Source organism: Trichomycterus rosablanca, chromosome 25 (genome assembly GCF_030014385.1).
Source record: "Trichomycterus rosablanca isolate fTriRos1 chromosome 25, fTriRos1.hap1, whole genome shotgun sequence".
NCBI lineage: Eukaryota > Metazoa > Chordata > Actinopteri > Siluriformes > Trichomycteridae > Trichomycterus > Trichomycterus rosablanca.
This window is the reverse complement of record NC_086012.1, coordinates 15926023-16040835: the sequence shown is the minus strand read 5'-3', so window position 1 is coordinate 16040835 and position 114813 is coordinate 15926023. Positions and strand designations below refer to the sequence as shown.

The 114813-nt window shown below is 39.8% G+C and overlaps 6 protein-coding genes and 3 non-coding genes across 16 annotated transcripts; 2 read left to right on the top strand and 7 right to left on the bottom strand.

Annotated features, from left to right (window-relative positions):
• The first annotated feature begins 11132 nt into the window (after positions 1-11132).
• Positions 11133-33897, top strand: adcyap1r1a (adenylate cyclase activating polypeptide 1a (pituitary) receptor type I). Of its 4 annotated transcripts, none has more exons than XM_062987333.1 (15): positions 11133-11179; positions 14590-14716; positions 16331-16436; positions 22280-22387; positions 22743-22843; positions 22984-23081; positions 23703-23835; positions 26491-26644; positions 27604-27664; positions 27799-27868; positions 28247-28338; positions 28932-29012; positions 30709-30838; positions 30958-30999; positions 33551-33897. In XM_062987333.1, exons 2-15 carry the CDS (start codon positions 14663-14665, stop codon positions 33752-33754), a joined length of 1434 nt encoding a protein of 477 aa, XP_062843403.1. In that variant the 5' UTR covers positions 11133-11179; positions 14590-14662; the 3' UTR covers positions 33755-33897. The 4 variants fall into 4 exon arrangements, with proteins under 4 accessions (XP_062843403.1, XP_062843402.1, XP_062843405.1 ...); XM_062987332.1 differs by having other exon boundaries at positions 33538-33897; XM_062987335.1 differs by lacking the exon at positions 28932-29012.
• Positions 33898-43704: 9807 nt separating this feature from the next.
• Positions 43705-43787, bottom strand: trnal-uaa (transfer RNA leucine (anticodon UAA)). The gene has a single exon. It is a non-coding gene; the product is annotated as a tRNA-Leu (tRNA).
• Positions 43788-44126: 339 nt separating this feature from the next.
• Positions 44127-44209, bottom strand: trnal-uaa (transfer RNA leucine (anticodon UAA)). The gene has a single exon. It is a non-coding gene; the product is annotated as a tRNA-Leu (tRNA).
• A 168-nt stretch (positions 44210-44377) lies between these two features.
• Positions 44378-64643, bottom strand: ftr87 (finTRIM family, member 87). 2 transcript variants are annotated; one of them, XM_062987693.1, is made up of 8 exons: positions 63822-64643; positions 60959-61045; positions 59999-60232; positions 59656-59809; positions 58661-58723; positions 58482-58532; positions 58081-58386; positions 44378-44465 (listed from the first exon to the last, which is right to left on the bottom strand). In XM_062987693.1, the coding sequence occupies exons 1-8, from the start codon at positions 64401-64403 to the stop codon at positions 44461-44463; spliced, it is 1482 nt and encodes a 493-aa protein (XP_062843763.1). In that variant the 5' UTR covers positions 64404-64643; the 3' UTR covers positions 44378-44460. The 2 variants fall into 2 exon arrangements, with proteins under 2 accessions (XP_062843763.1, XP_062843762.1); XM_062987692.1 differs by lacking the exon at positions 44378-44465 and having other exon boundaries at positions 57567-58386.
• On the bottom strand, positions 46820-46902 carry trnal-uaa (transfer RNA leucine (anticodon UAA)). Its single transcript has one exon. It is a non-coding gene; the product is annotated as a tRNA-Leu (tRNA).
• Positions 48421-57557, top strand: eef1da (eukaryotic translation elongation factor 1 delta a (guanine nucleotide exchange protein)). 3 transcript variants are annotated; one of them, XM_062987696.1, is made up of 9 exons: positions 49315-49347; positions 50436-50890; positions 52785-52905; positions 53377-53442; positions 54309-54396; positions 55569-55669; positions 55826-56023; positions 56147-56341; positions 57431-57557. In XM_062987696.1, the coding sequence occupies exons 2-9, from the start codon at positions 50436-50438 to the stop codon at positions 57467-57469; spliced, it is 1263 nt and encodes a 420-aa protein (XP_062843766.1). In that variant the 5' UTR covers positions 49315-49347; the 3' UTR covers positions 57470-57557. The 3 variants fall into 3 exon arrangements, with proteins under 3 accessions (XP_062843768.1, XP_062843766.1, XP_062843767.1); XM_062987698.1 differs by lacking the exons at positions 49315-49347; positions 50436-50890 and adding an exon at positions 48421-48493; XM_062987697.1 differs by lacking the exon at positions 53377-53442 and having other exon boundaries at positions 49321-49347.
• Positions 64644-64778: 135 nt separating the features above from the next.
• ftr67 (finTRIM family, member 67) lies at positions 64779-70835 on the bottom strand. Of its 2 annotated transcripts, none has more exons than XM_062987695.1 (7): positions 70196-70835; positions 69283-69378; positions 68603-68836; positions 68140-68293; positions 67813-67872; positions 66953-67061; positions 64779-66072 (listed from the first exon to the last, which is right to left on the bottom strand). In XM_062987695.1, exons 1-6 carry the CDS (start codon positions 70784-70786, stop codon positions 66997-66999), a joined length of 1200 nt encoding a protein of 399 aa, XP_062843765.1. In that variant the 5' UTR covers positions 70787-70835; the 3' UTR covers positions 64779-66072; positions 66953-66996. The 2 variants fall into 2 exon arrangements, with proteins under 2 accessions (XP_062843765.1, XP_062843764.1); XM_062987694.1 differs by having other exon boundaries at positions 66953-67048.
• A 4741-nt stretch (positions 70836-75576) lies between these two features.
• On the bottom strand, positions 75577-76660 carry si:ch73-52e5.2 (protein THEM6). Its single transcript, XM_062988024.1, has 2 exons — positions 76160-76660; positions 75577-75684 (listed from the first exon to the last, which is right to left on the bottom strand). The coding sequence occupies exons 1-2, from the start codon at positions 76658-76660 to the stop codon at positions 75577-75579; spliced, it is 609 nt and encodes a 202-aa protein (XP_062844094.1).
• A 2398-nt stretch (positions 76661-79058) lies between these two features.
• LOC134302620 (protein THEM6-like) lies at positions 79059-82094 on the bottom strand. The gene is made up of 3 exons (XM_062987784.1): positions 82036-82094; positions 80214-80718; positions 79059-79987 (listed from the first exon to the last, which is right to left on the bottom strand). Coding segments are annotated over exons 1-3 (618 nt in total). The 5' UTR covers positions 82038-82094; the 3' UTR covers positions 79059-79876.
• Positions 82095-114813: the final 32719 nt, after the last annotated feature.

The window sequence follows — 114813 nt, the reverse complement described above, 5'->3', positions numbered from 1 at the left end:
TGTTGAAATGGAAAGTTCTACAAGCTCATGGTCAGGTGTCCAAATACTTTTGGCCATACAGTGTAGCTTGAGATGTATCTGGAACGTACACTCAGCAGTTATTTTCTTAGCTGCACCTACCATACAGATTTTACTTTGTGGGTATACATGTACTGACTGTATCCCATCTGTTGCTTAATATACTGTTACCCCTACCTTTTGTACCCCATTTATCAATCAAAACAGACCCCATACGACCCTTGTTGACCAGATGATTAATAATGAGTAACAGATCACTGCAATGACACAAACATGTTAATACAGAGCATTGTGTGTTGTTCTGGTGTAGCAGGTGCAGCAGTGTTGTTGGGATTATTATGGACACCCATCCTAATTATTGACTTGAGTGTTTTGTTCACGCGCATTACAACCAGGTGTATAAAATAAATAATGTGACGTCTATAAAATCATGGTTTGACAAGTTTGGCAAGAAGGAGCTCAGGTGGCCAGCAAAGTGACCACCTTTCTGTCCAGCATCAGTGCCTGATGTTCCAAAATCCCACAGACACACTCCAAAATCTTGTGCAGCATCCCTCCAATGAGTAGAATCTGTTTGGGAATGAGGTGTCCAACATCTAACCATCAGGTGTTCACAAAGTTTTCGTTGTACTGTATAGTTGTACTATAGTATAAGTAGGCGTGTCAGTGTATAAATGTGTCTTCCATTCATGAAGCTTTGGCTGAAGAGTTCCTGCTCATTGATAGATAGGACGTTGGCGCTGGGGGCGAACAGATGAACAGAAGTACAGCGCGTGGGCGCTCCCAGTCAGCAGGTGTGTGGTGGTGAGACAGCGATAGTTCTCTCCGAAGCTCTTCACACAGGTCTAGTGTGAAGTCCTATCCCACTCCATCCTGTTTAATCAGAGAGCGTTAGAAGAGCTCCTCCAAGCGCTATCGTCCTCTATTACAGACAGACCAGGAGAGAAAAGAGTTCCAGTGTGAGGACTGAGATGCTCAACACTGCTGAGGAAATCCTCCCAAATTACAAGACCCTTAAGAGACCCATTGAAGGTACAGTATGAATCTAGCCAGCCGTCTATGGGCTGTGAAATGAGCCGTTTCCTGTGTAATATGCAATTTGCTGTTTAATAAAAAAAAAAATAAAAATGAAGGTTTGTGTTTAGTGATTTAACCTTTTTTATTTGTGTATGAGGTGCAATATGCAATATGAGGCAGTTCAAGCAATCATACGGCCATTAGGTTAATGTAAGAGACTTTTCTGTGGTGTGATGTGCTGACAGTGTTTGTCGCTTTGGGGATTCCATAATCAATGTACAACTGTGCTTCTCTACACACGTGATCATCTTTGTGTATTCTGTGCCGCGCCTCAAAAGAACAAGCCAGTAAAGTATTCTGCTCTTGGTAATTTGTCTATGTACAGTTTATTTCTTACTTTATAAACTCAGCAAACTCTAAAGCCGCTCAGTTACATCAGCAATTGGTTAGACAAAATGTCCAAGATGTCAAAGTGTAAAGCAGCTAAAAACAAGACTCGGGCAACTGAGTTTAGAAAACTTCCAACCAATTCTGTGGACGCGGAGGGGACATTAGAGGGGATATTGTTTATTAGTTTGAATTTAGTAGGGCTCTACGCATTACCAGTGCAGGCTCACTTTTATTTGTGTTCCAAACACCATAAATAAACTCCAGTGGCTTGCACAGAGCCTTGACCTCAACCCCAACTGAACAACTTTGGGATGAACATCAATTACTAGTACTTTATGGCTTCACCAACGCTTCTTGGACAGGATGGACACATTTTCCTCAAAGACACAACCCAAGGTCAAGTGGAAAGCTGTCCTTAAAGAGCAGAGGCTGTTATAGCTGCAAAAGGGGGTAAAAGTGTAGTTTTACGCTGATGGTTTTGGAATAGGATGTCTGACAAGCTTATGGTTGGGTGTCTACATACTTTTGGCCACAGAGAGTATCTTTTCAGCTAAAGAGCCATCCAAACATCCTACAAGAGCCAGAGATGAAAAAGGAAACACTGGATTCTCACCAGATGCTTCTGAAATCCTAACGAACGCCTGAGTAAATGATTTTCTTTCTGAACGTCCCTCAGCTGTACCGTAGCTAACGTTCTCAGACATGCTCCTCTTTCTCATGCTCATATGTAGGGCAGCTGAGCCGTTTTAACTTCATAAAAAAAGCTACAGAAATAGACATTGATCAGCTATAAATGTGATCTGAATATTCTCATGGGCTCCTAAACGAGCCACGTTCTCCATCACTGACTGTTCTGAGACAGTCAAATCTCAGCAGGCCGTCGTGTCATGATTTATAATGCAGAATAAAGGAAAAGGACACGGCTCTGTAAAAGTAAATGTCACCTTAAATTATTTCAAGCTTGGATCGACTTTATTAGCAATATTTTACTGACCCATGCAGTGAAGAGAGAAAAGCAACAGAGCTGAACTGTCCCCCCTTACTAATTGGCCACCGTATCTGCAGGGTGGGGGTCGGACTGTGTGTGAGTGGGTGGGTCTTCATACGCTGTGTAAAGACCCTGATTGGTGGAAGAGACGCCTGTGCAGAATGCAGGGGCGAGAAGAGGAGGGCTGTACACGTGTCGGAAGAGGCGTGTACAGCGACGTACTCTCCTCGGATGCAATCTGGTATCTCTCAGCAACGGGAGACAAAATTGAGTCACTAAATGAGGAGGAAAATGAGGAGAAAAGGCATAAAAAATGTTTTATATATTTAAATATATTATATTATATACAGTATATACTATTTATAAAAGAAAGTCCAGGTGGCACAGCAGTCTATTTCGCTAGCCCATTGCAATCGGCCAGCCTTGCGTCATGCTGGATTGGCGCCCTCTTTGGGTGCTTCTGTCTCGTCTCTTTTGTTTTTATCCCGACCAGGATAAAACGGCTGATGAATTTGATTGAATGTTGGGAAAAATGAAACAATGTGTTGTTTTAAAGCGAATCAACAATCATTTATAAGATACTTAATTTGATTTAAGCTGCTCTTGTTTAAACAGGATTTATGTTTAAGCAGCAGCTTAGAATTATTTTTAACTTTAATTCTAGCCTGAAAATGAACATTTATTGTGTTAGAATTTACATTTAACTGTTCTTAACTCTGCATCTGTGACCAAAAATGATTGTCCGCCTTACTTCAGACTCGTATGTCCAAATATGGAAGAAATGGTTGCGATAATGACTTGGTCAAAGTTGCCATGGAAATAGTAGCTAAGAGAGGGTTTGGTGCTGAGGCGGAGAAGACATTCAGAGCGCCTGAGCTGTGCAGAATAATGGTGGTATCAAAATCTGTCCACCTACGGTCAAACTTTGCTGCATGCCACGTTCCAAACAGCACCAACTGAGCTTCAGCAGGTCAGATTAGGTGTAGGAGGAACACCTTCAAAGTTACTTACAGTGGTTGCTAATTACTGCCAAGCAATTAGGGGTTTAAAGGCCTTGATCAGGGGCAGCTTGGCGTGAGGTCGGCTTTGCGTGCGGAGGGCCACGCCCTGATCTCTGCCCTCCTCCACTTTCTGTACAAGCGCTCTGGGCAACCAGGGTCCTTACACAGCTTTTATAACTGTAGTCCGGTCTTTCCCACCCGGCAGACTGGAAGCCAATTTTGTCTGCAGAGGGCGCCCAGCTGACCGGTAGCAGACCTGAGATAAAATCATGCAACAATTTTAAGGGTTTAATTAGACCCAGGGTGGCACATTGGCTCAGTGGTTGGTACTGTCCCTTCACAGCAAGAAGGTCCTGGGTTCAATTCGCAAGTGGGTCCTTTCTATGTGGAGTTGGCATGTTCTCCCTGTGTCTGTGTGGGTTTCCTTGTACAGTACAAATACATGCAGTCAGGTACATTAAATGTGTGCGTTAAGATGTGTTTGTTTGTGTGTCTGCCTTGTGATGGACCGACACCCTGTCCAGGGCGTTTCTGTGTGCCTTGTGCCCATTGAGAGCTGGGACAGGCTCCAGCACCCCCAGCGACCCTGATTAGGATAAACGGCTTAGAAAGTAAGAGAGTGAATAATTCAACCCACCTACCCACCCCCTGAAAATTAAAACATATAAAAATAATAAAAATTCAACATTCAGTTCAGATAATTAATCCTCATGATCCTGTTTTACTCAGAAGTAAATTCAGCAGATGTTTTCTCCATCATGGTCAGCGTGTAAGCGTGTTTCTGAGTGTGTGCAGATCTCACAACATTCAGATCTGTGCGCAATCAGTAATTAACCTCCTCCAAAATCCAGACAAGCATGTGGAAAATTCCTCGGAGCAATCGTTCATGTCTTTGATGTGGCACGGGTTGTGTTTACTCTGATAACAGCGCACTGTGGGGAGAAACACACGCCAATTACTTCCTCCTGCTCCGATTTGTGTTTCTTGGCCGGGAATCGGCGGCGGATCGACACGAGACCCGGGCTCCACGTGTGTGATGGTTGGAATCAGACCTTCATTAACCTCCGGCTGTACGGGAGGAAACGCTGCCAGAGCAAACGGTCACGGCGGCCCAGGGCCAGGCACGGTCTGGCTCCGGTGTCCGGAGGAGCAGTCGGGGAGGAGGGTACAGCCGGATTGGAGGGCTCAGTTTGTTCAGACGGTTCTGACAGTGACAGGATTTTAATTCCACTGTTGGGGTGCTTGAGAATTGGCCTGACGTAAATCCACCGTGCTTAAAATATATGAGAGTTCTGCAAACAGTTTCCCCACTTTTTTTAAATCATTTATTAAGAATTTCTCAAATAAATGACGCAATGATTCATACCATCAGCAAAAAATGTTTTTGGTTGAGCATGTAGCCACTGATGCAGCGTCGCTTTCACATCATCATCACATGAAAATCTTCTTCCCCCTAAAGCTTCTTTGGGCCTCCAAAAAGGTGTAAATCAGATGGAGCTAAATCCTGACTATAAGCTCTTTTAGTGTCTCAGACACGACGGATTGCTACTCCTCCCACCCTCACCGCTTATAACCAAAATATTAAAGTGTTCCACTTCATTCCAGAGCTGTTCAGGGAGACCGAGTCGTTGCTGCAAAGTTGGAAGCATAGAATTTTCATAGAAGCTGAACCACTTCTCCATCACTGGTATGAAGGGGTGAAACCAGAGTGACACGTGCCGCTCCTGCAGTCGCCTCTCTCGGCTTCGACAGCCTGTAATTACAGAAGAAAAGTGCTTTTTTAAAAAGTCGCGTTCCTCCAAAACGACTCGCTTTGGTGCCAGACAGCTTCTGAATGAGCTCGTCAAAAACAAGTAGAACAAAATGAATCAGAGAAATTACAGTGACTACAGTGGATGATTGGGGGGGGGGGGGGCTTTGAAGTCTGGTTCACTTTCATTAGGATGATCATCCATTTCGAATGAAGCTGCAACTATTAAATAATAATAATAATAATAATAATAAATAATTTTAAGATTTTAGGACTAACATTTGTTCTGGTTGTAAATTGCTCTAACCCACTACCGCTGGAATCCAGGGTTCAAATCCCAAGTGATCTGTGATGGATTGACGTCCTGTCTGGGGTGTGTTAATGCATTGCGCCCAGTGATTCCAAGGAAACTAGACCCACCACGACCCTGACCAGGATAAATCAGTGGTTAAACATGAACATTAGGACTAGCAATTTTGATTCTGATTCTAATTCTAATTCTGATTCTGATTTTAATTCTGACTCTGACTCTGACTCTGACTCTGATTCTAATTCTAATTCTAATTCTAATTCTGACTGATTCTGATTCTAATTCTAATTCTGATTCTTAGTCTTATTCTTATTCTTATTCTTATTCTGATTCTAATTCTAATTCTGACTCTGACTCTGATTCTAATTCTAATTCTAATTCTAATTCTAATTCTAATTCTGACTGATTCTGATTCTAATTCTGATTCTAATTCTGATTTTGATTCTAATTCTGATTCTAATTCTGATTCCGATTCGAATTCTGATTCTGATTTTAATTCTTATTATAATTCTATTTCTGATTCGTACTCTGATTCTGATTCTGATTCTGATTCCGATTCGAATTCTAATTTCAATTCTAATTCTGACTCTGATTCTAATTCTGATTCTGATTCTAATTCTGATTCTGTGAGATTTTTTTACAGGCCTGATCATTTTGGGTTTGGACCTGAGTGTTTGTGTAGCTGTTCTCACGAGTCCTTCTCTTCCTGTTTGATACAGATTTCTGACTTTAATGTGAGTTATATTATTTATATATATTTTTTACTAGAAAAGGTTTTATGCAAAATGAATGAGGTTTATTTGTGTTCAGAACTCTGCCGTTATACAACATTTCCATCATTATAAACAGCTAAATGTGATCGTTCACTCTGATTTACTCTGCACCCGTGTGAAGTGGTGCTTCCGAATTAGTTTGCTCTCGTTAATCCTCACCGGTGGCTAAAGGGTTGTGCGATTTATAGCCTAACATTTTAAAGCGTGCAATTTAAATCTGTTCCTGCGGGGAGAAGTAACTGACTCATTTGACTCGTGAGTCATATATTGTGGTTTATGGCGTGTGTGGGTGGAGGGATCATGGCACTTGATGCTCCGTTGCTTAGGCCCTCATCTTTACTTATTTAATGAGATTGGCGGTTGATATGTGTTCAATGAGAGAGAATGTTGAGAGGTTACCGCACCCCTCACCCCGTACCCCCCCCCCCCCCCCCCCCACACACACACACACACACACTCCTGGTGGCCCACTCAAGGCCGAATTTTGCCCCCAATTGCTTCGAGCATCTGCAATTAAAGCAAATCACCATGGCGATAGGGCGGCGATAGCAAACTGATGGAGCTTGAAAACAATGCCAGGAACATTAGAAGATGGATCTCGTCGGGCGCTCAGCCCATCCGTCGGGTACGAAATCTTCCTGCAAAACAAAAGCACCATTTTGAAAGCGTTTGGAGCTCATCTAATGTACTTCGATATTTTGTCGTGCTTAGTAATCCGGAGGTGGACGTTAATGAGGAGTGACCCTCGCTTCCATCCCAGAGCCCTGGAGCGCTGAATAAGGCAACGGCTCCAGCATCCACTTGAAAAAATCTTTTGCCATGGAAACTGTTCAGCAGCTATTGATTTGAGTTATTCTTAGAGGTGCCGGCCACATTTGGTCAGTTTCTGTGCCTTTAAGATTGATAGGCAAACCTTTTCTCGAGTGAACCGTGGCATGTCCTCGCCACACACTCGCCAAGAAGATAACTCGACACTAGCGGACACCCTGCTAACGGAAATGAGCCTTGGAGTACATGCTCATTATTTTCTTTTCCTAAGTGCATTCCACATCTGTATATATACACCGACCAGGCATAACATTATGACCACTGACAGGTGAAGTGAATAATCTGATTATCTCTTCATCACGGCACCTGTTAGTGGGTGGGATATATTAGGCAGCAAGTGAACATTTTATCCTCAAAGTTGATGTTAGAAGCAGGAAAAATGGGCGTGAGGATTTGAGCGAGTTTGACAAGGATCTGCTGCTAACATCTTGGTGCCAGATACCACAGCACACCTTCAGGGGTCTAGTGGAGACCATGCCTCGACGGGTCAGAGCTGTTTTGGCAGCAAAAGGGGGACCAACACAATATTAGGAAGGTGGTCATAATGTTATGCCTAATCGGTGTATGTCTTTTTACTCAACAGTGTTCTGCCATTCTGCCATGAAGATCTGATTAATGTGGCGCTGCTCTGTACAGGACTTTTGAAGCTCTTTGGTTCCACCTCTCTGATCAAGGTTTTTCTTGCCTGGGTTCCAAATGTTTTTGGGTGTCCAACTCTAAGAAGGTTAAAGGAGCTTATACCAAGCTTTTATTTTGAAAGTACTGAGCACACTGCTGTCCTGTGAACATTTAAAACCCTAAATATTGTTTTCCATCATGACTCTGACCTGCTGCAGGTTTATGAACCACTTTTAATTCAGAACCATGGACAGAGAAACTGCACTTGTGGATCTTCTCACACTGTTTTAGGCTGGACTGCAAATGATTAATCAACAGTTTAATCATGCAGATCCTTCATTTATTCATTCGCTTCTTCCTGATCAGGGTCTCTGTGTGTACAGCATCACCTGGAAACTGTGGGTGCAGAGTAAAAATGCAGCGTGAACACCTCATCAGTTTTATTCTTCTGACAGTGATGCATCAGGTCACTGTAAGGAGTTTGGCATGATGTTGGTCCTTAGTTTCCTTCCACCTCTCAGAAACATGCAGAAGGTGTATCGTCTAGAGTAAATCACCCCTTTGGAGTGATTGAGTGATAAGAACAAATGTATTAGTGAAAACAAATAAATGTATGAATTATTCTGGTCTTTTTAGCTCCATAATAAAACCATTGTGGTTTTACTCTTGACGCATGCTCAATAATCCAGGTACACAAATCCACAAAGTTGAATCAGTTCATCTGGGCACAAGTTTGTTGCAGAGAAACGTTTCGTCACTCATCCAAGTGACTTCAGTCTGAGCCGATTTGCATAACGATGATCACTGTCCATTGCATAACAATGAAACCGGTGATCAGGTCCATATGCAAATCACAATGACCGTTAATTACAATGGCCATGTGTGCTTTTCACACGTGATTGGGGTATAGCTCCTATTACGGCATTGTAAGACGGTGAGAGATGTACTCTCAGGCCCCCTCCTCAGTTCAGGGATGGTGGTTGTGGTTGTCAGTTGTGGTTTTAATCTAGTCCAGAAGACTAGAAATGTAAGGTAATGAAAATGAGAGAGTAGAACCAGACAGAATAAAGAAAATCCCTCTGTACTGTATATAATACATAAAACTAATAGCTTCACTACAGCCGTTTGGTCTGTGGATCATCAACTATAGTGAAAAATGTCCTGCATTTGTAGCTCACTTACTTTCCACCTTCCTGCTGAGATGAACTGAGCTCCACTTCCAGCGACAACACTGAGCACAGGGATCCGGGGAAGCTGCTCCAGGGCTGCCAGGTGCCCTAAAATACAGCAAAATGCATGCTGGGAGTGTGCTTAGGTTGTTCCCCAAAATACACATCAATTTACTTTTGGTATTTTTGTTCCAGACCAGATTTATAACCTAACTAAGGCTCGTCGAACACGGCGTGCACTTATATCAACAGCCGGTAAATTGTTTCCATGGCAAAAGATTATTTTAAGCCACGCTGCACCAAAGCACTTGACAGGAAGTGAGGACCACTCCTCATTAATAACCACCCCTAGGTTGCAAAACACAATGTCCTGAGCCTTTAATAAACCGTTCCATGAAGAAACATTTAGATCCTGCTGTGAGTGACTGCACAGTATAACAGATCTAACATACAGAATACAGACCAGATTTCGAGGACAAGAAGGGACATTCTGTAAAATGCAAAACAAATCTGTGAATTGTTTTTCACTTGAACCTCTATTTACCTGACAAAAGTACAAACAAATTACTTTTAATATTTTCATTTCTCAGTTTAATTGTATTTTATAAAATTTGAATGTAATGCCTGTAACACATTCATTTTTGAACAGGAGCAAAATGAAAGTGAAAAGTTTATAATATATATAATATTTTTTTCTCAAGCACGTTGTGTGATATCCCTTACTCCAACTACTAGTATTATTTAGGTGGTGGATCATTCTCAGCACTGCAGTGACACTGACATGGTGGTGGTGTGTTAGTGTGTGTTGTGCCGGTATGAGTGGATCAGACACAGCAGCGCTGCTGGAGTTTTTAAATACCGTGTCCGCTCACTGTCCACTCTATTAGACACTCCTACCAAGTTGGTCCACCTTGTAGATGTAAAGTCAGAGACTATCGCTCATCTATTGCTGCTGTTTGAGTTGGTCATCTTTAAGGGTGCTGTTGGCTGGATATTTTTGGTTGGTGAACTATTCTCAGTCCAGCAGTGACAGTGAGGTGTTTAAAAACTCTGATCCACTCATACCAGCACAACACACACTGACACACCACCACCATGTCAGTGTGACTGCAGTGCTGAGAATCATCCACCACCTAAATAATACCTGCTCTGTGGTGGTCCTGTGGGGGTCCTGATCATTGAAGAACAGGGTGAAAGGGGGCTAAAAAGATATGTAGAGAAACAGATGGACTACAGTCAGTAATTGTAGAACTACAAAGTGCTTCTATATGGTAAGTGGAGCTGATAAAATGGACAGTGAGTGTAGAAACAAGGAGGTGGTTTTAATGTTATGGCTGATCAGTGTATATATTCGCATACTGTATATTATTTTATTATCATCAACTCTTCCTTCGCCCTTCTCGGTCAGCGAGGGCGTTGGGCAGCAGGCAGAGGTTGCCAGAGTGCACATGGAAATTAGGCATCTTCAAATTGGTCTGCTGGGGCAGTTTAACCCTTTAATGGTCTTACTTTGAGTATAAATACTTGGGTAAAACTAAGCTGTATTTAAATAATCTTGTTTGGGCTGTATCTACTTCTGGGTTGACATGTGTTAAACTTAAAAATATTGGTAGATGGTTTTAAGAAAATAACTTTTCTAACCTTTATGTGAACTTGAAGCTATAGCAGCTGAAAAAATCATCCATAAAAGACTGTTTGGTAGAGGCTCATTAAAAATACTGTGTAAATACTAGTAAAATATTAGTTTGATGTTAATATATGCCCAAGATACTAAGAAATGCAAAGAAACATTATGGTCTTGGTGAGACCATTAAAGAGTTATAGACACCCTTTTTGGTGTTTAGAGGTCTGTGACACCTTAGATGAGAATGTGACACTGTTTGTAACACTTTAGAGGAGAAAAGCCAAACCATACCACCTTCCCCCCTTCTAATGATCACACTATCATTAACTAAAGATTTCATGCGCTGCGTTTCTGCCACATGACCAGCTGATTGGATAATTAAAGAAGCAAGTGTGTATCTGTTCCTAATAAAGTGGCCAAGAGAAATCAATGCACATCATGACTATAGATAGATAGATAGATAGACAAAGCTTCTGTTTACTGATGCATGCAGTGAGATTTGCTCGGTGTTTTGCTTTGCTTTGCTTTGCTCGGCTCTGCAGTGTGTGTGTGTGTGTGTGTGTGTGTGTGTGCGTGTGCGTGTGCGCGCTTGCTTGTGTGTGAGCGGGATGCGCGCTCTCTCCCGGGTGCGAGCATCAGAACCCAAAGCCAGCAGAGGAACGTAGCTGTCCCATCAGTGTGCCAACAGACATGGTGAGTACTGCCATTTTTACATATAAATCATCACAGAGATGCAAAAATATATAGACGCGACATGTTGGTGACATATTGGAGCAAATGAGAATGTGCTGCATGTACTGCACTGCACTGCATTGCAATGCAAGAGAGAAATGTTGAGTTGAATGAGAAATCATAAATTGGGGCGCATGTGCAAGTCGTGCAGCTTTACTGATCAATATGAGTTATTAGATAAAGGTCTGGTGTTAAAGCTTAGTGTACTGATGCGGATACGGACGGATGCAGAAGCGCGCAAGGTGCGGTGATACTGTTACTGTTCTATATGTTATATATGTGTGTATATCGCAGCCCTACAGAACTGAGGATGCCCGAGCACACTATGGTAGTGTAAGGTCTTGTAAAACACATTTGCTCTCTACTGCATGAAATCCATGAGCACTGTTACATTGGTTTGGTGAAAACGCATCAGTTTTACGCACGAACGATATTAATGAATATAAAAAAGCTGCACCGACAGTCGTGAATAACAGAATTATACAGATGCCGAGTGAATACAGACTGTTCTGGCTCTCAGAGAATAATTTTTTAATCAACATGCGTCTGAACATCATGATTTGATCCAGTCCCTCTATCCCTCTATTTAGTTAGCAAATGAATTCATCTGCTGTAATCACCCATCAGCAAAAGAAATCAAATTCTTTAACCATCAGCAATTTATCATCATCAGTGCTTGAACTATTTGCTGTCTAGACACCGCAATGGCACATTGATGCAACAGTGAGTCACCACATACACAAGCCTCAAGACAGACCAGGCTACAGCATTTAAGATCACATTGCTTCAAAAAGTCCCCTAGAAATGATACTTGGTTGGATGGTTGGTTCATTTTTAAATCATTTTAACCAGATGAACAGATTAATTGGTTCAGATCAGTGCAGGGTCAGTGATGTGCACACCAGTGGCATTTCCAACCCATAAAGAAAAAGAAAAATACGTGTTCCATATCATTTAACGTCTTTGCATTATACACTCATTTATTTATTTACAGTGTTATATTTATATGTACTGGAGTGTAGAAATTATGGTGAGAACGAAGAAAGAAAAACAGTAGAAATGTACTGAAAATGTATTGTCTATTTTATGGATCACTAAAGCTGCCTGATATGGAATGAAATACAGACTGCAGTGTCCAGGTCTGGAGGGTCTCATAGCTGCATGTGAAAAATAGAAGAATAAGAATTATTAAATGACTGACTATAATATAAAAAGAGTAAATTAATAAATAACCCATAATTGTGATGTTTAGGCATCTGGAGTGTCTAGGGTACAGAACATGTGCTTAGAAAGGATGAGTAAATATAGGAGACCACAATTTATTTTTAATTACCAGCTTAATTAAAAAATTATTTTTATAAAAAGTGTATTGTGAGAAATTTAGGTATTTAAGAAGTTAGGAATGCTGTCCAAAAAGGTGACCTTCATACTCTAAGTCATTTTTTAAAGCATCTTCTAAAAGCAAATGAGTGTATGGTGCATATGATATGAGAATTTTTGGATTAGACATATTTCAACAACGTTTACTGATTTGAGCTTGGTAATAGAAGCTTGGTTGTGGCAGTGGTCTCTTATGCAAGCCCACCATCGCTGAGATCCGAGTTCGAATCTCATTAGGTACTGTCAACCGGCCGGGCGCCTACACAGACATGATTGGCTGTGCCTGAGAGATGGCCGAAGCACAGTGAGGTGGCTCCCTATTTGGGAAGTGGAAAGTGTTCCTGCCTTATTCCCAGTGTTTCTGAGGGAAGGATCGGGATTAAAGCAGTGGCGGACACAGGGTCAGACAGAGATGGCAACTCTACTGTATACACACCATAACGCGTAATAACGTGTAACATGAGTATAAGTTAATATTCTATAAACTTTTAACTCTTGCATCATGTGGCAACTGGTGAGTGAGAGTAAGATTCAGGCATCAGCATGGTCACCCAAAACATTAAAAGTCATTTTTTTGGTTGTTTCTTTTGTCAGTGAACCAATTCGAGAGAATTACCAAATCACAGCTTTACATTTTTATTGCATTTTCCTCCGGATGCTCCAGTTTCCTCCCACAAGTCCAAAGTCATGCAGTCAGGTCAATTGGAGCTACTAGACAATCATATAAGTGTGTGTGTGTGTGTATGTGTGTGTTTGCCCTGTGATGGACTGGCAACCTGTACAGGATGTTTCCTGCCTTTGACCCAATGAATGGGACCCAATGTGACCCTGACCAGAATGAATGAATGAAATGTCTTACAGGTTTTTGTGCTTCACTCGTGCTTTTGTAATTGATTTGTAAACTCTGTACGTCTGGCTGGAACATTTTGTTAAAACGCTCTTTAAAAGGTGAATTTAATCTGACTGAATGAATTCAGCTAAAAAAAGCTGTGAATATAAATATAAAAACAGCTCGTGATTAAACGTGCTCATGGTTCCTGACCTTGCTGCTGTTCATGGTAACAGACGACAACACAAAGCTCAACGTGGAGCCAAGGATGATCACATGATATAGATATTTTTTGGGATATTCAGATATTTTCTGAATGTTGTCTCTGAGCCCTTTGAGAAATACTCCTATTGGCAAGATGTTTTGGAATGTCCATGGCATAGTGTTCCTGTAGAAACTTTAATGTGATTGCTTGACATTGACAGATCAACGGATCTGCTCAAATTTAGCCTAGTTGTGCCCCCTTCAAAAAGGGGGGTGCTGGAGCCTATCCCAGTCTTTCAATGGGCACAAGGCACACAGTAACAACCTGGAAGGGGGGCCAGTCCATTGCAGGCCAGACACACATACACATACCAATTCACCTATAGGGCAATTAACCTAACTGCATGTTTTTGGACTTTGGGAGGAAACCCACGCAGACACGGGGAGAACATGCAAACTCCACACAGAAAGGACCCAGACCGCCCCACCTGGGGATCAAACCCAGGACCTTCTTGCTGTGAGGCGACAGTGTTACCCACCGATCCACCGTGCCGCCCTCTAACAGTATATATTTAAAATAAAGAAGTAATCTTAAATATTTTAATAACAGTGCAGTTTTACTGCATTCACTGATTTTGATCTAGAACTTCTGGCCTAACAAACATTACACAAGAGTGTTTTGACATTTGGGACAGTGCCCAAACTCCAGCTTCTCCCAAAAATGAAAACATTTTCCCTGTTGCATCCTGTGTGTTACATCCAAACTGCAAATCATTTATTCATTCGTTTTCACAAAGCACTTAATCCTGGTCAGGGTTGTAGTGGCACCAGGTGCATATGAACACAAAGTCTCGACTGGAAGGAGCGGTTTGTTTTTCTTTCTCTTGATAATAAGCAAGAGTAACAGGACCTACAGGTCTTAATCTGATCGAATAATCCATGAACAAATCTTTTCCAGCTGGTTTTAGACTGAAGAGTTGCCAAAGCTCTGTAAAGGCGGCACCAGTGACTATCTAACACCAGCAGACTGAATGAAGCGACCAGTGGTCATGTTTGTCCCACTCTCCCTCCTCATCATCGCTCTGGTGAGTACATGCAACGTACACGCTGGATTATTAGTGGATTTATACAGGTGGTGGACAAAATACACCTTATAAAGAACTCCTTTAATTCCTCTGAATGCTCTTATCTAATGCAGAATGGTTTGTGGTGTGTTTTTGGACAGTTTATTAAGAAGAAATAAAATAAACTACTGTATAACTATGTGTGTATGAGGGAATTCTCATGCTGGGAACATTGTCATGGACTGTAAAATGTCCTTTAAATCTGTTGGAAGCCACCGTTGGATTATTTCCTAACCCCTACATTGCTACCATCACTCAGGGGTCCAGGTGTTGTGCTCCCTACACCAAGTCACATGTCTTTGCACATTTATCTTTAATACAAAAGAATTCTGAAATGCTCCTGCAATTCAGTTAGAAATTGTTTGGTGTCTGAAACTCTTGGTTTCAAGTGATAATAAACAGTAATCAGTATAATCCACCTCACGTGAGCAGTGGTGCCTTTGTCCTGCTGTGTTTTTAGTATTTTGCCCACCACCTTTATTTATGTGTGTAAGTCAGTCATGTGCCAGCGTGGTGAAACAGGTTGGCGCGTTTGCATGTGGCCGTATGATTGGTGGAGCTCGGGGATGAGGCGGATCCTGACACACAGCAGATGGCAGAGCTGACTGGACCTTCTCAGCCCATCTGTGGAGATTCTGGAGTGCCTGTATATCATAAATGGTCTAAAACACTCCATTCTATTGTAGACATTCTAAAATGTTAGATAGATATATAGATAGATAGATAGATAGATAGACAGACAGACAGACAGACAGACAGACAGACAGACAGACAGACAGACAGACAGACAGACAGATACTTTTTTTGTACCTTTATTGTCATTGCAAAGTACAAGACAACAAAATGCAGTTAGCATCTACCAATAGTGCGAATAGTAGCACTGTGCAAAGAAACAAGGAATATCAGTCAACTTATACATATATGCTCATTATAGTAATTATAACAATATACCCATATACTATTAAGTGTATATACATATAATCATCTGTAAATAAGAATAGGAATAGCATGGTCTGTATCATATACTACTACTACTACTTCTAACAATAACAATAATAATGGTTTAATATGTAATGTATGGGGTAGACAGTTTATGAAAAGTACAGGTGCCAATAATAAATAAATAATCATAAGTCCAGTGTATAGTCCAAGATAACTGTGTTAACAGTGTAACATTTAACATTTCACTAAAATAAATGCGATCCATCCTTCTTATTATCAACAATTTTGGCTGTATGATTAAGACAGGCGTTATTCTTCCTGCTTTCTTAGCAAAAGTGGAAAGTTCTGAAAAGATCTCAGATGTATTGACTTTGCAAAACTACATGTAATGTAGGAATGTACTGTAGTACAGTCCATACGTAGTCTATACAATTTATTTACTCATCACCAAACAGATTATGTTATCAAAACCAAACTATGAAAATATTCTAAATTACTACTATTTTTTTCAGTAGATACTGTCAGTTAAGTCATCTGAGAGCTTCATGTAGCACTTAGTTTGTCAACAAATGCTCCTTTTTAAAGTTAACCCCCGTCCAAGTTTATAATTTCATGCTCTTGCTTATTGGTTAGGTGCAGCCTGTACAATCCGAGATCTCCAACTGTGTTATAAAGAGGGAGCAGGAGCGATGCATGGAAAAGATGGCTCTGCACTACCCATCAGAGGACTCGGAGATCAGTAAGTACATAAAACCAACAATCGCACTCGTTCATTCGAAGCTCCTTAGCTAAACGCATCGCTAATCAAACGTTTCATCGTTACTGACTATCGCTGCCCCCTCGCCCACCCCCGACTTCAACAAGTACACCAGCGAAGAAATGTGTCATAGGAACCATCACACCAGTCCGGACGCGTCTTCTTCTTCAAGTCTTGTATGTAATGTCAGTAAACAGGAAGTCAGTCCTGTGACACTTGGCAGCAATTACTGTGCCAGGCTCGGGTGAGCCAGCTGGAGAGCTCACACTTACAGAGAACGAGTCGAGAACCAGAATTGTGACTCACAGTGCTGGCACCCTGAAGGCCACTCTAGATCATTCTGACTGCTTAGAGCAGAAGATAATAGATTTTAAGAACTAAAACAACTTCTGAAAATTAGTCGGCATATGTTTTCTAAAGGTCACGCTGGGAGAGACATTTGTTTTATTAGAAGGACTTTAAGGATGCCTCTTCTGACAAGCATGGCATTTTACAGTGGTGCGAAGTGCTTGATATACGAGGGATCTTCAAAAAGTTTCTGCACTTTTATATTTTGTTTATAAGCGGTGAGGGTGGAGTAGGAGGAGTAATCTGTCGTGTCTGAGAGACTGAGAGACGCTTATAGTCCGGATTTAACACCCAGCCAACCGACTGAAATCGTCAGTTCGAAACTCGGTGTGGCCACCGGTCGGCATAATTGGCAGTGCCTGCAGCCGACATGGTTTTGCTAGGGCGGGATGACCGGACTATGTGGGTGGAGTCTTCAAACGCTGTATAAGGACCCTGATTAGCAGATAGAGAGACGCCTGTGCAGAGAGCATGGGTGAAAAAGGGTTCCGCAAAGGGCTGCGTGGGGGTTGGAGGAGGTGTGAGCAGCAATATACCCACCTTGACTGCAATCAGGGATCCACCAGCAGCAGAAGACAGATTGACTACACTAAAATTGGGAGAAAATGCATAAATAAATTAAGAAAAAAATAGATAGATAGACAGATGGATGGACGGACGGACAGATAGATAAATAAATATAAAGATAGATTATTGTACCTTTATTGGCATTGCAAAGTGCAGTTTGCATCGACCATAAGTGCAAATAGTAGCATTGTGTGTATATCTATGATTAATATAATAATTATAACCAGTAATTTTATTATTTGTTTATAAAATGACAGAATATGTGCACTAATACTGTAAAGCTTTCATGTAGATGGAAATAGAGTGTAGAATGTTCCTATATAGCGCAAATCTGACTTTTGTTGTGTATATGTTTAAAATGTGAGGTTTATCTTCTCAACTTGAATTACTTCAGATGAAGTTTAGCACAAGCTTTTACCTACTAAAACTGACCGAATTAAAGATTTAAAAATTAAAATCATAAAGGGACCCACATTGTAAAATACTTAAATACAACATACTTTAATACAAGGCATTTAAATGGTTAACGTATTGCAATTTTTAGTTATTTAAAGGGTTTAGTCTTTATCATGCTGTTCTGATGAACCTCGTCTACACAGTACAGTTTGTCCTCTTTTTATTGATTTCAATTCTTCATTTTCCTGCACTAGAACAAACCTGCACCCTGCAACGACAGAAAATCTTTCATTTAGAAGTAAAACAGCTGCACTGACTAAAGAAACAGTGAGATAAATAAATAAGAGAGAGAGATATTCGTGATTCCTGTAATGCTTTATTCTGTAGTCTGTTATAAACCACCAGCATTAATCAAAGCTTAGCTGGATTTGTTTACTGTACCGTATCACACACTAATACACGGGTCCCATCCTGCTGTCCTGTCCACTGAGTGTGAAGCTTATGGTGTGAAGAAAAACAAACCATGCGATGACGTCCAGATATTTAAATTCGACCTGTTCAAGCTGCGTTTATTATTTTACGTCATTCACGAGTTGGTTTGTCCTTTATATTCACGGTGGGTCTGAATAATTGCACATTCTTATGTACATTGATGGTTACGTCAGCTGTAATAAGCTCACCGCCGACAGCAGCCCGGTCGCTAAATCTGAGAAAGTCTCATTTCATCTTGACAGGTGATCAATCCCAGCATCGACAGATCAGTCGGATCTATAGAAACACCTCATGGTTTGTTATGCAGTTCAGTGCTGTTATGCAGAATTCAAGCTTATCTCTGTTTACAGTATTTGTAGTGTGTGTGATTACCAATGAGAATCATTTCAAATACGAAATGAACAAAAAAACATTTGTCTGGTCGGTTGTCCTTGGCTAGTATCAGGTAGAAAGCTTGTGATAAGATAAAAATTGTTACCTACATTTGATTGTAGATTACAGGTCATTGTTAGCTATTTAAACGCACTTAAAAACTTAAATGTAAACCCATAAATTCTAAGCAAGATAAGCTGTGTTTACAACAACAGTAACAAACCTCATTTCTGGACAAATTAGGACATTGGGACAAACAAGACTAAAATCTGTCATTCGTTCTTTCTGTTAAACCTTTATTTACCTTACAAAAGTGCAAATGATTTTGGCTGACCAATTTAATTGTTGTTTGTGATTGTAAGCAAAATTTAAATATAATGCATGCAACACTCAAAAAATAGTTGGGACACGGACAAAAAAGAGTGTGAATGAATCATGGTTATAAAATGAAAATCCACCAAATGCTCTTTGAAGGCAAAGTTGGATTGTTTTGTTTCACACTTAATGGGAGAATTACCCATTTAATTGAAGCCAGATCTCTGTGCCATGGACAAAACAGGCCATCCAGACTGTTATTAGTAAAAGGTGCAAAAGCCAACATGTGTATGGTATGGGGGTGCAACTGTGCCCACAGCTTGGGTGAATTGAAAAGAGCATTAACACAGGGTGCTTGGAAAACCCAGCACCTCAGATGGGTTCCTTTATAAAAAAGAAAGCCCTTCATGCCACTCCTATAACCAGGATGCAGTGGATAAAAATAAGATTTATAATGCTAACATATTCCTGTAAGAATCCCCCCAGTGTTATTATTTATTTGCTCTGTAACAAGCGCACCATGCATGCTACTGTCTATTCCATCTTCCTCTTTCTATTTTTTGTGCTTTTATTTGCCCTTTAAGGGGTAATTGGTTTTGTTTCTGGGCTGCCAAACAGAACAGAAACAGATTAGAGGAAGAACAGCGTGTGCCACGAGGCTGCAAAAAACAAATCTAGAGTTCTGATTTTACCTCTGCTGCACAATTTCGCAATAAGCTTCCTCTTACCAGCGTGTGAGGGAGGCTGTGTGTGTGTGTGTGTGTGTGTGTGTGTGTTTGTGTTTGTGTGTGTGTTTGTGTGTGTGTGTGTGTGTGTGTGTGTGTGTGTGTGTGTGTGTGTGTGTTTTCTTGTCCACAAGAGATGATTTTATGACTGGAGTTCATCAGGCACATGGCCAGAGCAACTATAGCAGTATAATCCCTCTGGACACTGGAGCACTTAATACTACCCGGGTTTAGGCAGTATTATAATGATACAGAAGAATAACATTAATCACATCTACAGTCGGTTAGATTAACTGCATTAGACACGAGGAGAACATGCAAACTCCACCTAAGAATCGAACTCAGGACCTTCTTGCTGTGAGGTGACAGCAAGCCCAGAGTAATAAAGGAGTAGGTGGGGGGCTTTTAAATATATCATGGTATAGCAATACCTCAGGGTCTTCGAGTTCTACATATATGATTAAAAATAAATGAATGGATGATTTGGCACAGTTTTTACACTGGATGCGCGTCCTGACTAACCCTCCTATTTATCCAGGCTTGGGATTGGCACTAAGGCTGCACTGATGTGTGTCCCCTCAATGGCTAGGTTCATGTAATGCCATGTGCCTTTTGTATTGGTAAGCCTAGCCCAGGATTTAAACCCCTGGACCTCACATTAGTACTAAAAAATAGAACAGGTTCATTAATTGTTTAGGCATGAAGGTATTATGATGTGTTTGCTGTTTTGCTGTTTATTTTTGTTGCTATACTGCCATGCTATACAATTAAAGTCAAATGTATCATACACTTTGGGGAATCAATCATGGAACATTTGATTGATTGCTTGAAAAATGATTTCTGACAACAATATTAAAACATGTACTTCAGGGGCACTCGAGCTAGCATACCAATACACGGTGTTCAAACACTTTGGCATGATCTCCATGAATTCCACAGTCTGTAAAAACATGCGATGAATTTAAATCAGCTGGAACACAAATAACATATTTTTCTTTTTCTTTTTCACAAGTGTTCTCAGAAAGACACCGCTGTAAAATTATCAGTTTCTCTAGTTTCACTATTACTATGTTTTTACTATGTGGTTAAGGTACTGGACTAGTCATCTAAAGGATGCTAGTTCAAACCCCACCACTGCTAGGTTGTCACTGTTGGGCTCTTGTGCAAGGCCTTTAACCCTTAATTGCTTAGACAATATACTGTCACAGTACTGTAAGTCGCTTTGGATAAAAGCGTTTCCTAAATGCTTTAAATGTATATTATTTAAATGTATCCTTCACATAGGCTTCCACCTGCCAAACCTAAACCTGCTTTTTACCTACATTCCTTCTGTCCTTACTGTTAAATAATGTGCTGTTCCTAATTGTCTCATAATGCTTTCCAATTGTTCTTAATGTACGGCTCTTAATGCTAAATATTTATATAATCATAAATAACAGACCCAAAAATGTCCTGCATGAATCAACTAGAGTCTGAAAAATGAAAATATTAAACAAAATGTCATTTCACAGAGGGATTAGTAGATTTAAGCCCTGAAAATGAAAAGAAATAACAGATGCCCCTGGGACTCACTGCACCATTTTTTTGTGTGTGATCATCACATTAGGTGTCGGAGTAAATCTCTTAATCTTAAAGATTATATGCTCCGATGGTCCTGTTTTAATAACTCTGTTTCATTTTGATCGAGAGCTACAGAATGCCGGGATTTCATTTTGATGCCTCCTGATAAAACATCCCGACGCACAACGTTATCACCGTGAAAATTGTTGCCCTGGCCAGAGAGAGGAACGGGGTGCAAAGTAAAAGCTGAAGCTAAATATAGCAGCACAAGCTTATATCAGCAAACACAGATAGAATCAGGAGCACACGGGCACTGCCGAGACTGCAGAGAGGACGAATAAAGGCTGCCAGGGAGAGCAACAATTTGTAATTACTCCCTCAAGGAAGCGCAGCCGTGTGCGCTGCTCGGGCACCTGCATCCTCCGTTTTTTATGTTCCCAATATAGTTGTTTCCAAGTCATAATTGCAATTCCTCTGCTGCTTACTATTGACCGCGGAGAGCAGCAGACTAGCATGCACCCCCTCTGACATGCATGAACCTGCCACCTGCTACTTCTCACAGGTACAGAGAGTGGCACTGTGCCCTCCGTGCATCATCCAGCACTCGTGCAGCCACCTCAACCAGTCAGATAGGGTCACATTTGCAGCGGCACTGAGGAACTCTGTCAACCTTCTTTCCTCAGAAATGACCAGCTGTGCTTTTTTTGTGCCCAGCCAGGTCAATAGCACATCTGAGATTTGAACTTTAGAGCTTGAGCTCTCAGCTGTGTTGGGCTGGTGCATTAGATCACTGCACCACCTGAGCGCACCACACTTTTGTAAATATAAAATGAACTTGTACACAAACGCCCCGATGTTGAGGCTTTATGTTACATCTTGTAAACCACTGTGGGACCAGATTGCCACCATTTTCATTATTTAAGTATATTTCACTTTGTGTATATACAAATATATAAAGATAAGGATATATAAGGATATAAAGGAAGACTAGCATGTGGCACTTTAATACACTAAGTTTAATGTTCATTTACTCTTTCCGGCGTATTTCAGTTTGTCCTTGGGAGTGGGATAACTTGACCTGTTGGGAGGCTGCCAGCGTGGGCGAGGTTGTGGTGGTCAGTTGTTCAGAGCTCTTCGACTTCATGAGTCCAGAAGACGGTGAGTCGATTTCATACACACACACTGTAACTGCTGCAGATATATACAAATCTCAAAGGTGCTTGAATAAATTCAGATCTGGTAACTGGAGAGCCAAGTATTGTACACTGAGTTTACTGTCATGTTCATGGAACTGGTTTTAACTGGGAGTAGCCATGAGATGGTTAATTGTGGCCATGCAGAAGGTGGATTGGCTGTGGTAAATTGTAAAAATATGGGCAACACAACTTATTTTATAGAATATACTTATATAAGTTGATTTTAATGACATATTTTAACAAATCCCCACAAGTGACATATTAAAATGTAATGGTTAAAAAGAATTATTCTCTTTTTATTTATTTATTTTTTTAAGGTCCTGGGAAGATCAGTAGGAACTGCACTGAGGACGGATGGTCTGAGCCGTACCCGCATTATGTGGACGCCTGCCTGAGTGATGAGAACTCAACCAAACCGGTATGCTTTGTATTCATATAGCAAATGTATGCTTTTGGGTAATTGAAGTAGCCATAAAAAGATTAATACATGCCACACTGTTTACTTAAATACTGCATTTGTATATATAATTTAATATCAACATGCACATGTCCCTGCAGGATATGTACTACGCATCAGTGAAGGCTCTGTACACGGTGGGTTACAGCACGTCCCTGGTGTCCCTCATCACAGCCATGGTCATCCTGTGCAGGTTCAGGTCAGTCTAACAGCACTGCTACCCTATAATAACATCTTACAGTCAGCAGACACCAGAAAAAACGCCTGGGGCTAAATCCCATTTCCGCTCCCATTTTCCCTCAGTGGAAATTGAATTTCATTCTGGCGTTAGGGAAGCTGGCCCATATTCTGAACCCCTACTCAAGTGATTGTGATTTGATTCTATTTGCTATAGCCGAAGTAGGAATGAAATGGGCTCCGGCCCTTGTAGAGAGTCCTTTATGTACCTGTTACCCCTCTCAGCTCCAGTGTGTTCAGTGGAGACTTCACACGACCTGATTTACTGAATATTTGTATTTAAATTTATGAGCATGTGCAGAATTTTTCAGACCTACAGCTTTACTAACCTTACTTACACTGAAAGAACAAAAGATGCTGTATTTGTATTTTTTGTTGTTGGTAAGGGTCTAAATACTGTTTTTGTATTAGGATTAATTAGCTCATTTAGATATTAAAAACCTCATTAAGATATTGTGTACAGTCATTTTCACTGAACTCAGCAACATTCCAACTAGGTGAAGTGCATTGGATATGCTATTAGATATTAGACTCAGTTATTCTGCTTCACATGAGTGACATGAGCGGTCTGTGGTTTTGACAGGAAGCTGCACTGCACCAGGAATTTTATCCACATGAATCTGTTCGTGTCGTTCATCCTGCGAGCAGTTTCGGTGTTTATTAAAGATGGAGTTCTCTACGCTGAGGAGGACAGTGACCACTGCTTCGTCCACACGGTAAGGACGTTTTTTTACAGTTCTACAGTTCATTGTGTTCTATGATGAACAAAGTTCTTACATTTTATATTAATCTGTAGAACCAGATATACAGATGTTCTACAAATTAAGTCAAAAGTTTATGTACAAGTGTAAGAAATATGTACAGTGTATCACAAAAGTGAGTACACCGCTCACATTTCTGCAGATATTTAAGTATATCTTTTCATGGGACAACACTGACAAAATGACACTTTGACACAATGAAAAGTAGTCTGTGTGCAGCTTATATAACAGTGTAAATTTATTCTTCCCTCAAAATAACTCAATATACAGCCATTAATGTCTAAACCACCGGCAACAAAAGTGAGTACACCCCTTAGTGAAAGTTCCTGAAGTGTCAATATTTTGTGTGGCCACCATTATTTCCCAGAACTGCCTTAACTCTCCTGGGCATGGAGTTTACCAGAGCTTCACAGGTTGCCACTGGAATGCTTTTCCACTCCTCCATGACGACATCACGGAGCTGGCGGATATTCGAGACTTTGCGCTCCTCCACCTTCCGCTTGAGGATGCCCCAAAGATGTTCTATTGGGTTTAGGTCTGGAGACATGCTTGGCCAGTCCATCGCCTTTACCCTCAGCCTCTTCAATAAAGCAGTGGTCGTCTTAGAGGTGTGTTTGGGGTCATTATCATGCTGGAACACTGCCCTGCGACCCAGTTTCCGGAGGGAGGGGATCATGCTCTGCTTCAGTATTTCACAGTACATATTGGAGTTCATGTGTCCCTCAATTAAATGTAACTCCCCAACACCTGCTGCACTCATGCAGCCCCAGACCATGGCATTCCCACCACCATGCTTGACTGTAGGCATGACACACTTATCTTTGTACTCCTCACCTGATTGCCGCCACACATGCTTGAGACCATCTGAACCAAACAAATTAATCTTGGTCTCATCAGACCATAGGACATGGTTCCAGTAATCCATGTCCTTTGTTGACATGTCTTCAGCAAACTGTTTGCGGGCTTTCTTGTGTAGAGACTTCAGAAGAGGCTTCCTTCTGGGGTGACAGCCATGCAGACCAATTTGATGTAGTGTGCGGCGTATGGTCTGAGCACTGACAGGCTGACCCCCCACCTTTTCAATCTCTGCAGCAATGCTGACAGCACTCCTGCACCTATCTTTCAAAGACAGCAGTTGGATGTGACGCTGAGCACGTGCACTCAGCTTCTTTGGACGACCAACGCGAGGTCTGTTCTGAGTGGACCCTGCTCTTTTAAAACACTGGATGATCTTGGCCACTGTGCTGCAGCTCAGTTTCAGGGTGTTGGCAATCTTCTTGGAGCCTTGGCCATCTTCATGTAGCGCAACAATTCGTCTTTTAAGATCCTCAGAGAGTTCTTTGCCATGAGGTGCCATGTTGGAACTTTCAGTGACCAGTATGAGAGCGTGTGAGAGCTGTACTACTAAATTGAACACACCTGCTCCCTATGCACACCTGAGACCTAGTAACACTAACGAGTCGCATGACATTTTGGAGGGAAAATGACAAGCAGTGCTCAATTTGGACATTTAGGGGTGTAGTCTCTTAGGGGTGTACTCACTTTTGTTGCCGGTGGTTTAGACATTAATGGCTATATATTGAGTTATTTTGAGGGAAGAATAAATTTACACTGTTATATAAGCTGCACACAGACTACTTTTCATTCATGTCAAAGTGTCATTTTGTCAGTGTTGTCCCATGAAAAGATATACTTAAATATCTGCAGAAATGTGAGGGGTGTACTCACTTTTGTGATACACTGTATGTCATCACTTTTGGATATAATAAGACAAACCGTAAATACAAAATCTGCCAGGTCAAAAACTTTATTAATTATTAAATGTTTCATAGCTCTTTTCACACTGGTTAGTTCAGATGGTGCAGCTCTAACACCAAATACGCCATTTTTTAAGCCCGGGAAACAGAGTATTGGTGTTAACCTTCCCACTCTGCTTGATCTGTACATCTCCAAAACTTAAAAGCTTGTAGAGAACGTTAAAACACTGACCGTCACACCATGAAGGTCATGTTTTAGTTTCTCCACTTTAGTTCCTTCCCAAATCCATTGCCCTGCACCAAACATTATTTGACACACTGTTTTGTGCTTAGCTTATTTTTATTTATCTTATTTTATGTAGTACTGCTCCTCCTCTTGCTTATCTGCTTCCTCATGGTTTGGCCAATTGATGGTATAATCAGTATGCAACAGGATGTAGAAGTCTTATTTGATTCAGGCTGGTCCAAAAATCTTGGCGCAAATGAATGACCAGGGTCAGTTTAAATAGAATAATTCCTGAGATCTGTTATAAATAAAAATGGCTTTATAATCCTTTTTGTCTATTTTGTCAGACAAAAGCTATAATTAACGATGCTGCAGCGGAGCTCAAACGTTTAATCAGTAACGGATTATCTGCTTCATACATGCTTATTATACATCTAACTGTGAGCTACTCGCTCTCTCCAGCAGCCAATCAGAGACCACCCTGATGCCATCACTCAGTATAAGAGAGCACCTAATGAGCACAGTAAATCACTTCAGTGTGGCGAGATGTTTGCTGTTAGAGCAAATAAAGATAAATGAGCATTTACTGCACTCTAGAACTAAATACAAAATGCTTTTTGCCTCTAGGTGGCGTGTAAAGCAGTGATGGTCTTCTTCCACTACTGTGTCATGTCTAATTACTTCTGGCTGTTCATCGAGGGCCTGTACCTCTTCACTTTGCTGGTGGAGACCTTTTTCCCCGAGAGGAAATACTTCTACTGGTACACCGTCATTGGCTGGGGTAGGTCCCATGTTCTAAAAGCAGTAGGATGAAACCTCGGCATGACATCTATATATTATTAAAATGGAGTTGGTCTACACATGTTTCTATAACAGTCTTCATTCTTCAGAAAGACTGATTGATTTTGCTTAGATATTGGAATATGACTGCAGGAATTTTATTCAGAGCATAGGGGTTACGTTGCCAAGGCTCGCTGTTGCCATTTCAAATGATCTCTTAATGGATCTGACTTTGGTTTATGCAAGTATTGGTTAGTAAGAGTAGGTTGTAAGGCACTTTAAAAATATAATTTTTTACCACTTGGGTACAACTCAAAACATCTCCAATCCTGTGAGCCAGGAAAGTCATGTTGCACATGTTGAAGACCTGTATGGAACACTTTATATGACTTTCAGCTGACCTGTCACAGTGCATCATTCAAGAAAACTCATTTTAAAATTCAAACATCACAATTTTCCAGTCATCTACAGTCCTATGAATACAGGACGTATCCCAATATAGCCAAGTTGTTTGTGTGCATGTGTTTTAAAGCATAACATGCAATGGCAATACCTGACATTAATAAGTGAGGTACAGTTGCATTCACTTAGAAGATTTCCTTTGGGTTTGGGTATCAACAAATTGTTTATAGAGCCCTAAATTGTGGCAAATCAAATTTGGTAACTTACTCTGTTCCATCTTATCTGTGTGAATACTGATCATAAATATGATCTGTGCATGCCTCTGTACAAGTCTGGACAAAAAACTATTGATCTTATTTTATAGATCTGTCCAAATGTGCAACCTTGTGAACAATAAGGTGCTGTTATTTTTAGGGGTAAGTGGGAGAAGGTTTCTGTAGTGGACACTGAATACTGTGATTTAGATTTGGGTTTATAATGCCCATCCCTATAATCTATGTGTTCTATTAATTTTAATCTGTATTTGAATGAAGAGTAAATGCTGTTATTGTGTTACAGGAACCCCAACCATTTGTGTGACCATATGGGCGGTTCTGCGACTGCATTTTGATGACTCGGGGTATGTTTGTGTTAATAATATGATACAAAAACAATCAAAAATCCCTTTTATTTTATTAATTTTGCACTATAAATTGATTATTATGGTGAGTTTGGTCTCTAGGAAACTGACATTAGTATTTTGTTGTGTTGCAGGTGCTGGGACATGAATGATCACACCGCCCTCTGGTGGGTAATCAAGGGACCTGTCGTTGCTTCAATTATGGTAAGCCTGAGCCTTATCGAGTCAAAACTGCACAAACGTGTACAGAACATATACCTACATACTTTATATACTGATTATATGATGAATTGGCGTCCTGTTGATGCATTCTGGTAAAAGGCGGACCCACAACGACCCTGATGAGGGTAAAACAGGGGTTAAAACATGAAAACGAGTAATGACGATTATGGTCTATTCATCTGTTAATCTATTAAAATGGCAGATTCTGAAATCTATTCAAAATGAAATCTGTACCACAACCATCACAAAGGGATGGGAAAAGTCGAAGGGTCTGAATACTTTCTGAATCAGTCCATAAACAGTGTGAATAGACATTCTGCAGTAACACTGAACAGACTCCTGTTTCTTTTTCCTGTTTAGATAAACTTCGTGCTCTTCATCGGAATTATCATCATCCTCGTACAGAAGCTGCAGTCGCCAGATATCGGAGGCAACGAGTCCAGCATTTACCTGTAAGTAAACCTGTCTCAGTTGCCAAGGCAACACAATTCCCATACATCTGCAGCTCTGATGCATCTGATTGGCTGATCGATGATTGGCACTAGTACTCAGTTGACTTTTGGAACCTGTTGTACACAAGGCATTGGTTGCCTAATGATAAAGTTCTGGACTATTGATGAGAGGGTTGAGGTCAAGCTGGCACTGTTAATTGGGCCCTTCAGTGTGGTGTGTTATTGAGTTGTGTCCTGTGTCAGTGTTGGTACTTTTTAGGCGTCGACCAAATGATGTAAAGGTGGACAATGTTTTGTTTTCGCTGTCATGTGTTGCACAGAATCTATTTACATTTATATAAACAGAAGGTTTATTATTACGCTCAATTCTGCAGTGTGTGTGTGTGTGTGTGTGTGTGTGTATTTACATGTGCAGTATGCGTGTACTGTTTGTGAAAGGCGTTTTGAATTTATTATTATGCCAAATTCTGCTCAGTCTGTGTGTGTGTGTGTGTGTGTGTGTGTGTGTGTGTGTGTGTGTGTGTGTGTGTGTGTGTGTGTATTCAGTCCTAAAGAGTGTTTGTCGTCTGTTGTGTTGTCTTTGTCATGTTTAGCAGCTGTGCTCAGAAATGCTTCAGTGAGCCACAGGCTGTCCAGCATTCGTGCAGGATGTCCGAGCTTTCTACCATCACCCTGTAAGTGTGTGTGAGAGTGTCTGTGTGTGAGAGTCTGTGTGTGTGTGTGTGTGTGTGTGTGTGTGTGTGTGTGTGTATTTGTGAGACAATAAACCCTGATAAATCATCAGCACGCTTTTCATTTACATGCATTCATTCATTTTGGATTTTCCAATATAATTTCTATTGGAATTTTCTGATTATTATTTAAACAGTGGTGTAAAATACTGATTGGTGGTGCATATTTTTAATCCTTTAATAATTCAGAACATTAACGGTTAATTAATGTTCTCCTCGCTTACACAATTAACCACTTCACCAGTCACATTTTCACTTTAAATAGTTGAAATCGTAGACTGGTCAGTAGCAGATGTTTGCACTTCAAATAGCCAAAGGTTGCCAGATATTTGATAGTGTTACATCCTCCAACCAGACACACCCTTGTCAACATAAGCACCATGAGCCAGGCAATCACACCTAGATGATCCACCATAAACATTCTTCCCAAAGTGTGTACTGTGTATAATACCTATTTGAAAGCTACATTGGCAAAAACAGCAGACTGAAAAACAGAGAATGGATTATTAATAAAGACACTGCTGTGTGGTGAGGGTTTTATTATTTAGCATCTGTACCCTCAGGTAGAATAAAGTTGTTATTAGTTTTGATGGTAACATTGCTGTCACACAGTCCATGTCTGTTATTGCTGTTTGAGGCCAGCATTGTGTGTGTGTATGTGTGTGTGTGATTGTGTGTGTGCATAATTAAAATCACATTGCTTTACACAATCATCCAGTTGGCAACACCTCCTGCTGTATACATGCATTTTAAATACATGCATACTGCACACATGTGAATACATGCATGTGTCAAAAGCATGTAAACTTCAAGTCACATGTAAAGGTCACGTGCAGAGACACGTATCACATCATTTCTGCAATTGTTCTTTATTTTTAACTGATTGACAGGAACAGCAGACATTTCATACAGTTTGTCACAGTTATTGTGAATTTTTTGAGTATAAGTGGTTAAAATGTACATATGTTATTTATTTGGTGGTGTAGACAGTTCTATAATGTAATGAAACTTCAAGGCACGGGCTCCTAATTCTGTTTTAGTCATAGTGATTGAGTATTGAGTACTAAGTACTGCAAATGCCCATATAAATAGGACTAGTTTGACAGACACCTTAAAAAATACACACCGTCTTTTTATGCTGAAGAGATTATTTGTCTGCGTGGTCAGATGAACCACCACAGACCAGGAAAATGAGTGGAACAGTTGTAGAAAGCACTGAAATCAAAACTACCACATCATTTATGTTCCCTGTGTATGTAACCTTTTGGGTTCAGTCGTATGTCGCACAAAAGTCCCACAGTTACATTAGCGAAGCTTTCATCCGTGTTCATATGTGATTTGATTTGCACAAGAAAACTAAAAGTAAGTCAGTAAGTCAAGGTGTGTTGAACATTCTAGTAGATCTAGCACAAAACGTAGGTTGGCATCATTCGCCAGTCAAATCAAACATTTGATTGAAATTTTGATTCAATTAAATGAGCAGATGATTCAAAAGATTTGAATCACTCAATCAATGAATCATTTACCCATCACCACCTCCAGACATTGTATTTCCATGCAGACTAAGTTCATTTAAAGTGTGTATATTTAAAGTGTGTACTATGTACTGATGTGTGTGTGTGTGTGTGTGTGTTTACAGGAGGTTGGCTCGCTCCACTCTGCTGCTCATCCCTCTGTTTGGGATTCACTACACTGTGTTCGCCTTCTCACCCGAGGACGTCAGCAAGAGAGAGAGACTGGTGTTCGAACTCGGCCTCGGCTCCTTCCAGGTAAAACCTCGTACAGACTAGAGCCTCATTCATTTATTGTCCACATTTTTACTGAATGCACTCTGAAGAAAAGCTATCATCACTGTCTAACTGTATGTTTCACTGGGATTTCTGTGCAGGGGTTTGTGGTCGCTGTGCTCTACTGCTTCCTAAATGGAGAGGTATGTGTCTTTCATTTGATTTTTATTCTGTTTCTGTCATCTGAACATGTACACATACACATAAGGGCCCGGGCACACCAGAGACTTTTGGGACCAGTCATCCAGCTAACTGTGGTTCAGTTAGCAATTTAGTTATACACAATTAGCTTGGTATACATTTAAATTCAGATATTCTAATTGAGCCTCCTGACTAACTGTGACCCATATCACCACATTATATTGAATTATTTGTTGGCTGTTTGCTAATGAAGATGCTTTTTTGTCAATTTATGTTTATGTTAATAAATGAAGCAAGATTTCTGTATTTTTTATCAGTGTAGCTGTTCGTTTGTAAATAAACACACAGGGAATGTGTTAGCTAACATAATACCTGATTGCTAACATACTGTTAAGTTTATTGGACGGCTAAAAACAAACCACACCAAATATACAGTGTATCACAAAAGTGAGTACACCCCTCACATTTCTGCAGATATTTAATTATATCTTTTCATGGGACAACACTGACAAAATGATACTTTGACACAATGAAAAGTAGTCTGTGTGCAGCTTATATAACAGTGTAAATTTATTCTTTCCTCAAAATAACTCAATATACAGCCATTAATGTCTAAACCACCGGCAACAAAAGTGAGTACACCCCTTAGTGAAAGTTCCTGAAGTGTCAATATTTTGTGTGGCCACCATTATTTCCCAGAACTGCCTTAACTCTCCTGGGCATGGAGTTTACCAGAGCTTCACAGGTTGCCACTGGAATGCTTTTCCACTCCTCCATGACGACATCACGGAGCTGGCGGATATTCGAGACTTTGCGCTCCTCCACCTTCCGCTTGAGGATGCCCCAAAGATGTTCTATTGGGTTTAGGTCTGGAGACATGCTTGGCCAGTCCATCACCTTTACCCTCAGCCTCTTCAATAAAGCAGTGGTCATCTTAGAGGTGTGTTTGGGGTCATTATCATGCTGGAACACTGCCCTGCGACCCAGTTTCCGGAGGGAGGGGATCATGCTCTGCTTCAGTATTTCACAGTACATATTGGAGTTCATGTGTCCCTCAATTAAATGTAACTCCCCAACACCTGCTGCACTCATGCAGCCCCAGACCATGGCATTCCCACCACCATGCTTGACTGTAGGCATGACACACTTATCTTTGTACTCCCCACCTGATTGCCGCCACACATGCTTGAGACCATCTGAACCAAACAAATTAATCTTGGTCTCATCAGACCATAGGACATGGTTCCAGTAATCCATGTCCTTTGTTGACATGTCTTCAGCAAACTGTTTGCAGGCTTTCTTGTGTAGAGACTTCAGAAGAGGCTTCCTTCTGGGGTGACAGCCATGGAGACCAATTTGATGTAGTGTGCGGCGTATGGTCTGAGCACTGACAGGCTGACCCCCCACCTTTTCAATCTCTGCAGCAATGCTGACAGCACTCCTGCGCCTATCTTTCAAAGACAGCAGTTGGATGTGACGCTGAGCATGTGCACTCAGCTTCTTTGGACGACCAACGCGAGGTCTGTTCTGAGTGGACCCTGCTCTTTTAAAATGCGGGATGATCTTGGCCACTGTGCTGCAGCTCAGTTTCAGGGTGTTGGCAATCTTCTTGTAGTTTTGGCAATCTTCATGTAGCGCAAAAATTCGTCTTTTAAGATCCTCAGAGAGTTCTTTGCCATGAGGTGCCATGTTGGAACTTTCAGTGACCAGTATGAGAGAGTGTGAGAGCTGTACTACTAAATAGAACAAACCTGCTCCCTATGCACACCTGAGACCTAGTAACACTAACAAATCACATGACATTTTGGAGGGAAAATGATAAGCAGTGCTCAATTTGGACATTTAGGGGTGTAGTCTCTTAGGGGTGTACTCACTTTTGTTGCCGGTGGTTTAGACATTAATGGCTGTATATTGAGTTATTTTGAGGGAAGAATAAATTTACACTGTTATATAAGCTGCACACAGACTACTTTTCATTGTGTCAAAGTGTCATTTTGTCAGTGTTGTCCCATGAAAAGATATACTTAAATATCTGCAGAAATGTGAGGGGTGTACTCACTTTTGTGATACACTGTAGCAGGTATAAGTTGGACAGGGCTTGTATAAATTGGCTATGTATAAATATTTACCCGATATTTACCAGCTAAGCTAGCACTGTACTTGTATCACATAGAATATTTAACTAAAAGAAAATAAGGTATTAAATAAGATGTTGTGACTCTAAGGAGCTATTGTTGGCAGAACTAAGTCTAAACAGTCATAAAAACGAATACTCGACAGCTAGCTAGTTCAACACTGTAACTGAATTTGATCTGGTTAAGGGGTGCTAGCTTGGGGGACGGGGGCTCTACGGTCCAGCTCAGATTCTTCATCTTTAGGCGAAACATCAATGATTAATAAGTCAAATGAAAAATTAAACTCTGCATTCTCAGTTTCCTGCTAATGCCTTGTAGAACAGTGTTTAGCGATGTGTATACGGTCAGGTGGAAGAGTGGCTTGCACCCTTGCAGCTGAGTCCATTAAAAAATGACCTTTTCAAGTTTCTGCCTGAAGGTGCAGTCAGAGATCAAGAGGAAATGGCGCAGCTGGACAGTGAACAGGTACTTTGCTGTGGACCTGAAGCAGCAGCGTCACCCTTCGCTAGCGAGCAGCGGTGTAAACGGGGGGACGCAGCTGTCCATCCTGAGCAAGAGCAGCTCGCAGATCCGCATGTCCAGCCCGCAGGCCGAGACTGCCACCCTCAACCTGCCCACCTGAGCGCCTGATCGGCCAAGCCCAAAACTGACCCGTCTGATAAAATGACTCTAGCCCCCGGGACACGATCCTTAAAGAGGCAAAAGTGGCTCCCTAATTAAACGGTCGTGAGATTCTAACATTTCAATGTTTTGTGGAAAATCACATTCAAGTGCTACATTCACATTTGCTTACTGCACATTATGCAGCTCAAGCTTTCAGAAAACAGTCGTGTCATTTTAGTGCATTTGATTTCAGATGTTGTTGGCCAGATTTGAAGCATCGAAATTCTGATTATTTTATGTGTTTAGCTTTGTCTCTATTCTCTTGATCATCTGATCTCATCGGACTCATTATTTATTTTATTGTGAAGTGAATGTGAAGCTGAAAGTGGTGTCCAGATACTTCAGTAACAGTGTTGGGTGGGAACATGGACATGTAATCTGGATTATATAATTACATTTAAAAGCATTTGTAATCTGACAGGAATATATTTAAAAGTAGCTTTAATATGTGACCATATAAGGCATCAATTAGGAGTCGCCACAGCGGATCATTCGTCTGCAAATTTGATGGCAGAAAGTCAACATTAACCTGATGTTTATTAAAGGGGTTTGAAGTGTGAAATGGACTCTAGTGCTTTGGCATTTTATTACTAAAGCATAATGTTACATTTCTTTAATTCGGGGGCATGAATTATTGTTTATTAATTAACATAACAGTCAGTACAATATCATGAATGTGAAGTTGATCGCCAGGGACATTGAAATGATTTATTCAGCTGCTATTCAGCGTTTTTTCAATACATAAAAATCAAGAAATTGTGCATCAGATCAGTTTCTGTGATCTAAATTCTCTTCTTTACACCACCTCACAAGTTTTAGGACACTGGAATAAAAAAGTTGTACAGTATTTGTGGAAATTTACTTTTAAGTGCGACATTCACGTTTGCTTAAAATTTCTTCTATCGCACATTTATGACGGCTGAAGTTTTCTAGTGCATTTGCGTTTTAGTGCATTTGAATTCATTTTGATTTAGACTTTTTGGCATTTCGGAAATTAAATTCATTTGAAGAATCAAACTTCGGCTCATTTTATATGACATGTTCAGCTTTATGAATTCACATTTTGAATGTGTTTTGAAGTCCCAATTAAGGTATCAATGAAATAAAGGCAGATCATTTTTATTCCGTTGTAAATTCTTTATTTTTTTATTGTTAAATTGGGCTATTTACAAAATTAACCAAACGTAATCATATTACGTTACTAATTTGGTAGATTGGAATAACTTTACATCAACATTTAACAATCGGTTGCCATGTTTCCTCATGTAATTAAATTTATCCAGACAACATTAAACATGTAAACCCAACACTGTTATAAAACACAATACATTTTCAGATCCTGCTGTTTCAACCTCTATATACTGTTTATTAAAAAAAGAACAGATTTGCAGAGAGAAGGTGTGTATATTAAACACTCTGTGTTTTTATCGATGTTTAATAGTAAAAAGTGCCAAAATCAGATTATTTTAATATCGTCTTACCTGCGAACTAGTGTTTTCTAAAGTGGTTCTATAAAACAATGGTACAGTATATATTTAGCATTGCTTGTATAAATGCCTAAAGCTTAATCAGAAAAATGTGTGTCTATATAAAGGTTATAAAACTTATCTTTTATACGATCAGCCGCAAGTACAGAGTATGTCAACTCAACAACACAAAGACTCGAGAATCGGTGATTAAGCTGTTGTAGTTTTGTAGTTGTTTATTTCTTTCTTTGTATTATGAGTGGAGGGGATAGAAATGCCACAACAATCCAGTATCCTATTACCCAGTTTAACCAGTACCAGAGAGGTTATTTCCATTAGATCGTTCCTATAATACAAGAAACGACATGAAACTGCTAATGTTTTAAAACTGGTGCATCATGGACTGTTTTCACGTTCAACTGCAAATACATTTTAGGGCTGAAAAAGAATATAAAAGAATTTTCACACCCTTTACAAAGTAATCTGATGTCAATCTAATCACACAACCAAAACTCTGCTGACAATCATACTTGTTTTTGCATCCTGTTTGAAACATGAACGTTATTTGTTGCGGCACATCACAAATGTTGTTGTTTTGAACATTTGAACATTTGCATTGCAGAAATGGTTGCAATGTGTTTTCTTTAGCGCATAACTGGAACAGTTTACCTAGTAGGTTAATAGGTTTGTTTATTTTTGCAGTTTCTTTTTTAAGTCTGATAATTATCAATCACACACGCTTTAATAATGTTGGTGTAACGTTTTACCATCTCCCTGTGTCAGATGAAACTGATCTATCTTGATGTATTTGAATGTAAGTTTTTTGTTCTTTAACACTAACATGAGGTTAGATGTCTAATGTCAGAGAATGCTGTATAGAACATTAGCACAATCACAACAGTCTTATATTGTAAATTGTACATCATGTGCAACATGTAAAACGATACTACCACTTTTCTTGAAGCCAGCAGCATAAACCGACTTTACTTGATGTCAATGAAAAACAGTACAGCCTAGAAATTGATCGTCTTATACACACTTGATGGTCATATTTATCCTAGGTGTTTTACGACACAAAATAGGACACAATCCATACAATTAAGAGTTAAAAGCCCAATAGCAGCAGCAGCCACTTGGTGGTGGGATTTGAACCCTTGACTGTTGATTCAACAGTCCAGAATCTAAACTGCTGAGCCATTACAGCTCCTCCTCAGCTACGTATAAGTCAACAGTAGAATTGAACCATCCCTTGGCGAAGAAAATACAGCCCAAAAATCTAAACACTGATGGTTTTACATTGAGGAGAAACGCTACGTGCATCACCTGTGTGTCGGATCCGTGCAAATTAGTGCAAAATCACTTCACATCTACTTGAAATAACAAGTAAGAACTAGTAGACACTATTCGAGAAGCTGGGAATTGTTAAGTTCACACAACGTTTTTTTCAGCTGGCAAGCTGGATGGCTGTGTCTCAAACCACAAATAGTAATACTACCACTGGTGCAGTAGAAATACATGATGTAGTGCATAGTGGAGTATTTGGGAGCTAGCAGCTCTCTCACAATCTACTCTATGTGTAGCCTGGTACTGCTTCAAAGTATCAGAAGTGTTTGGTCCTGTATAACATTCACTTTGTGGCCTGCTTTTCATCCTTTATTTGTTTTGATAGGCTCATTTACAGTTTTCTTGCTCTCTCATTGGCTGTTTTAATCACAGAGTTTACAAATTAGTCTTTGTTGAGAACACACATCATTTCAAGCCTGACCCAACTGTAATACCATTTACGAAATGTGAGTCAGTGACTGGAAAATCTGTCTAATGATTGTGTAGTGTACTCTAGGCATAATCCATACCTGAAGTGAAGACAATTATATTTAAAATATTAAATATTGTGAAATGTCAGTTAATAAATTTAATATATTCTTATACTTCTACCAGTACCACCATCACTACTAGTACTACTACTACTAATAATAATAATAATATTTTAATATTAAAAGATTAGTAGTAGTCATAGTAGTATTACATTAATAGCTTATTTTAAGAGGAGAAAATAATAAAATAATAATAATTATTATCAGTTCTTTAAGAAACACTTCAGAAATATTAAACCTGCTGCTTTCTTTGTTCTTGACACCAGCTCTCTTTCTGAGTGAGCATGCTCAGAGAGTAACGACCATGTACTGAAGCTGTTATAATCCAGTGCTAGCTGTTCAACTCTGTGTGTGTGTGTGTGTGTGTGTGTGTGTGTGTGTGTCTGCCACTGTGTGATGTGGTGTGTCATTACTGACCATACAGATTATACCTGTGACCTGGCCAATCCGCACGTCTCTCTTCATTTCCGGGTTCATTGGTTGAACAGGTTAACGGTTTAACTGTAAACTCTTGATTCCTGAATGTATTAAAGAGAACTGTACGGTACTATCAGCCCAGCTTTTGTGTATCACTGCTTGCCTTTGTTTCTTTTCTGTAATGTATAAAGTTCTTGTTAAACATGAGCACTTTTCTATGCCATTGTGGAGAAAATCTGGTATTTCTGCTGTTTGTGCCAAATTTTTTAAATGTGTTTTTTATTGTCCGCTTTGAAGTGATGAGGCCGGTCTGTTGGTTTGTCCTGTCCAGAATCCTGAGAGCAAATAAATGTATTCTAAGATGATTAAATAATGGTCTTATTAAAATGTCAGTGATTGGTCTATTGAATTGGACAAAATGGACGATATAAATAAAGTTGAAATGGGGAACTGGTGGTCTGTCATTTTTTATATTAATTTCAACTAAAGAAAAAAGTCAATTTTTTATTTCCCTTGGATGGACTAAAACATTCAAGATCCATTTTAGCCCAAAGAATGCCTCTCTTGAGGTTTTCGGCTTCATGTTTGGAGTTGTTTTCTTATTAAAACAACTAGATTTTATTTTTTGTGTAGCCAATTAATGATTCCTTCAATTACCGTGTGATGCCCCAGTAACACTTGCAAGGCAGTTCATGGACTTATATAACTTATTTCTTCAAAGTTGATGGGCTAAATTACTGCCATTCTATTTTTATCTGTCTGATTGTATAAATTCACATGTGCAAATGTGAGACACTTGTTGCCATTATTCTTTTCAATAGAAGAGTCTTGACTCATCAAAGATAAAGAGATGATTGTTGTGCAGGTAAGTAACTGTTGTTCCTGCTGCTTCTCTTTGTCTGACTGCTGGCTCCTCTCTTACCTTTCCTATCATTAGACTGAGAATTCTGAACGATATGTTTCCTACCAGCTCAGTGTTTCAGTCCTTTTAAGTCTTACTGCAGGTTCTCTGTCCTTTGATCCCCCATGAATCCATAATCCTATTTGCTACTCACACATTCAGGTGAGCTCAAACCTGGACGTTTACAGGGATGTGACTTTAGTGGTACAGATGTGAGGCAGCAGCTCGCCTCTCTCCACCACACTGATCTGGGTGACAGTGATTCGTCGCTTTTTGCTGGGACTCAGCTGACTCTGGGTCCGCCACTTCCGAAATCTTCGCCTCAACTCGCCCTGAACCTGAGGAGACAACACAGGTGTAGGGTGGTGTCCTTTATTTGAAACGTCTTCATTTTCTTTTTCTAGTATGTTTACAAGTGCAGCCTTACCTAGAAAGTCTCTTTCTACACTTCTTTAAAATGAAATGATTGATACTCAAGTACATAATCAACTCTAGAACTGACACTGTAGGAATTCTTACCTCTCCATTGAGGAAACAGTAGAGCAGAGCCACCACAAAGCCCTAGAAATAAAAGTGCATCATTAGTGCATGCCACACTGTTCATGTCAACACTGTTATACACAATTGTATATATTCATTGTAATCTAATGGATTAAACTCCACCAGTACATGAAAACACAGCATGCAGACCTGAAAGGATCCCAGGCCCAGTTCAATGCACAGGCGTGCCGTCTCTCCGGTGTTCTCTGGCAGGAAGGCAAACACTGTGTAGTGCATCCCAAACAACGGGATCAGGAACAGGGTGGATTTGGCCAGCCTCCTGCCAAAACAGCAATCTATTTAATTCAACCTATAGGCCAGTAAAATATACAGTATGGTGGTGTGAAATATCACCCTCTTTCAGATTGCCTTAACTGTAGCATATTTCACAAAACACCAGATTATACAAAGTGAACATGAGTAAAATGAAACACATTCTGTAGTATAAAAAACAGAATTAATCTTTTTTAAGAAACAATATTATCCAACACACGTCTTTAATCTTTAATAAAAAGTGACTGGGTGTAATTTCAGTTGTTTTATTATTCTATTTAATACATAATACGTAGTACCTACATAATGTTAGGTAGTATATTGGTATTATTAAAAACATTGTAAACTCTGGTGTGAAAACTGCATCTGTACTGACCTGCATCTTTTGTACAACAGCTTTCATCAGCACTATCATTAATATAAAGGGTTTCAAACTTACATAAAATGTCCTGTGTCACTTGCTCCTACACCCGGAGATTTCAGCTTCTGAACCAAGATCCGTATTACATTCAGGAAAATGATGATGTTGGCCTGTCACACAGAAGGTCAGAGGTGACAAAACGAAATGAACTATAACAAACTATACAAGCTTTAACGATAATTCATTCTGCCTTTAAATAAAATCCTTCCTTTAAAACATTTCTCCAGACTATAATCTTAATTAGTCTAGTCAAACAAGACTAGGTACTATACATCCTTACTCACAAACAGGGATGATGTTATTGGGCCTTTAATTATCCACCACACACCAATGTTATCAGTGTCGTCCCAGCATCTGTGAGTCGATATGAAATACAAGCAAATAAGACTTGCTTGATTAAAAGTGCTAATGAATTAAATATTTAAAGTGCAAGTGCATTCACTTTAAATATCATGGTCATTTATTGGTCATTTTTGTATGTACGTGTTTGATGGCATTCAAAGAGAAAGTGCAGAAAGCAAATCTGCAGAAGGGGGGATGACAGTTTTTTTACTTCTGTTATGATCATGAAAATAGAGCCCATTGTGTTAAAGAATTAAAATGGACATACCCTCTGTCCTCAAAGAAGTTTCTTGCCAAAACCCAGACAGTAAGGACCACAGATGGGACTCCTACAAATATGAAAAGTGAAGGATATTGCAGATGATCCTTCAAAAATATGGATTGTAAGAAAATCCTGATTCTGACAAGAGAAAAGATCATACGGCTTTGATCGCAACCTACTAGAGTGTTTTCAATTACATCCAGGCCTCGTGTTGGTGATACACTTACCCCATCCTATCAGGATGTACCACCAGAAGTACTTCCTCTGAGAGACGAAGGTAAGGGCGAGTAGAGTCTGCAGGTACATGCCCTCCACCAGCAGCCAAAAGTAATTAGCCAGGATGCTGAATTGAAAGAAAGCTACAGCGGACTTACACGCCACCTGCAGAAAACAGTACGTACAAACAACAAACAGGACGACAGCAGTCAAATAAATTTGCCTTAATATTGCTGGTCAGAACCTGAGTCAGCAAGCTGGTCAGAGGAAGTCTTTCTTACCGTCGACATAAAACAGTGATCCAGGGATTCATCCGAGAACAAAACAGCATCTTTGATGAAGACAGCGCTCGCCCGGAGGATGAAGGAGACAAACAGGTTGATGTGGATGTAATTCCTCGTACAGTGAAATTTCTTTAAACATGCTGGTTACACACTAAAATAAGCAATTCACTTATCTTTTCCTTGCCCTTCACAAAATGGCAGTGCCCATGGAGACCACCATGTAATAAATATAAGATTTTTTAATAAGAATAATTTGCCAAGCCTCTGAGATCCGAATCCCCATTGATGCTATCTGCCGTCTACATACAGACGTAACTGGCTATGTCTGAGGAGAGGGAGGGATGGCTAAAGTCCCACCATATTTTCTTTACAGTGATGTTGACATATGATATCGTCAGTGTGGAGCAAAGTACAGAAACCTCAATCTGTTAGAAAGTGACAGTACTTCAGATATAAACAGCCTAGTATTCAGGCAAGAACCCAGCCTAGCAGCTGGGCTAGTTGACAGGATAATTCTATGCTTCTAAGAGGCATCCTAAAAAATGAGGTCCTAAATGAGCGTGAAACAGTTACCACACAAAGTCACTGGCTATTTTTTCTAGGGTAACTAATGACAAAAGCTCTGGCATTAAACGTGATGGTTCGTCTCTGATAATTAACCCGAAACACCACAGTACCTGAAGGAAGTGAAGACTGTTACAGCCGTTATTAGAGATATCAGTGATGTGGCATATCCTGCTGTGTAGACCCGCTTAATTGTTGAGAAGTAGGTTGTCTAAAAAAAGCACAAAAATCACAGTCAGAATTTAGGCCATGATGCATTCTGTTCCCAGTTTAGTTGTGTGTGTTGCAGCATTTTTCAGCATTATGGAATAACACAGTAATGTTTGTGTAACGGGGCGGAGCGCTCCTTGCTTATGAGGCAGACTAAAGAGAATCCTTCAGCTGAAGCAGATAAACACTAAATAATGTGCTCTAACAATTAAAGAAACCAGTGAGTCATCTGCGCATCCGTGCTCCCTTGCCGGATCTTAGTGGTATGTAGTCTGCATACCAGATGGGCCTGTTAAATTTGTTTATTGAAAGGATGCACTGCAACATCATCCAAAGCTGATTTACCTCTGATTCAGGCTCTCCAAACTCTCCAAACTCACAGGCTTTCTCGTACGACGGGTACAGATCAGTCCAGCCGTCTTCTGTACAGTTTCTGTAGACGAACCCTGTAAGGTTCAGTAGATCTCTTCACATTTATACTGCAAACAGTCGCAATTCTCTTGACTTTTTACCATAAGCGAGCGTTACATTTTATTCAAAGCGTTTGTTCGGGCTCTACAAAGCCAGCTCGGGTTCTTTAGTTTGCAAATCCATAAAGAGAAGGTAAACAAGTACGTACTGGTTTGCCCTCTGCTGTAGATCTAAACCCACTTTTATTTAAGTAGTTTTAACATTCTTAGTTCTTAATCTATCTGGGATAGCTTGACTTCTGCTTCAGGAGAATTTTTATTCCTTCTTCAGCTGCCAGAAAAAATGAGGACAAGACGAGTCTGGCAAATATTTTTAGCTCTGCCTCAGAAAGTGTTTGTTTCTGGATTTGAGAAACAAACACATCAACCCAGTTTACAGCATTTTGTAGATCAGTAACATGTAAAATTACACAGTCTCATTAAACCTTGATCCAACGTGACTTATAGTTGTAGCTAATTACAGTGCAAGCAATTGAGGGTTGAGGGTCTTGGTCGAGGAACCAACAGTCGCAAATACGGTGAGGCTTGAATGGTTAATGGTGAGGCTTGAACCTAAAGCCTTCTGATTACTAGTCCGGTTCCTTAATAATAAGATAGTAATAAGTTCATAATTGTTCTCAGTGAAGCTGACCTTGTTTGTTGGAGAGATGCTGGAAAACTTCAGAACAGGACACATTGACCACCTGGCCGATTTCGGCTCTGAGCCAGCACCGGATCTCATCCCACTCGGTCCTGCATTCTGAAATAAACAGCAGGAAACAGTGGCAGTCGATGCAAAGTGCAACAATCAATCTCATCTGCCACTTCAGGCAAGAAAACAGCATAATCTGTTCACTTGCTTCATGCATTTATTTACACTTCATTTGTTAACTTCCAATCTACTTTATATCTATCTTCTTTCTTATATCACTTGCATATAAGGGTATTAGAAACAGAAACAAATAAAAACTACCAAGAATGCATTTTTATAATTGTGGGTCTGATCCATGCCTCCGGTCACTGTGATGACTTACGTTTTCATAGCATAGTCTTATGTTCTTAAAGGGTTAAATGGCCAGTATTCTGCACGTCCATCATGACAGGCGAGAGCATAAGTTGTTTTAGTCTTGAATGTTTATTTGTTTTACTTGTCTCGCTTTAGAAAGAGCCCCCCAGAGTCACAGTCTGCCACCTTACATAATTAACATCTGCCATTCAAGTCAATTAGAGCAGTCGTAAGCGCTCGTCCTGTCTCGTGCCCCAGATGCGCTCTCCCACTAACCCCCTCCTATTTATAGCTGCTTATTTTAGAGAGCTGGTCCACTGGGAGAATTGAAATCAGTGACAGTGGAGACTGGGCGCAAAACTCAAAAGCAACACATGAATCACTTCTATCTTCGAGGACATTAGTCCATTGGATCTCCTCTTGGCCATCCTGGTTTAGGCAGTTTAGAACACCAACATTCTTAAGAGACTTTGTTATCCTCAACTCAGGTACCCTAATTATGTGGACACCCACATTTAAGAAAGATCATTTTCTGTTCCAGCAGGACAGTCACCCTGTGTTTAAAGTGAGGTCTATTTATTCATGGTTTGACGAGTTTGACAGCCATAATGCCCATGGATAAATTAAATTTTAATGTATCTGCATGTCTATGGATATTCAAACTGATCTATTCCAGTAAGAGATTACCAGGAGTGGGGTTCGAACCCACGAGGACATTTGTCCATTGGAGCTTAAGTCCAACGCCTTAACCGCTCGGCCATCCTGGTTGACATGTATAGCTCCACCAGTATTAAAAGCCAATATTAACCACTGAATTAAAAGAGCATCTCTTATAATTCTGTCTCAACAATAGCTATAAGATAACCTTCTTAAAGCTGCGATTCATGATAGGGTTTGAGATACTGCTGGCCCATGAGGAGAGACCGGACGTGCTTGTTATTCCCAGCTTAACCTCAGCATTTATCAGGAGTAAGGATCCCACTCACAAAGTTTTTAATGTGTATGGATATTAGGTCCAACACCCTTATCTGGTTTCTAGGCAGATATGTAAAAACTTGTCAACCATTTACAGCATCTGCATGATTTACTATTTAAAGGTAAACATCTACCAGGAGTGGGGTTTGAACCCACGAGGACATTTGTCCATTGGATCTTAAGTCCAACGCCTTAACCGCTCGGCCATCCTGGTTGACATAACCCTGCTGGTCCTGGGGAGTAGGACATCTCACTGTATGTTGATGCACACTATTTAACATCTTGTATACCCTGTTTTTTACAGTAAGAGTACTGCAGGAGTAGATGTGTGTGCATTAGTGTACGAGGGGGATGTGTGTACCTTGTGCTTCGGTCAGGTTCTTGCTCTCTTTCCTCTTGATCTGATTGCAGAACTCCTGATCCTTCATGTGCTGTGAGATGATGGCACAGTCCGGGTGAATGGCATTAACCTGCAGCACCAATGCAAATTCCCAGTGGAAACATTAAATCAAAGCATACAGATTAATTTAAAGGCACAGTACAGCTGACTGAGCTCTAGTGTTCTGATTCATCTTATACAGTATCTGTAATGGGGAGATGAATGATGATCACTAATTAGGAAGGATGTCACAAACTTTATACACCACTGAATTAATAATCTACACTGGTCTTGGTTTATTTGTACACCCAACAGATCCACTATAAACATGTGAGTATTAACATTTTAGTCTTTAATGTATCGTGTGCAGCAATATTAATGTCCTTATTTGATACTGTAAATGATAAATGATTAAATCTCAATAGTTTGTATGTTTTACTGTTTATGGACAATTCTGGATAATTATGTCACCGGTTTTATTTAGTCTTGAAGCTAAATTATTAGTACATTATTATTAAAGTAAATAATTGGTTACAGGTGTCATTTCCATGTGTTTACCAATCACTCCTTTATTCTTTTTGGGTTTTTGTTATTTATTAAACTGTCTATAGATTTGTTACTGATTCGTAATATTTAGTCATAAAAATGAAAATATGCCCAGTTAAATGACTAAATACCTGAATTTGATTTTATGCTGATAAGCTTCTTATTAGAAACGATTTTATATATTAAAAAGATTCTACTGTATATAAAAATACACACATTAATCCAAACAAGTTGTTCTGTTATTTTCTGTACGGCCTGGTTCACAGGTTGTTATAAAAAGACAAACATGTATTTTAATAAAAGCAGACAAAAACTCACAGATCTCCACAAAGTGCAAATGATCCACAAATAAAGCACATCCAGATGCAAACACGCCATCATAACAATCCAGTGGTTTGAATTCCACTGATTATAATGTGTTTATCTCAAATCTACAAGAATCCAGTTGAAATCATTTTGGATTTGTTGGGAGAGAATGAAGACGGTCTGATTGCTGATGCTGAAGATTCGTTAGTGATAAAAGAGCAAGTGAGTTGGAGGAGAGACCTGAAGATGAGATTTACATTCGGGCTGTGTCTCAATTCACATCACTCCTAAAGAGTGTAGTTCATCACTGCAGAGTACTTTAGGAAGTGCACTGTTTTTCAATGCTACTCAGTCAAGAGACTTCCACACTGTACACACTCACCTTTTTTTGGCAGTTTAGACTGGCCAACCTACCGTCTGCATGTTTATGAAAAAACTCCTCACAGACAAAGACCAGGGGTGCGTATGAAATCCAGTTCCATCAGACCCATATTGCCATACAGCACCCACTTTACCAGCTGCTCCACTGACCACCCATCACTAATTTAATCTAATGTACCCAGTTATTGTCATACTGTAATACAAGCTCTGTTCCCAAATCTATACAACAGCCGGCATTATCTAGCAGGTGGAGGTTTGTTGAAACTGTTACGGCACTTGGCCATGCTGGACCAGACTTGGCACCACTTTCTGACTGTAATTACATCTCATTAGAACAGATGGGGGCCACTGATTGTAGTAATTGTGAGATGAATAATTGTAAGTGTGCTGCATTTCCAGTTTGATAAACCTATACAAGCATTCTGATGGTTAGGATTGGGAAAAGAAAATAGGACAATGAACATAAGGAAATTATTTTTAATCACTGTGTTGTCATAAGTGGCACAGTGGCACTGGAAATAGTTTGGGCACTGCACAGCCCCATAGTGTGAGTGAGAGACACTGTAATGGATTGTTTTTTACAGTGAGCAGAATCCAGAAACCTCAATAGCATGATGGTGGAGCAGGGTCCTGAGGGCCTAGGATTGAACCTTGTGTCTGGTCACATCTGGGTTTCATCTGGATTTTCTTGTTTATTCCAAAAGAACATAGAGAAGGTAGGGGTTACGTTAAACTGCTTCTTGGTGTTAGATAATGTAAATGAAGTGTTAATCAGGATCATTCTGATCGGACATAAAGGCTTCGTTACCATCTGTTAGTTTAACAGTGTATTAGTTTGATTAACCACTAGAGGTCACTATTAGCCATATGAATGCACCAACGCCCAGCCTATTTATTATTACAGTATTGCTTTGTTATACTGCAAAATACAGTAATTTACTCTTGAATAAATTGACATTGCAGTTTTGTATTCTAATCTGCTATTAATAACTTAATCTCACACTATATAAGTATTTTGTCAGTATCATTTTTATTTCCATCTACTGCTTCCACCAGGAAACACAAAACATGCACAAAGTGGATAAGCTTAGGAGTAAATCACTATTTAACGATGAACAGTGTGAAGTCATGAATACGGTCTATTTGTTATACATTAATTGTTATAGTTTACTTGAGAAGCAATGTGTTTTCCCCAGGCAGAAGTATAACAGATACCAGGAGTGGGGTTCGAACCCACGAGGACATGCGTCCATTGGATCTTAAGTCCAACGCCTTAACCACTCGGCCATCCTGGTTTACATTAGGTGTGTATTGGTGAATTTAGGCAATAGTAATTTAACTTGTTAACTGACACAAACCTACACCATTTCATCTCCATTTAGTTATTTAGTTTGAATACAATAGTCACCTGGTTTAAGGTACAAACTCTGATGGCTAAGTTGTTAAGGCTTTGAATGATTGCATTAATGGATTTGACACCCCCCCCCCCCCCCCCCCCCTTCCACATGAAAACTCAGTTTAGATTTACTCGAAAAATTAAAGTAAAATGTGTAAGGTGGAGTCAGGTAATTTGGAACATCAGACATAATGGGACAAATAAGGTTTTGCATCATAGGCTCTTTAAATATTAGCAGCCAGTCAACAGGGTTGATATAAATGTGGTTGGTGGTTTTCTTAGTAATCTACCAAAAAGTGTCTCAATTTAACTGACTTAACATTAAATCAAATATTAACCCTGTAAAGCCTAAACCACCAAATATTTGCCAGAAAAAATCTATTTTTTTCAGACTGGAATGTTTATGTGACCTGTTAAATAGAAAAAAATTGTTCTGTAGCACATTTGATACATCAGGCATTTTTGGGGTCAACTGGGGTCTCAAAACCCCCAAACCTCTGGATCTGTGTGGGATTGAGCAAGTTGTGCAGCAATGACTTGATAATTTAAGTTTCTATTTTAATTTTTAATTTTGTAATTTTCTACACTTAATAAAATTTGCTGCCCAATTTTGTATAACTACTAAAGTGGCCGTATGTGACAAATAAATTTGACTACTAAATGTATGTGACTACTAAAGTGTATAACCATGTATGTGACAAAAAAAACTTCAATTTGATTTGATTTGATTTGATGATGTATGATGTGAGGTCTCTAAAACTCATGTATCAAATATGATACGCTTGGCGTTACAGGGTTAGTTACGTTTTCACTGTACCTTTTACTAAACCTCCAGAAGAGGCAGTGTTTTGGAGAAGGTGCTCGAAACTTTTTATTATATATTTTTAAATGATTAGATTAATTAAAGTTTGTAAATATCCTCGTTAATTGAATCAGTTTATATAAACCAGTAGTTCAGGTGTGTAGTGGAGGAGGGAAGGTTCGAAACCAACTAGCTCAGGTAACTTTGTCTCCTCACAACAAACCCCATATCAATTAGATTGTTATGTGTTTCACCACTTCGAAACTTTAATAGTCAAAACCGTATAAATAATGCAGACATTAAGTTTGAATAGAGGATTAATAAATAATAAACTTAATACATCATATACAGAATATCACTGATACCGAGCGGCGGAAACTTTTGACAAGTTGCTGGAACATACCAGTTTCATGGCGTGGGGGAGGAATGTCTTCATAGACCCCGCATTCCGCTAACGTATCGTTCTATTTACGCATTTCTTACCTCTATAATTCAACTAACTGTAATCTATAAAATGTATACATGTATTTTATGGTTTGTATTATATAACTATGCGATCGCTATGAGAAAGCACATCTGGCGCGTCCCCTGTTTTAAGTGTGAAGTTCAGCCGCCCGGACTGAGAGAGTCCTTTTCTGAAGAACTTTTTAACAAAGCGGCTCATTCGCTCCTCAGGTCGAACAGAAAAGTAAGTAACATTAACCTTTTATAGGCGTTTATGGATTGTCTGTGTGGTTTAAGGTTAAATTAAACCCCTAACAGTGTATATATGTAATATTGATGTATTTAATGTTGGTTTTAACGCCACGTGGCCGAGTAAAACACAACCAGGGTGAAACTCTCATGTCTATATATAACTGTACACAACCGGCTCAGGACACAACATATTGTACTCGTGCTTAGTTAAATTAAACGACTTTAAAACCGCCTCGACAATATGTAACTTACAAAACATAACTAAGGTTATATAGCCTTTCTTTGGCTTAGTAATATTCAGAACTTGTTAACCCCTAATATTGCGAAATTCCTTATTCACTGTTAGTTCACAGTGTTCCGTACACTTTTGTACATTACTGTTTGGACCACATGTTATTTTGTCTTTTGCATTTTAGTGCCTGGTTTATTTAATGTATTTTTTTAAAAATAAAAACCAGTATCCACCACTGACTCACTGTGAAATACTGATACTGCTAACACAAAACCATGCAGTATAGAATAGGGTTTTGGAATGTGATGTCACACCCTGACTGGCCTCAATTGTTCAAATATTGCTTGAAAGGTCTTGGATCACTTTCCTAATCTGGTTTGGGAAACTATAGTGTATGGTATAAATAATAAATGCCATCTGATTCCAGTTATGCATTCCTTATAAGACAGTATAGCCGACCCAGTGCATACTTATCACCCACCCTTGCCCCCAAATTGCACATCTCCTAATGCTTCTGTATTATCTTTATGTTCACTTTATTTCTAATGGTCACACTGCCCATTATTAAAGAGATCCTGTAAAACTTGGTCCTTCTCCTCTGAGCTCATCATAAGGTGAGTGTGGAAATGGAGATTGGCAAGCATATGTGCTCTGATGGCATGCTTTTTGGACTCGTAAACACTGTGGCTGTGTTTGTCTAATAAGAATCCATGATGCTTTTGAGTGATAAAGCTAAATTGTGGATCTGTAGATTTTCCAGCATGTAAAAACAGCTTTTCTGGACTATTAGGCTGGGATTATATTTGTGTGTGAATGCATCTGCAACATGTGCACTTCATTATGCTAGCCCAGATTCAAATCTGGATCTTAGCAGTGTTGCTGGCCGGCTGAGCGTCTACACAGACAGGCCTGAACCCATGCGGTGGATTGGTTCCCAACGTTCCCAACAGCTGAGGCTTAATTCCATTTAAGAGCAGAACTAGAGAATGTACAGCGGGAAAAAAACACAGATTTAATACACCCTGTTACCCACTCTCAGTGTGCATGCGCCAGCTGTGGCATGTGTAGTTTCTAATTCATACATTAATACTAAAGTCATACCCCACTGGCATGATGAACCAGTGAATAATAATGTGTCAGCTAAAAATTAAGATGGACCGACTAGCTTCTTCTTTAACAGTATTTTCACAGTGGAGTTTGTGCAGAAATTTAAGGAAAGAGAACTAGAAGCTGTCACTTTTTAAGAGTGCATTATTACATTTAAAACAAAGATATTTCAAACCCCAAAGCTGTTGGAGTTCCTGAGTAAAAAGGTGAAGAAATCCACACCATTGATGTCATGGCATGGTTCTGTTTGCTTATGATTTGATTCTGAAATGAAGCCTTTGAAATGAAGTTTCTGTGCTTTGGCGTCATGTTGAACTTTAGAAGCAATCACAGAATAAAATGCGAGACTGTCGTTAATGGCATATGAGCTGATTGATGTTGGATGAGAATGCCTGCTTGCAATCGACATTATTAAATAACGAATTATAATGAATTGGTAATAAATATGATCCTCTACCCAAAAAACTAAAAACACTAAATGCTGGTTCCTTGCTGCTGAAGGGCTGCGCTTGGCTGTCCGACCCAATTTTCTCACCTAACTTGAAATCAAATCAGTTCTCCAGCTTTCTTTGTCTGTTCTCAAATACGTCCTGAGATGGAGAATCAGAGGGGTTCTCAGTCCCGTTCCAAGGACTCAGGCGGGCACAGGCAGGACTCTCCTCATAACCATCAGGGAGGCAGAAAGAGAAGAGCCCAGCGCTCATCTCACTCGGAGGGCGGCTTCTTACCAGAGGGGTTCGGACCCGTGTACGGTGCCAGCGGTGAAATCGTCTGGTTCAACAGCAACATGTACGATCAAGCCGAGGGCTACCTTCAGAGCGCGTCGGGTTTGGGGACGAGTCCAAAAGAACCCTCGGCTCATCGCTCCCTGGTGTTCAGAGCGAAACGCAAACCGGCACAACCCGACAACTCCCAAGAGGAGGGAAACGACAACCAGCCTCACTCCTTCAGCTCCCAGAAACACCAGCGTTCATCCTCTGAGCCTCAGAAGGGACGCAGAGAGAGGGGTTACTCAGAAACTGAACGCACCCCTTCAAGAAAACGGGACAAGTATGGCTTCTGTCTGGGCATGAAACCGTTGTCATGAAGTGTTTTAGCTTTTTATGGTCTGTTTTGTTATTTAGAAAAAGAGAAACAGATTTGCTATTTTTGATTTAGTGGTTAATGTTTGCTTGTGTAATTGCACTGGAGTTTTATTGTGATATGATGCACCAAACCTGGAGAAATGAGTCGTATATTAAAACCTTCAGTGGTCTCTGGACGCTGCATGGAAACAAATAGGTGAGAAGTGAATGAAATGTGCGGGGGCCACAGTTTTGTCCATGAGCATTGTCAGCTTAAGCATTGAGTATGTTTTACTAAGAGAAATACCCATAATGCCTAGTTCACGCTACACGATTTTTGCCCTGATTTTCGCTCGGCGACTGGTCGGCGATTGATTTTCCGGGTCGGGAGCAACTCGGCGTTTGCTCGGCGATCAAAACTCGGCTCAGTCGCTAAGTGTGAACTATCCAACAACTCGACCCGACCGGCTCGCCGAATGAGTGACATCCAATGAGAACACAGGATACAGCGTGAGGGGAAATGCAGGAGGGGACAGGGGCTTAATTAATATAGTTTATATCAGGATACACCGACACACACACGTTTTACAGTATTTCTAATTTGATCGTCCTCTACAAAACATAATACCCACGCTGCATTGCAAAACAGAACAAGCCATATACTGTTCGTGTTGCCAAATCCACTCAGATTCATTTATTTTTCCTCCTTGATATTACGCTGCACATCAGCGCACAAACCCTTTGATCTCTCGCTACTTGTTGACGTTCATTTTTTTGGACGTGGTATCATTAAACTTCTCGTCACTTCTCACGTGTGTTTTTGTAAAAAAAAAAAAAAAAACAAGAAAGAAAGAAAGAAAAAAGGGAGACCAGAGAAGCTCGCCTGCGATTCCAGTTGGTGATGGATCGTGTAGTGTGAAACCCCCTATCGCCGATCAGTCGTGTAGTGTGAAATATACACCGACTGAAAGACTCCCGAGTGCAGGAGATTCAGTCGTATAGTGTGAACTGTACAGCGACCTGACGACTTGGAAAGTCGTGTAGTGTGAACTTGGCATAAGGGGTGTGACATTGTGTTCCCAACTTCACATACCATAGTGATCAGTGTATCGACAGAGATCTGGAACAGTATGCTTTGGCTTCTAATGTCTGAACTTTGTTTAGCTCTCAGTCTTGTTCCCTGGAACGCTCACTTCCTTTACTAGCTGACTGGGGTAGCACTGCCGCCTCACAGCGAGAAGGTCCTGGGTTTGATTTCCAGGTGGAGCCGTCCAGGTCCTCTCTGTGTGGGGTTTGCATGTTCTCTCCGTGTCTGTGTGGGTTTCCACCAGGAGCTCCGGTTTCCTTCCACAGTCCAAAGACGTGCAAGTAAAGTGAATTGAAGATACTAAATTGTCTGTGAATGTGTTTGACATTAAACATGACGCTAAAATCTGATCCGATACTTGGTTTAACATTGGTTTTGGTACTTTGATGCCCTGTAAGTGCTTTTTAAACCCGTAATAGAGACGTAGCTCATCTCTTTCATTACTGCTATTAAATGGATATTTTGGTTTGTGTGCTCTTTGTAACGTGATGGTCGAAACCCACGCAAAGTCATTTGTCGTCCGCTTTCTGTTAACAGCTGACGTGTTCTACATATAACCAAACAGACTACTGTGTGTAATTCTGTACCTACAAAGTGCAGCTGTATAATAAGTCTTCCTAATAAAATGGCCAGTGAGTGGAATGATCTGGCTACTTTGTGTATATTTAAAATTTCTGGTTTCTCGTCGTTTGAATGCTCTTGATTTTGAAACTCATCCAAATCAGTTTCCATTCTCAGGACTTGTTTTCTGGCTTTTTGATTTTGAACTTTTGATGTTCGAATCCTCCTGCAGCATCATCATGAGTGGACTCCAGTGCCTCGCCCAGGAGAAGGTCTGGTTTGACAAATCTAGATACGATGAAGCCGAGCGATGCTTCTACGAGGGAGCGAACGGCGTCCCTTCAGCACCTCAGGTACCTCCTCATTCCATAGAAATCTAGTAATTAAAACTGAGCTTTTTATAATTCCGAGCTGGTCTGACTGTACAAATGATCCCATGTTGTAAGTGATGAGAACAGAACGTGTTTGCTCAGCTGTGGGCTGTGTGTAAACGTCCTCTCTTAATGCTTTTTGTTTCTAGTTGCGTAATTGATCCCTGTTGCTTATGCACGAGGGGTTGTTGTATGAGAGGAGGGGGGCTGGATTAGTCTGTGTGTCCTCACCCCTGTGCCGAAAAATACAATGCAGTCCCAGCCAGTACTACCTTTTAAGACCAAAAATGTTTGTATTTATGAACGTCTGCATATAAATAATTAAATACTATATTTATTCAGAGTGTTTGTCTTACGTCTGCAATTTGTTACAGTGTGTATGATCTGTATATGTTTTATTTTTTTTTTTTTTTTATCTCCTGTGTTTCCTGCCTCACTTATTTATGTGGGCAGGTAAAGGCAGCCCCTCAGCCAGCAAAAGGGCACGCTCGATCTCAAAAACCTCGCGAGCGTAAGACCGTAAGTGCCACGGCACTGTGGCCCTGCATGCGTGTAACGCTGGAGTGGTGCATTCACGCTTTCTCTCGCTGCCATAAGTTTCCAGTTTAGCTTGTGTGGGTTTGTTATTTCTAGGCAGTGATGCTGGGTAGTAATTTGAATGCAATCCTTAAAATAATAACTATCATACAGTGTGACCGTGTTTAGTGTATTCAAAGTGTATTTAGTATTTATTTAATCCTCTGGTAAAAATATTTTGCCTGATTTGTTTTGCCGACGCTGCATGTGGGGTGCTTTTTTGTCTGTGTATAACATGCATGTGTATGTGTGAGGTGTTTAGTTTAAATTCAGGGTTTGTGCGGTCATGAAAAATCAGGAAAAGTCATGGAATTATCCGCCAGGAAATCGCAATTTCCAAACCAATTATTTTTATTTTATTTATATAGATTTTTTTTGCTTTCTTTAAAAAATATGGTGTTTTCTTTGCATCAGTGTGCAGCACAATTATTTCAGTTCACACAGGCATGTTTTTTTATATGTTTTGTCCTTTTTCTTCAATCAAACTTGCAATTATAAGACTAAATGCTACACTTTAAGGTTGTGAAGTGGAACAGTGTGCATTGTAGAACCTCTTCACCCCTGTGTATCAAACAACCAAAGGCTCAAACAAAAGGATTGAACTCAATTCTGTAACTGTTGCTGTTTGTTGTTTTAGCATGTTACAGACACGCCTGTTTCTATTGATTTTAGTATTTCTGGAGATTGTAGTTCATATTGAATGAGGTATTTTACCAGCATGGATTGTGTGTGTATTGTCTCAGTCCTGATCTGTTCCTGTGCAAATAAACTGTCTAACCTTTTTTTTTCTGCCGTGTTCGTTATTGTAGAGTCAGAGCGCCAACAAATCAGAAGGACAATGTGAGCTGATCTCACGTGTAAAGAGTCTGGAACTGGACAATCAGAACCTTCACAAAGGTGTGTGTGTGTGTGTGTGATCATACATTTATAGGGTCATTTAATCAGGAATTTAATCAGGCACAAACCCACGCAGCTTAAAAACCTGTTCGTATGTTTTAATTTTTAAGCTCAGACAAACTAAATTGTTTTGTGTCACTCTCATTTACAATAAGAAACTTTGCATTTCTGATACTTATAATACTTCATTACATTCTGTCCTAAATCACTAAATATTGACCACCCCATCATCGAGGAAATACTGTATAAACTGAAAGCACTGGATGAATCAAATAAAATACTGAGGTTTTGCTGGATACCAGGCCACAAGGGTATAAAGGGAAACGAAGAAGCAGATACTATAGCCAAAAGAGCAGCAGAACAACCAGTTACACCAATATACATACCACCCACAGACCTAAGACCCCTCATAAGGAGCTATATACAAGAAAAATGGCAAGAGGACTGGAATTTACAAGAAAATAACAAACTCGGGGAAATCCAACAAAACGTACAACCAAACCAAATTAACCATACTCAGAAGAGGGAGGACCAAGTAGCCCTCACATGATGCAGAATAGGACACTCAAACCTTACACACGGACACTTATTAAAAGGAGAACAGGCCCCAAAGTGCTCTCATTGCTCAATTACTTTAACAATTAAACATATACTATGTGAATGCGAGCTTTTTACCCAGGACAGAAATCTGTACCTAACTGGATCAGATATAAAAGACATTTTTAGAAAAACAGCTCCTTCTAAGATTTTAAAATTTCTTAAAAGCATAAAGCTAAAACATCTTTTATAACCTAAACCTCCTTAAACATTTTTTATGTAGTTAAAGTACTCTGAAAAAGATAAAAATGGCACGCCATAGAGATGGCTCTAAATATAGAGCTTATAATGGCGTTAAAATCCAAACCAAACCAAAACATTCTGTCCTTGCATTTCTTTATGATATGAATTATGAATCGTGTACAGGTAAACCAAAAACTGTCCGTTTAATCACACGTGTGCATTATCAGTGTGTTTAATCGGCTCTGCTGATTTTCCATGGTGAATTTATATCTTCAGTTCATTTTGAATGGCTGTAGTCCAGTTTTTGTGTAGTTTTAAGTTAATATAGTGCGAACTGTCTATTGTTTAGTTAAAATAAAACCTTATTGTTCTGTTTGTTGTGGGTTGATCAGTGGTGGATGACCTGAGGGTCATGCTGTCCAAAATGGAGTCCAGAATGTCCGTACTTGAGAAAAGCCAAAGCCAGGCCTCCAAATCATGTCCAGCTTCACAGGTGAGTCGAATCATACAACACTGGACTGTACATGTGCCAGGATTCAACCCTACATTCAGTAATGGATGGTCATCATCTTATTCTTCAGTTAAGCACTAACTTGATCTACACTAAAGGGTGTATCAGTCAGTCGCTAACACACTTCCTTAATTTTAGGCTGCTCCAGCACCAAAACCCAAAGTGGTGGTGAAGGATGAGGAGGAGGATGACGACGACATTGACCTGTTCGGCAGCGATGAGGAAGATGAAGAGGCAGAGCGTATCAAAGCACAGCGAGTGGAGGAGTACGCAGCAAAGAAATCTAAAAAACCTGCTCTCATCGCCAAGTCCTCCATCATACTCGACGTCAAGCCTGTGAGCACTTACACTTCACATAACCTCTCACTGTAGCTTCATTCAGCCAGATACGTGATTTATTCCTATTGTAACCTTGTGTTAGTGAGTCTTATGTTTATTACTCTTGCTTTTCTCTCTCAGTGGGACGACGAGACTGACATGGCCAAGCTGGAAGAGTGTGTGCGCTCGGTGCAGACGGACGGTTTGCTTTGGGGCGCATCCAAACTGGTTCCTGTCGGTTACGGCATCAAGAAACTTCAGATTAACTGTGTGGTCGAGGACGACAAAGTGGGCGTGGACCTGCTGGAGGAGGAGATCACCAAGTTCGAGGACTATGTTAGTGCTAAGTATCACTGCGTTAGCAAACACCCAGGTCTCACAAGGCCAGATGCTTTCTTCTAATGAGATTTGTAGTCTGGGGAAAGTCATTACAAATATGGGCTGTAATTGAAATCACAAATCAGGTGCAGCCACACGGACCTCAAAACGCCTTCGATTTAAGTAAATAAGTCGGTGTTTCAAATCTAGACTCATTTGGTTCTTTTGGAGGTGTTTTAAAATCCTTAAAAATACTTAAATCCCTGAAAACATCCTTAATCACTGTAAAGGCAAGAATAATATAAATTAAAACCACTAGGCAGTTTTAAATTCGGAAGGTCACTGGTTCAAGCCCCACCATTGCTGTTGGGCCCTTGTCTCAGTACTATAAGTCGCAGAAAATGTAAAACCCTTGTGCACAGTTGTAGAGCATTAAATGTCAAAAAATGTAGTTCATAAACATAACTAAGTCTGTCCAATCAATCGCTTCTGTCGTCTCCAAGGCCAGATATAGCCAGTCACATCTGTTAGTTGATGCCTGACCAGCCAATAACACCTCTAGGGATTTGAACCCTGGATCCCAGCAGTATTGGGCTGCTGTGCCACACACACACCATTAAAATATACTATTATTTTACTTGTCTGGCTCTTTGACGTCACCTATCAAAATTGCTTAAAATGCTTTCTGAGGGTTTATAAGCAAGGCCTCAGGTTTTTCACATGGCCATCCTAGTACACTGACCTAAACCGTGTTCTCCAAACAGAACTTGATTAGATAATCCAGAGCAGGACTGATGATACTTCTCAGTACAGAATCTCACAGCCTCCAGTCGACTAGATTATGTTGAGTGATGTCACACAGAATACTAATACATGGGTTGCCAGTTAAAATCTGGTTTTGTCTTTCCTGAACTATATGTATTTTAATTTGGGATCAATTGTTGGTGTGATATTGAGCTGCTTTATCTTAGTTTGTTTTCATATTTTTCTTCTCACCCATCTTTAGCAATGTTGCCCATTTCTTTTCTAATTCTATTTTTAAGGGTATTTTTACTCAAGGAAAAATTGGTTAATATTTAATGGGTTTTTTTCGTTGTTTCTTTTCAGGTCCAGAGTGTTGATGTTGCTGCTTTCAATAAGATCTGAGCTCAACAATCGAACCATCGACCTCATTCAGAGAGCTGCCTGCTTTTCTACTGCGGTTACTAATAAAGTGTAAGCTTCACAAACTGAACCAGAGTCTGAGGTTTTATTTTGTTTTTGTGGGTTTTAAATGAGTATTTTCATAAACAATAAAAATCAAAATACCCTGCCATACGTAAACTCAGTCTAACTGTTGACCAAATGGCATTGACCAATTGAAATTGAGCCATTTGAGAAGGTTTTCAGTCATCCAGTCATTGTCATCTCATCTCATTTGGGGTTCTGATAGTTCTACTGAATGCCAAAACATCCACACTGATGGTGCAGTAGCCTTGACTTACTACTGTGTTATAAGCTGTTATTATTCCCCATTTTAGGTAAGTTAAATATGGAGCACACTTTGAGCGTGGAATCGAGTCCTAACCAAAATCCAGGGTACAGCGGCTGGGAGAACGTCGTCTGTACCCTGTGCAACAAGGTCATGTTGTCCCTCCTTGGAGAAATACAATAGAAAGCTAAAATTCCAGCCTTGTGGTCCAGGTACACCCCTATTCTGGGTGAGAGAGGAGTCGGGATCTCTAGCTTGGTTTTATTGTGCTGATATGTACAGTTACCGTCGGAGATGTCCAGACACCAGGATTTGGGATTACAGCCCAGTTTGCCATCAGCGCTCCCACCATGCCTGTTGATGTTTTTGTAAGACACTCCGACAGCGATCCCACCGTAGCCGCTCCACTCCACCTCCCAGTAACAGCGCGAGGAAAGACCCTCTCGGCCCAGAACCTGAGTCCAGCTGCTGAATCGGTCAGGGTGCTCGGGGTAATGCTGAGACTCGTAGCAGGCGCTGACCTTCCGGTTCCCCTCAGAAAGACAGAGGTAAGAGTTTGCGGTGTTCTGGTCCAGCACCAAGTCGCAACAGTCTGTAGATGCAGAAAGGAAATGTAGCTGTTGTTTCAGTAACATTTAAACTAGGTAGTGTGGCACACAGAATAAAGTGATGTAGAAATGAGCTTACAGTGTAGGAACTCTGCTCTGCTCTTCAGTTTGATTCGTCCAGGATCTGCAACTGAAAACCGTTAAAGAAAGTGAACCATCAGTTTATATTCTGCTGTACACGGTTCTAATATTTCACGTCACTTTTCAACAACAGAGCTGTGTAATGAGAGCGGAAGCATTTTGTGTGCCGTGTTGTACCTATTTCAGGACATATGGGGACCGACGGACTCGTTTCAGCTGACGGACTCGACTCGTCTTTGACTGGAAACACACAGGAGAATAAAGAAGAATTAAGAGTAATTAGAATATACACCGATCAGCCATAACATTAAAACCACCTCCTGGTTTCTACACTCACTGTCCATTTTATAGCTCCACTTACCATATAGAAGCACTTTGTAGTTCTACAATTACTGACTGTAGTCCATCTGTTTCTCTGCATGCTTTGTTAGCCCCCTTTCATGCTGTTCTTCAATGGTCAGGACCACCACAGAGCAGGTATTATTTAGGTGGTGGATCATTCTCAGCACTGCAGTGACACTGACATGGTGGTGGTGTGTTAGTGTGTGTTGTGCTGGTATGAGTAGATCAGACACAGCAGCGCTGCTGGAGTTTTTAAACACCTCACTGTCACTGCTGGACTGAGAATAGTCCACCAACCAAAAATATATCCAGCCAACAGCACCTTGTGGGCAGCGTCCTGTGACCACTGATGAAGGTCTAGAAGATGACCGACTCAAACAGCAGCAATAGATGAGCGATCGTCTCTGACTTTACATCTACGAGGTGGACCAACTAGGTAGGAGTGTCTAATAGAGTGGACAGTGAGTGGACACGGTATTTAAAAACTCCAGCAGTGCTGCTGTGTCTGATCCACTCATACCAGCACAACACACACTAACACACCACCACCATGTCAGTGTCACTGCAGTGCTGAGAATCATCCACCACCCAAATAATACCTGCTCTGTGGGGGTCCTGACCATTGAAGAACAGCATGAAAGGAGGCTAACAAAAGCATGCAGAGAAACCGATGGAATACAGTCAGTAATTGTAGAACTACAAAGTGCTTCTATATGGTAAGTGGAGCTGATAAAATGGACAGTGAGTGTAGAAACAAGGAGGTGGTTTTAATGTTATGGCTGATCAGTGTATACATTACACTTATAATTTCAGAACAGTGTTGAACTTACTTAGGACGGCGATTCTTGCTAACTCTCTGTCACAGACGTCATTGACTCGCTCTCGAAGCTCTGTGATTGCTCGCCTCAGGATCATCAAGGAGAAATATGGATGGACATCAATACCAAGTTCTACAGGATCAGCTGGGACACACGTCTTGCATTTCTGAAGTACACAAACATTACAGCGGTAAATTAGTCACCGGTCGATCTTCTGCATGATTTTAGAGGATAATGGGGAAACCAGAGGTGGTGCTGCTGAAGGTCTATGACAACAACAGCTCCACTCCATTGTCCTTCAGACACACGAAACCAACCTGGCCAGTCGAGCCAGTTCAAGTAAAGAAAGATTTACCAGCAGAAAGTGGATGTGATCGTCAGTATGTGAGAGCTGTTCCAGCTCGGCTTCTCTTCTCCTGTGATCTTCAGTCTGTTGTTCCAGGAGCTCCAGTATTTCCTCAACCTGTGATATAGCCGCTCTCTCCTCGGCTCTGAGGAGCTCCTTCACCTCGATGTGTCTCCTCTCAACAGAGCGCAGGAGTTTAGAGCAGATCTTCTCACTGTCCGACTCCACTGCCTGAGACGAACGCTGAGGAGATACCAGCGAGAAACGTGAACTCGTGCTCACGGGATAGGACATAAAGATAAACTATTATTGTTGATCACTGTTGTGAGAGTTAGGATACAAATAACAGTTATATGAAGATGATAAAATTCTAATTTGTTTGTGTATATGTATATATAACACTGAGCATTTTATTAGGTGCACCTATGCAGTAAATGCATTAGTTATTTTATAAGCTACATCCACTACACAGATAAACTTTGTGGGTATACAATTACTGACAGTAGTCCAGCCATTGCTCTGTACTCTTTACAACCCCTTAGTCCTCCCTTTTGTGTAAAGTGACCACTATAACACCAGCCACTGGTCAGATACTATTTTAGTGGTGGATCATTCTCAGCACTGCTATGGCACTAAGATGGAAATGACACAGTAGTGTGTGTTGTACTCGTATGAGTGTATCAGGTGCAGCAGTGTTGTTTGGATTTTGTATATAAACCAAAGCGCCTGTAGGAAACACACACAGACACAGGGAGAACATGCAAACCCAGAAATCGAGAAATGAAACCCAGGACCTACTTGCTTTGAGGTGGCAGTGCTACCCTTCGAGCTACTGAGTTGTCCGTTGTTATGATTTTAAATAGAATAGAATAGATTGCCATATCTATGTCATATATACATATACAGCAGTACTGTACAACAAACACTCCTGTATTAGAATCATTTTACCCACCTTTACCGAGCTCTTACCTTCAGATATTTTATGAATGTCATGAGTTCTTTTTCCTTCTCCTTGATTTTCTGTTTGGATCTTTTAAACGCCTCTTCTAACAGCCTCTGTTTTGGAAGAAACATGCACTAAATTACAATATATGGCAAACTTAAATTTGTCTATCAGGCTACCAGACAGTAGTGGTGTGCTTTACATCAATCCAGCCACCATCTAGCATTGTGGCTAATGATTTTACATTTGTATGTGGCTAACTGGTCAGAGAAATCCAATCTGTGAAGCTCACCTGTTGCAGCTAAGAACAGGGAACATTAAGGAACAACCACAGCTCAGCATGCTACTGTTGTTTGTACACATTTTTACTTCACAACAGGAGCCATTACTTACTTTCCCTATAAGCCGTTTAGCTTCAGTGCAAAACTACAGTGGATAGACTTGTCCTGGCTGAAAATGTGTTTATTTGTCAGCCAAAACAACTGCACATAAAGGGCCTTACACAAAAGAGCCAGCTGCCAGTGGTGAGGCTTAAACCCTCAACCTTACTATCAATGGTCCAGTACATTAGTCACTGAGCAACCATTGTCCACATGACTCACGCTTAAATAAGAGGACCAAGCGAGCCTTTCAGCTGTGTAAATCAAATAAAACAAAAATATCTGACATGCCACACATTTTAACCCGGACTATTAAATAACAGTCTGTCCTGTTCATTTACACCAGATAAAGTTTGCTTGGTTAATCATTATACAGAGCAGAAACATTACACATGAGTTACATTTCATTAATCCCACTGCATTTTAATCACCTGAACTGCCCAACTGCAGCACAGGTTCTTTTGTTCCTGTTTTCCAAGTTTTTCTTTTAAACCAATGCAACATTTGCACTCCTCCCTGCCTTTTTTCTGTCTGTAAATTCACATTGTTTGCTGTTTTAACATCCATGTCTTTTTAAATGCCGTCCCGCCAGGTTTATTTATGCTAAACTCGACTTACAAAAGCTGCCTCCATGTTACCAATAGCATGTTGTGCTAAACTATAAACGTTCTGAACTGACTGGAATTTACCTGCATAACAGGGTTCATTCAGTCCTTTAGCAGTTGTGGTGATTTTTTATTATTATTGTGGATTGTTTTAGTAATTTGGATGATTAAAGCTAACAAGTAACACCACAACACATTTTGTAGAAACAACTTAATTTCATTTAAGAACAGTCATCTAACCTTAGCTTAATAACTGGTTGCACCAATTTAGCACCAATAATTGCAACTGAACACTGTATAATTTCATTTTAGACTTTCACATTGATAGATTATAATCAAACCCTTTAAAGAAATAAAACTGCTGGTTTTCAGTCATAAATTACCACATAAATATGTTAATTTTGTTTATTTTTAACTGTTTAGATTTTCTTGAACTTGTTTTTGGCTCTTTGTCCTGCTGCATAATCCAACAATAGCTCAGACGTTCTCCAATTATTAAACAGAATTTGGTGTTATTGGTGTTATTAGCACCAATTTAGCACAAATTAGGGCAACTAAATATTTTCCATAATTTATTTTAGACTTTCACCTTGCTAAAGTATAACCACCTGCTTTAAAGAAATAAAACTGCTGGTTTTCAGCCATATTAAATATTATTTTTTTTATTTTTTAGCCATTCAGATTTCTTGAACTTTCTTTTGGATTTTGGCTTTGCCCTGCTGCATAATCCAGCAACACCTCAGATTTAGCTCAGACGTTCTCCAAATGCCAATTTAGCACCGATTATGGCACCTAAAAACTTAGTATAATTTCAATTTAAGTCTTTCACATTGCTTAATTACAACCAACTAAAAAAAATAAAACTGCTGTTTTTCAGCCATAAATGACCACATAAAAATATTAATTCTGTTTATTTTCACACCCAGAGAGATTTCGAAAGATGTGATTCACCCTGGACACAATCTCTTTTCTCTGCTTTGAGCTGGAATATGTTACAGGGTCTTAAGGACACACACATCAAGACTAAAAAAACTTTTTTTTTTTTTTTTTTTTTAATAAAGTCCTCCTACCCCCCACCCACTTCAGTATCATTGTAAACTGAAGTGCAATAACTTTACAAGTCATGCAATAATACTGTTATTTGTTCATGTGTAATACTGCTACACTTCTTTATAGTTTTCTTTTTATACATTTAGACCTTAATATTTAAGAACTTAATAGCTGTGTATTTTTCACCGTTTTAGTGTGTATGTGTATGTGACAGCGTATGTTTCTTATTGAGTTACTCAGAAAATGTCATTGTATTTTTACATACATTGACATAAATGCGTTCATTCATTTCAACTGTTCAGATTTTCTTGAACTTGCTTTTCGATTTTGGCTCTTTGTGCTGCTGCATAATCCAACAACACCTCAGATTTATCTCAGATATTCTCCAAATGATCAGAGTTTAAATGCCTAAATGTTAGAAGAGTACTACTGTTTCTCTAGGTCAGCAGTAGTTTCCTCTTAAGTATCCTTCCATTATTTTCATTTTTGCCTAGTCTATTTAATCTAAAAGCTGTTTCTATATAGAAATGGATTTGTAGTGTGAAAAGTTTGTACCACAGTAATAGAACCTACAAAGAGATAATCTGTTTATAAATGAAAACACTTGATACAATTACTTGTTAATTTGCACCAGTTTGAATGTGAGGTGTCTTACAATAACAAAGGGTATGAATACTTTTTTAAAAGTGGATTTCTTAAGGCTTTGATCTTTTAGGTATTTACTAAAAGAAAACCCTATAATATCTAAAATGTGCAACAATTAACTACAGAAACAGTTTAAAGGAGTATTTTTTTTCAAGAATGTCAGTGATGTTTCCTTGTCAAACAGATTTTTGTGTCTATAAAATATTCACCTGTTTTTCACTTCTCTCTTCAGCTGCTGCCACTGTCTGATGCCCGCTGTGCCCATCGGTCACACACAGTGGGCAAATGAGCTGCTGATCTGTGCGACAGTAGAGCTCGAACAGCCGGCTGTGTTGATTACACACTTTCTTGTGTAGTTGCTTGGTTACTTCAGCTACTTTGTGGGTCTTGTTTCGGTCTCGCTCATTATGCTGTTTGAGGTGAACCTCGCAGTATGAGGCCTGGCACTTCACGCATGACTTGACGGCTCGACTCTTTCTGCCCTGGCACACATCACATTCCACTTCACCCGCCCTGGCAAGAGAAATCTCCTGAACCGCGGCTTCCTTTAGCTTCTCCACCACCCCTGCCAGCACAGTGTTCCTGGCCAGCACCGGTCTGGGGTTGAAGATTTTCCGGCACTGAGGGCAGGAGTATCCGGACTTGTGCTCCGTTTTTCTCCAGTAGCCTTTAATGCAGCCCATGCAGTAGCTGTGCCCACAAGGAATAGTCACCGGATCTCTTAATATCTCCAAACAAACAGGGCAGGAGAAATGCTCCTCGTCCACCGAGATGGTGGCAGCTGCTGCCATTGCAAAGGCCAGAGATAAAAGAGAGAGACAGAGCAGCTTTTATGTACACAAACAGGGCGTGGGAACAGTAGCGCAGGTGAAAGGCGATCCAGGCTGCACCCAGAACAGCACACAGCAACCAATCAGAGGCGAACGCGGACCGGTACAAGGTCACTTACAACCCACAGGCATAGAAACGCAGCAGGAAGAACAACCGCTTTACATACAACCAGTAACAAAAGGTCCAGGAAACTGGCAAATACAGACCTCACCATCCTGACACAGGTTTATATTTACACATTATTTACAGTTTTACACTGTTCCTGCTTTTATAGCCACAGTTTAATTCAACAGCTGTTTTTATTTAATGAAAGCCAAAGTCAGTTTAACCAGGTATGAAGGGTGAAGAGAGCATTTTAATCAGGTGAGGGTAATGGAAAAATAACAAGGCAGAACAAAACACCCCAAAAAAAAAAACAGTAAAAGAAAGTCTATGCCAGTCCATCCCAGGACACACACACATTTGACCTGACCGCATGTCTTTGGTCTGTGAAAGGAAACCCACACAGACACAGGGAGAACATGCAAACCCCACACAGAAAGGGCCCTTGCTGCCCAGCCAAGGAATCAAAGCCAGGACCTTCTTGCTGTGAGGCAACAGCATTACCCACTGTGCCACTGTGCTGCCCCGTAAAATAAACAAAAAACATAAAAAATAAAAAAGGACATTTCTTTTTAAAGAAATCTTCATTTGTAGAAGCCTCTTTATCCTGGTCAATATCACCCTGGGTCCTGTGCCACACAGATGCACTAAACAATTAAATTAAATATATAAGCTAACTAAAGAAAAATAAAGAATAAAGGTCACAAAAATGATTCATTGACTAAATGAATAATACAAATGATTAATAAAAAAGTAAAATAAATGAATTTATCTAAAAGGAAAAACAGACAAAAAGTGTATATGAGTAAGTAGTAAGTATATAGATAAGTAAATAAGCATGTAAGTAAATAAATGTAAATAATTACAGATAAAGTAAAGAAAATGAATTAAAAAAAAAAAAAAATCAACAATAAAATTAAAAAAAAAAAAAAAAAAAAAAATGTGTAATGTTAAAACCTTGTCATTTTTTTTATTCCTGAAATAGCTTCACTTTTTTTTTAAATAAAACCTTACTGATTATTTCACTAATTTCTTTTTAATCGAGATGAACCATGTTTCAGTTCAACATGACGACTCAATGCTGCACTGCTTTTGTAAAACCGCTTTACAGCAGATATTTTTACACACATCAACACAAAGTGCAAAATAATTCATAAAACTTTCAGCTGCAGTCATCAATACTATACAGAAGAGTAAATACACCGTTTTATACAACACACTATAATAATAATAATACTTCAGTAATAATAATAATAATAATAATTCTGCAGGGATCCTGGAAATTCTCACATATAAAGAAAAATAAAACTCGCTGCCATGTTTAGTTCTTTTTTACAACTGCCAGTGGCAGCACGTCTGGGTTAAATAAGCTTTATATCTTATTGTTAAAATAAAAAAAAACACTCAAAAATGCTTGTATAGTACAAAGTAAATAAAACTGAATAAGGATCAGTCGATGTGGCGGGCGGTGAGGCTACCTCCGTCTTCTACGCTGATGTAGTTTCAGTCTGGAACCAGATCTGCAACCTGAAGAAAGTGAAGAGAGAAATTAAAGAAGCAATCACTCATAAAACCTAAAAAAGTAAAACATTCATTCATTTATTGTCTGTTTTCTACTGCTTTTGTCCTGGTCAGGGTCAAAGTGGCTCTGAATCATTGGGCAAAGGGCAGGAAATCATCAGTCCATCACAGGGCACACACACACACACACACACACACACACACTTAGGGCAGTTTTGTTAGCTGCAATTGACCTAAATGCATGTCTTTGGGGGAAACTGGAGTATCTGAAGAAAACCCATGAAGACACAGGGAGAACATGCAAACTTCACACAGAAAGGAACCCACGTCCCTCATCCTGTGAAGCAACAGCGCTACCTACTGCACCACTGAAGTAAAAGATCATGTCAAATGACTCGGAGTAAAACAATGTACAGGGAATCATGCAGGGTCTTTGGTTCGTTTATTGAACACAAGACTTTTATTTTGACAGACTTAAAAGTCTGGAGAATCTGTTCGAACATTTTGACTTAAAGGTGGGTGGAAATAAGGACACTTAAGGGCGTGAACAAACTCAGCCTGTGTAGTATAAGATCCACAATCCAAGAAAATTTCAGAAAAGCTGAGATAAAGTAAAATTATAACAGCCAGGCCTACAAGTTACCTTGATTTTTCTTTTTTTTTAACAGTGGTAAATCTACCCAGGAGTGTCGGCCTGATAAAATTCTACCAGGGTCTCAGTAACAGCGCCTTTACAAAATGACAACGATTCCAGAAAGAACTGCAGACGTTTCTAGCCTCAGTGTAGATTGCTGGTATAAATTCTTGGGAGGGTAGTGAGAAGAACACGACCGCTACTTTTCCACATCACCAGTGTAAATAACCACAGAACCAGGGTCACACTTACCGAATGATGACATCGTGAAACCACCGAATGTGGGTGCTGCAGCTTCAAATGGGCTTTGAACAACAAAACCTTGGAAGATGGGAGGTGCCGGTACAGCTACGGAATAAAACTATTGTTTTTTAAAATTACATGTGGACAAATTTAAGTCTTATGTCATGTCATTTGTCATATTTTACTAATCTGGTTACTGATACAGAGTGAAAAAGCCCATACATTTAACACCTAACCCAAAGGATTTGTGAATGCTGCAAATGCAGCCCTCATGCAAACTGTTGTTGTCAGAAAATGGGAAAAAAACAAATAAAATATTTAATGAACAAATCACATTTTAACGCATATACATGGTGTTGTTTGTCAAATAATTCACATAGTCAACTTCGTTTTCATTAACCAGTTCCAGTTGCACTGGGAAACGCTGGGCGCGATCATAACAGCACCACTGACATACATATACCCATGCTAAATCTGTTTATCCCTCTTGAGCAGGGACCAAGCGTACCAAATTGGGCCTATGGTTCGGGTGAGAAACCGTGCAGGCCGTTGATTGGTCAAACAGAATCAACGCTTGAGTGAGTATATACAAATATGTCGTATAAACACTGCAATGGATTTACTCACAAATCCTCACTCACACATTAATGCTGAGCTTAAACGTTTATACAAACTAAGTCATGCAGTTGTGATGAATTTAGCACTGGGAGACCGTGTTCCGTCTTTGTTCTGCAGAGATACCCTGCTTACCCTGTGTTAGACCAACAGTGAACGTTTACTGGCACTCAGATGTCTGATATTAAATAAATGTCTCAGCAAAAGAATATAATCATTAATAAAGCGTATGATAAATGTACTTGTGTTCTCACCTGTTTCGGGTTCTGCATCAGCATTTGCTTTATTATTCTGAACGATTATAACTTCACTCACTGTGTGCAGAGAAAATAAGATTTAAATATTCAACAGTGTTTACATCACAGACACCCATTACAAATCGTAAATTCTAGCTATAAACAGCTTGCCGAATTAGGCACCAGAATCGTCCCCTCATATGGGACCAATCAAAAGTTAAAAATAATTCACCTCCACAGCACATCCTGTACTATTTATTTCTGTCTGATCTGGTCAGTTTGCTCAGATTTGCTATGAATAATGATGCTGTTTAGTTTATTCTGATGTAAATCTGTGTGACTTACCTTTCTCTGAGATATTTACAAATCCACCCTGGCAGACGTCCTCTAGCAGGGATTGGAATTCAGACAGTGCACTCATCACACAGCTAAAACCAGGCTCCGGGGTAATGCTGGGAACGTCCACACATACGGGCAGCTCGCACGACGACATGTAGCTCTAAACAAGAACAGTGCCAAATAAAAACATATAAATACATGTAGTACATGTAGTAGATGCTGTGGATTAGAAATGATCTTGTCTTAGTAGCCTGTCGGTCAGGCATCTATATGGAGAGGATAGTACGCTAGCCCACTACTGTTGAGATCCAGGGTCTAAATCTCAGCTGTGCTACTGGCCAGTCAAGCATCTGCACTGACATGATTGGCTAACGTCTGAGGGAAAAGGATGGACGAAACTTTTATTTTATTGTCAGCACCCAGACTGTCACAAAAAATCATCGACACCCCCTGGATTGAGCTGTAGTACCTGAAGGAATGAGATCTGGTCATCTGTTTGGGCCAGCTGGTTTATCTCAGCGTCTCGTTTCTTCAGCTCCGAGATCTCCTGCTCAAGCTGGCGCAGAAGCTCCTCGGCCTGGCTGGATGCCGCCCTCTCCTGATTCCGAATCAGCTCCTTCACCTCGGCACGCCGCCGCTCTATACAACAGACCAGCTCGGTGAAGATCCGCTCGCTCTCCTCCAGAGCTGCCTGAGTCGAGAGCTGGAAGACAAGAGGGGCAGAGGAGTTACTTAAACCCAGTTCCAATTATGTAAAGTCTGAGATGTTTAATTCAATTTCTTACTTTGTTTTTATGGAATATACCCTACTTTAATTTGATGCCTGCAACATATTCAGAAAAATTTGAGACTGGGAATTCTGTGGACTGTTCAAAAACACTTGTTTTAAACTTTTGGTGATGCTACTATGACTGTGCATAAAGGAAGCATTAATAAAAGTCTCAGTCATTTAGGAGCTGCGATGGTTTGACGTGTGCCACACAAAACATCCAACAGTTTAAGAAAAAAAAACCTCTCAATACACAGTTTCAAGTAATTTAGGGATCATACCATTGACAGTACATAACATTATTAAAAGATTTAGAGAATTCTTTGATAGATGTGTATAATCAGACGATCGGTTTCAGAAACACTAGATGTTGTACTCACGGTGAGAGACTGAACCGACTGTTTTAGCTCTTGTAAATTTTTTTCTTTCTCCTGAATCCTCTGCTGGGATTTCCTCTGCGTCTCCGCCAGGGCTTCCTGTAAACCAAAGTCAAAAACAGCATATTTATACATTTGTTATATTGTTGAAAAACACCATCCAAACAATTTATACGGTTCATCTATTTTCTAGGTACATTTATTGGCCATATAGGTGCACTTTGTAGGAAGACAATTACTGACTGTAGCCCATCTATTGCTCTACGTAATAGATAGACATAGTAGATATTATTTTAGGTGTGGACTATTTCAGCACTGCAATGACATTACCATTGTAATAGCATGGTAGTGTACGTTGTACAGGTCCCAGACACCCGCAGGGCCTCGTGTTGAATCATTGAAATCCCACAACATACAGCCAAAAGTATGTAGACATCACATGTTTTAACCACACCAGTTGTAAACGTGTACAAAATCAATTATATTCAATAAACTATTTGTTTTCAACTTTGTGAAGACATAAAGACATGGTGTGGCAAGATTGGGATTGAGGAACTCCCACCAGATAGCAAAGAGGGCTGACCTCAACTCTACAGTATTAGAAGCATTCTGAATTATTATCTGATATCAGAAATAAAGGGCACAAGACTTAAAGGGCACAAGTTCCCACAGACATACTCCTAAGTTTCGTTTAACGCCATGTTAACGTCCACACACTTTCGGCCCTACAGTGTGTCCCTTAAACGCTCTTGTGACCTAAAGGGCACAAATTCCCACAGACATACTCCTAATTTTTGTTTAACGCCATGTTAATGTTTACACATCTTTGGCCCTACAGGGTGTCCCTTAAAAGTGTCTTTGTAACTTTATCCTACTAGGTTTTGAACCCAGACTATAAAGAGCAGAACCTGATCACCTTTTTCTCGGCCATCTCAGTAGCAGCCAGTACTGTATCATGCCCCTTGTGCTCGTCGGTTAAACACAGGTAGCAGATGCAGCGCTGCTCGGTCCTGCAGAAGAGCTCCAGCAGCCTGTCATGGCTGGAACACAGGTTCTGCTGCAGCCTGGAGGTCGGGTTGGTCAGGCGGTGTTTCTGGAAGGCCAGAGACTCGTAGTGCGGCTGCAGGTGAGTCTCACAGTACGACGCCAAACACACCAGACACGACCTGAGCGCTTTGTTTTTGGTTCCAGTGCACACGTCGCACTCGACGTCCCCCGGCGCGGCCTGGCTGGGCTCGGTGGGCGCAGAATTCAGAGCGCTTTTCCTCAGTTTATCTATCACATCCGCCAGCATGGTGTTCCTGCCCAGCACCGGCCTGGGGGCGAAGCTCTGCCGGCACTGCGGGCATCCATACACCCCCAAATAATCATCCTGATCCCAGTAGCCTGTAATACACGCTTTACAGTAGCTGTGTCCACACGGTACCGTGACGGGATCCTTCAACACATCCAGACAGATGGAGCAGTTAAACTGGTCCTGTTCTAAAAACACGCCAGCGTGCGCCATGTCTGACACAAACACACCGAGTAAAACCAGGGCCGGAAAATAAGAGCTTTGTTTATGAACCCCAGCTGTCATGTGACAGAGGGAGGGGTCTCTGCCGGGAAACAACGGCTGAACGGTGGTCGTGTTTCAAAAAAACTTCGTGCTCCCTTCAGCCTGCATACTCGTACACGTTAATAAGACTATAAAAGAGCTTCCCTAACTAGGGCTTTACGTAGTGAATAGGATTAGGTTTCAGTCATAGAGACGTTACAGCAGGGGTGGGGAACCTTTTATCCACCGAGGGCCAGATTAATAATTACATATCTGGTCACGGGCCACATACTACAATGATGCAACACACAGCCAAATAATACAGGCTTTATAAATTATGCTGATGGCATGTAGTGCTTATATTTGATCTCAGACTTGCCTTATCATCATTTCAATGTGACGGTAGTGAACTCACCACATAACTCACCTGTGAAGGAATCAATAAGGAATCATTTGCAATCAAATTATGTTTGAGCACCTTTATTTTCTCCGCTCGTTCCGATCCCTGCAGAGTGCTATACTTTGCGTGTTTGGTGGTATGATGTCTTTCAATATTATTTTTCTTTAGAACAGCGAGAGATTCTCCACAAATTAAACATACTGGTTTTCCTTTCACTTCTACAAAAAAGAAATCCGTTGTCCTTTTTTCTTGAAAGACGCGACATTCATCATCAACTTTCCTGCGCTTCGACATTTTTACAAACTTAAACCAGAAAGACGCAGCTAACTGGACGAACCTACAGTCACGGTTGTCGCAGCTCATTGGTTAATTTGATATACGCGTCATCATTAATTGCGGAGACAGAGACGCCTGGGCGGCTTTGTTTACCTTGTTGCTACGCGACACTGAAACGGATTATGCGGAACAGATGATTATGATGATTAATAAATGAGTAAATTAAAAACAATAACATGTAGGAAATATATGGCGGGCCACATTTGATTGAGCGGGGGGCCGTATACGGCCCGCGGGCCGGAGGTTCCCCACCCCTGCGTTACAGCATGAAATGAAAATTTAAGTTACATTACAGTAGAAATAAAAACTAAATAAAGTAATAAAATAAATTAAAAACTAAATAAATCGTCTACTAAACAAATGTATCTCATAAAAAGAAATATGACACAAATCAGGCAACAAAAGGAGGCAATGAAAAATAGTATATACTATATGTATAAAATATATACATACACACACACACACACACGTGTATATATACAGTATATATATATATATATGGGTCATTCTATAATTTGGGGTACATTTCACATCACCAAAAAAGTACAAAAACAATGTTCTCTCTCAATAAAACAATCAGTGGTTCAAGTTAATATATTCTTTAGTATAACATATCCACTATTTGCAAAGCTTAAACATTAATTTTTTTTATTTTTATTTTAAAGGGACAGTAGATGTAGACTACTAGGTAACTTAGTTGACAGGTAACATAGTTGACAATTTCCCTATTTTGACCCATAACTTCAGTGGTAGACCTTGCCTGGCTGACCACATGTCATTTCTTGAACAGAATAATGTCTAATTTGAACATACGTTTGAATTAAAATTATAAAAAAAATTGTAACCATAACAATGTATGTAACATAGTTGACGGTCAATTAATATACTCATTGACAATGTTCTATTATAGATAAAATATTTTAAAAAATAAGAGGACATTCACCACAGTTTGTTCAATATACCCTCCACAGAGAAAAATGATATCATGTAATGCTGGTCACATAGTTTTAGAACAAACCATTTTTGAGTTGCTGAGTGGAGTTCTGTTAGTAACATAGTTGACAGAACTTTTGCGGACATTAATAAATAAAGATATTTAAATTATTTAAAAGAGAAACTCAATTTAAAAAATATTATTTTTCTTTGGTATTTAAACTTTAAAAAAAAAAAAAAAAAAAATAGATGTTGTTGCCCTTAATGATTTTATTCATTATTTTAAAACCAAGGCACCCTCAACTTAAAAAACAGACACAGCAAAAACTGTTCATTTAGGAACATCATGACAAATTTCAAGTTAAATGAAGCATAGGATGCACATAATGTTTTTGTGATATTACAACATGTTTTCCATTAATAGGTGAAATATGACATTTTTAAAGAAAATAGTTAGAATAAATATAATTATTATCATTGGACATGGAATGTACCCCAAATTATAGAATGACCCATATATATATAAACTAAAAGAAAGTATAACAAGATAAAAGGAAAAATAAGTACAACAGAAGAGAAAGTGAAAGGAGAAAAAATCTAAAAATGGAGGGGGTGGATTTATTAAAGAAAGTAAGAATAAGAAATAAAACGAATAATAATGATAATAATAATATATATATATATATATATAATATATATATATATATATTATATATATATATAAACTAAAAGAAAGTATAACAAGATAAAAGAACAAAAATAAGTAGAAAATATTATCTTTCTACTTCCTACCTAATATTTTATTTTCTACTTATTTTGTGTTCTTTTATCTTGTTATACTTTCTTTTACACACACACACACACACACACACACACACATAAACTAACAGAAAGTAAAACAAGATAAATGAAAAACTGAAAATAACTGCAACAAAAGTGAAAGTGAAAGGAGGAAAAATCTAAAAATGGAGGGGGTGGATATATTAAAGAAAGAAAGAATAAGAAATAAAATGACTAACAAAAAAGGAAAAAAAGAAACTAGAGAAAGAGAAAAAAAGACTAGCGGAAGATTTAACCAACAACATTAATGAAAAAATAAAATTCTAGAGTCTAACGGTACACATGTGAGTGCTAACAGGATGTGTTTCTTATAATGAGGGTAGTGAGTGTGAACTGTATTTAAAAATTATGTAAGGTGAAACATGAATGGTCACAGAGCGTAAAATTATTTGTAGTGTTAAGAATACTGACTGCCAAAAAACATTGTCATTAATTCACATTTATTTTTAAAACAGCTTTGTCTTCCTTTCATGTACATTATACATCATGCAAATGCCTGTTATCACGCTGCAGTTCAGTGCATTGTCTGAAATATAAATACTTTTTAAAATATAAACACTCTATTCTTTAAATAAATCCACAGGCAAAATAATTAACACAGCATTCTATAGACAGTCTATAAACATCATATAAATGCTGCTTAGTGCCAACAGTTATCAGAATCAATTTCATTTTTAACAGAACTTAATTTTTGTACCCTAGAACATAACAGCGGCCGTTACACATTGGTCATAAAGCTATTTTTAGGTTCAGAATAATGATATTCTATGTTTGTTCAGATTCTCCAAGCACCAAGTACATGCAATACGATTCTAATACAGTTTCAAATCAAATGTAATGTTCCCTTTTTAACAAACAACATTCCAGCTGCCAAATAAGAAAATAACTTCATAATGTGAGGAATTCATAGTGAAGTAGTAAATGTAAAGTAAGGATGCACCAATCCATGGAACACTGAATATCAGATCGGGCGTCAAACATTTTCCTATCCACAACACTGCCGTATTTTATGCTCTTAAACCTGTGATGACAGGTAGAACCGTCATTATTATTATTATTAGTAGTAGTAGTAGTATTTGTGCATGTGAAAACAGCATAGAATATGATCACAGCATCACCATATTTCTTTTCTTTTTTCACTTTTGATGTAGGGTTGCTAATTAGTTGTCTCTTCGAATTTTAACTGCCCATAGTCTGTTTTTAGTAAATTAAAACAGTAAATGCAGCCTAATAGACACAGTAGGTTTCTGTGTGCCACTTCAAAAATAATAGAAGAAAACAGTAGTCTTCTTTATAAGGGAACTTCTTTGGTTGGTGCTACAGTTTTAGCACTCATCACATTTGTTGTTTACAGAACAAATCTTGAGTCACTAAGTTACTCTGAGAGCAACAGTATTGGACCAGTATCTGAATAGCCAGATACTAAAAATCTGGATATTTGCTAAACAGACTAATGGATTTCATTTAGAATTCCATGCCGCCCAGCTAGTAAACCCACTTGGGAAAACAAATTAAACTGTGTCACAGAGAGAAAAAGCAGACAGTTTTAATCATTTGACCAATAATTAAACAGTCTGCACTGTTTCTCTCTCCATCCATACGACCCGCTTCAGTCTGCTTGTCCCCAGGCTGAGAGGGATGATACTTACATGAAACAACTACTAAATGTGGGATCACAAATTTAAAAATGTACTGTACCACAGAGTACAGTACAATGGAAAAAAGGGAAATGTATACAAACTGGAATGCTTCTGAAAGCTTAGAGCTGTTTGCTCAGGTCTGTGTGCCAAGAATTATATCCTTATTTAAAAGAAATAGCATTTCTGTAATGGGCTTATTTATGAACCAATGACTTGTGAATCAACCTGAATAAATGGTTGTATTGTGAATCCACTAATCCACATTTGTGGGATTTGTATGTTTGTAACTGGATTTGCATGGCAAAAGAATAAATTAGCCCGTTGTGGCCAAGCTGATAAGGTTTAGAACCACTGGAGTCAAGACGGCAAATGTGAATGACACGAAGGCCGACTGGTACCGGAAAACACAACAGGATTTGAGTGTGGAAGCTTCTGGATACCAGGGTTTGGGTGCAATAATATTTAAAATATTAGGTATTGTTATTTTTTAGATGCATGGTCCAAAACCAGGTACCCTATTTAAAGATGTTTTAAGCCTAGAAATAAGAATAAATAAACTTGTGTAGATAAATAAAAATTGTCTAGATGAACAAAATACGATCCACGTCTAATCATTTAGTCTTCTCATCTAATCCACTCTCTGCTCTCAGTGCCTGACTGCTAGCTGAGTTGTAGTTGATCCAGTGCTGAAGATCCTCTGGTATGGCAGGGCAATCCACCTAAAACAGATAAACACATAAATGTAAATAATCTGTAAGAACCAGTGAATTAATACAGCCCTATGAAATTCATTATATTTTATTTATTTATATTTTGTCTTTGATCTGATAAATGTAAGTACTTGGGGCCAAGCTTTACTAATGTACAGCTACATATCATGATGCATAAATGTATATACAGATGCCACGTTCTTAATAGCATTATGAGCAGAAGTTTTCCTCCTGGTGGACACTCAAGATGATGTAAACTATACCTGAATTCATGATTGATTTTTCAATTTATCCCAAATGTGTTCAGTGGGGTTGAGATTAGGGGACTGTGCAGGCCATTGAAGCTCCTTTTCATCAAACTCCTAAAATAACATTTTATGGCCCTCTCTTTCAGTCATGTTTGAACTGTTATCTACGTGGCTAAACACCTACTTTGTGCATGGTGGACACTTGGTGGACACTTATCCACACGACCTGTGTTTACCTTTCTCTTGAAGGCATGCTGTATTATTTGATCCGGGCTGCCACAAATCATATTTTGCCTGCTAAGTGCCACAGCAGAGATGAATCCGTCCTTCTTGGACACAAAACGTTGTTCAAGGAAGAAGGATTTTTCATCCCAGGTGACAATCCGGCTGCGCAGCTCGAATGCCTCTCCCAGTCCAAGCGATCGTCTGTAGCGAATCGTCAATGCTCCAACTACCATCTTCGTCCTGAGTTTAAAAGCAGCCAGGAAAAGCCCGTTGCGAGTGTAATAAGCGAGCCTGGCGAAGTCACATTCCCTAAGATAGCGGGAATTGTTCATGTGGCCCATGTAATCGATGTCGTGAGGAAGCACTCGGCAGTCGATGACTTGTTCGGCCAGCACGTCAGGAACCGGTTCCTGAAACAATGATCCCAGGACGGCCCACGCTCCTCTGATAAAGTACCAAACATCTAAGGTACCAAAGAGTACCAGCAAGGTGGAGAGAATCCACAGCAGCATGCTTCTGGAATAAAAGAGGGAGTGAAGTCATTTAATCAACATTTTACATAATAATAAACTTTACACAGGGCCAAGGTTTGGACACAGAACTTGTTTTTTTGGATCTAAGACTGTCAGGTGGGAATGTCAGCTATGGTGTATAAAAACACCTCTCAAAAAACCTCAAGGGCAACCACATCATAAATGTCACTGTCTGAAGTCTGCAAAACAGCATCTTAATAAGGCATTTAGGAAAAGAACTGATATGGAGTGGTGAAGTCACCAAGGGTATTTATTTATTAGGATTTTAACATCATGTTTTACACACTGGTTACACAAGATTCATCAGGTTACAAGTTTTAATGTCAAACACAGTCATGGACGATTTTGTATCTCCAGTTTGCCTCACTTGCATGTTTTTGGACTGTGGGAAGAAACCAGAGCTCCCAGAAAAAACCCACGCAGACACGGGGAGAACGGGATCGAATCCAAGACCTTCTTGCTGTGAGGCGGCAGTGCTACCCACCGAGCCACCGTGCCACCCCAGACGGGAATGTAAGCTATGGTGTGTGAAAAAGACCTCACTAAAAACCTTAAGGGCAAGCTCATCATAAATGTCACTGTCGGAGGTCTGCAAAACAGAATCTTAAAAAGGCATTTAGGAAAAGAAGTGATATGGACTGGTGAAGTAAAACATTTGGATACAATCACTAAAGGTATTTAAAATTGATATACAACCTCTGGTCATTTTATCAACAACCCCTTTCATATAGGTGTGTTTTATAGGCTAATATTAATATATTTACAGCAGACGCTTTTATCCAAAGCAACTTACAGAATACAATTGAGGGTTAAGGGCCTTGCTCAAGGGCCCAACAGTGGTAACCTGGCAGTGGTGGGGTTTGAACCGGCAACCTTCTGCTTACTAGTCCAGTGCCTTCACCACTAGGCTACAACTACCTATATAAAATATATTATATATTTTAACTAGATGAACTATATCAGTATGCAATATTTAAACAAATTTAAACATTTACCTATAAATTTAACCTTTGTTTACAAGGATAAAACGCACAGTTCTGTTCATCTAAACCTTGAATACTATCTAACTAAACAGTATCTAAGTGCACTCCTGACTGTATGTTTGCATATAATTCGTACTATTCTTACATACTAATGAGGGTGGTCAGGAGGGTAATGTTAATCTCTGCCGGTATGCACATATCTACAGAGGAAATAAAAGCTATGTAGATGCTATATGGTGTCCGTTCATTTTAGCTCTACCGGTTCACATGACAATACCGCTAAACGTTCCAATTTTAACCATTTATTTGACTAAACCCGTTAATTAAACACCAGTATTTGCTCTCGTTCGGTAATATAATACTCACGCTAATAGAGACCGGCTGAGCTAACACTTCCTGGTGCGGCTGGAATTGATGGGCTGTAGGTCACGTGATCAGCGTGCTCACCTACACTGGAACAGTTTGCTCGTTCTGCAGCAAAAATCCTGAACAAGCTGCTTCACTATCAAAATAATGACAAAACCTTAATGCATTTACTGTCTTTAATACTTATGAGAAGTATTGTTTATTGTGGAAATGTGTGTATACAATTTATATATAAATTGTTTACCCCAAGGTCCTTCTGATGGGAACCTGTTTACCTGCCCGAGGTTAAGGAATGAAGTCGAGACTGCCGTGCCAACGATGCTGCTCCTGCTGGATGTGACGGAACCTAGCGTGTTTGCACCAAGAATGTCAAGAACTCACTACAGACTTTATTACACACTGGACTGAATAATAACTGAATTATTTATTTATTTATTATTTATTTATTATTGCTAGTTATAACTTTTAGTTTAATTAAATTTTGTGTTTGTATGATTTGTGTAAATCGTATTCATTTAAAGTATCCTCCCAGCCACCCAAGAAGGATGGGCCCTTCTAAGGGAGTTTTTCCTCGCCACAGTCGCCCTCGGCCTGCTCAACAGGGGTTTTTGTATCTGTTGGTCCTGGATTTTGTAAAGTTGCTTTGAGACAATGTCTACTGTAAAAAGCACTATATAAATACATTTGACTTGACATTATTATGACATATTATATATATATATATATATATATATATATATATATATATATATATATGTGTGTATATGTATAGATTTGTATCTGTATATAGTAATCACATCTCTATAGCATTATGTTGCAGTTTCTGCACTACTTTGTCACTTTTACAGACTTGTTCACTTTAAATTGCTTCTATTTTTTAAATTATATTTTAAAAACATTTCTACATTTTTTGTATAAAAATATATTTTGACTATTTTGTGGATTTTGTAACTAATGTGGCTGAGCAGTCACAAAAGCATTTCACTGCCAGTTGTACTGTGTATGACTATGTATGTGACAAACCTTGATTTGATTGATGTATTATTTATTTATTAAGATTTTAACGTCATGTTTTACTTACACACTTGGTTACAGTCATAACAGAAACAGTAGTTACTTGTTACACAAGATTAATCAGTTCACAAGTTTAATGTCAAACACAGTCAATTCACCTCACTTGCACGTCTTTGGACTGTGGGAGGAAACCGGAGCTCTCAGAGGAAGCCCACGCCGGCACGGGGAGAACATGCAAACTCCACACAGAAAGGACCCGGACTGCTGCGAGGCAACAGCACTACCCACCATGCCGTCCCCAAGCAAATGTGGTTATGCATTTATGTTTTTAAGTGTACACTATTGTGTATATCTGTATATGTTTTTATTGTTGTGTAATGTGTCATTTTTATTTCCTAGATGATTTCTGCATCAAAATACTTTTGATAACACAAGAATAATCTATGTTAATAATAATAATAATAATAAACCACCCTCTTTCTTAGGCAGATCTTTTAATCTTTGTTAGTAGTAATGCAGGACACAGGCAACACTCACTCATCAACTCATACACTCACGTCTAGCACCAATATAAAGAACCCAATCCAAAAGTTTTGGAGAGACAGTAAGATCAAACTCCTCAAGTCCTTCAGATCTATGTTACCCTGCAGCACCCACCACATACAGAACACCGACACCTTAGAACTGTTCCAGCCCTTTCATGTAAATAATTCATACAACACTGTGGTTACATTTACATTCATACAGTGTCAGGACTGCAGCCTAATGTATTTCACATATCAGAACAGACGTACATCACTGCATCATGAAGACAGCAAGCTAATGTTGATCCTTATTCACTTTTCTTCTCCTTCAGTCCACTTTCAGCTTTCAGAGACTGACTGCTTGCTGATATAAAACTAATCCAGTGCTGCAGCTCTTCAGGGAAATCAGGAACCTCAACCTGGAAAACATGATTTTATTATCAATCCTGTCAATCACTCAGGGAATGCTGGGTATCTAAAGGTCGCTAAACTGGGAGGTACAGACTTGCTTTACTCATAAGATACAGAAGCCTTTTAACACCTTTTAACTGCACATTTGCCTCAAATCGAGTTAATCTTAGATAATCTTATCTGGTTTCACAGATGGTCATCTAGAGGTCACTATCATTACACCATTTGACCCACCTTCCTCTTGCACAGGTATTGTAGGATCTTATCAGGGCTGGTGCGCAGTACATTCTGTTTACAGTACATGACCGCTGCAACTATTCCATCCTTCCGAGACACGAAGCGCTGCTCCAGATAAAACGCTTTCTCATCCCAGGTGACGATGCGAGTGCGCAGCTCAAATGTCTCCCCGATGCACAAAGGTCTCCTGTAGCGGACAGTAGATGCTCCAACCACCAAGTTGGCCCCTAAGGCCCGTGTGGCCTTCAGTACACCGTTACGGGCGTACAGGGAGATCCGGGCAAAGTCACACTCGCGCAAGTAGCGAGCATTGTTCATGTGGCACATGTCGATGTCATGGAGGAGGACTTGGCCTCCTACAGTCTGCTCTGCTGTAATGTCGAACACGGGCTTGAGGAACCAAGCTCGGAGTAAAACCCCCACGAAGCGCAGGTAGTACCACACGTCCAAACAGCAGAAGAGCAGCAGCAAGCCAGCCAAAGCCCACAACACCAAGTCATCCCTATAACATACAGGGGAAAAAAAGCACAATCTGTGTTTAAAAAAAAAAACAGTTAGGTGAACCTCTGGGCTAACAACTTCTGTTATTTCTGGTTCTAGTCATAGTGGTTTTTCAAACCACAACTGCTTGTAGGCTTTTTAATGGCAGGAATGGTTGTGAGGCGACTAGGCGACCACTGTGTGGTTACATTTGATGTCTGGTGGTAATCATGTGTACGTTTTTAGCTTTGTTAGTGATGGGAATTTTAGTAGTGGCTATGTTTAAGTGTGGTTCTGCTTCATATACTTCATATAACTAACTCAAGCATTTAAAGTTTGAGGGCTTTCTCAGGTACCCAATAGTGTCAACTTGGCAGTGATGGGACTTGAACTAGCAACCTTGACCGTGGTGTTACTACCGCCAAACACTGCGCCCAGTATATGTTCGAATTTTTACACACTTGCGGCATTTAGTGGACGCGTTTACCCCAAGCAATTTACAATTGTGACAGAATACAATCCAAGCAATTGAGGGTTTAGGGCCTTGCTCTAGGGCCCAACGATGACAACCTAGAAGTGTTACCTTAACCTCGGAGTTACCATGAAGACCCATGAGATAAATTACCAGCTGAGATGTTTGCAATACACCTGTTTATGATGGGTGTGAATGAAAACATAATTGATTAAGGGTATAAGCGGTGTCCACATACTTTTGGTTATAAAGTGTACATGTACTTTAAAAGTTTTTTATACTACTGGGTTATCTGTAGCCTCAAACTTGAGGAAAAATGAAGCTATTTTTATTATTATAGTCTATAAGCATGTATTGATTTTCACCAGGCAAAAAGTGAATGTCTTTTCTTTAATGCTGCTTTAAATGGGCTCTGTTGCTAAAGGGCTGTGACATTTAATTCTTTACTAAACAGCCTGAGAATAAAAGAATCTAAAATAAATCCCACATTTACAGCATTACGAGTATGTTTGACTGTTGTTTTGGCTGTAGGCTATTTAATAATTTCCTAACAAGCTGAAAGGGTCTATAAAGTGACCATAAAAGGACTTAGTTTCATTCCTAATTCACTTCAGGCTGCAGACTAGCTAATATAACATTATAACCTACAGCTTTTATGTCGAAACTAATCTGTCATAAACACCAACAGCAATAAAATGAGTCTCAGACTTTCAACCTGAACTTTCATATTATACACAACCGAAAATAAGGATTTCTCTCTAGCCTACAGGTTCATCTACAAGCTTAACCAGAATCACACAGAATCTGTAAATACTAAATAATTAAACTACATTAAACGTCCTTAATTTTATCAAAAGCTGAACTTACATCGAAATCACTTTCTTGCTAGATTTGTTCCTCTCAACGTGCAACTCTCGGCGGCTGCGTCTCAATTACCTCTCGCTCCCTACACAAGCACACTACATAGTAATCAACTCAAGGGCGGAGTTAGAACGGTGGCGCATGTGCACTGCGCCCCCTGCTGGTCTTATCTGTATTGCAATTAAAATACGTTTCGGTTAATGTATTCATTTTTTTATCTCAGCTTCATTCTGGTCAGGATCTCGGTGAATCCTTGGCACAAATCGGGAATACACCCCGAATAGGGCGCCGATCTAACACAGGGCAACACACACTCTTACGAACTCACTGAGTTGTATTCTTGTTTTGCAACTAGTGTTTACAAGTAGGCTCCGGACCCACTGTGAGCCTAATCAGGATCAAGCAGTAATTAGGGATTAATAAACTGATGAATTCCCTTTCCCTTTAAAGAAAGTAACACATCTTTTCCCACATTGTATCATATTCTTATTTAGTTTATGTATTTGCTTTTTGAGCTAAAATACATACGTTAAGGTAGGCTATAAGACCAAAAGTATCTGGACATCCTTCCTAACAAGTGCTTAAATCAATTACATTAAAGCATTATAAGCCTTTAACTTTGTGGCAACAGTTTGTGGAAGGCTTTTCCAGTTCTAGCATGGCTGTGCCCCTGTAAACAAAGCAAGTTCCACACAGCCCTGGCTTTAATCCCTACTAAACACTTTTGGGACTAATTGGTATGTCGACTGTGAGCCTGGCCTTCTTGTCCAGCATCAGTACCTTCCCAGATGTTATAAAATTGGGTCTCCAACAAGTTCATGATCAGATGCCCACATACTTTTTGTCCTATAGGTGAACAGATGAACCCACCTCAAAACCAGCCCAGTGACAAGCATTAGGTGTGCATGATGAGAAAATAAACTTCACAAACTGGCATGTTCTCATTTCACTTTACTTGAAACATTATGACCTTGAGTTTATCAGAGTGCCAGCTTTATATTCTGCCAAAATAATTGGACAAGTCAAGCATCTTCCTCCAAGACATACAGAGTGTCATTATGATTGATGCATTAGGGAAGACTGAATTGGATTTTGACCTTGTCATACTGCAGCTTTCTTAATAACGCTCCTGTAGTTCCTCAATGCTGCACACTTTAGTGTGTTTCGCTTCTCTAATTTATTTATTTAAGCCGTACAGAAGACTTACTTCAGGTGATGTGGAAAGACTTGAGACATATGAAATATGAAGTTAAAATTCAAATAAATATCTGTATGAGTATGTTTTGCATACTAATATTGTACACAGATGAACCAACACATTAGGACCACCTGCCTAATATGCTGCCAAAACAGTTCTGACCCTCTAAAACATGGACTCGTGTGGTCATTACCAGTAGGTCCTTTAGCTTCTGGACATGCAAGCTGGTTCGTCCTATGTTCCATCCAGGTGCTACTTTTCTACAGGTAAATGATGTACACTTGCCTGTCCATCCATATGAACCTGGAGAAAACAGAAGTTGACATTCTTCCAATGCTCCAAGTTCCAGTTCTGATGGCTCAGTATCCATTGCAGTTACTTTCAATAATGAACAAGGGGCAAGTAACAGAACAGAACAATACACAGAACACATTCACATCATTACCAGTATTAGGACGCTCTTCTAGTGGTCTGTACTAAATGATGTACCCTTCCACCCAAGCAGGATGGGTCTCTGCTGAGTCTGGTTCCTCTCAAGGTTTCTTCCTGTAATTTTAAGGTAGTTTTTCCTTGCCACTGTCGCCCTTGGCTTGCTCAACAGGCTTTTTTGGTCTGTCGGTCCTGAATTCTGTAAAGTTGCTTTAAGACGATGTCTATTGTAAAAAGCACTATACAAATACATTTGACTTGACTTCATGTCCTCTGGAATCAATAAGTCTTGGCCGGCCAACAACCTGTCAGCAGTTTGTGGCTTGTTCCTCCTTGAAACACTGTTGGTGGGGACATACCACGACCGATTTGCACCCGAGCACCCTTTGCTGTCGTCTGTCCACAATGCTTTGGCCCTTGTCAAAATCATTCAGGTCTTTACGCTAATCAGATCTGCTGCATTGTGACATGCACTATGGTTAAGAAATAAGCATTATCATGCATTTTTTGGTGGGTCCTGCTAATGTTTTTGCTTATCAGTGTAAAAAGCAATGTGGAGTTTGATTAACTGTGGTCATTTGTCATTCTTGGATTAAATCTGGCCATCCTGACAATTTTCTTCTCAGCATATTTATCACTAGATCTATCAGATCTTGCACTTTTAGATATGAACAAAAAGAATATGTCTTAATAAGTACAAACAAATTGATGTTTAAACATTTTTTCAAGCACAAGTCACAGAATTTGATAAACATTAATAAATATGTTGCCATTGAATGGAATGATTTCATGCATGAAGCAGAGATTATGATGCAGGTAATGCTGGTTCTCTTCTGTAAAACTTTGACTTTATACTTCCTTCATATCTTCCATAGTGTGTGGATCTAAATATTAATGCATCCTCCTTCAGGCAGGTTCGCTTCATCTCTGGTTGTTTTAAAAGTCTTTATTACTGCCCAGCAAATTGTTTTTAGTGTGTAGCTGTTTTTAATAGCTAGTCATTAACTTATTTATCAAGATCAACAAAATTCTCATCTCATGCCATTTGTGCATTCTCTAATGTCTCCCGTGCTGATGAATGACTGAGTGAATTTGGCCAGAGAGCCGCTGTAGAACCCTTGATCAATACTACATCACTTCAACTGCTCATTTAGGCACTTGGATTTATTTCAGACATGTCAGTGATATCAGATCTCTTAATAAAAAAAGTCTAAATACTAACACAGTCGCACTTCTAACTATCACAGCTTTGAGTTATATTCATTTAAAGATGCTCACTGCTGCCAGACTTTATTTCAGCAGCCAATTACGCTAACATCCGTCTTTTATAACATTTATTTTGTTGGGGTTTGTCATGGTTCAGACCTGACTGGCTGCTGCTTAATCAGTTCCAGAGTGGAGAGTGTCTAAAAGCAACCGTTCATCAGAGTAATGAGAAAATATCGATTCTGGAGCAACAAACCTTTCGGATAGTCAAGAAGCACATCTGAGGAAAACTCAGAACGGAAAGTGAGAACAGATCCAAGAATCCAGAGTCGGGACTGGAATAATGAATAAACTGCTGCAATCTGTGTGTGTTAGATTCCCCAGCCAGGCAGCCAGGGTCCTTTCTGTGTAGAGTTTGCATGTTCTCTGTTTCCTCCAGGTGCTCCGGTTTCCAAGTCCAAAGACATGCAGTCAGGTCAGTTGGAGATACTAGAAACATCTGTAAATATCTGTGTTTGCTCTCTGGTGGACTGGCGGTCTGTCTGGAGTGTTTCCTGCATTTCACCCAATGAATCAGACCCATCTAAACCTTGACCAGGATAAAGCGACGTTAAAACAGGTGAATGAATGAATAGCAATTCACTAGTTTTAAATAAAACAAGCTGGTCAAAATACTCACTCACTTTCTTAACCGCTTATCCAGTTAGGGTCACGGGGGTGCTGGAGCCTATCCCAGCTTTTCAGTGGGCGCAAGGCACACAGTAACACCCTGGATGGGGCGCCAGTCCATCGCAGGGCAGACACACACACACCCATTTACCTATTGGGCAATTCCGTGTCTCCAATTAACCTGACTGCATGTTTTTGGACTGTGGGAGGAAACCGGAGCTCCCGGAGGAAACCCACGCAGACACGCGGAGAACATGCAAACTCCGCACAGAAAGGACCCGGACTGCCCCGCCTGGGAATTGAACCCAGGACCTTCTTGCTGTGAGGTGACAGTGCTACCCACCGAGCCACTGTGCCGCCCGTGGTCAAAATACTTCGACCTCAAAATATTCAACACACAGTAAAGTCAATCAACCGAAAATGAGTCGATTGCAAACAAAAAGTCAACTAAAAGATAAACTTTGGAAGGTAAATGACAAAAAATAAAAGCAGTCAACTTTAAAAAGAGTCGGCATAAAAAGAGGGAGCAGATATATGCAAAAAAATAGCAAACAAAAACTAAACCAGTTAGAGGCGCTCGGGTCAGCAGTCGGGCATCTGCAAAGACATGATTGGCTCTGTCTCAGGGGAATGCTCAAAGTCCTGCCATGAATTGTCACCCTGTCCAGGGTATTCCTGTCATGCACCCAGTGTTTTACAACAGTCAAAGTTTAAAAGGTTTTACTTTCATTAAAAGAATAATCAAAAAGTTATCAAAATGTATAATGAAGTAATGAAAATGGATCTGAAAACGTATTACTGTATGAAATTTGTAAATGCTTCATTTGACCCAGTCTGTGTTGGTACTGGAGACTAGACTGAGCGTAGTGATTCCTGCTGTGTGAGGCATTTTGTTCTAAAAGAATGCTTTGATCATTTCCTCCTTCAGATTTGCTTAGTTAATTAATCTTGTTATTACTCAGCAATTTCAGCGTATTCAGCCCAGATATCGTATGAGTGATTGCCCAGCGCTGGCACGCATCTTCCATTTTCATCCTGCCCAGTTACCACTATTGGCAGCCTGTCCATTAGACTGTATAGGGTGCTAAGACTGGACTGCAAATGCGTCGGGCCCTTAAGTGGGCGTGTCCATATTAAAACGTGTGTGTCTGTAGGAATTTTCTCACCAATTTTGTCAAATAAAAAAGGACAAAATATTTGGAACAGTGGTAGCCTAGTGGGTAGCTATCAGTCGGAAGATTGTCGGTTCAAATCCAGGCTCTACTATGCAGCCACTGTTGGGCCCTTGAGCAAAGGCCCTTAACCCTGTCTGCTCCAGGGATGCCTGTGTAATGATGATAGGATTATAGGATAGTTAGTATGTTTTTAGATGATACATAATTGATTTATTTATACAGATAAAGATTAGACCACATTTATTGAGGAATTAACATAAATGCTTCATTTAACACAAATAATTTACACATATTTGGTGGTGCAACGGTGTATTTCGCTATCCCACCACTGCTGAGATTTTAACCTGGATCTCAGCTCAGACATACAGTATTTGCTTATGTCTGAGAGGAAATATTCTTGTCTTGCGCCCAGGGTTTCCCGGTGGAAATGGACCAGCCACAGGATGAAAGCAGTTGATGAACAATAAAAAAAGTTACGGCTTGTAAGAATGTAATGGAAAATTTGGATAAATGACCCATTGCTAGCCGTGGAATTAAATAAGACATGAAGGACTGTGGTGGAAAATGGACAGTTGGCTTCAGCCGCAGTGAGGGTGGGGGATCCGAGTTCATTTTGTGTGCAGCTTTCGGTACAAAGATTGCTTTCTTGCTCCGAGCCCTGTGTTTAGGTTCCAGCTGACTGTTCTCATAATTTGCTGACTCAAACAGCCAACAGAGATCTCAGGGGGTGCAAAAACGATTTCAGAGCATGACCTCACCACACACTGCAGGCAGTTTCTGTTCTGGATAGCAAGGAAAAAAGGCCAGCAAATAAAAAAAGGGTTCTGGTACTATTTATAGTAATAAAACATGGAAAATAGTGTAAAACCTAACACATTACAAAATAAAGCATTGTGCATGTAATAGTTTTACTTGTTCTTGTTTTACATTTATATTACATTTACATTTTCGGCAATTAGCAGATGCCTTTATCCAAAGCGACTTCAGTATACAGTCTAAGCAATTGAGAGTTAAGGGCCTTGCTCAAGGGCCCAGCAGTGGCAACCTGGCAGTGGTGAGCTTTAAACCAGTGACTTTCTGCTTACTAGTTCAGTACCTTAACCACCAGGCTACTTCTACTAATAATAATAATATTAGTGCATTTTCTTTATTAATTGTGAATTAAGTTACTTGCGTTATGTCTATTAATCTAAACTATTAACAGCCTATTAATTACACAAAATACATTTAAAACATAGTTCTATAGTTAGTTTGGCTGCATTTATCAAATGGTACATGAAACGGTGGTCTCAGTGGTCTCTCTTTGTTGTAAAAATAATATAAAAGAGCTTAAACTAGTAGCATTCAGTGTTGTTGAATTTTACATTTTAAATATATACACAGTGTGTGTCTGTACATAAAATGCACTGGTGCCTGGAAACACCAGTGAATCTCAGCATCCGACTCATGGACTGCTTACAATCCATAACACTTGGACTGTAGGTCTGTTATTAGTAGTAGTATCCAATAAAAGCTTAATGTGATTGTTGTGCAGAAATGTGCAGAATCCTGACACCAATCCTGCAACCACATTGATACGTATGCATGTTATAAAGCAGAAAGCAGATCAACATGTTCAGAAGATAGACAGATAGACAGATAGATAGATAGATAGATAGACAGACAGACAGACAGACAGACAGGCATTTAGATAGATAGATAGATAGATAGATAGATAGATAGATAGATAGATAGATAGATAGATAGATAGATAGATGATAGATAGATAGATAGATAGATAGATAGATAGATAGATAGATAGATAGATAGATAGATAGATAGACATTTACACAGACAGACAGACAGACAGACAGACAGATAGATATTACTTTAATTAATAAGGAAGATTGGAACACCACCCCTCCACTACAGAAGCAAGTAAACATACACCGCTTTAGACTCTCAGTCACAATTTGGCATTTGGAATCATCTTGATTTAAATTTGCAATCTTGTAATGATAGAATAAGAGCTTGTTACTGTTATTTTAAACTCCACAGCTACTGTGGTAGGGCTAGCTTTTACCTTAATTTTAAGTTTGAGATGTAATTGAACAATATGTACCTGCTAAATGTACGTAATAACAGTACCATGATTTATGCTGCTGGCAGCTTGAAGTCAGTATATAATTAACACTGACATCTATTTCCTTGTAAACATATGTAGTGCATTTGCAGATGTGTGTGTGGTGTGTGAGTGTGTGTGTGTGTGTGAGTGTGCTCTACACCAGCATGATTACTGTGGAGAGGAACATCTGCCAGGCATCTCACTGCTCGTGCCATTCTCCTCCAGTACACTAAACCCAGCCAGCAGCAGATTTTCCCACTCCAGTAGTCTTTAAAGCTGCTATTGTTGTGCTCGACCTTCCTCGGCTGCTCTCATTAAATGTTCATTACCTCGCCAGGATGATAATGCTTAAAATCCTAAAGCCTTTCTAAAGAATAAAAGCTCTGCACATTATTACAGCCACATATTTCCATAGGAACTTGGTTCAATCCTGGCATGCAGTTGAGTTTTGTATGTTCTCCCTGTGTCCGTGTGGGTTTTCTCTGAATACTCTAATTTCTCCTGCCTCTCCTAAACATGGAGGAGGTTTTGCTACTGATTATGTGAGTACTTGGTGTGTATTTGGATGCCTTGTTTCAGCCTTGTGTGTGTGTGTGTGTGTTTAGTGTCTATTTACTAAGTGTATCATGCTGTGCAGTAAAATGAACTGGGTTTGAGCCTCTTCCTACTCTGAACATTTTATTTTGATGATGATAACAATGATGTGGGTTGGCAGCATCAGCACAGCCCTGAAGCTTTGAAGGCTTTTATTACAAACACACACACACACACACACACACACACACACACACACACACACACACACACATGTGTGTATATACACTTTACATAGCCTATAGAAACACAGTATTATTATTATTATGATGATTCACTTAGGAGTCCTACAGCTACTGGGTTAGGTTTGCGGTTACCCCCTTGTATGGTGGCATGTACTGCTGCTACACTGCTCTGCTCCTTGACTGTGTGTGTGGCATGTGTTACAATACATTAAAGAGAGTGCAGTTGCTAGACTGGCCTGGCTGCAGTCCAGACCTGTTTCTTGTTAAAAGGTTGTGGAGAATTATGAAGCACAATTAGGGAAAACAGAGACCTCAGACTGCTAAGCAGATGAAGTGTTATAAGTTCCATGTTCACAACTACAACAACTGGTTATAGATCAGTGAGTTCCAAAATGATTAGAGAACACATGGAAGATAACACAGTACACAGTAGGAACACTTTTAGAATGGGTTAGCTAGTTAAATCATTAAATATCTTTGTGCTGTTTTAAAGAGGGGCTTGCAAATCATTGCTGTATGTATTTTATTTATCACTGTCCTTCTGTTCTAACCTTTTTGATACTAGGGTTGTACCTGGTAGGCTCCCACCAGTACCCTGATCACGTAACTGTAAATAAATGATGTGTTATGAATTAATTACATTCATTTGAGGTACATAATGAGAGGAAATGAACACACTGTCACAGACCCACATTCTCTAAAGGCTTTCTGTATCCAGATACCAGATTTAAAGCTTCAATGTGGGTCAGCTCATCTCTCTCATCTGTCACGGCAGACTTCGATCACTATCCACTGCGCTCTCTCGCAGCAGCTGATGTGACCCAAATATTAACAAAACCCTCGTCAGCCAGTCACAATCCCATAGCCCTCAGAACAGAGAAATAGTGACCAGCAGATGAAAAAAAAATAAAGATCCTATTTCCAATTTCTCGAGTTCATTTCGCTGCTGTCAAAACAGTCCCAGAGAACCGAGAGCAAAATCTGTCTGTGATACCAGACTTAAGAAATAAAGACTAAAAAATAAATCCAGCTGACTCAACAGGACAGAAATACACCAATGGCCAAAAGTATGTGGACATTTCTCTCGAATTACTGAGTTTAGGTGTTTAAGCCACACCCATTGCAAACAGATGCATACATCCGCTATGTGAAATAAATTATATGCTTCCAGCTTTAGGGAAAGGTTTGAGGAAGGTGTTTTTTCTGTTCCATCTTGACTGTTCCCCATAAAAGCACAAATCAAGGTCTTTAATGACATGGTCTGTTGAGCTTAGTCCATAAAACAGTGCTCTAAAATGTGTAGAAATCTTTTAGTGTTAATGATGCTCTCAATAATGTGCAAGTAACACATGCCATAGGCACTAATACCTCATCATATCATGACAGACCCTGGCTTTAAACCTTGACTGATTCTTTAACAAACAAAGTTTTTTAAAAATAGGACTACTATAGCCGCAAGGGGGGGGGGGGGGGGAATGTGTGGAAACTTTACAGTCAGGTTTCCACACATTCAACCATGTTGTGTACTAATGCACCGAGTCTTGTTTTCATTTTCTAAAGAATTAATATTCTATAGAACAACCTGTACCCATCCTTGGTGATGTCTCAAGGACCAGCTATGCACAAACACCACGTTCGACACCATCACTGATTCACCACATACAGCAAACACTTGTCATGTTCCTTTTTCTTTCCTTAGTAATAATAAAAACTCTTCGGGACTGAATCTAAGTGCTTCCTCAGATTACGCCTCACGCTTACAGCATCACATTTACAATGACAATAAAGTGGAGAGAGCTCCAATAAAAACTCATATCACCATGGATACACTGGTTTTGTGTTAGCTTAGTCTTCAGTAAGCTTTATTCCTGGTGAACTTCATTCCTCTTGCTTCATTGATTGAGAGGAATGTAGCTCAGCACACCAACACGACCGATCCAATGACAAACAAGTGTCCTTCTGGCCTTACAGGAGACACCAGGAGATTGGATCATGTAGGTTCTGCTATAATTAGTAGCACTGAAATATGAAATGATCTATCATGCTATATCACTATTATGTAATTTGCATTACTGAAATACACTAAAATACTCCTTGAACGATGGAAAACTATGAGTTCATGAGCTGAAGCTGAGGTCTAACTTATTCAACAAGATCATAATCAAAAAAACCAAAGCAAGTTTACATTACATAAAAAAATTTAATGTGCGATGGCTGGATGTATGGATGAATGGTAAATAGATTGATGGACAAATGGATGGTTGGATGGATGAATAGATGGATGTTAAATAGATGGATGTATGGATGTTAAATATATTGATGGATAAATGGGTGGATGGTTGGATGGATGGATGGATGGATGGACGACCGGATGGATGGACAGATTGATAGATGAACAGATTGATAGATGGATGGAGAGATTAATGGAGAGATTAATGGATCTATGGATGGATGGGTGGATAGATAAACAGATGATTAACAGGATAAATGGTTTGATGCACAGACAGATAACTGGACTGTCAGATGGACAAAAGAATGAAAAGATGGACTTTTTTTTTTTCCACTAAATAACCTGTATCATGTCAAAGTGATTTTTAGAAAAATCCACAGTTTCATGTCTAAGGTAAGACTTATGGTTTGGGATAAAAATGTGACAGTTTACGACTATTTTTTCACTTCATGAAAGACTACTTGGTAGTGTTTACAGTGACAGCAGGTTTTGCAGACGGTGATATGATTCAGAAGCAAAAAATATTAGTGGTGATAAATTTGGTCCCGCAATGTCCAACTCTGTTTGCGCATTTGGGCACCACACACGCACAAATTCACTGACTCACACCTTCATGCATGTTGGAGCAATTACTTCACTTTCTGCAGGTTTGGGGAGGTGGGAGGAAACCCACGCAGTCAGAGAAAGAACATGTCAGGATCCATACAGATACAGCAACATGTCAAACTCCCAAGGGTGCCAGGACCGAACCCACGTTCCCAGGACCGGGTTGTTGTGCGCGCAGTTAACCGGAATTTTTTTAAAAACATGAATTAATTAATTTACTTGTTAAATAAATGCATTTTGAATTAGTTTTAGAACTAGTACTGTAAATATGTGGTGGAGTTAGTAAAAAAACAACGTAATCATGAGGAACAGTGCCACTGTTGACTGGCACGGAGGGGCTGCTTGTATGAGGGGAGATGTGGGGGGTGGAGAGGGTGGGGCGGGGAGGGGGCAGATCGGACAAAGCAGAGAAGGGGAAACGGAAAAGCGAGAACAGGAGAGGTGTTAAAATTTGCCGTGTTTGCATCGCGGGGACTCAGGACACCTCCAGTCCAGAGCAGAAGGGAGGAGAGGGGAGGACATTCAGCGCATCTGATCCGAGCACCGACGGCACCTGCCATTCATCCGTCTTTCTAACCCGTGCGCACGGAGAGCGGACCGAGGATCCTGACCGGAGACCGGAGAGGAATACGGGAGAGAAACCTGTGGCCTTTAGGAACCAAATCTGTGAGATCTGATATCGATCGGTTTGATTTTCCTGCAAAGATGTGCAGCAATCTTGAATAAGTGCACCAATGCTGGATTAAGAACCAAACCCCACCGGAGGAGCATCACAACGCCCCCACGCAGGACCTCGCACTACCCGGTGCCCGTCTGCCAGCCAGGTCGGTTCTGCCACTCATGTTGTATTCTGAACTCGTCGTTTGGCCACATTTTCATTGCAATGCAGAGTCTTGCATAAACATGACGTTAGTTTATGAAACATGAATGAGTCAGTGTGGGTTTGGATTAGAATGAAGTAACAGGGCGATGTAAATAACAACATATTAACTTCTAGATACACTTCAAAATGCAGTTCTGTTTATTAAGGGTATCTCTGGATGAGGCTGGACTGAGACAATAATTCAGTCTGGTATTATAATTCTCTTGTCTTTAGGTGATGCATTTAATATACTGTAGTATTAAGTGTGAATTTGGTGATGTTTAATGTTTAGATATTTTCTAGGTAAAAGACAAGTCAGCACATGTTCTAGTGTAAACACACTTAAATTGTTTATTTATTATAATTTTTGCTGTTCAGTTTCAGTGCACATTGTAAATTATTAAATTATTAAAAAAACATGCCGTAATTTTTTCCCACATGTTGAATTTATTGTTTATCCCTCCCTAACTTTGTTAAATTCAGCAAATAAACAATAATTGAAATGTGCAAAAGTTGTTAGAGGGTGAAATTAAACTAAAGTGGGATGCTTAGAAAAATTCACTTTCACGCCACATTTAAGCAGAATTTTAATTTCTAACAATTTAACATGGGCTCTTATCACAAATTAGTGCACACAGGAACATAGAGCGCTTAAAACCCTGTGGGAAAAAGTTTGTAATTTGATTTTCATTGGAGTATGCCACTTTCTGGATGTGACCAATTTCTTACACTTGCATATCATCCAAGAATGACCTCGGTAATAACTTTTTTTTTAACGTTATACACTTTATAAGAAACAGAGGATCATATAGAATTACGGACTACGGACAGATGTGCCACATAAGATTTTTTAGGTGCTCTATGATTAACGTAGCACTGTCGCCTCACAGCAAAAAGGTCCTGGGTTCGATCGCCAGGTGGGGCGGTCCGGGTCCTTTCTGTGTGAAGTTTGCATGTTCTCCCCGTGTCCGCGTGGGTTTCCTCCAGGTGCTCTGGTTTCCTCCCACAGTCCAAAGACGTGCAAGTGAGGTGAATTGGAGATACAAATTGTCCAGGACTGTGTTTGATATAACCTTGTGATCTGATGAACCTTGAGTAATGAGTAACTACCACTTCTGTCATTAATGTAACCAAAGTGACATTAAAATCCTAATAAACAAACAAACAAACAAGATTAACGATAATAAATGTATGTATTCATGAAAAAGCAAGCAGGGACTCAAAGAGTTTCAGGATGAAATCATGAACAAAATACAATTAAATCTTCTGCAAACAGGGCAGCAACCAAACAAGGGTGGCATCTCAAGAGGGAAGCATCATGACACGGGGGCTGCTTCTCTGCAAACGATACTCAGATAGGAGAGTTTGTTAAAAGAAACATGAATCTAGCAAATGTACCGGAAGATAAAAATCAAATCTGGACAGAAAATGGACGTTTTCATCTTCTTGTAGATGGAGAAAGAAATGGAGAGAAATAAACATGATGGAAGGAAAAAAATCAATGTTAGAGGAGAGAGAGAGGATGTAGGGGAAATACTAGAAAAGAGAGATGTGTGTCGGATGAAAAATCGAGCCGTTAAAGAAAAATTGGAATTGACCATGAAAAATCTGAGTAATACGGTTGGGTCAGACCTCTGGAGTCTGGAGAAAGAGAGAGGAACTGAAGTGAAGGAAGCCATAATAGTGAACATGTTCGAGATAGGAAAATCAAGGGAGAGATGTGAGAGATGGCATGGCAATCCTTGCCTCTTGTCAGTCCCTGTAAGAAGGTATCTGGCATCTTCTGCTTGTGTCTATTTTGGATTCTTTAGGTACTCTGTTTGTAATCCCACCTCCCACAAACATGCACTGTGGCTCAGCTGTTCTGAATGACTAGATGTGGATCAGTAATTGAGCGGAATATGTGTAGCACTGCAAATCATTGGCGCTCAGTCTAGGGTGTATTCCTGCCTAGCACCCATGATTTCCAGGTGACACTGGACCCGACACATCTTTTCCATGTGGTTTGACATCTTAGAGCAGCGCTTCCCAACCTTTTTTGCACCACGGACCAAGGTCCAGCAAGGTCCATACAAACATGAAGAAAAGCTCAGTTTAAAGAAACTCCAGTAGCCTGTACAGAGCCCTGACCTTACATTTACATTTACGTCATTTAGCAGACACTTTAGCAGACCAAAAAGACTTACAGTATAATTATATTTATTAAATATATAATATATTTAATATTTTTGGTATTTTAATACCATTCTCATGGTCAGGTGTCCAGATACTTTTGGTCATATCGAGCACATGCTGATTAAATAAGGGTTGTGAAAATAAGCTCACAGTGTCCTCTTTTTGGATCACAGCGCCCTCTCTTACAGACGGAGGAGTGTGACAGATAGTGAGCAGGTGCAGCTCTCTTTATTTCGTATCGTTTGGCACCCGAATCTTTCCATCCATCTCATCAAGCCGGCAGAGGTGGAGAGGAGATACGGCTTTTACTGATCCGTGCAGGAACAACTTAAATGGGTGTCAACAGGGAAGAGCAGATCTTCATGAACACAGAGACAGTACAGCATCTGTCACGCTGGACAGGCGTACAGTACAGACTCCATAGCCATAAACTGACCGTGATGGACACAGTGTGTCTGGGAAAAGTATCTAGCATGATATAAGCTTTTATATTTCATTCTCATTTGTTAGGCTAGATTGTTTGTTTTTCTTTTTGAGCTACACTGTGCATAAAATGACAAATAAAACTGGATTACAAAACCCAACAAAGCCCAACCTGGCAGATGGAGGGCTTGAACCAGTGACCTTCTGATTACTAGTCCTGTACCCTAACCGCTGAGCTACTCCTGCCTAAACATATTCAAGAGAAGATGCTTTTAATCAGCAAAAATATTCACCAAACATACAGTACCTCAGAGAAGCTATTAACGTACAGCCACACTGCCTAGGTCAGGCCTACCGCTCTAAGCCTGGTCAACAAAACTAAATGACACACATTAGAATGGCTACTATGAAACCTCTGCAACTACATCAGAGTTTTATGATTAAGCCTTTACTAAAAACACAAACCTCCCAGCAGAAAGTGTGGTCTAGTAACACTAAAATAAAACACTTTAGTTCACCTCATCTGGCGGGAGTATCATGTTATAGGAGTTACTTGTATGCAGCAGGAACTGGCAGCCTGATCAGGGTTAATTCAAAATAAATGATGCACAGAACTGGGAAAATGTAGAGAAGCACTTGCTGCAAGTTGTAGCCTAGTGGTTACGGTACTGGGCTAGTATTTAGAAGGTCGCTGGTTCAATCCCCACCACTGCCAGGTTGTTGGCTGTTGGGCCCTTGAGCAAGACCCTTAACCCCCAATTGCTTAGAAAATATACTGTCACATGACTGTAAGTCGCTTTGGATAAAAGCATCTGCTAAATGCTGAAACAGTAAATGTAAGCCTCTACTAAAAACACAAACGTCCCAGCAGAAAGTGTGTTCTAGTAACATATGTTATAGGGGTTGCTTTAAGACAGCAGAACTGGCAGCCTGATCAGGATTAATTCAAAATAAATGGTGCACAGTACTGGGAGAACGTAAGTGGGCAATTGCTGCAGCAATGAAGAACCCATTAAACCTTTTCTGCCCCCTGGCGCAGCCAACTGGGTCTGTACGGACACTGCTCGCCGATAGCACAGCTGAAATTCGAACCTGAGAGCTTGAGATATATTCGTTAGTCTAAATACTGAATATTAAATACTTTTCCACACATCTGTATGCAGTAACAGTAACATTACAGCATCTGTCAGAGTAAACTAACGTCCAGACTCAGACATTTTAGCCTCAGCTCCAAAACACGTGGCAGATATTAGACGTGTTGAACAAGCTTATTTTCAGACACAGTGAATTGAATGTCAGCCTGACGGCTTGTCAGTCACGGATTTGAGATATGTGCAATAACAGCGGCGTTAAGTAGCATACAGAATGGATTTTCTTGGTGAACGGTATTGATCGCAGTAAAAGAGAATCCACAGGTCATTGAGAGGGGACGTGGCACGTCTGGCTCGTTCGGTGAAGCTGTAGTGACTCAGAGTTCAGCTTCACTGGAAGCAATGAGCTGTGGTGTCACTGCCTGTTCAGACGTGCTCGGAATTGAATGGGAGTCCATTGATCCATTTAGTAAGCACACCGTCCATGCAGAGGGCCTCGTCCTATTGAAATGCGGGTGAGAACGCAATGAAACAGATCCAGCCTTATTATGTTATTTGAAATGGTGTAGGATGTAGGAGGGATGTATATTTTCATATGAGAATGTGCATCTCATCTCATTGCTGTACTTTAAATCACGTAAAAATTATAATCCTGCTTCAACGGGGGTAACACTGTCCACAGTCAAGCAAGCTGCCATACACCGATTAGGCATAACATCATGACCACCTCCTTGTTTCTACACTCACTGTCCATTTTATCAGCTCCACTTACCAGATAGAAGCACTTTGTAGTTCTACAATTACTGACTGTAGTCCATCTGTTTCTCTGCATGCGTTGTTAGTCTGCTTTCATCCTGTTCTTCAATGGTCAGGACCCCCACAGAGTAGATATTATTTAGGTGGTGGATCATTCTCAGTGCTGCAGTGACACTGACATGGTGGTGGTGTGTTAGTGTGTGTGTTTTTAAACACCTCACTGTCACTGCTGGACCGAGAATTGTCCACCAACCAAAAATATCCAGTGTCCTGTGACCACTGATGAAGGTCTAGAAGATGACCAACTTAAACAGCAGCAATAGATAAGCGATCGTCTCTGACTTTACATCTACAAGGTGGACCAACTAGGTAGGAGTGTCTAACAGAGTGGACAGTGAGTGGACACGGTATTTAAAAACTCCAGCAGCGCTGCTGTGTCTGATCCACTCATACCAGCACAACACACCACCACCATGTCAGTGTCACTGCAGTGCTGAGAATCATCCACCACCTAAATAATACCTGCTCTGTGGTGGTCCTGTGGGGGTTAAAAAGGCTAAAAAGGTATGTAGAGAATCAGATGGACTACAGTCAGTAATTGTAGAACTACAAAGTGCTTCTATATGGTAAGTGGAGCTGATAAAATGGACAGTGAGTGTAGAAACAAGGAGGTGGTTTTAATGTTATGGTTGATCGGTGTACAAGATAAAGCCTGGCTATGCCATTTCAGCCGACCCAGATCCCACAAAGCCACAGTGATCTTACAGCCTGAATGGACCCACTTTGTGCATAACTAGTTCAGAAAAGAAAACATCAGCTAAGCTGTACTGTTTTGAGGGTATCGGTTCTTACTGATGCAGCAGGTAGTCAGGACAGAATGCATCACATCCTCCTCCCCATCACTCTTTTTATCGATCAGTGGTGGTTGGATCGCCTTGGTGCCTGCAGTGGTTTGGCTGGTGTTGGAGCTGGTGTGGGCTATAGATCATTACATGTGCATGAATGATGGTCTACAATGCAGAGATCTGTTGTGTGTGCATGTTTGTAAGAGGCCACTAATCACGCTCCTGGGGTTTGAAGAAAACTAGAGAGATTATGAGGCAGTAGGAGGATAAACACAGCAACATGTTCTGTTAATCTTTTATTTTTTATTTCTTCTCACTGGATTGTATTTCTATTTCAAATGTATTAAATTACTGTTTGTAATCTATATAACAGTGTGCGTTAAGTCCATTTTAATCAGGAAATATTTAATCAGCAGTTTTCATTTACTTTACAGTTACTCTGGAAGGGCCTTCAGTATCCAAAAAACTGATCTAATCCATTTATAAAGGTGCACAGGTCTGGAAAAGGATCCAAGACTATTTTTAAGGCACTGAAAATACATTAGGAATTATTTACAGCCAGACTGTCTGACTGTCAGGACAGGCTGTCCGTCATTAGGATGGTTACAGTAACACGAGCTGTCACTCTGACAAAACGCAAAGGCAAGGACAAAGCCCTTATTAAAAAATCTAATCCTTTCTTACATCAAATTGACAAAGTATATCATGGACTTTCCACTATAGTGGCAGAATGTCTTGAAGGAAAGTCTGTAAAAGGGTCAGATGTCATCCAGGACCCACCAAAAAGCAAGTCTGCCATGAATGAAGTTGTTGGAACATGGATAACATTGTCCAGTCATGTGACCATTACAGTACCTTGCAGTAGGCTTGAAGTTTGAGTTGTATCCATCAAATCACAAGAGCTGCTGCCAATAATTGTGGATTTTTTTGCATAGAAGACTTTTGTCCAAGCCTATTGTATGTAAAGCTTGCTTAAATCTAAATGCCACTCATGTATAAAGTGACTTTGAAATAATAGCAGACCATATAGGTCATATAGGAATACTGTACATCTGAACATCTGAACAAATTTAATCTCAGCGTTCAGATATGTGGGGGGTTTTCTTCAAGCCTTGGCTGTTTTATGTACAGTATTTCGCAATGGGTGCAGGTAAACTAGCCCTATTTCTATAGACACAGAGAAGTCCGCAGCTATAATCGATCATAATCGCCAGTACAGTATTAGGAGGCCATGCCAGAAAGTTCAGTGGCATCAATCTAAGTTGATCTACAATAAACTTATGACGAAATTACTTAAATCAGTAAAGTCCCAAAACTGCCATAAAATACATCCCATAAACGTGTATGTAAACTTCTGACTAGCGGTAAGATGCCCACACACGCCCTCTCTGGTGCATCCACCCATTGAAACCCGTATAATCCCTGAACATTAATGTTCGTCTCAGGAACCATTTATCAATCAATAACAATTAATCCTGTTTATTATGTTATTCTGGTCCCGTCTGCCCTGCTCTAAACCCGAACCATGCCCTAAAGCTTCTACCCGCTCACTCATTCTCTGTTGTTTCCATGACACCAAAGGAGGCTCAGCCTTGCCAGAGGGCACGTTCACCCTTTTGCTTTTTTTACCGGCCTCCCTGATTCTCTTTCTCTCCGTCTACCTCTCACCCCTTCTTTCTACCATCAACGGTGACTCTGACAGCCTTCAAGTGTCCCATTATGCTCAAAGTGTGAGTCATTGGCTCGTATTATCTAGGTGACTGTGCAAAAGCTGAGACATTGATTAAAAGCTCCTGTCCAGACGCACAGATGTATTTATGGTACAGAATAATGCTAACGTTTAGAGCTTTTTACTGCCAAACGCTTTCCTCTGCCGCGCCGCTGGCCGTAATCGGGACTCGCTTTCTCTGAGCTAAAGATGCTCATCAGATGAGCGTGATTTATGCACACCCATACGGCGCAAATGATGAATTATATCGTCTATTGTAGTGAATGGTGAGTGCACTCAGCAAGCGATGATGATCAGACAGCAATGTCTGGTGCCTGGCTAAAAATAGCTGCAGTGCTATTTTAAAACTCAAATAGGCTTGATTAACAATCCCATTGTCTGCATTGTTCAGTGTTCACTATGGAAATAAACTGATTTCTGATGTGCTACTAAATTTCCATTTTTATATTTACAGCATTTTGCAGACGCTTTTATTCAAAATGTCTTAGAACTGGGACCGAATACAAAGAAAGCAATTAAGGAATTAGCAGCCTCGCTTGCAAGCCCATTTATGGAAACTTGGTGGTTGGGCTTGAACCAGTGACCTTCCAATCAATAGTCCAGCACTTTCACTGCCAAGCGAACACTCCCACAACATTAGAATGTGAAAATCTTTAATGGCTAGAGAAATTTATTTAAAAAGGTTTATTATTGGGCATAGAGCTTTAGTAACAAACACATCTTTTATACACCAAGAGAACAGTACATGTCTAAATGTTTGACTCCTACATTGAGGATTTTCCAGTGGCTCACATGTGATGTGGGGGATGTTTTGTTGGCATGGTTTGTGTCAGCTTGTGTTTGTAAATCATATTCTATGGTATTTTCATTTACCAGCCTATTTCAACCTAGTTGATTAGATTTTGGATGAAGGTGTTAGTCAGTGCTTTCTAGAACAATCATCAGAAAATTATTGAAGGAATATTATTTGAAAGAAATATACTTTTTATCCCTTGAGTTGAGTTTTAAAACCTATGCCAAGGTGCATTGTAGCTGTTCTGGCGGGTCATGGTGGCCCATCACCTTTTCCTATGCATGATACCTTACAGTATAACATGGTGCACATCCAAATCCAGAAATATCTGTGCTGTACCTGATGTGCTATCGTCCATTTCCAGTTGCACAAGGGTACCTGTGGAAATACTGGAGTTTACTGAAGGTTAGGCTATGACGACATTCTCCACCATACGCTGAGAGTATTTGACTTTGCTTGATCCGTCTTGATCTATCTTTTTGTAGGTCACTTGATGTTGTCCCAGTCAGTGGAGAGTCGTTTTCACCCTCTGTCAATCTGTAGCTTTGTTGTCCACAAACACAACCTTTTAAAAAAAGCCAGATCCTTTATTCACCGCTCTTCCACTTTTCCTCTGTCCTGACATGGTCAATAGATTGATTTCATTTATGTTGAAACACTACAAGCACTGTTTTGCCACCCAGCTAGTCCTATTCCAAGAGGACAGTGATGACCACAGCAGTCGTTGTTGTATACTTAACCCTCATTAAATAAGATCTGCTTCAGTTGATCATTTAATCGGCAGCTCATTTAGTAGAGTCAGGTTTTTCTGTGATGAAATTTAACAGACACTTGAATTAAATGGCTTCTGTACACGTTCACATGCTGATTTTCTCCAAAGCTGTAAAATCTGCTCCGCAATTATTGGCACTCCTGGTACAGATGTGTGAAAAGGGTTATAAAAAAAATCACCTTTTGCTGAATTAGCTTAATCTGACACTGAAAAATAATATTATTACTTATAAGTAAATATATTCTAGAACCTCATTAAGAATGATTTTTAACAAAACCCTACATGCCACAATTACTAGCACCCCTTTTAACAACCTCCATATGCCAATAAAACAGCACTTAGTCTTTTCCTTTCTTTATTCATTAGGACATGAACAATATAGGATATGAACAATATTGTTTGTTTTATTCTGGGCAGAGTCACGATGAAGCATACGGTGCTACATGCAGATGAAAATGATTTCTGAGATGAAGTTATAAAAGTTTAAATGTTATATTTCAGCAAACCGGAGGCGATCCTGACCTGCTCATTCTGCTGTATGTCAGTAAATTAAGGCCTCCTGGTCACGCCTGAGGCAAAGTCAATAAAAAAAAAAACAGAGCAGCGTTTGGATTTAGTGTTAGATATTTATTTTTTATTTTAATGTATTTTGTATTATGTTTGTACAATTTTCTACTTTAATTTAAAATTAGGATATGTTGTTACGTTACTGACATTTTATTTAGTTTATCCTGGTCAGGGTGGCTGTGGGTCACAAAAAGATACCAAGGCAGAAATAAATTACAAACAGGGCACCAGTCAATTATAGGGCATCACTTACTCACTCCTAAAGGCAATTAGAGCAGTCACTACACCTTATGAATGTTTTATTAAGGTGGGAGGAAACCAGAGTAACCAAAGAAAAGTCATGTCACACAGAGAGAATATGCAAAGCTTCTTATTATTAGGTTTTCTTATTCTATGTTCATGCTAGGGGTCACCACATCAGATCATTCATCTCCATTTCATCTGCATCCAACCCTGTCCTGAGGATCCTCCTCTCTCACCCTGACCACCTGCATGTCCTCCCTCAGCACATCCATAAAATCCATAAACCTCCTCTTTGACTTCTTCTCCTCCTCCATCCTGGCTTGTCCATCCTCCCCTTTCTTGATAGATCTATTATTCCTCCTCTGCACATGCTCATCCTCCCTAAAATTGTCTCCAAATCATCCTACCTGTGCTGTCCCTTTATTAATATCCATCCTGATCTTATCAATCCTGGTCAGCCCCAATGAGAACATTTATGGTATATTACTGCACATCTGTTGATATTTACTGCACTTTTATAATTATTTATTATATTACATATTACGTGTCTTTGTTCTGTTTATTCAGCTACATAGTATTGTACAGTAATACTTACTTACTTTAATACTTTTTACTTTAATGCATATTAAGCTGCTGTAATAACTGACTTTCCCTTTGGTATCAATAAAATGATCTATCTATCTATCTATCTATCTATCTATCTATCTATCTATCTATCTATCTATCTATCTATCTATCTATCTATCTATCTATCTATCTATCTATCTATCTATCTATATGTACTGTATATCTGTCTATCTATCTATTATCTATATGAAATAACATAAACAAGAGTGGTTTACTACTTGTCTCTACACCCCCCTCCCACTGTAAAGTGAAATGTTAATACATCTTAATGTGTGTAACACATAGACATGTAGCACATGTGCAGGATCAGCTTAACCTATTTCTATTACATTTCAGTTCAGCACTGTGGATGATGGCTGTTTTTAACAGAGCTGTTTATGTTTGCCAGTGGTTTGACTTGTTCACTGTGACATGACAGTTGTATGATGTGTCAGATAAAAGATCTGGTGTGATAACTCGTGTGAGGGTTACTCATAGGCAGCACGAAAGTACAGCTGGTAGAGTAGGTCTGTGAGTTTTGCACCGTTTCCTATGTGTGCATGGGTTTCCGCTGGTACTCAGGTTTCCTTGACCCTTGAAGGTGGATTTACTTGCTCAAATGAATGAACAAAACCTTACATTGTTTTCAGGTGGTGCCTGACCCACTGTGACCCTGACCAAAATGAATCACTTAGTGAAAATAATGAATGATAGTGAATCACAGAGACATAACAACCGATGTTGGCCTGTAGTCAGAGAAATCCAGCATTAGTATTCCTCTACCCCACAAGCAGATAAATGATCGCTCAGTTCCGCTAACACATAATCCAAAGCAAACATCCAAACATCTGTCACACTCACTCTCTTACACCCAGGGGAAATTTGGGGTGCACAATCCACCTTCTATATATTTTGGGGGATAAAAGGAAACCAGAGTACCTGAAAAAACACATCTTGCACAAAACCTTTCACAGACAAGAACCAAAAGCCTTTAAGTACTTTATTCTGGTCAGTAAATGTCCGATGCCACCTGGAAAGACAGGGCACGTGCCAGGAATATACCTTGAAAGAAGCACCAATCCATTACAGGGCAATTCAACACTTAATCTATTCACTCACCCACTTACTTCTAGGGGCAATTTTGAGTAGCCAATCTACCTTTTGCATGTTTTTCAAAGGAATACAGAGTACCCAGAGGACACTGTCGGATACTGTATTATACCAAGATACTAGAGGATGCTGTGATACTGTTGGGCGCAGTGAAGGACTGGTCACTGAGTAACTTGCATTTTTTCTGGACATGGTAAAATAGTCTTGGTCCAGTAAATACAAATGCACACTGTATGAGCAAAAGTAAATGGACACCTGACCCTGAGATTGTTAGACATTTTGTTCCAAATCCAAAACCATAGGCATTACTATGGTGCCCCCACCCCTCTGGAAAGTCTTTGTCTGAATGGATTTGTGTGCATTAAGTCAAAAGAGCATTTTAAGAGTGTTTAATGGACTTGAAGTCGGGGTTCCAGGGCCACTGGAGTTTCTTTATAGTGTGTACACATACTTTTGGTCACTGGTCACTGGTCACTAAACTTGATAATACACCTGTCCTAAATAATTCAGTTATGAAGCTTGAGAATTTATATGTTTATTGTTTTTCAAAAACAAAAAGAAAACAAACAAACAAACCGAATATTTTAATGCCAACCACCATTAATGTAATCAAATATAAAAAAATTTTTTTCCAGTGTTTACATCTATAAAAATCCTCCAGCGAAAAGCGTCCTACAGAAGTGACGTGCACACAAACTCAGGTTTCACGCTGTTAGCCGTAAGAAAGATGAACTGATGTTCCCAGCTGGCATATAGACAGCGGTCCAAATGTTCCAAATGTTCAGCTGCTGCAGTGACTGAGATTTTCACTCTTCATGTATTAGCAAGCAAAGTGTGCAAACGCGGAGAGCTTTAAATGAGGAAAAATCCTTAATGAAATGGGTGGAAGTGTTTTGCCATCTGTTTTTGAAGCCTTAGTCAGTTTTGTAGTTCAGTTTGAGCGTGACTGACTCTCTGAAAAAGGCGAGGTCCATAAAGACGTGGTTTAATGAGCTTTGTGTGGAGAAACGTCACAACACAAAAGACCTTCTTTTAACTGAAAGGCATAAGTTTACTGGTGTGTTATGGATTGTTGTCTTGTCTTGTGAGCTTTAGATTACAGCCTAATTACAAACCATTATTATTGTTTTATTTTTAGGATTTTATAGGTAAAAGCAGAATTCTTGGTTTGATCACTTTATATTATGCTTCAGACACTATAAAGAAGAAAAGCATGATTACACTGTAACACTACCATAACATTCCTATTGTAGAATGCTGCCCTATATTTACGAATGCCAGATGAGCCCATGTTCCCCAAAAAGTTCCACTCACTTCTTCCACAGAGCATTATTCCAGAAAAGCTTAGAGGTCACTAAGGTATTTTCCAGCGAATGTCAGACAAGCTCTCAGACAGCTTGTTTTCTCTATTTGAGGCTAATGATTCGTACTGTGCTTTGCCAGAGTCCCTGAGCTTTAGAAATGGCTTTGTAAAGCTTCTGATGTATTGTAATTTTGAGAATAGCATAGTGTGCTGCTTATTAAGACCTCTGCTGGAACGGCTCTGTTTAAGCAATATCCTCATAACCTTCAGAAGTCTGGTTAATTGGCTGTTTTAAGAAATAAAGTAATTGCCCTACCAGTAACTCACAAATGTAGGTGGTGTTGGATATTTTTTTGTTCCATTGGGTTAGTGTTCCAATTTGTTTGAAGATCTGAAACAAAAAATATGCAAAAATACAAAATGGGGCCAAGAAGGATCATGTGTTTAATTATATTTTATAATTAGAATTAGTAAGACACATTAATCAAACACCAGATATTTTCATTCCATACAGTTTCATCAACTAAAACCACAGACTTTGTTAAAGTACCTTAAGCTAAAATCTTAGTGGTAATTTATGCACAATGCTGCTTCTAAACACACAAACACACACACACACACACCTCCTTCTTAATGAGAACCATACACATTTGCATACCACAAACAAATGCCTATAACAATAATGCCACATTTTACGTATTTAAATGACCTGACTTGCCGCTTTGTCTTCCCAAATACTTACACAATTTTCCCACAATTACATTTTTTCAACCTCCATAAAATCATCACTCTTTTATTCTCCCACTTACTGGATCCATTTTTCTCCTCCAGCACTTGTAAGGCCGTTCACGTAGCAAATAAAACCCCTGCGAGCAAACCTTGTTCGAAATTCTACTATTCTTCATGCTCTCCATTCTTTTTCCACCAGTCAGGATGAGAATAGCGGCCGAGCACAGCGCAGGCAGCCAGGGTGCCACTGACGGGTATAGGTTGTCTTTTTTCCGCCCGTGTTTATCAGCTTCCTTTTTTTCCAATTTCATGCTCCAAGAAGATAAAATGGCTTATGTAGGGCACATTACTCTAATCTAGCATCCTAAATACTTGCTGAATTAAGTGGTGGCAAGGAATGTTAATGCCGTGCTCAGGGTTTGCTGCTCTTTTTTTCTTCTACAGGTGGTACTTTGTTATGCTTATGTTACCATATTCAAAACAAGACCAAAACAAATACAGGATGTTTAAAGACCAAAATATTACTTAGACTAGAAGGATTGAGACCAATAGCCATGTCACCTGAAATTAAAACAAGTCTTGAATAGTCATGACCAAGACAAACCAAATGCTTGTAGCACCAAAGACTAAGACAGGACCAAGAATAGGAGTCGAAAACAAGATCTCAAATACTGGGAATCAAAACAATACCAGTACTCATGCCAAGACAAGACCAACACCTTAAATATCAGAGATTAAAACAAGGCCAGTACTCATGACAAGACAAGACCAACACCTTAAATACTGAAGATTAATGGAAGACCGGTACCCATGCCACCAAAGATTAGGACAAGACCAACATTTTTTATGTTTAATACCAATAAACAGACTAGGGCTAGACATTGTATGGTAAAGACTAAAACAAGACCACCCAAGACCAGGACAAGAAATAGAATCAAAATCTATACCAGAGACCATAAAAACACCAACACATTTAATGGTTGAGATGGTCTTAAAGAACTATATTGTTTTGTGTTTGTACTCAGGTTCTCTTTGTGTAACTGCATGTTTGTTTGATCTGAATTTTTTATTCTCTCTTTAATCTCTTTTTTTTAAACGTATGAATCACAGTACTGTTGTAAAACAATCTTGTTAGAATTCTCATCGCTTCCTGACGTCTCTTGACTTCAACCTTCATTCGCATTCTTCCCGGCAGCCACCGCACTGATCAGCATGCCGTGGTTCTCGCCCTCCATCTGCGCTCATCACATAACCCCGTTCTGATCTCCAGTGAGTAATCTCGGATTTACACCCAGTCTCGGTTCAAAAATGGTGCCTCAGGCTGTAATCTACAGACTTGTGTTCGTACCCAGTCTTGATCAGTATACAACAAGGAAGACAGAGTGACAGAAAAGCCTCCTAAGCAGTAGATTTTGATCTCAGGATGATTACTGCGACAAAGCTCTCCCAGTGGACAATACGGGATGTGCCGGGCAGAAAAATGCACCTCGTCTATTCATCAGAGAGAACAAAAAGAAAAACAAAGAACCGCAAAGAAGAAAGATAACTTCTCAGGGCTGAAAGTGTGCCCCTCTATACCCATTCATTATTACACAAAGACTGTGGGATGTTCTCTAGAGACCTTATCTATAAAATAAGAACCTATTCACTTCTATAAAGCCATTTTAGAAATATAGATGTCGTACTTTGATGCCATGGTGGTGCAGTTGATTAAGTGGGTGCTGCACAGCAATGTGGGTCCTGGCTTTAATCCTCACTATATGTAAGTGTATTGTAAACCTGTTGGTTTTCTCTAGATGCTCTGTTTTTTGGATCATTTTCTGATATCCTGCAATTAATTTGCACCCAGTTTATTCAGCTGACACATGATCCACTGTATGCATTTATTTATTTATCCATCTACTTAGAGAGGCTCGGTGGTTCGGTGGGTAGCCCTGTCGCCTCGCAGCAAGAAGTTCCTGGGTTCGAATCCTAGGTGGACGGTCCGGGTCCTTTCTGTGTGGAGTTTGCATGTTCTCCCTTGGGTTTGCATGGGTTGCATGGTCTGCTTGGGTTTCCTCTGGTAGCTCCAGTTTCCTCCCACAGTCCAAAGACTTTCAAGTGAGATGAATTGGAGATACAAAATTGTCCATGACTGTGTTTGACATTAAACTTGAACTGATGAATCTTGTGTAACGAGTAATTATATCCTGTCATGAATGTAACCAAGGTGTGTAAAACATGATGTTAAAATCCTTATAAATAAATATCAATGTATTTATTCATTTATGGGTTGGAGTGGGAGGTTTGTTTTCATGGTACCAAGAGACTAAAAATGATAAATCACTATATTCAAGCTTTCACAGAGCAATTTGGACACATTATTTTGCATCATTTTGAGAAGTCAGAGGTGGCACATTAACACAGCTGGTAGAGTGGATAAAGCACAACACCATGGTCCTGGGATCTTGTATTGGAACCACATTTCAGTCATTGTCAGCAAGGAGCCTGGCATTTAGCTGCTCAGTCAATGTGAATTTGTGAGTCAGAGCCACTAAAGTAACTTTCCTGTAGCCTTGTATGAACCTCTGTCCTCTCTTCTGTATTCTTTTGCCTGTAGTAGTACAGCTAGTGAACTAATGGGTGCTAGACTGAGATGTCACAGAGAGTAAATGTGTGTGTTTTGCCAGTTGTGGAGTGCTTAAATGATGACACTGTTAAAGCTTCCATGCTGTGTGCCTATTAGTGACAGACATTTATTAATCATGTAATGAATTATCCAAATATAGATGTGCAAAGCTCACAGAGATGCATCCAAGAAGGCTTGCTGCTGCTAAATTAATTGCTGCTAAAGGGGTGTCTACAAAGTCTGAACATTTTTCATAGTACTTTTTAGGCTTTTAATTGCTTTCTAAATAGTGAATTCACCTGGTCAATAATAATAAATAATAAATTCACTTTGTTTGGTTAAGTGGAGGGTAAAAATCTATTCTGAATTATGCATGCAATAAGTCAAGGGATCTGAGTACTTTCTGAATCCACTGTGTGGATTTTAGATCTAGATTTAAAAAAATATATTATGTAAGATAAAGACAAACTCACTCGACACAAAATCACTCACTAGATTGCCATGGTGATGGTGGACGCTGGCGCATTTGGCTGCCGCTACCGTTACCGTATTTTACCGTATTTTATTGTATTTTTATCGTTTTTCGTTTTCATCTTTTTACACACCTTGTGGATCTATTTCTTTTATGTTACTTTTGATACTTTTATTTGTGCTTTTGATACTTTTTGTTCTTTCTACTGTACATCGCGTCTGCGGCCGGTGGTGAACGGTGGATGAGTTTTCCTGGGATCGGCACGATGTTGAACTATTCCGTTGACCAGCTGAGGAAGTTCAACAACTGCACTACTCCATCGTGTATTTCAGTCATCAAACAGCTTGGACTCCTTCGCCGGCCTCGTTATATTCACAGGGGCTCCCGGAGAAAGCTTGTTTATCTTCGAAACGGTAACGCTATTCCATCCTTCTGGTCAGCCGTGCGCACTGTCGCTCCGCAAACACGTCATCAGAGCGCTGCTGCCTTGCACACCAGTAGCGGTGTAGTCTCCATGACAACGCTGTCCACGGAGTGGGATAGGAAACGCGGAGTGGACTTAGCAAATCTCCGTTCTCTTCCTCGTTCCTCACAGCCAACTACACAACAATACCACTTGAAAATGGCATTGCTTAATGTTCGTTCACTCAACACAAAAAGTACTGTACTTAGTGAATTTATATCTGACAGTGAACTAGACTTTTTCTGTCTCACTGAAACTTGGCATAAACCCTTGGATTATTTTACGTTAAATCAGACCACGCCAATGGGATACTCGTATATTGATGAACCTCGTATGGAAGGGCGAGGTGGTGGTGTTGCTGCAGTCTATAGGGATGATATTAAAATAACCACTTTGTCTTTTCCTGCTGCTCTTTCTTTTGAACACCTGGCTTTCAAGTTGTCAGGGCCTACTCCTCTGGTCACTGCTGTAGTTTATCGTCTGCCAAAGCCAAACGCTTCCTTTCTCTCTGATTTTTCAGATTTTTTAACCCAGCTTAGTGCCCTCTCATCCTCTGTACTGCTTATGGGTGATTTTAACATCCATATTGATGACAACAACTGTAAATTTGCCAGGGAATTTTTGGAATTGTTACAGTGTTTTAATTTCACACAACATATACATTTTCCAACTCATAAAAAAGGTCATACTCTTGACCTTGTCTGCTCTACTGGTGTCCTAGTTCATCAGCCGTCCAGCCATGACCTTACTGTCTCTGATCATTTGACAATCATCATGGACATTGAGGTCACTAGGCCCATCACTAGAGCTAAACGTAAAATATCCTTCAGGAATCTTCAATATATCTCTCCCTCTGCTTTCTCAGATTCTCTTGTTAAAAAGATGTCTGTCTGTCCTGTACTGTCTAGTAATTCATCTGACCTTGTCGATTACTATAATGACATACTCGCCTCATGTCTTGATGAGCTGGCTCCTTTGAGAACCAAATTTGTTTCATTTAGTCATTCCGCACCATGGTACACAATTGAGCTTCACCAAATGAAATCCCGTAAACGCCAGCTTGAAAGACTTTATAAGAAAACCGGTCTAACAGTACATTATCAGATTTATTCTGATTATCTTCAACATTACAAAGACGCTCTTACGGCAGCCCGATCCACTTACTATTCCGAACTCATACATGCTGGATCAACAAATCCTAAGACTCTCTTTTCCACAATAAATAAACTTCTCAAACCAATTGACAATACTACCAATTCCTTTACAGTTGACAAGTGTAACTCTTACCTCTCATTTTTTCAAACAAAAGTTGAGAATATCCACAATTTTCTGACAGTTTCCCCTGTCATCTCTGTTTCTCCGCCTATCTCATCTCAATTTATTACCCAGCCTCTGTCTCAGTTCTCACCTGTGTCTCTTTTGGACCTATCTGAGATCTTAACAGGGATGCGAAGCTCCACTTGTGTTTTGGATCCTGCTCCATCAAAACTTGTTAAGGGTTGTTTTCCAGTTATCTCATCACTTATCACAGAGATAATCAATTCCTCTCTTAGTTCTGGCTCAGTCCCTCAATCACTCAAATTGGCTGCTGTTACTCCCATACTTAAAAAACCTGGACTTGACTCTAACATTATGAGTAACTTTCGGCCCATTTCCAATCTTCCATTTCTGTCGAAAATACTGGAACGTGTTGTTGCCTCACAGCTCAAAGATCACCTAAATTCCAATAATCTATTTGAATCATTTCAGTCTGGTTTCCGCCCCCAGCACAGCACTGAGTCAGCCCTCCTCAAAGTCACAAATGACCTTCTTCTTTCCTCAGACTCTGGACAAATTAATATTCTCGTCCTCCTTGATCTTACTGCAGCTTTTGACACCATTAATCACTCCATTCTTCTGTCCCGCCTTGAATCCTCTGTCAACATCACTGGTACTGCCCTTTTGTGGTTAAGGTCATATCTCATAAACAGACAACAGTTTGTTAATATCAACAATTGTAGTTCTGCCATTGCTCCACTGTCCCAAGGCGTTCCCCAAGGCTCAGTGTTAGGTCCCCTTTTGTTTATTCTTTATATGCTCCCCCTTGGTGACATCATACGTCGGCATGGTTTACATTTCCACTGCTATGCTGATGATATTCAGCTTTACATCTCCTCCAAATCCATTAATACTGAACTTCACTCCACTCTGACAAATTGCATCACTGAAATGAAATTGTGGATGAAAGCTAATTTCCTCAAATTAAACTGTGAAAAATCAGATATGATCATCGTAGGTCCTACAACCCTGGCAAAAACCACAAAAAATTTTCAAATTACCATTGATAATGACACTTTGTCTCCGTCTTCTAACATCCGAAATCTTGGTGTAATTTTTGATAGCAACCTCTCTTTTGACCGCCATGTAAATCACATCACCAAAACTGCTTTCTTTCATCTAAAAAACATAGCACGTCTACGTCCATCACTCTCCTTTTCTGCCGCCGAAACCTTGATTCATGCTTTTATTACATCCAGAATTGATTATTGCAATAGCATCCTTTATGGTACATCTAACAAAATCCTAAAAAAACTTCAGTATATCCAGAATTCAGCTGCTCGCCTCCTTACTCATACTCGCTCCCGTGATCATATTACACCTGTTCTACAAAAACTTCATTGGCTTCCCGTTGCTCAACGCATTCAATTCAAAATTCTTCTATTCACTCACAAAGCTCTCCATAATCAGGCCCCATCCTACCTCACCGACCTGCTCCATCAGCACATTCCCTCCCGTAGCCTTCGCTCTTCTGAGGCTAACCTACTGTCCATACCCTCTAGGACCAAGCACCGGACCTGGGGTGACAGGGCCTTTTCCATAGCTGCTCCATCTTTATGGAATGCTCTCCCCAAACACCTACGAGATTGTCCTGACCTGTCCAAATTCAAGTCACTTCTCAAAACTCATCTATTCAGAGTGGCATTTAACTTGTAACAACACAAAATAAATGCTTTTATTTTTGCTATTCTTTTTAATAGTTTTTATACTTAGATCACGACAGAAATGTGAAGTCCTAGATCCTAAAACTTGTAAAGTTTTCAGTTTCCTGATTGCATGTAAATCTGTCCTGTTTCTGTCTAATTTTAAGAAATTGTTCTATATTTGTTGTTCTCTCTCATAATTTAGCTAATTTTTAATGAACTGTCTTATGCTGCTCTCTTTGTTTTTATCTTAATTATTCTTGATGTTGATGTACTATTTTGATTTTGTACTATGATTTGTATGGTGTATGTACGTATTTGTTTTGATTATTTGTCTTATGTAAAGCGTCTTTGAGTATCTTGAAAAGCGCTATATAAATAAAATGTATTATTATTATTATAAAATATTATTTTTGTGTTATGTGTTAAAAAGTGCTTCCTTCCTAAACCTACTGTATAAATCCCACTTTTAGCAGCAACATCTGCAAGCCAACACTTCCAATAACTGGAGATCAGTCATTAACATCACTGTGGAGAAATATTAGCCTACACCTTTTGTTGTTTTAATTGATTTTACAGGCTTACAAGCATTAAATGCTTATTTAAGGTCATGCCACAGCATCTCAATAGGGTTTAAGTCAGGACTTTGACTTGGCCACTCCAAAACATTCAGAGTCAAAGCATCTGAATAATAAGGTACAAAATAGGCTGGTGCTAATTGCCCAAACCTGAACAAATAATGTAATGAGACACTTTCAATACAACCACTTGTTTGCATAGACTTTCACTTTACAACATATTCACAAGGAAGAGAGATTTTTTTTTCTTCGTCTCTTTCAAATAGACATAACGTACATTATGCATTTAGAGCCGGCCACCAGTTTCATTAAAGCTAAGCCTGCTTACCAGGTATCAAGCCAATACCTGTTTTTTCCTAGTAAATTAGGCATGAAGTGAATATATTAGCATATGCTGTAGATCCGATCATTTAAAGTACACTGTGATGCCTTTCGGTCTGCAAGATGTGCATGCCAATTCCCCTCAATCCTACACTGAGGGAATGGTTTTCAGTGGTGAACTGAATGCATTAAAATGTATTTATGTTTGCAGTCTGTTCAGCAACCCAAGAAGGAATGCTACTCTGTAAACACTACCCAGTTTGATACCTCGCTGATTTTAAGCTCTTCTCAGTGTTGCATATTTAAATTAAAATGGGTTGGATTGGGATCCGTCTGCAGGGACTTGTTTTCATGCTTTCCACACCTCATTTGCATTCTGTTTTATAAAAAGTATACACAGTTTCTGACTAGTCATTTTGTATTAAGTATTTTTGTTATTGCCCTTGGTTCCTTGTGGCAAATTTTGCAGCCGCGGGGTTTGGAAGGTGCACAGCATATATTTTTGTTTGAATTTTGTTTGTGAGAATGTTTTGACTGTCTTGTAATGAGTCAAACATGCATTTATGCATTTATGCGATTTTAATAACACGCCACAATACATTATTGCAATAATCTCTGAAATTCCTGCTCTGCATTCTCCATGTTAACCTTAATTCACAGAGCTGCTGAACTCATCAACACGCCGCTGTTTTTCCATCCGTGTTTATCACAAGCGCTAACCCAATTTTGAACTCTTCTGAGGATTTTCAGATTTACATCCCATCTTGGTTCAAATTCGTGCTAGAGCCTGTGATCTACAGCTCCACATTCAGACTTCACATCTTCATTAAAGTGAAGCGGTGACAGAAAAGCCTCATAGGCAGCGGATTTTGATTACAGTGAGAAAGCTCCCCTGGGGTAAAACAGCAGGACGAGAGGTGTGACACCTCGTCTATTTATCCCAAAGAATGTAACAAAGAGAGAGCTGAGATATGCAGGAGAG

Coding starts and splice junctions, on each gene's coding strand:
- adcyap1r1a (XM_062987332.1), top strand. CDS start 14,663: ATGAAGCGACCAGTGGTCATGTTTGTCCCACTCTCCCTCCTCATCATC. Junction 23,082..23,702: donor GTCATCCTGTGCAGGTTCAG/GTCAGTCTAACA, acceptor TGGTTTTGACAG/GAAGCTGCACTGCACCAGGA. Junction 29,013..30,708: donor GAGCTTTCTACCATCACCCT/GTAAGTGTGTGT, acceptor GTGTGTTTACAG/GAGGTTGGCTCGCTCCACTC.
- eef1da (XM_062987696.1), top strand. CDS start 50,436: ATGGAGAATCAGAGGGGTTCTCAGTCCCGTTCCAAGGACTCAGGCGGG. Junction 52,906..53,376: donor GCGTCCCTTCAGCACCTCAG/GTACCTCCTCAT, acceptor TTATGTGGGCAG/GTAAAGGCAGCCCCTCAGCC. Junction 56,024..56,146: donor TCATACTCGACGTCAAGCCT/GTGAGCACTTAC, acceptor TTTCTCTCTCAG/TGGGACGACGAGACTGACAT.
- ftr87 (XM_062987692.1), bottom strand. CDS start 64,403: ATGGCAGCAGCTGCCACCATCTCGGTGGACGAGGAGCATTTCTCCTGC. Junction 59,810..59,998: donor ATCACATCCACTTTCTGCTG/GTAAATCTTTCT, acceptor TGTGTACTTCAG/AAATGCAAGACGTGTGTCCC. Junction 58,387..58,481: donor CAGAGCAGAGTTCCTACACT/GTAAGCTCATTT, acceptor CTGCATCTACAG/ACTGTTGCGACTTGGTGCTG.
- ftr67 (XM_062987694.1), bottom strand. CDS start 70,786: ATGGCGCACGCTGGCGTGTTTTTAGAACAGGACCAGTTTAACTGCTCC. Junction 67,049..67,812: donor TGATGCAGAACCCGAAACAG/GTGAGAACACAA, acceptor TTTATTCCGTAG/CTGTACCGGCACCTCCCATC. Junction 66,073..66,952: donor TTTCACGATGTCATCATTCG/GTAAGTGTGACC, acceptor CACTTTCTTCAG/GTTGCAGATCTGGTTCCAGA.
- si:ch73-52e5.2 (XM_062988024.1), bottom strand. CDS start 76,660: ATGCTGCTGTGGATTCTCTCCACCTTGCTGGTACTCTTTGGTACCTTA. Junction 75,685..76,159: donor AGCATGCCTTCAAGAGAAAG/GTAAACACAGGT, acceptor TATCTGTTTTAG/GTGGATTGCCCTGCCATACC.
- LOC134302620 (XM_062987784.1), bottom strand. Junction 79,988..80,213: donor AATACCTGTGCAAGAGGAAG/GTGGGTCAAATG, acceptor CATGTTTTCCAG/GTTGAGGTTCCTGATTTCCC.